This window comes from Nomascus leucogenys, chromosome 18, assembly GCF_006542625.1.
Source record: "Nomascus leucogenys isolate Asia chromosome 18, Asia_NLE_v1, whole genome shotgun sequence".
In the NCBI taxonomy this organism is placed as follows: domain Eukaryota; kingdom Metazoa; phylum Chordata; class Mammalia; order Primates; family Hylobatidae; genus Nomascus; species Nomascus leucogenys.
This window is the reverse complement of record NC_044398.1, coordinates 262,374-396,843: the sequence shown is the minus strand read 5'-3', so window position 1 is coordinate 396,843 and position 134,470 is coordinate 262,374. Positions and strand designations below refer to the sequence as shown.

The window sequence follows — 134,470 nt, the reverse complement described above, 5'->3', positions numbered from 1 at the left end:
CCTTTCCCCAGACAGATTTGCCTGCTGGTCCTCTGCCGGGCACCAGACTCATGAGGCCAGGGGCCAGGTGTTGGGGCACCTACGGGACGGAGCGGCCCTGGTCCCAGACTGTGGTTTTTTTTGTGGTTTTTTTTTTGAGGCAGAGTCTCTGTCACCCAGGCTGGAGTGCAGTGGCGCGATCTCGACTCACTGCAAGCTCCGCCTCCTGGGTTCACGCCATTCTCCTGCCTCAGCCTCCCAAGTAGCTGGGACTACAGACGCCCGCCACCACGCCCAGCTAGTTTTTTGTATTTTTAGTAGAGACGGGGTTTCACCGTGTTAGCCAGAATGGTCTCAGTCTCCTGACCTCGTGATCTGCCCGCCTCGCCCTCCCAAAGTGCTGGGATTACAGGCGTGAGCCACCGCGCCCAGCCTGTATGTTGATGCAGCTGTGTGTACCCAGGGCATAGCAACAATGCCACCGGCACAGGCCGAGGACAGGGCCACCCCAGTCACAGGCATGACTCAGGGGAGGCTGGGCTGCCCCGTCCTCACCACGGCCAGTTCTCCCGACCAAGCTTCACGGAAAGGAGCATGTGGGCGTCTGGGCAGCCACTGAGCCGGGTCAGAAGTCAGGTGGGGTCACAGTGATGCCCAGGATCAGCTGGGGTCAAGATTCAGGTGGGCTGGGCGCGGTGGCTCATGCCTATAATCCCAGCATTTGGGAGGCCGAGGCAGACGGATCACTTTGTTAGTCCAAACTGCATCCTCCCCTTCCTTTCAAAACCTAACAACACACTTGAGGTCAGGGGTTCGAGACCAGCCTGGCCAACATGATGAAACCCCATCTCTACTTAAAATACAAAATTAGCCAGATGTGGTGGCGGGCACCTGTAATCTCAGCTACTCGGGAGGCTGAGGCGGACGCTAGCTTGAACCCGGGAGGCAGAGGTTGCAGTGAGATTGTGCCACTGCACTCCAGCCTGGGCCACAGAGCGAGACTCTGTCTCATTAAAAAAAAAAAAAAAAAAAACTCGGGTAGGACAAAGGTCAGGCTGGGAGGAGGGCACAGCCAGGCTCGGGCTCAGCTTGGGGTGGGGGCTCCGTGGGGCTGGCGCCTCTCCCGGGTCAGGTGCTGAGCGGATGCTGGCTGGGGTGGGCCTCTTTCCCAATTTCTCTGGGGGGCAGGAGCACCTCCCCAACCTCTGATGGCTCCAGCGCCTGCACTCGCCTCACAGCACATGGTGACTTCCACGGGGACCAGGGAAGCCCTCGCCGCCTCCCACCCGTCAGAGCCCTCCCTGACCTCGCCCACTTCTCAGAGCTCCGGCTGTCGGGGGAACCGAGGCAGCGCCGCGCCTGGAAGCCAGGTCTGCGGACCCCGCCTCGCTCCCGCCCCTTCCTCCCTTCCGCGTGGCCAGCGCGATCCGAGGACAGACTTCGCGCCCGTCCCCTGTACAGACGGGGAAACGGAGGCGGGGACGCGGGGTCGCGCCGGATGGACCGGCCCCGCCCCTCCGGCCCCGGTCAGGACCCCGCGCCGAGCCCCGTTCACCGCCCGCGGCCCCGCCCCGGGCCGGAACGTCACAAAACAACCCCAAAGCCGGGGGACCGGGCCGGCGACGGCGCAGAGCAGCCCTGGCCGCCTCCCTGCGCACAGCGTCCGCGGTGCTGGTCGAGCTGGGGGCGACGGCGGCGGCCTCGGGGATCGGAAGAGCCCAGGGCTGCGCGCTCTAACCCTCCCTCCCGGCGGCGGCGCTCGGCGCGGTAGGCGGGACCGGGGCCGGGACTCCACTTCCCGGCGTCCCCCGCGGGCGGGCGCGCTGGCGTAGGTCGGGCCTGGCCGCGGCGCGCAGGCGCAGTCGGGGCCCGGCGGAGCGCGCAGGCGCAGCGGGGGGCGGGGCGCGCGGGCCCGGTCAAGGCAAGCGCCGTTGGGGCGGCGGTGCCAGAGCTGGTGGAGCGCTCGGGGTCCCCGGGCGGCGGCGGCGCAGAGGAGGAGGCAGGCGGCGGCGCTGGTGGCTCCCCCTCGGACGGTGCGCGGCCCGGCCCGTCTCGCGAACTCGCGGTGGTCGCGCGGCCCCGCGCGGCGCCGACCCCGGGCCCCTCCGCCGCCGCCATGGCTCGGCCGCTAGTGCCCAGCTCGCAGAAGGCGCTGCTGCTGGAGCTCAAGGGGCTGCAGGAAGAGCCGGTCGAGGGCTTCCGCGTGACACTGGTGGACGAGGGCGACCTATACAACTGGGAGGTGGCCATCTTCGGGCCCCCCAACACCTACTACGAGGGCGGCTACTTCAAGGTGAGCGTGGCGACCCCCGCCCGGGTCCCGGAGCCGACGAGCGATCTCGGGCGCCGGGAACCAGCTCCCTGCCCCGCGGTCCTAGCGCTGTTCTTGGGCGGGCCCCGCAGCCTCCTGGCTTGGGCTTGTTTCCCTTCTATGGCCAGGTTCCCCCACCCAGCTCTGCCCGGCCCCCTCCTCGGGCGGTCTCGGGGACCTTCAGTCTCTGCTGCAGTCCCCGAAAATCCCCAGTTCCCTTTAAGGCACCGTCCGGTCCCCTGTTAGGCTCTTGGCCCCCGGAGGGGTGGCCGGGGGCCCTCCCTGTAGCATCTGGGCGTGGGGCTCTTGCCCACCTCCTCCTTGGCGGGGGCTCGACCCCGGCTGCCTCCCCCTCCGCCCCTGCGAGAAAGAGGGAGCGGAGCCGAGGCCGCGCCGGCCTTTCAGCTGCCCTCCCCGCCCTCCCCGGAGGAGACAAAGGCCCCCCCAGACCCCGCAGCTGCTATTGTTGGGGAGCTGGGCCCGTGAGCGGGGGAGCGAGGCCAGCCTGGGGGTGGCTGGCGCGGCCACTCGCTCAGGCTCCAACAAAGGCCCGGATGAGCCTTGGCAGCCAGGACCTGCCTGGAAAGCGGCCACCCTTGCCAATAGCAGCCGGCCAGGCGCCCTGGGCTCCATCCCCTGCTTTATGTAACCTGCGCCCTCGGGAAGGCTGAGGTAGGGGCGTCCCTCCCACCTGCTCCCTGCAGCTCTTCTCAGGCCTCCCGGCTCGGACCCGCGTCCCGGACCCCGACCTCAGAAGCTCCGGGTTCGCTCATCCCAGCTGGTCTTGGCCTTTCTCAGATTCCACTGAACAGGTGGCTTCTTGTGACCCAAACCCCGAGTTCTGGGCCATTTCTTCTGCCCTCTGGCGGTTTAATTCCAAGCAGTTTCGTGATGTTTTTGTTGTTGGGAGCAGGGAGGCTGTTTCTGTCCCATGTGAAAAGGACTCAGGCCAAAACCAGGGCCGTTTTCTTGATCTAACGATCCAGACATGACCTTTGACTCCTTTAGCGTTCAGGGACCTCGTTCTCGGGGCCAGAGGGACCAAGCGAGGGGCCCTGTGTGAGAGGTGGGGAACGAGCACCCTGTCCAGGAATCTCCCCCTCCCGCCGTCACTTCCTGCCAAGAGCTTGGACACGACACGGCACCGCCTGGCCCACTCTGCCCCGGCCAGCTGCGGGCGTGGGGCCGAGGGACGGATGCCTCCCGCACGATGTGTATCTGCTCTCCGGGCTAATGAATGTCTGAACCGCGCCCGCTCAGCGGCTGTGAGGGTAGCAGCCTGGTCTGCTGGGGGCTGTTCCTGAGCTGAGGTTCTGGGTTACAGCAGAGGGTGGGTGGCCCGTGGGTTCTGCATCTGGAATCCTGCGTCCCCACACAGGGAACAGAGTTTGGGCCTGGAGGTTGCCAAATGGTTTTAGCAGCCCCCTCCCCCAGCCCCTTTTGTGTGCTTGGGGGAGCAGCTGGCTATGAGGAGGGGCAGCCCCACCTCGAAGCCAGGCCTGTGAGGCGGCTGCTGTTCTGGAAGGAAGGGATGCGGGTTTCTGGCTGCTGCCCACCAGACCGGTTGCCAGGGATTGTGGGCCGGCATTAGGGGATAATCCGGTTTTCCAGATTTCCCGGGGAGGGGCCTCTAGACATCTGCCGCAGGGTCAGTCCTCAGAAGCCAGCGTTGAGACGGGGGTGCTGCCACCCACGAGGACTCCCTTCCCGCTGTGCTGGGAGGGAGCTGGGAGAGCGTGGAAGTACAGGAACTGTCGAGTGCCCAGGGCTGCTGCTGCCCAGCCACGGCCTGCAGCCACTGTTCCTTCAGGAGCCGGAGCGAGCCCTGGGGCAGGGGCCGCCGGAGAGAGCCCTGCACAGCTTGACTCGCAGTGTGTGCTTGGTGAGGCGCTGTCCTTCTCTGAGCCTGGGCCTGCTCCGGGTAAAAGGCATTCTTAGAGGTGCCGAAAACAAGAGGCTCATTGGGACTTGGTGGGGTTTGGTACAGGTGAGGCCTTGGCTGTTGTCAAGGATTGGCACCTGAAACCCAGCACCAGGCTTGGGGGGCCTGAAGTCTTGGGGAACTGCTAGGCAGTTCTGAGACAAGTTCCAGCCTTGCTCTGTGGCTGCGGCCAAGTCACTTGCCTCACGGGGCCCCAGTGAGTTCTCTGTGAAACAGAGGACACCCCCCAAGACCCCCCTAGCACCCTCCCTGTCCAGGAGGGGCCCGCCTACAACCCAAGACCCCCCAAGTGCCCTCCCTGTCCAGGCCTCGCGCACGATCACTCTTTGGGGATGCTGCCCTCGTGCCTTGGAGTGCTGAGTGCCACCAGGACCCCTGACCCAGACACCCCCTGTGTCTGGCACTGGGGCCCAGCAGGAAAACAATGAGGCTTCCTTGTTTACCTGCTGTGGCCCAGGAGGGCTGTGGGTGGCATCACGCCCAGGCTGCAGGCCAGACAGCTCTGTCACCCAGCACGTGGCTGCAATCCTCCCTCTGTGGCTGTCCTTGCCAGCAGGTCTGGACCCCCAGAGCCTGGGTGACCACAGGGAACGAGTCCTGCCAGGTTTCTGTGACCTATGGGTCTGCTTGCCTGACCCCCCAAGACCGGACACCTGAGGGCAGACGGCCATACTGACTCATCCCCTCCCACGGCCTGGGCCAGGGCAGGTGTCATGAGTGTTTGCTGAGTGAGCAGTCATCTGTGCGAACCCTCCCCACACCCTGGCTGCCAAGGCTCTGGAGGTGCAGCCCTGCTCTTGGGCTTCAGCTCCATCCGAGGGGAGCCTGGAGCCCCTGCCAGTCCATTCTGTCTGCTGGTGGGTGCCCCTGGCCTGGGTCCCATGTGCCTGACCTGGGCTGCCACGGGCCTGGAGCCACGCGGACAGCCAGTGCCCACGTTCCCCGGCAGCTGTGCTGGGCCGGGTCCCGGCCACCTGGATTGTGTAGGAGCTGGGACCAGCTCAGGTGACTCAGAAAAGGCTTGAGGCAGCCTTCTGGGGACTTGACCCCAGGCCCGTGAGAGTTCCTGCCTTGGCCGGGATGGGGTGTCCCTCACACACACCCTCAGGCACCAGCACTGGGAGTGGGATGGCCTTGGGCACCTTGTGAGCTGGGGCAGGGCCTGGGGCTGGGCTGGGCTGAGCCACCCGCCTTCTGCCCCTGCAGGCGCGCCTCAAGTTCCCCATCGACTACCCATACTCCCCACCGGCCTTTCGATTCCTGACCAAGATGTGGCACCCTAACATCTACGAGGTGAGCACGGCCCCCACGGGCCTCACATCCTCGTCCTCCGGGAACCGGGGCGCCGGGAGCCCGTGCTGACCTCTGACCTGTCCCGACCTGTCTTCTCCTTGTGCAGACAGGGGACGTGTGTATCTCCATCCTCCACCCACCGGTGGACGACCCCCAGAGTGGGGAGCTGCCCTCAGAGAGGTGGAACCCCACGCAGAACGTCAGGTAAGCCGGCCCCACTCCCCATGTCCACCCAGAACGTCAGGTAGGCCGGGCTCCCTCTCGTGTCCACCCAGACAATCAGGGCAGTCCCACCCCCCGTGTCCACCCAGAACACCAGGTAGGCCGGGCTCCCCCTGCAGGCCGTGGCACCGAGGCCTGATTCGGGACCTGTCAGCCAGCGGTCCTGGGCCTCACTCTGCCTGCACGGTGGGTGCTTTCATGGGGCCTGCAGCACTGTGGTGTCTACGCAGACTCCCACCAGGACCCCAGGTCGGCCCCACCATCTGGAACCACCTAGAGGTGTCCCACCCTCCTCAGTCCTGGGTCCTTCTCCTTCCCCAGCCGTCTCTGGGTTGGTCGCCTCGTGCCACGTGTGCCGCCCGGGCCTCGTCCCCGGGTGCGGGCACTGGGCCGTGTTGCCTGTGTGTCCTGGAGTGTAGTCCGGGCAGGACATGCGGGCGTGAGGGCAGCCCCGGGTCTGACGGAGGGGTCTGCACCTTGCTGCTCTCCCTGGTCTTGGCATGGGAGGGAGGAGGCTGATGCAGGTCCAGCCCCTGCTGTTCTGGGGGCCTGAGACAGAAGCAGAGGCCATGAGGCCAGATGAAGGTCACCTGCTGGGCGGGTCCAGGTGTCCCCGTGACCCTCAGGGCCAGAGAAGAGCCGGAAGGCTGGGGTGCCCCGGGCCGCCCCACTCCAACCCGCCCTCCCCACAGGACCATCCTCCTGAGTGTGATCTCCCTCCTGAACGAGCCCAACACCTTCTCGCCTGCCAACGTGGACGCCTCCGTGATGTACAGGAAGTGGAAAGAGAGCAAGGGGAAGGATCGGGAGTACACAGACATCATCCGGTGAGGGCGGGCGGGGGCGTCACGGGAGGAGAGACTCAGATCCGGCCTGCACCCCAGCCCCTGGTCCCACGGCCGCCCAGCGCCAGCATCCTGGTGAGGGTGGCGGAGCTTCCTGGTGCCCATTTACAGGGTGCCAGTCACAGACGGAGGCCGGGCCGAGTGGCGGAAGGTCCAGCCAGGTTCAAGCCCAGCTTCTTGCCCCTTTCCTTTTTTTTTTTTTTTTTTTTTTGAGACAGAGTCTGGCTGTGTCGCCCAGGAGGGAGCGCAGTGGCGCGATCTCGGCTCACAGCAAGCTCCGCCTCCCGGGTTCACGCCATTTTCCCGCCTCAGCCTCCTGAGTAGCTGGGACTACAGGCACCCGCCACCACGCCCGGCTAATTTTTTGTATTTTTAGTAGAGACGGGGCTTCACCGTGTTAGCCAGGCTGGTCTGGATCTCCTGACCTCGTGATCCACCCGCCTCAGCCTCCCAAAAAGCTGAGATTACAGGCGTGAGCCACTGCGCCTGGCCTGGCCTTTTTTTTTTTTTTCTTTTTGGAGACAGAGTTTTACTCTGTTGCCCAGGCTGCAATGCAGTGGTGCAATCTCGGCTCACTGCAGCCTCCACTTCCTGGGTTCGAGCAGTTCTCCCCCTTCATCTTCCTGAGTAGCTGGGGATTACAGGTGCCCACTACCACGCCTGGCTAATTTTTGTAATTTTTAGTAGAGGTGGGATTTCACCGTCTTAGCCAGGCTGGTCTCAAACTCCTGACCTCAGGTGATCTCCCCGCCTCGGCCTCCCAAAATGCTGGGATGACAGGCGTGAGCCACCACACCTGGCCTGGTGGTTAATGTTTTCATAGATTCTTCCAGGCTTTTCAGTTTAACGCATGTCCGTTCTTTAATGAAGAAATGGGGTCGTGCTGTGCGTGCCCAGTGACTGACTGTTAGTCGGGGTGTTGGCCTTCCTTGTGTCTGGAGTGCGTCCCTGCAGGCTCTTGGCCTGGCGAGCTCTGGGTATGGCTGTGCAGCCACCTCCCAGTGCCTTCTGTACCTGCGGTCCACTTCGCCTGCGTGGCTGTGTGTGGTGACCCATGGCTCTCCCTCTCCTCCCATCACCCTCGTGCCCCAGAGCTGAGCCCCACAGCCCCTTCTCTTGGGTGCCTGTGTTCACATGAACGTGTAAACACTTGCGTGTCTGTGTACACAGACGAGGCTTTCTTTACGGGCTGACGGCCTTAACGGTTCCTGCTCTTCCTGTTACCTAGAGGCCTTTCCTATCCATTTTTTTTTTTTCAGAGTGAAATTGCATAGATTTCCTCACAGAGGCCTCACCTACTTTCGTTGGTATTTTGTATAAGCAGAATCTTAAAAACAACCTTTAAAATATCGCACACAGAATCCATGTGTCTTCCTCACCCCAGGACCCACGAGCATCCAGGGCACCTTCCGTCCTGCACCCGCTGGTCATCCCGGGGCAGCATCCTGGTGCTGGGCGGTCTCGGCTCTGAGCAGCCATGGTGGGCGGGCCCCGTGCGGCCTCCTGGGAAGTGCCCTGCAAGCACCTGCTGGCCTCTGGAGGTCACAGGGTAGCTGCCCTGGCCGTCCCTCTGTGCAGATGTCCTCGGTGGCCCTGGCCCGGCCATGTCACCTGGCCCATGTGGCTGGCTCCTTGGCCCAGTTCTTCCCGGCCACCTCCCTGAGGCACCACCCCCCTGAGATCCCAGCACAGAAATAAAAGCCACGCTATTTTTATCCATCAAAACTCCCTGCGGGTCAACTCACATGTGCCATGTGGACTGCTGTGATTGCTGTTTCTGCCTGTTTTTAAGTCTGTGTGTGTGTTGGCCTTGTGGCAGCCCAAGTCCCACTGAGCTGTGCCAGGCGGGCTGCCGTGGAGCCTGTCTTGGTCAGGGATGTTGGTCTTGCTGAACAGCACCACCAGACGGTCCTCCAGCTGATGCTGGCGGTGTGCCGGCGGCACCTCCATGGCGCAGGTCAGTTCCCACCCTGGCCCTCCCCTGCGTCTCCCCATGGCAGCCACCCATGCAGTGCCATCCCCGGGCCACCTGTCACCCACCCAGCCCATTGGAGAGCTTGGAAAGCAAAGCATGGCATCCGCTGGGTCCCGCCGCCCAGGGACGTCCCTGAGGCCAGACGTCTGCCCTCCATGCGTCGTGCCTCCCCATAGAAAGCACTGGGCTTCTGGGCTGGGCTTGAGGCTGTCTGTCCACTCCCTGGTGCCCTGCCATGCGGGCACCGTGGGACCCGCACACCCCGGTAGCAGCCAGGCCCAGAGCCCAGAGCCGTGCCTGGTTGGTGATAGGGGCTTGAGGGCCGGGTTGGAGTCCCAAGCCCATTGCCTGAGGCTGCAGCTTCGTTCCTGTTTTCTGTCAAATGGGGTCAACGTGCAGCCCGGCCCTGCTGTGCCACCCCTGGAAGCCCCTTTGCTTCCAGTCCTGGGGGGACATTCTTTGACGCGTGTTCTGGAGGTGGAGCTGGGGGCAGGTTCCTCGGTGTGCGCGGTGCGGCCCCTCATAGGGCCTGGTGTACGCGGCGCGGCCCCTCATAGGGCCTAGTGTACACAGTGCCCTCCAGGAAGTTTGAGCTAACTTGTCCTCCCTTCCTGCCTAGAGGCCGGGATGGCCAGGCCCCCCAGGTTTAGAATCCTGATGAGGCCACGAAGAGGCTCAGGCCGTTTCTGCATTTCCCGTCTCGCCTGTGCTGGTTCCCGGCTCCAGGGATGGTCCTGCCTCCTGTCCTTGGGCCCTCCCAGCTGCTCCCTTTGCTCCCGCGCTCAGGAAAGGCTCTTGCTCCGAGTGGGGCTGCGTGGGCCTCCCGGCTGCCGGCATCGTTATTTTTTCCTCCCAGCTCCTGATGGGTCCCTGTGGGGTGTGCCTCGGGGTGGGGTGGGCGGGTGTGACTGCACTGCGCCCGTCCAGCCTCCCACCCGCACCTCCTGCCCTTCCCGAGCCCCCTCCTCTGTCATCTCTCCCCCTGGAGCTCCTCACGCACAGGGCTTTGTCCTAAGTGGTCGCTACACGCCGTTTTAAGAGAAACCTGAGCGCTGGGATAAGCGTCGGACCTGGGGCAGGGGGGCCGGGCAGGGGCCGGGCCCAGGCACGTGGGTGGCGCCCTCACCCACCCTGTCCCCCCAGGAAGCAGGTCCTGGGGACCAAGGTGGACGCAGAGCGTGACGGCGTGAAGGTGCCCACCACGCTGGCCGAGTACTGCGTGAAGACCAAGGCACCGGCGCCCGACGAGGGCTCGGACCTCTTCTACGACGACTACTACGAGGACGGCGAGGTGGAGGACGAGGCCGACAGCTGCTTCGGGGACGATGAGGATGACTCTGGCACGGAGGAGTCCTGACACCACCAGAATAAACTCGCAGAGTTTACCTCAGTAGGGCCGGACCCGTGGCTCCTTAGACGACAGCCTACCTCACGGAGGTTTTGTGCTGGTCCCCGTCTCCTCTGGTTGTTTCGTTTTGGCTCTTTTTCTCCTTCCCCGTGTCTGTTCTGGGTTTTCACTTGCTTCAGAGAAGAGGGGCTGCCCCACCGCCACTCACGTCACTCGGGGCTCAGTGGACGGGTCCAGGGTGGGAGCGGCCGGCCCACCTGTCCTCTCGGGAGGGGAGCTGAGCCCGACTTCTGCCGGGGCCCCCCGGCTTCTGGACTGGCTGCACCCCAGAGGAGCCACGGGGGCGCTGCTGGGAACGTGGGCAGGGGGCCGTTCCCTGACACTGCCGGCCCAGGAGGCCCAGGTGTAGCGGTCTGAGGGGCCCGGTCCCACCTGTCAGCTCCAGGGCCTGGAGCCACGTCCAGCACAGAGTGGACGGATTCACCGTGGCCGACTCTTCTCCCTGCTTTGGTTTGTTTGAAATCTAAATAAAACTACTTTATGAGAGGCCAGAGAAGCTGTGCTTGGGAGGGAGAGGCAGCCCCCAGGTCCATGAGTGACTGCACGTGGCCAGCCCCACCGGGACCCTGGCTACGCCAGGTGTGGATCTGGGAGGCCTGTCCTGGGAGGCACAGGGAGCAGCCCGGTCCCGCAGCCTGTACGCTCCCATGACTTGGGTCAGACAGGCCTGGGCAGCATCCCCCAGCCTGCGGGACAGGGGCGGCCAGAAAGCCCCCAGAGTTCCTCCCTGTGACCAGGTGCATCTAGTGGGACAGGAGCTGCCTCTGCAGGCACCAGCGAAGCTTCGTCCTGGGTACACAGCCGCCTGGGTGTTGATCTTAGCAGCTCAGGGCTCCCAGGGCCATAGATGCCCCCCCGATCAGCACTCCGGCGGCTCTAGCTCCCTCCAGGCACAGCCTCGGGGTGGGGAGCCGTGGCCCTGGGCACACACAGGGCAGGCACCTCACATCCTGGTGTCAGGAAGTCCCCAGCATCGTTTTATTTCATGTCACGGAGGAAAGCTTGGAGCTTCACTGCCCTCCCAGGGCACACTGGCTTCCAGGAACCTGCCTGCGTTCAGCTCTCCAGAAGCTCCTGGCCTTGCTTCTGGGTACCCAGAAAGCCGCGCAGTGGCTGATTCAGGGTGGAGGAGCTGTGAGGATGAGGTTTCCCACCAAGTTCAGACAGCAAATGGAGCCCTGGGGTCTCAGCAAGCCATGGCCCTCAGGGCAAACCTGGCGTCCGCCCCTATTGTGAACGAAGTCTTAGTGGCACAGCCACACCCAAGTCTCAGGATCATCCATAGCTGCTTGGTTTTGTTTCGTTTTTGAGACAGTCTTGCTCTGTCACCCAGACTGGAGTGCAGTGGCGCAATCTCGGCTCATTGCTACCTCCGCCTCCCAGGTTCACGCCATTCTCCTGTCTCAGCCTCCCGAGTAGCTGGGACTACAGGTGCGCGCCACCACGCCCAGCTAATTTTTGTATTTTTAGTAGAGACGGGGTTTCACCATGTTGGCCAGGCTGGTGTCCAACTCCCAACCTCAGGTGATCGCCCACCTTGGCCTCCCAAAGTGCTGGGATTACAGGCGTGACCCGTGCACCCAGCCTAAATTTATTTATTTTTGAGACAGGGTCTTGCTCTGTCACCCAGGCCAAAGAGCAGTGGCGCAATTACGGCTCACTGCAGCCTCGACCTCCTGGGCTCAAGCGATCCTCCTGCCCCAGTCTCCTAAAGTGCTGGGATTACAGGTATGAGCCACCACCTCCGGCCAGTATCTTTATTCATGAAGACCAAAAACTAGAACAGCCCAAATATCCGTCTGCTGGTGAATGCATAAACACAGCGTGGTCCATCTACACAATGGTATGTGACGCAGCCATGAAAAGGAGCGAGGCTCTGACACAGGCCACAGCCTGGATGCACCTTGAGGACGTCACGCTCGGAGAGACGCCGACGCGACAGATCCTGTGTGATTCCACTCCTGGGAGGTCCCTAGAGTCCTATTCAGAGACAGGAAGTAGTGGCCGGGCACAGTGGCTCATGCCTGTAATCCCAGCACTGGGAGGCCGAGGCAGGTAGATCACCTGAGGTCAGGAGTTTGAGACCAGCCTGGTCAACACGGTGAAACATCGTCTCTACTAAGACTACAAAAATTAGCCGGGCGTGGTGGTGGGCACCTGTAGTCCCAGCTACTCGGGAGGCTGAGGCAGGAGAATGGTGTGAACCCGGAAGCCCGGCCTCTATAAATAATTTTAAAATTACCCATACATGGTGATAGCACCTGTCATCACAGATACTCGGGAGGCTGTGGCAGGAGGATCGCCTGAGCCCAGGAGTTCGAGGCTGCCGTGAGCCATGATCACACCATTGCACTCCAACCTGGGCAATGGAGATCCTGTCTCTAAAAATTAATAATAAAAGTGTTGCTTGGCCAGGCGTGGTGGCTCACGCCTGTAATCCCAGCACTTTGGGAGGCCGAGGTGGGCGGATCAGGAGATTGAGACCATCCTGGCTACCACGGTGAAACCCCGTCTCTACTAAAAATACAAAAAAATTAGCCGGGCATGGTGGCGGGCGGCTCTAGTCCCAGCTACTCTGAGGACTACTCTGAGGCTGAGGCAGGAGAATGGCTTTGCAGTGAGCGGAGATTGCGCCATTGCACTCCAGCCTGGGTGACAGTGAAACTCTGTCTCTGAAAAAAAAAAAAAAAAAGGTGTTACTTTTTCAGGTGTGATGATGGTTGTGTGGCTTCATCTCCAGTCCTCTTTGAGAAACACTTTCTAAAATGCTCAAGGGTGGAGGGTGGAGGGTGTGCAGCGGTGGGCGGGGCTGTGACTGTTACCTCCCCCACAGGAAGCGCGTGTGGGGAGGCTTGGGGCTGGGGCCAGCACCCACACCGGGTCTCCACAGCGGCATGGAGGCCTGTGTGTCTTCACTGCTGGTGCTGGCCCTGGGGGTCCTGTTGATAGGTGAGTGGGAGCCAGAGTGCAGGGGGGACACTGAGGCCCAGCGCTCTCGGGAGGGGGGTCCCTGGATGGGAGGGGTGGGCGTGGGCGCCAACATCCTGGGTGTAAGAGCGGAGATTCATCCTTGTTTGGAGGGAGACTGAGGCCTGGGACGTCCCGAGCTCCTCACGCTTCACCCCGAGTGGACGTCCCAGGACCGTGGGAGTGTGTGGTGGCCACCGGCTCACCTCGTCCATCCTCCCGGCAGCAGCCAGAAGGCAGCAGTCACGCTCACACCCAAGGTGCAGAGCAGGAAACTGAGGCTTGGCGAAGGAGATACTGACCTAGGACTGCCCAGCTGGGAGGGCAGAGCTGGGACTCGATCCCTGCCGGCTGCCTGCCACCACCAAGGGCTTGGCTGGGACTAGGTGCCCAGCAGTGAGGGAGGAGGGAGGCGGGTGGCGGCTCCCCTGCATTCCAGCTGGACTGAGTGACGGGCTCTTGATGAGTTGGGAACCCAAGAAGATGGACAGAGGTAGGAATCCAGCCATCAGTCATCATCATCCTTCCTCCCATTCTTCTTTCCTTCCACCCATGGGTCCATCATCCCTCCCTCCCTCCCTCCTTTCGTCTCCCCCTTCCTTCCCTCCACCCGTCCGTCCACCCATCATTCCTCCTTCCATTCTTCCACCCACCCATCCATCCATCATCCATCCCTCCACCCATGGGTCCATCATCCATCCCTCCCTCCTTTCATTCCCCCTTCCTTCCCTCCACCTGTCCATCCACCCATCATTCCTCCTTCCTCCCATTCTTCCACCCACTCATCCATCCATCCATCCCTCCTTTCAACCTCCCTCCTTCCCTCCCTCCATCCTTCCCTCCTTCCCTCCACCCATCAGCCTTCCCTCCCTCCTTCCTTCCATGTATCCACCCATCCATCCATCATGCCTCTCTCTTCCTTTCCTCCCTCCTTCCCTCCTTCCTCCCATCCATCCATCATCCATTCCTCTTTCCATCCCTCCTTCCTCCCTCCCTGTGTCCCTCCTTCCTTTCTCCTTTGCTTCTGTGTATCCATCCGTATTTGCAGGGCTCGTGCTGTTCTCGGCCTGCCCTCCTGTCTGACTGGAAGAGACAGGCCAGGCACGAGGCGGTGTGCCACAGTTTTTGGGAGGGGCTGGTGCTAGGAGGCCAGCAGAGCAGAGGAAGCACAGAGGGCAAGAGGGCAGGTGGGGGGCCGTTGCAGGAGACAAGAGCATAAACCAAGGGAGGAAGCCGGTGGGGGAAAGGCATGCAGGCAGCTGGGTGAGACAGACAAAGGCCCCGGGGTGCAGGCAGCTTGCAGGCACAGCAAGAGTTGCACTCTTGTCACCCACGCTGGAGTGCAATGGTGCCATCTCGGCTCACTGCAACCTCCGCCTCCTGGTTTCAAGCGATTCTCCTGCCTCAGCCTCCCTAGTAGCTGGGATTACAGGTGCCCGCCACCATGCCAGGCTAATTTTGTATTTTTAGTAGAGACGGAGTTTCCCCGTGTTGGTCAGGCTGGTCTCAAACTCCCAACCTCAGGTGATCCACCCGCCTCGGCCTCCCAAAGTGCTGGGATTACAGGCGTGAGCCACCGCGCCCAGCCTCTTTTTTTTTTTTTTTTTTTTTAAGATGGAGTTTTGCTTTTCTTGCCCAGGCTGGAGTGCAAAGGCACGATCTCAGCTCACCACAACCTCTGCCTCCCGGGTTCAAGCGATTCTCCTGTCTCAGCCTCCGAAGTAGCTGGGATTACAGATGCCCACCACCACGCCCGGCTAATTTCTGTATTTTTATTTTTTATTATTTATTTATTTTTATTTTTTTTATTTTTTGAGACAGTCTTGCTCTGTCACCCAGGCTGGAATGCAGTGGTGTGATCTCGGCTCACTGCAAGCTCCGCCTCCCGGGTTCACGCCATTCTCCTGCCTCAGCCTCCCGAGTAGCTGGGACTACAGGCGCCCGCCACCACGCCCGACCTAATTTTTGTATTCTTAGTAGACACGGGGTTTCACCGTGTTAGCCAGGATGGTCTCGATCTCCTGACCTCGTGATCCACCTGCCTCGGCCTCCCAAAGTGCTGGGATTACAGGTGTGAGCCACCGCACCCGGTCCCCAAGCGGGGACTCGATTTTCAAAGCATGATGGGGATACAGAGGAAGATTTTGAGCTGATTTACCTTACATTATGAAATCGATCCTTTTAAATATATGATTGATTTAAAATAATTTTTGTACAGCTTTATTAGGAAATAATTTATGCACTGTACAATTTACCTATTTAAAGAGTACATTTCTTGCTGGGCACAGTGGCTCACGCCTGTCATCCCAGCACTTTGGGAGGCCGAGGTGGGTGGATCACCTGAGGTTAGGAGTTTGAGGCCAGCCTGGCCAACATGGCGAAACCCTGTCGCTACTAAAAATACAAAAAAATTAGCCAGACATGGTGGTGGGCTCCTGTAATCCCAGCTACTCGGGAGGCTGAGGCAGGAGAATCGCTTGAACCCAGGAGGCAGAGGTTGCAGTGAGCTGAGATCACGCCACTGCATTCCAGGCTGGGCAACAGAGCGAGACTCCGTCTCAAAAAAAAAAAAAAAAAAAAAAAATGGCTGGGCGCAGTGGCTCACGCCTGTCATCCCAGGACTTTGGGAGGCTGAGGTGGGTGGATCACAAGGTCAGGAGTTCGAGACCAGTCTGGCCAACATGGTGAAACCCCATCTCTACTAAAAATACAAAAATTATCCAGGTGTGGTGGCGGGTGCCTGTAATCCCAGCTACTAGGGAGGCTGAGGCAGGAGAATCGCTTGAACCCAGGAGGTGGAGCTTGCAGTGAGCCGAGATGGTGCCATTGCACTCCAGCCTGAGTGACAGAGCGAGACTCCGTCTCAAAAAAAAAAAAAACAGTTTTTTTTAGAGACTGGGTCTCGCTGTGTCGCCCAGGCTGGTCTCGAACTCCTGGCCTCAAGTGATCCTCCCTTAGCCTCCCGAAGTGCTGGGATCACAGGCGTGAGCCACCCACATCCGGCCTGATGTGCGTTTTGAAGGACTCCTCTGGCTGTGGGGCCTGGGGAGGTCCTGGGGAGGGGGTTGGGAGGTGGCCTGGGGGGAACATGATGGGGGGATGAGAGGGGGATGGGAGGGATGAAGGGCGGCCCACACGTGTCAGCCTAAAACTTTCAGGGAACATCGAGGACTTCATTAGGATGGCACATGTGCTTGGGGTCCTGGGCCTCTGAGCTGGGCAAGGACAGTCGCGGCAGGCGGAGGGGGGGGCATATAGCCCCAGCCTGGCTCTTTGTCCCCCATTCCAGCAGGCAGCTCCTTTGAGACCCAGATCATCGGGGGCCGGGAGGTGATCCCCCACTCGCGCCCATACATGGCCTCACTGCAGAGAGATGGCTCCCACCTGTGCGGGGGTGTCCTGGTGCACCCAAAGTGGGTGCTGACAGCTGCCCACTGCCTTGTCCAGCGGTGAGTACCCTGCCCTGCCCACCCCAGGGGTCCGGGGAGTCCATCCGACAGCCCCCATTCTTCGCAGGGGGTGGGCTCTGGGAGATTTAGGCCCATTGTCGGACCCCTCTCCCCTCCCGGTGACGGCTTAGGCAGGGTTAAGTGACCTGCGGCTGTGGGACTCCTGGAGAAGGTTGACTCCTTGCAAGAGGCACTGGCAGGGCCGGCTCCTTCCACACCACAGCCTGGGTCAGAGCCTGGCTTCTTTCACAGCTGAGCCACAGTCCTGGTGTGGACGGAGTGCATTGTGTCTGTCCATTCACCCGCTGATGGACCCAACTTAGTCCAGGGCTTCTGCTCTGAGGAAGGAGGGTCAGGTGGGGGTGTTTGCCACCTGTGGCCAGGAGGTCGAAGCCGGCCTTCGAGAGTGGCTTGGGAATCGACCTGGTTCCTGGGGAGCAGGAAGCCGCTGAGTGACCCATCATGGAGTTGCCCTATCTCAGGCCTGGCCCGTCATACAGAGCCCAGATCAAGATGGTCAAAGTAACAAAAGGGGATCTGCCGGCTTGTGTAACTGCAAAGTCTAGGAGGAGGTCTGCCTTCAGGTGCGGCTTGATCCAGGTGCTCACAGGAGGCGCTCTGGAGCCTGTCTGTCTCCCAGCTCTGCTGCACTACCAGGAAGCCTGTCTCACAAGGTGGAAAGATTGACCCCCCTCAGTCCTGTGGAAAGAGGGCTTGGCTCTCTATAGTCGGGGCACACTTAGGAGGATTGGCCTGTGTCAAGCCCTGTACAAATCACTGTGGTTGAGCCTGGGGCCCCAAGTGAAGGGAATTCCCAGAGCTGGTTTTCGTGAAGCTGTAGGCTTGGGGTTGGATTTTTGGGCACACAGCCCTTGCCTGGGGCCGGGGCCAGGGCCGGGCAGAAGTCTGGGGCAGGGGTGAGAGCAGGGAGGGCTTCCTGGAGGAGGTGGGTGGTGAAGACACAGGGAAGGACTGGCCGAGCCAAGGCCTGTGAGGGGCAGCGGCTGTGAGTGATGGCCGTGGACGACGGGCACAGTGGGGGCCAGGACTGTATGTGGCGGGTCGTCCACGCCAGGCCAGGCCGCAGCACCCTGATTCCCTCTGTCGCCAGGATGGACCGGCTGAGGCTGGTGCTGGGGCTCCACACCCTGGATGACCCCGGTCTCACCTTCCACATCAAGGCAGCCGTCCAGCACCCTCACTACAAGCCAGTCCCTGCCCTGGAGAACGACCTCGCGCTGCTTCAGGTGTGCAGGGACGGGACAGGGAGAACCGGGCACCCTATTGTCCACCACGGGTGCCCCTCCCCACTGCCACCCCTCCCCCCACTGCCACCCCTCCCCCACTGCCACCCCTCCCCACTGCCCCCCTCCCCCACTGCCACCCCTCCCCCACTGCCGCCCCTCCCCAACTGCCGCCCTCCCCACTGCCCCCTCCCCCACTGCCACCCCTCCCCCACTGCCACCCCTATTCCCCGCTGCTGTCCCTCACCCCGACTGCCGCCCCTCCCCTCCCCACTGCCGCCTCCTCCCCCGGCTGCCGCCCCCTCCCCCGGCTGCCGCCCCCTCCCCCTGCTGCCGCCCCCTCCCCCTGCTGCCGCCCCCTGCCCCTGCACTGCCGCCCCTCCCCCCGCACTCTCATCCCCTCCCCCTGCTCACTTGCCCCTTCCTGTCACTCGTAGCTGGACGGGAAAGTGAAGCCCAGCCGGACCATCCGGCCGCTGGCCTTGCCCAGTAAGCGCCAGGTGGTGGCTGCAGGGACTCGGTGCAGCATGGCCGGCTGGGGGCTGACCCACCAGGGCGGGCCCCTGTCCCGGGTGCTGCGGGAGCTGGACCTCCACGTGCTGGACACCCGCATGTGTAACAACAGCCGCTTCTGGAGCGGCAGCCTCTCCCCCAACGTGGTCTGCCTGGCGGCTGACTGCAAGGACCAGGCTCCCTGCAAGGTGAGGGGCGCCCGGGTGGGGCGGGGGGAATGAGGCTGGCGGGAGGGCCGGGGCCAGGGCAGCCGCCGGGCAGGTTCCTGGCTCTCCCGTTCTCTGGGGATTCCTGTCAGGGGCTGGGGGGTGGGGAAGCACTGGCAGTGGTCCCATTTCTCAGGTGCACAAACTGAGGCTCAGAGAGGTTTAGCAACCCGCCCAAGGCCACACAGCCGGGAAGCGGCAGAGCTGTGACTTCTGCTCCAGCAAAGACGGTCCGGGGTGGGAAAAAGGAGCAGGGTTCACAGGGCCAGCGGGAGGGTAGGAGTGGACACTCGTGGGCTGGGAGCAGCCCCTGTGTCTCCTTGAGCCCGGGGATAACAGGCCCGGCCCTGCTCCCCTCGGCGGGCCCTGCTCCCCTCGTCCCCTCAGCGGGCGCAGAGGCTAAGCTGCAGTGTGTCATCCCCGCAGGGTGACTCGGGCGGGCCCCTGGTGTGTGGCAAAGGCCAGGTGTTGGCCGGAGTCCTGTCCTTCAGCTCCAGGGTCTGCACCAACATCTTCAAGCCCCCCGTGGCCACCGCTGTGGCGCCTTACGTGTCCTGGATCAGGAAGGTCACCGGCCGATCGGCCTGATGCCCTGGGGTGACGGGGACCCCCCTTGCTGTCTCCACAGGACCCTTCCCCTCCAGGGGTGCAGTGGGGTGGGTGAGGACGGGTGGGAGGGACAGGGAGGGGACCAATAAATCCTAATGAAGAAACGCTCAGAGCCTGCCTCAGTCCCAGCCCACCTCTGTCCACGCTGGCTGCGCGGCCTCCGACAAACCTATTTCCCTGGGGGTTTTATTATTATTATTATTATTATTATTATTATTATTATTATGGAATGGAGTCTCGCTCTGTCGCCCAGGCTGGAGTGCAGTGGCACGATCTCAGCTCACCGCAATCTCTGCCTCCCAGGTTCAAGCAATTCTCCTGCCTCAGCCTCCTGAGTAACTGGGACTATAGGCGCTGCCATCACACCTGGCTAATTTTTGGTATTTTTAGTAGAGACGGGGTTTCTCCATGTTTGTCAGGCTGGTCTCAAACTCTTGACCTTGTGATCTCCCCACCTTGGCCTCCCAAAGTGCTGGGATTATAGGCGTGAGCCATCTTGCCCGGCCCTTCCCTGCTTTAAAAAGGGACGTTGTGGCTCTCAAGGCTTCTCCCAGGAGGGGGCGGCGTTGGCCAGGACTGGAGCGGTGGCCGGGTCTGCAGGCCAGCAGGGGTGCGCGGCCGTCCCCCCCACCCGCATGGCTCCTGGGGCTGGGCCTTGAACAGCGTCCCAGGATCTTCTTTTTTAGTAACAGCTTTATCAAGTTACAACTCACACAGCAGACGCGTGTCCCTGTAAACTGCGGTTCCGGGGCCTTTAGCACCTGCGTGGAGCTGGGCAACCACCACCGTGACGTGTCACCCCAGCACCCCGAAAACAGGCCCATCCCCACTGTCAGCCCAGCACCACGAAAACAGGCCCGTCCCCACTGTCAGCCCAGCACCCCAAAAACAGGCCCGTCCTCACTGTCAGCCCAGCACCCCGAAAACAGGCCCATCCCCACTGTCACCCCAGCACCCCAAAAACAGGCCCATCCCCACTGTCACCCCAGCACCCCAAAAACAGGCCCCATCTCTACTGTCACCCCAGCACCCCAAAAGGAAGCCCCACCCCCACTGTCATTCCAGCACCCTGAAAAGAGACTGTCCCCACTGTCACCCCAGCACCCCAAAAGGAGGCTCGTCCCCATCGGCCGTCACTCCCCATCCCCGCCCCAGCCCCGGTGCCCTCACATCCCCTCCCTGTCTCTGGATGGGCCTGTGCTGACATTTCATGGACACGAGAACACGCTGCGTGGCCTTCTGTGTCTGGCGTCTCCCACTGAGCGTGACGTCCTCAAGCTGCACCCACGCGGTGGCTGGGTCCGAGCGGTGCTCCTGCTCCGGAGGGTCGAGCTCCAATCCCTGGGTGCACATCTGGGCGGCTTCGTCTGCGTCCGTCCGTGTGAAGCTTTGCTGGGAGCCGCCTATGCGCGTTTTCGTGTGGACCTACCTGCTCCTTCCTCCCTCCAGATTAGACCCATGGGAGTGGCATCTCGGGCTGTTCAGTGACTCTGTTTCAGCACGGCGCTGTTTTCCTGCAGAACCTTTTAATTTCACTACCAACTCTTTCTTTCTTTCTTTCTTTCTTTTCTTTCTTCCCTTTCTCCCCCTCTTCCCTTCCCTTCCCCTCCCCTCCCCTCTTTCTTTCTCTTTGTTTCTTTTTTTCTTTCTTTCTGTTTCTTTTTCTTTCTCTTTCTTTCCTTTCTTCTTTCTTTGTTTTTCTTTTTCTTTCCCCCTCCCCTCCCCTCCCCTCCTCTTTCTTTCTTTCTCTTTCTTTCTTTTTCTTTCTTTCTCTTCTTTCTTTCTGTTTCTTTCTTTTCTTTCTTTCCTTTCTTCTTTCTTTCTTTGTCTTTTTCTTCCTCCCCTCCCCTCCCCTCCTCTTTCTTTCTTTCTTTTTCTTTTTCTTTCTTTCTCTTCTTTCTGTCTTTTTCTTTCTTTCTTTTTCTTCTTTCTTTCTGTTTCTTTCTTTTCTTTCTTTCCTTTCTTCTTTCTTTGTTTTTCTTTTTCTTCCTTCCCTCCCCTCCCCTCCCCTCCCCTCTCTTCTCCTTTCCTTTCCTTCCCTTTCCTTTCTTCTGATGGAGTCTCAGTCTGTCACTCGGGCTGGAGTGTAGTGGCATGATCTCGGCTCACTGCAAGCTCCGCCTCCCGGGTTCAAGGATGCACGCAATTCTTCCACTAACATCCGCTCACTGCAACCTCCACATCTCAGGTTCAAGCGATTCTTGTGTCTCAGTCACCTGAGTAGCTGGGATCACAGACGTGCATCACCCCGCCCAGCTAACTTTTTTTGTATTTTTAGTAGAGACTTTTAACAGAAACACAGGTTTCACCATGTTGACCAGGCTGGTCTTGAACTCCTGACCTCAGGTGATCCGCCCGCCTCGCCCTCCCAAAGTGCTGAGATTACAGGCATGAGCCACTGTGCCCACGTTAATGGTTTTTTTTTTTTTTTTTTTTTTTTTTTTTTTTTTTTTTTTTTTTTTGAGACGGAGTCTCACTCTTTCACCCAGGCTGGAGTGCAGTGGCGTGATCTCGGCTCACTGCAGGCTCCGCCCCCCGGGGTTCATGCCATTCTCCTGCCTCAACCTCCCTTGTAGCTGGGACTACAGGCGCCTGCCACCTCGCCCGGCTAATTTTTTGTATTTTTAGTAGAGACGGGGTTTCACCGTCTTAGCCAGGATGGTCTCGATCTCCTGACCTCGTGATCCGCCCGCCTCGGCCTCCCAAAGTGCTGGGATTACAGGCGTGAGCCACCGCGCCCGGCATGGTTTTGTTTTTTAATTATTTTATTTTATTTTTAGACAGTTCCCGCTCTGTTGCCCAGGCTGGAGTGCAGTGCTGCGATCTCGGCTTGCTGCAACCTCTACCTCCCGGTTTCAAATGATTCTCCTGCTTCAGCCTCCCAAGTAGCTGGGATCGAAGGGGTCCACCACCAAGCCCAGCTAATGTTTTTGGATTTTTACTACAGGTGGGGTTTCACCATGTTGGTCAGGCTGGTCTCGAACTCCTGACCTCAAATGATCCACCTGCCTCGGCTTCCCAAAGTGCTGGGATTGCATGTATGAGCCACTGTGCCCGGCCTGGTTAGTGTTTTAATAGACTTAATTTTTAGAACCATTTTTGGTCTGCAGGAGATGTGTGGTGGCGGTATCCACAGGTTCCCCCTCGTCCCCGCCCCCAGGCTCCTGGCCGCCCCCCTCTCCAGTCAGCAGGAGTCACGGCTGACAAACTCACGTGGATGCGTGATCATTAACTACTAAGGCCTACGCTTGGCTCGGATTTCCTCAGTTTCCCCTAATGTCTCTTCCTGCGCAGGGTCCCACCCGGGACCGAACCTGGCGTTTCACCGCAGCCTCTCCTGGGCACCCCCAGGCTCCCACCGTTTCTCGGAATTCTGTGTCCGGAGGCCGGCTGGTCAGGATTTATGTAGATTACGGGTGTGGGCCACCGCACCCGCCAACTATCTCACGTTTTTCTCAAGATTGGACTGGAGTCACAGTTTTTTTGGCACAGGCAAGTGCATTTTTAATCTTTAACTTTTTTTATTTTTTTATGTTATTTTTTTAGAGACTCCTGGGCTCCAGCAATCCTCCCGCCTCAGCCTCCTAAAGGATTACAGGTGTGAGCCACCGCACCCAGCCTAATCTTTAACTTTTTATGGAGTCATTGGCTAGCAGTGGAAGGTTCCCAGGTCACAAGTGAAGAGCCTCATAACTCACAAACCGGGCACGCCCCTGTTCCCGGCACCTGGGTCCAGACACAAGCCCCTGCCCCAAAGCCCCTCCTTAGCCAAGTACCCAAAGTCCAGTCTCTCTTTTTTTGTTTGTTTGTTTTGAGACGGAGTCTCGCTCTGTCGCCCAGGCTGGAGTGCAGTGGCGCAATCTCAGCTCACTGCAAGCTCCGCCTCCCGGGTTCACGCCATTCTCCTGCCTCAGCCTCCTGAGTAGCTGGGACTACAGGCGCCCGCCACCACGCCCGGCTAATTTTTTTTGTATTTTTAGTAGAGACGGGGTTTCACCGTGTTAGCCAGGATGATCTTGATCTCCTGACCTCCTGATCTGCCTGCCTCAGCCTCCCAAAGTGCTGGGATTACAGGCGTGAGCCACCACACCCCGCCCCAAGTCCAGTCTCTAACCCCAGAGATGGGCCCTGCCTGTTTGGGTTCTTTTTTTGTTTTTTGTTTTTTGTTTTTGTTTTTGTTTTGACACGGAGTCTTGCTCTGTCGCCCAGCTTGGAGTGCAGTGGTGCAATCTCAGCTCATTGCAACCTCCACCTCCCAGGTTCAAGCAATCCTCCTGCCTCAACCTCCCTAGTAGCTGGGATTACAGGCACCCGCCACCACGCCCGGCTAATTTTTGTATTTTTAGTACAGACAGGGTTTCACCATGTTGGCCAGGCTGGTCTTGAACTCTTGACCACATGATCCGCCCACCTCGGTCTCCCAAAGTGCTGGGATTACAGGTGTGAGCCACCACGCCGGGCCCCTTTGGGTTTTTAAATTGTTTATTTATGGCCAAGCCCGGTGTCTCACGCCTGTAATCCCAGCACATCGGGAGGCTGAGGCGGGCGGATCACGAGGTCAGGAGTTCAAGATCAGCCTGGCCAACATGGTGAAACCCTGTCTCTACGAAAATTACAAAAAAATTAGCTGGGCATGGCGGCAGGCACCTATAATCCCAGCTACTTGGGAGGCTGAGGCAGGAGAATCACTTCAAGCCAGAAAAGGGAGGTTGCAGGGAGCTGAGATCGCGCCACTGTGCTCCAGCCTGGACGACAAGAGTGAGACTCCATCTAAAAAAAAAAAAAAAAACCATAAATAAAAAATTTTTTAAAAAATGATAAATGTTTGCGATCCTGGTTATGTTAATGTCTGATCAGCACACTTGTGTATTGAAAGGTCACTACGTACCCCATGAATATGTACAATTATTTATGTGTTCTTTTTTTTTTTTTTTTGGGGGAGAGTTTTTTGCTCTCGTTGCCCAGGCTGGAGTGCAGTGGCACAATCTCGGCTCACTGCAACCTCTGCCTCCTAGATTCAGGTGATTCCCCTGCCTCAGCCTCCCGAGCAGCTGGGATTACAGGCCTACACCACCATGCCCGGCTACTGTGTGTATTTTTAGTAGAGAGGGGGTTTCACCATGTTGGCCAGGCTGGTCTCGAGCTCCTGATGTCGTGATCCACCCGCCTCAGCCTCCCGATGTGCTGGGATTACAGGCGTGAGCCACCGCACCCGGCATGTGTTCATTTTTTTTAAAAAGAAGGATAAAAAGGCCGGGTGCGGTGGCTCACGCCTGTAATCCCAGCACTTTGGGAGGCCGAGGCGGGTAGATCACTTGAGCCCAGGAGTTCGAGACCAGCCTGGCCAACATGGTGAAACCCCGTCTCTACTAAAAATACAAAAAAATTAAAATTAAAAATAAAAACAAAGCCGGGCGCGGTGGCTCAAGCCTGTAATCCCAGCACTTTGGGAGGCTGAGGTGGGCGGATCACGAGGTCAGGAGATCGAGACCATCCTGGCTAACACGGTGAAACCCCGTCTCTACTAAAAACACAAAAAATTAGCCGGGCATGTTGGCGGGCGCCTGTATTCCCAGCTACTTGGGAGGCTGAGGCAGGAGAATGGCGTGAACCAGGGAGGTGGAGGTTGCGGTGAGCCGAGATCTCGCCACTGCACTCCAGCCTGGGTGACAGCGAGAGACTCCGTCTCAAAAAAAAAAATAAATAAATAAATAAAAAATAAAAACAAATAAAGGATAAAAAGAAAGCCAGGCCTGTTGGCGATGAAAGCTGCCCGGGGCAGCCCTCTCCCTCTTCCTGGTGCGGGTGTGTTGCCAGCGTGGCACTTGTTCAGAGCTAGTCCTGAGCCTGCGGTTTCTGGGAGTCACCAGCTCGAACGACGCAGGACAAGTACACTTTGGGGTGGCCCGTTCTGGTGCTATTATTTTGGGGTGGGGTGTCCTTCCGTGGTACGGCTGCACCACGTTGCCTCTGTCCGCTTACTGCCCTCGGGGGATGGGTGAGCTGTTTCCACCTTTGGCTGCCGTGACCTGGGCTGCTGTGAGCTTTGCAGACGTTTGTGTTTCCTTCCCGCACGGAAACTTGGACAGAAGCTCCTTGTCACGTCCCACAGTCACACAGCCCCTGCACGTGCTTAAAAGAAGCTGTGGTGTTTTTTTGTTTTTTTTTTTTTGAGACGGAGTCTCTGTTGCCCAGGCTGGAGTGCAGTGGCGTAATCTCGGGCTCACTGCAACCTCCTCCTCCCGGGTTCAAGTGATTCTCCTGCCGCAGTCTCCCCGGGTTCAAGCGATTTTCCTGCCTCAGCCTCCCAAGTAGCTGGAATTACAGGTGCCCACCACCACGCCTGGCTAATTTTTGCATTTTTAGTAGAGACGGGGGTTTCACCATGTTGGCCAGGCTGGTCTCGAACTCCTGACCTCAGGTGATCCACCCGCTTTGGCCTCCCAAAGCGCTGGGATGACAGGTGTGAGCCGCCGCGCTCGGCGGAAGCTGCGATTTTTCTTGTTCCTTGACATCCTCAAGGGAGACCCTGATTTAGAGGCAGGGAGGCTAGGAAGGAGGAAGCATCCAGCCCAGTGGAGTGGACCCGTCAGAAATGCTCAGAGGCGGCTGTGCGTGGTGACTCACGCCTGTCATCCCAGCATTTTGGGAGGCCAAGGTGGGCGGATCACCTGAGGTCGGGAGTTCGAGATCAGCCTGACCAACAAGGAGAAACCCCATCTCTACTAAAAATACAATGTTAGCCGGGCGTGGTGGCGGGCGCCTGTAATCCCAGCTACTCGGGAGGCGGAGGCAGGAGAATCGCTTGAACCCGGGAGACGGAGGTTGCAGCAAGCCGAGATTGCGCCACTGCACTCCAGCCTGGGCAACAAGAGCAAAAAACTCCGTCTCAAAATAACAAACAAAAAAAATGCTCAGAGGCAAGGGCTGAGCTTCCTCTCCAGCCTCCTCCAGAGATCACAGGGCACCACCCCACCCCACCCACCCCACCCACTGGGTCCTGGGGTAACTCCAACTGGACAGACATCAGTGGAGACCAGGCCAGTGTTTGGTGAGCCGGAGCCACGCCCCAGGGAGAGAGCTAATCTCTGAGCCCAGATGCACCTCATCAGTGGTTCCCTCCTGCCCTGCTGGGATGTCCCCACCACAGCCCCGGTGAGTGACTGGGGACTTAGAGACACAGAACCAGCCACCAGCAGGAGGCTGACACCCTGTGTGGGACACGCAGTGCCCTGGAAGCCTCCACCCCTCTGTCTGTGTTTGCATTTTTTTTTTTTTTTTTTTGAGACAGGGTCACCCAGGCTGCAGTGCAGTGGTGCAATCCTAGCTCACTGCAGCCTCAAACTGCTGGGCTCAAGCAATCCCCTTCCCTCAGCCTCCTGAGGAGCTGGGGCTACAGGTGTGCACCACCACGCCTGCCTAATGTTTGTATTTTTGCCAAGATGGGGTCTCACTATGTTGCCTAAGCTAGTCTCAAAATCCTAGGCTCACGTGATCCTCCCGCCTAGGCCTCCCAAAGCGCTGAGATTACAGGTGTGAGCCACTGCCCACTGCCAGCCCTCCCTGGTTCCTCCTGGTGTAAAAGGGAACAGCCGAGTGAGCATCTCCGGGTGGCCGGTGGGCAGAGCTCTGGTCTCAGGTGGTTTAAACTGGACAGGCGTCACCCGGGAGCTTGACAGTGACGTGGAACCACGCGTTGGGTGACTTAAACAACAGAAGGCAACCCCTCCCCGTCCTGGGGCCGAGAGTCTGAGGTCAAGGTGTGGGCAGGCACCGCTCTCTGAGAGGCCCCACGGAGGAGTCCTCCTGCCTTCTCCAGCTCCGGGGGCGCCAGGCGTCCTTGGCTTGTGGCCACATTGCTACGTTCTCTGCCTTGGTCTCTGTGTCTCAGTCCAAATTTCCCTCTTCTGGTGAGGATGCCAGGCATTGCCTTAGGACCACCCTAACAACTTTATCCTAACTACCTCTGCCAAATAAGGCCACGTTCTGAGGTTCTGGGTGGGCGTGAGTTTTGGGGGGCACCGTTTTCCCTGGGAAGACGCAGACGCTTGTCGTGCCGTGGTAAACGCCAGAAGGCCTCATCTGATGCCCACACATGCCCTGAAGTGGGGAAGCTGCTGTCCTCATCCTCGCTGAGCGTGGGGTCCTAGGATTCTCAGGCAGCTGGATTTGCCCGTGGAGAGGCCGGCGCCCAGGCTCGGTCCCAGGACAAAGGCAGCGGCGTGATGGTCGCTGACAAAGTGGGGGCCCCGGGACCCCAAAGAGAAAGGTCCACAGAGGCTGAGGTCGGGGCAGGGGGATTTGATTCAAGAGACATTTGCAGCCATACGGCCCTTCTCAAATTTTTTTTTTTTTTTGAGACAGTCTTGCTCTGTCGCCCAGGCTGGAGTGCAGTGGCGCAATCTCAGCTCACTGCAACCTCCGCCTCCCAGGTTCAAGCGATTCTCCTGCCTCAGCCTTCCGAGTATCTAGGATTACAGGCACACACCACCACACCTGGCTAATTTTTGTATTTTTAGTACAGTTGGGGTTTTGCCATGTTGGCCAGGCTCGTCTCGAACTCCTGACCTCAGGTGATCCACCTGCCTCGGCCTCCCAAAGATCTGGGGTTACCTGCATGAGCCACTGTGCCTCGCCCTGCTTTAACGCCTGCTGTAAGCAGGGGAGGCATCTCCCTCGCAGGGCAGAGCTGAAGAGCAGGATGGAGAAGAGAGAGTGGCCCTTCTCGCCCTTCTGTTTCAGAAAGATGTCCAGATCCAAAATCTCCGTCCCAGAGAAGCTCCAAGCCTCAGAGGGCAGAGAGGGAGAAACAGTGAGGATACTGGGCGTTCACCCACCCACAGCCAATTCAGGGCACGTGAAGGGCCCCGCAGGGGCAGACGAGACCACTGCAAGGAGGGGAATGCCAGGGGCTTCTCGTCACCAGGTGGGGGAGTCAGCCGAAATGCAGGCCGCCCAGGAACACGTGAGTTTCCAGTATGCAACAGATAATGTTTGGTATAAGTATATCCCATGCAGCATGTGGGATAGACTTAACACTAAAACAAACAAAAAAACACAACCTTGTTAAAATCTGAAATTTCACTGGGCGTGGTGGCTCACGCCTGTAATCCCAGCACTTTCGGAGGCCGAGGCAGATGGGTCATGAGGTCAGGAGTTCAAGACCAGCCTGACCAACATGGCGAAACCCGGTCTCTACTAATAATACAAAAAATTAGCCGGGCATGGTGGCGGGCGCCTGTAGTCCCAGCTACTCGGGAGGCTGAGGCAGAAGAATGGCGTGAACCCGGGAGGCGGAGCTTGCAGTGAGCCAAGATCGTCCAGCCTGGGCAAGAGAGCGAGACTCTGCCTCAAAAAATAAAATAAAAAATAAATAAATAAATAAAATTAAATAAAATAAATAAAATAAAATAAAATACACTCTGAAATTTAAATTAACTGGGTATTTTTATTTGCTAAGTCAGGCCCTACAGGGAGTGGTCCTGAAGCCCCGCTCCTTGGAGGTGAAAGGGGACTGGGGTCTTCTTGCTTCTGGGGCCAGAACTGCGCAGAGCAGGCTCGGGGAGTTTTGGGTGGGTGGCACGGGGGTCCCCCTGGCTCTGCCGAAGGGTCAGGGGAGGCTTTCCAGGGAAGGGATCAGAAAACAGCGTCTTGAGGTCGGCCACAGGCTTTATTTTGTAAACAATACCAAGTTCCCAGGAGAACTGACCTCAGGCCTGATTGAGGGCTTGCCAGGGGAGGGCTGCCGAGGGGGCAGGAACTGGGCCAGACCCTGTGATTGTTTACAGCCCTGGAGGGGCTTTGAAGCCAGCTGGCCCTGCTGGGCCTCACCGGCGTCTGTGTCCTCGTTCTGCACGTAGCTTCAGACCCTCCCCTCGCCCGGCCGCCATGAGGACGTTCCAAGCCTGTGGTCCCCCAGGTGGGAGCTCTTGGCACCGGGTGGTTCTGAGGCTCCAAGTCCCCTGATGCGAAGCCATCCCCGAGAGGGCGTCTCCCAAAGTGGGAAGAGGGGTCTCCCAGAGTGAAGCCCTCAGCCCCGTCCTGGCCCTCTGCCCTCAGCCTCTGTCCAGCATCTTCCCACCCTGGCTGGGCCCAGCCTTCTTCCTGGATGGGGTTTTCTGCCCCTGCCCACCGTGGGCTGGCCCCTCAGTTACGCACATCACCCTATTTATTTTTATTTATTTAGAGACGCAGTTTTGCTCTTGTCCCTTAGGCTGGAGTGCAGTGGCGCGATCTTGGCTCACTGCAACCTCTGCCTCCCAGGTTCAAAGGATTCTCCTGCCTCAGCCTCTTAAGTAGCTGGGACTACAGGCGCCCGCCACCGCGCCCGGCTAATTTTGTATTTTTAGTAGAGACGGGCTTCCACCATGTTGGTCAGGCTGGTCTCAAAACTCCTGATCTCGTGATCTGCCCGCCTCGGCCTCCCAAAAGCAACCATTTTATTTATATAACTGTGTCCAAATTGTTAGAAATAAGTGCTCGGTCCTGCAAAGAGAAACTAGCACTTAGAAAATTTCCCAGCGAGTCGGCCGGGCGCGGTGGCTCACGCCTGTAATCCCAGCACTTTGGGAGGCCGAGGCGGGTGGATCACAAGGTCAGGAGTTCAAGACCAGCCTGGCCGAGATGGTGAAACCCTGTCTCTACTAAAAATACAAAAAAATTAGCTGGGCGTGGTGGCGGGCGCCTGTAATCCCAGCTACTCGGAGGCTGAGGCAGAGAATTGCTTGAACCCGGGAGGCGGATGTTGCAGTGAGCTGAGATCATGCCACTGCACTCCAGCTGGGACACAGAGCAAGACTCTGTCTCAAAAAAAAAAAAAAAAAAAAAGAAGAAAATTTCCCAGCGAGACAACGTTACAGAACAGGGCTCCCTGGGCGTGACGCAATCGCCAAAGCGCAGGGGACAAAGGAAGGAAGGGAGCTTCTGTTTCCCCATTGGCTGGGGCTGGACGCCCACATCTAAGCTGATCCCGGTTGGCTAAGACTTAAAACTGTCTCCAAATAGGGTAAAGGCGAGATTCGCGAGAATAGAAGGGCCGGGGGGAAGAAGGGGTAGGGTTGATTGACAACTTATGACCTGGAAGTTGAGTTTTGTAAGAGGAATTTAGTTGTCCCAACAATTTACTCCTTTTCTGTTTTATACTTCTTCCTCTTCAAATTTATTTATTTTTTTTGAGATGGAGTCTCACTCTGTCGCCCAGGCTGGAGTGCAGTGGTGGGATCTCGGCTCACTGCAAGCTCCGCCTCCCGGGTTCACGCCATTCTCCTGCCTCAGCCTCCCGGGTAGCTGGGACTACAGGCACCCGCCACCACGCCCGGCTAATTTTTTGTATTTTTAGTAGAGACGGGATTTCACCGTGTTCGCCAGGATGGTCTCGATCTCCTAACCTCGTGATCTGCCCGCCTCAGCCTCCCAAAGTGCTGGGATTACAGGCGTGAGCCACCGCGCCCGGCCTATTTTTCTTTTTTTTTGAGACGGAGTCTCGCTCTGTTGCACAGGCTGGAGTGCAGTGGTGTGGTCTCGGCTCACTGCAACCTCCGCCTCCTGGGTTCAAGCGATTCTCGTGCCTCAGCCTCCTGAGTAGCTGGGATTACAGGCACGTGCCACCAAACCCAGATTATGTGTGTATTTTGGTAGAGACGGGGGTCTCACCAGGTTGGCCAGGACTGTCTCAAACTCCTGACCTCTTGATCCGCCCGCCTCGGCCTCCCAAAGTGCTGGGATTACAGGCATGAGCCACCACGTCCGGCCTTCGAATTTCTTTAACAGGATTTGGCTTTGTTGTTCTTGTCGAACATCTAGGAACAAGAGTTTATCTGAGTACAGAGCAGGAGAGGTAGGTGAGGTTTTTGTGAGAGCTGCTTCTGTGAGTCTTTGGGTTAACCCGCGAATACCAGGTATGACACAGCAACCCACAGGATGATTCCTGTAACAATTGCAAGGGAAGTAAAGATTGAGGTCAGCCCGGGCGCGGTGGCTCATGCCTGTAATCCCAGCACTTTGAGAGGCCGAGGCAGGGGGATCACAAGGTCAGGAGTTTGAGACCAGCCTGGCCAACATGGTGAAACCCCGTCTACTAAAAATACCAAAAAAATTAGCCGGGCGTGGTGATGGGCGCCTGAAATCCCACCTACTTGGGAGGCTGAGGCGGGAGAATCGCTTGAACCCGGGAGGCAGAGGTTGCAGTGAGCCGAGATCACGCCACTGCACTTCAGCCTGGGCGACAGAACGAGACTCTGTCTCAAAACAAATAAAAATGACTAGGCGCGGTGGCTCACGCTTGTAATCCCAGCACTTTGGGAGGCCGAGGCGGGCGGATCACGAGGTCAGGAGATCGAGACCACGGTGAAACCCTGTCTCTACTAAAAATGCAAAAAATTAGCTGGGCGTGGTGGCAGGCGCCTATAGTCCCAGCTACTCGGAGAGGCTGAGGCAGGAGAATGGCGTGAACCCGGGAGGCAGAGATAGCAGTGAGCCGAGATCGCGCCACTGCACTCCAGCCTGGGCGACAGAGCGAGACTCCATCTCAAAAAAAATAAATAAATAAATAAAAATGAAGAAAAGAACAAAAAAAAAATTGATGTTATGAGTCCCTTCCATTTTCCAAACCACCTTTCCATCAGGCACATCAAGGGGCCGTCTATTCCAGAGTTTACGGCTGATTCATTTGCTAGGTCGGTAAGGCCCTGGTGAGGCTTTTGTGATGGTCCCATCAGGGCCTGTATTATCTAGGATCAAAGTAACGATGCACTTTTTTTTTTTTTTTGAGACGGAGTTTCGCTCTTGTAGCCCAGGCTGGAGTGCAATGGCATCATCTTGGCTCACTGCAACCTCCGTCTCCCAGGTTCAAGGAATTCTGCCGCCTCAGCCTCCCGAGTAGCTGGGATTACAGGAGCCCACCACCGCGCCCGGCTAATTTTGTATTTTTAGTAGAGACGGGGTTTCTCCATGTTGGTCAGGCTGGTCTCGAACTTCCAACCTCAGGTGATCCATCCGCCTCGGCCTCCCAAAGTGCTGGGATTACAGGCGTGAGCCTCTGCACCCGGCCGATCTTCTTTCAATATATACTTTCCTGTTTCTTGGGCAAACTAAGCTTTCTTGTTTGGAGAATAACGTGGGGCCTCTGGGAGGGGAGGCTGTGGGAGGAGAGGCATAGCCAGGGCTTCCTCTTGCGCATGTGGTGTCGTTATTACTGCCCATTTTGCCTCCTCGTCCGCCTTTCTGTTTCCTTTGGCCTCCAGTGTTCCTGCCTTTTGTGCGCCCTGCAACGCAGAACAGCTACTGTCTTTGGGGCCCACACTGCGTCCTGGAGCTGTAAAATTTCTTTTTTTTTTTTTTTTTTTTGAGACGGAGTTTCGCTCTTGTTGCCCAGGCTGGAGTGCAGTGGCGCGATCTTGGCTCACCGCAACCTCCCCCTCTCAGGTTCAAGCAATTCCCCTGCCTCAGCCTCCGTAGTAGCTGGGATTACAGGCACCTGCCACCACGCCTGGCTAAGTTTGTATTTTTAGTAGAGATGGGGTTTCTCCCTGTTGGTCAGGCTGGTCTGGAACTCCCGATCTCAGGTGATCCGCCTGCCTGAGCCTCCCAAAATGCTGGGATTACAGGCCTGAGCCACCACGCCCGGCCTAGGAGCTGTAAAATTTCTTCTTTGTATTTTATTTCTTTGCCCCCAGCAGTTAAGAGTTCTCTTTCTTGGCTGGGCGTGGTGGATCACGCCTGTAATCCCAGCACTTTGGGAGGCAGAGGTGGGTGGATCACCTGAGGTCAAGACTTAAAGTTTTTAAAAGTAGGGTAAACGCGCCACCTGTGAGGAAAGAAGGGGGGCGGGGAAGAAGGGGGTAAGGTTGATTTACAACTTTTGACCTGGAAGTTGAGTTTCTGAAGAGGAACGTAGTTGTCCCAACCAAATGGTGCACAGGACGTTTATACTAAGAAGTTATTCATTTTTTGAGATCCAGATTCAAGTGCCCTTTACGTATTTTTATTTGGGCGGAGGAGGTCGCTTCCTCCCACCTAATTTATTAATGTTCATCTATATATCTCTATATATATATAAATTTTTTTTTTTTTTGAGAGGGAGTATCGCTCTGGCACCCAGGCTGGAGTGCAGTGGCGCCATCTCGGCTCACTGCAAGCTCCGCCTCCCGGGTTCACGCCATTCTCCTGCCTCAGCCTCTCCGAGTAGCTGGGACTACAGGCGCCCGCCACCACGCCCGGCTAATTTTTTGTATTTTTTTTTAGTAGAGACGGGGTTTCACCGTGGTCTCGATCTCCTGACCTCATGATCCACCCGCCTCGGCCTCCCAAAGTGCTGGGATTACAAGCGTGAGCCACCGCGCCCGGCCTTATATATATACATTTTTAAAGGCAAAGATGTGGGTCTCGTCATGTTGTGGCGTCTGGTCTCGAGCTCCCGGGCTCCAGCGATCCTCCCGCCTCGGCCTCCCAAGTCTCTGGATTACAGACGTGAGCCACAGCGGCCGGCCCGTGTTTAACTCAGATAAAATCTGGGTAACACTTTCAACGCTTCAAGCCCCTCGGGCGCACCGCTCTGCGCTCATTCCAACTTTGAAAGCAGAAAAGAAGAAATGCGCGGGCTCCAGCCGCGTGCCCGCAGGCCCCACTCCCGTTTCCTAGCAACGCCGGGTCACGTGTGCCGCCGCCCGGCTTCCGTAGCGTGAGCCTGCCGGAGCCGGCGCGTACGACCGTGCGTGTGCGTGCGTGCGCAGACGGGGCGATCGGCGTCCGCGGCGCTCGCCCCGCCCCCGAGACGACGCCTTGCGTGCGCGCGCCCGGTCCGCGCCTCCGCCTGTTTTTATAGCGGTTGCGGGCGGCGGCGGCGGCGGCGGTGGCGGCTGCGGGGCCGGGGAAGAGGAGAGATCATGGCGGCTGCGCTGTTCGTGCTGCTGGGATTCGCGCTGCTGGGCGCCCACGGAGCCTCCGGGGCTGGTGAGGAGCGGGTGGGGGGCGGGGGTGCGGTCCTGCAGGGGCCGGGAATGGAGGCCGCGGGCCGAGGCCGCGGTGCGGACCCGAAGCCGACGGGAACGGTAGCCTGGGTCCTCGGCGCGGGGCGGCCTGGGGTGCGAAAGGCCGGCTCCGGGGGCTTCCCGCGCCAGCGTGGAGCTTGTGGGTGAAGTCCCAGGGTTTGAGGGGGGACTGGGGGTCCCTCCCGGCGCTGCCTGCCAGGCTCCCCCGGGCTCCCCGGCCTTTGTGTGTAGGCGTGAAGCCCCCTGCTTGGGGGCGGGAGCCAGGGGGTCCTGGCCAGGCCGGTCTTGGTCAGGGGAGGTGGCCGTCTTGCTTTTCGGTGGCCTGGGGTTGGGGGTTCCCCGGCGGAGGTTGAGGATCTCGCCTGATCCCTGGGTGAGGGCGTCTGTGAAGGCGGTTGGAGGTGGCCCGCCCGCCCGTCCCACCGGCCAGGAGAAGGGACACCCAAAGCCTGGGTGAGCGTCCCCTTTGGCCTGGAGCCAGGGGTCAGGGGCTGGGCTGGTGCCTGCCCAACCTGTCCTGCTGGGGCTGGACTCCGCAGGACCTGGGGAAAGCGGACTGTGGGTGGAATCTGGAGACAGGTCCACCCTGCTTGCGAGTGTTAGGGTCAGAGACCCTACCCTGAGATTCTCTGGGGCCCCCGCCAGGGCCCGTGCTGCCTGCAGCCATCATCTTGGCTCTCTCTTCTGGAAAAGGGGCTTTTGTCCTCCAAGAGCACATGGAGGCTCTGAGTGGGTCAGCCCTCCGGATCGGGAAGGGATTACCGTTCTTCACGGGATTTAGCCCTGGCGTCTTGCCTCGGGTGTGCACCTGCCCCCGGGTGTTCTCCCAGACTCTTAAGCCCTCGCAGGCTCCCTCGAGGGGCCCTGCGTGGAAGGGAAGGCAGAATCTCCCTTTGATTCTGCCTGGTTTCGGGACACAGAATGAGGTGGTCTCAGAACGCCCCTCCTCATTTACAGGCGAGGAAACTGAGCCCTGTGGGGAGTCGAGGTTCCAAGGTCACAGTGAGGGGCACTGCCCACCCGATGCAGCGCAGGAAATAGTGAGAAAGTCGTTTTTAGCCGACTCTGACCGGCATTCGGTTTCCAGTGCTGCCTTAGGAGGGCCGTGTGTTGAGGGTGGGCAAACGTGGTTTGGAGAGTGCATTTGGGAACTGGATTGAGGTGTGTTTTTCCGGGAGAAAAGCATGACAGCCTTTCTTGCTTGATAGAAAGTTTCTTCATTGTTGAGACCCCCATTTGGTTCCGGGTTAAAGATTTATAGTGAGGCCGGGCGTGGTGGCTCAGACCTGTCATCCCAGCACTTTGGGAGGCTGAGGTGGGTGGATCACCTGAGGTCAGGAGTTCAAGACCAGCCTGGCCAACATAGTGAAACCCCATCTCTATTAAAAATACAAAAATTAGCTGGGCGTGTTGGCGCACGCCTGTAATTCCAGCCACTCAGGAAACTGAGGCAAGAGAATCGCTTGAACCCGGGAGGTGAAGGTTGCAGTGAGCCGATATCGTGCCACTGCACTCCAGTGGGTAACAGAGGGCAGTGAGTCGATATCGTGCCACTGCACTGCTGGGTAACAGAGGGAGACTATCTAAAAAAAAAAAAAAAAAAAGAGGCCGGGCACGATGGCTCACGCCTGTAATCCCAGCACTTTGGGAGGCCGAGGCAGGCGGATCACGAGGTCAAGAGATCAAGACCATCCCGGCTAACACGGTGAAACCCTGTCTCTACTAAAAATACAAAAAATTAGCTGGGCGTGGTGGCGGGCGCCTGTAGTCCCAGCTACTAGAGAGGCTGAGGCAGGAGAATGGCGTGAACCCGGGAGGCGGAGCTTGCAGTGAGCCGAGATCGCGCCACTGCACTCCAGCCTGGGCGACAGAGCGAGACTCCGTCTCAAAAAAAAAAAAAAAAAAAAAAAATTTATAGTGACCGATGTGTTGGCAACAAGGTGCAGAGCTGGAGGGTCTGGGCTACTGAAGGGTCAAGAGCAAGGGCTTCGAGCCTCTGTCCTGGGCATTGAGCCGTAGGGGGCCTTGGGCAGAGGCTGGGGAGGGGGCTCCTTCTTCCAGAGGCTTTGCCAGCTAACTCCTGACCCACATCTGAGATTTCGTCTTCCTGGTAACCAAAGTGGCCCTTTATCGAATGTCTCCTGGGCAAGGGCCTGGCCCCAGCACTGCGGCCAGCTCTCTGGGGAGACAGATAGGAGCCCACGGGCGAGGTGAATGTGGAAGATAAGCCGCCACCCCAGCCCTGTGGAAACAGCCTTGGTGGCCGGGGCCAGCCAGGCTTGACCGGGTTTCCAGCACAGCACGAGGTTCCCACATTGAGCTAATTTGGACAGTCAAGTGGGTGAAAGACCTTTGGTCTCTCCCTGCCAGGTAGGGCGGTTCGAGGTTTTGTTCCTCTTGTGCAGGAGACTGAGAAGGGTTTCTCCTCAGCAGAAAGCTTAGCCCGGGGCTTACTGGCCAGAGCTGCATGCAGCCTGGGAAGCAAGTGGAGTCTGCAATGCTGGCAGCGCTGCCATGCAGCCGTGTAGCCGTGTGTCTGTGCGTGTGTGTGTGTGGTGAGAAGTGGGTCTGTGTGCATGTGTGTGTGTGTGGTGAGAAGTGGGTCCACGTCTGTGGAGCGTGTCTGTGCTTTTAACAAACCCCACTTTTGCTGGGGACTGACTCGTGAAGACCACAAGGTCTGGGCAACACAGCCTTGTCCTGTGTGGGGTGGACACTGCTGTTTGCTCTGTGAGTTCGTGACTGTGTTTGCCTCTCCTGAAACTTGCTTCAGGGGCGTCTGCGGGTTGGTGGGGCACGGCCGGGTGGAGTGAGCGCCCAAGATTGGCCGTCCACGTCTCCTGTGGGCTTGTCAGGAACCGGAGGGCCGGGGTGTGCTAGCTGGGTCCCGAGAGTGGAGGGCTTCACCCCTGAGCCTCAGATGAGAGGAGTGGGAGTGCCTGGCTGTGGCTGGTGGGCGTGGGTGGGGGAGGTGCGGGAGGCCGCTTCCCCGAGCTGTTCTCGCTGGCTGCTGTCTGAGCACTGCGGTGGGTGGGGAGGAGGGCGGGTGGGGGCGGGCAGCCTTATCCTGCGGGGCTGCTTGTGTACAAGTACCACGTGGCCTGCCTGGCCCTGAGCCCTGGGCAAGGAGGCGGTGGCTGTTTTTAGATGAAGGTGACTTTACTTGAGAACATGGGTTATGGCTCATATGGCCAGAATCGAATTCTAACCTTTCTGGGGCTGTGGCCGAGGGTCAGGCGCTGCCCCTCCTGGTGCTCGTGGGTGGAGGCTCCTGGCGCAGCAGGCGAGATGGGCTGGCCCGTGGGGTGGGGGGCTCTGCATTGCCCCCGAGGAGCCTCTGTGGAGGCTTTGTCTTCCAGAGCCCACCCCAGTGACAGGTCAATACAGAGACACCAGCATCACCAGCATCCAGAGGGACACAAGGGTTGTTCTGTCCAAGGCCTTTTGGTCCCTTTGGGAGTGATGCCGCCTGCTGAGAAGGTGGCGGCCCAGCGGGAGCACCGTGACTGGTGCAGATGGCACCTGGGAGCCCGGGACACCCCGGAAGGTGGGTGGGGGCAGCTTGGCTTCGGGCCCCGCCTAGTCCTCCTCTCTGCCCTGTGCGCCCTGCCCTGCCTGGAGGTGGGGTGTGGCGACTCAGGGGCCAGCCTCTCCTAGCACCCCTGGGTGAGGAGGGTGTGGAGCACATTCCTGCAGGGCCGGAGGATGAGGAGAGGGGCTGCTGCGGGGCAGGAGGGAGCTTGCCAGCTGGGCTGCCTCTGGCTGTGCTTCCTGCCCTGACTCACCTCGCCCAGCTCTGCACGTAGCTGCCAGTTTTGCAGTCTGGGAAATCTTAACTCCCAAGAAATGTAGGTTACCAGGAGGGGATCCCTTTGTGAAAATGGCACTGCCAGCCAGGCGCGGTGGCTCACGCCTGTAATTGCAGCACTTTGGGAGGCCCAGCAGGGTGGATCACGAGGTCAGGGGTTCAACACCAGCCTGGCCAAAATGGTGAAGCCCCGTCTCTACTAAAAATACAAAACATTAGCTGAGTGCGGTGGCAGGCAGCTGTAGTCCCAGCTACTCGGGAGGCTGAGGCAGGAGAGTCGCTTGAACCCGGGAGGCAGAGGTTGCAGTGAGCTGAGATTGCGCCACTGTGCAACAGAGTGAGACTCTGTCTCAAAAAAAAAAAAAAGAAGAAAAAGAAAATGGCACTGCCAAAACCTGTCAACTGCGCCTGCCTAGAGCTCACGTGAGGTGGCCAGACGTGAACATCCCTGTCCCTGTGGCCTTGGGGACCGTAACCTGTGCACTGCCACGCAGCCTCAGAGCCGTGAGCATGCGTGTGCACGTGTGTATGTGTTGTGTGTGTTTGTTTGCAGATGTGTGTCCTTGTATACGTGTATGTTGTAGCAGTGCCTGGGGAGTCTGGCCTCAGAAGGTGCTGTGGGGAGGGGGCGCTCCCCTTGGGCTTCCCCTCAGGCTGGGCTGTTCTTGGCAGGCGGGTGCTAGGCACAGTGTGAGGTTCTGTGTGGATTCTGCTGTGCTCCTTGGCAGCTCCGGGGGCCTTCCCTTGCATTTCGAAGGAAGGGGAGGCGTGTGGCCGGAGGTGAGAGGCCCTGAGGCCCTGCCTGGCTCCCAGCTTCCCAAATCCACCTCTGTCTGGGTCGCCGCCCTCAGAGATTGCTGAGGACACGAGCTTTCCACCCACGGGCCGTCCTAACGGAGCCGGGCTAGGGGCTCCTGGACAGAGGCCGCCTGCCCCTTTGGGCTTTGGGGTTTGTTTTTCTCAGCAGCTCAGCTGGGTCTCTGGGGTCAGGGTATCGGGCCGAAGGCAGAGGACGCTGCCCTTGGGACGTGAGCTCTGGGCAGCCCTCGGGGCTCAGGACTCCTGGCTGTTCTGCCCAGTTTCATGTGTTTTGTGTTTTGTGTTTTGAAACCATGTGTGGTCCCATAGTTGTGCCCTGAGAAGCCACCGTGGCTGCCGTGAGGTAGGAGTGGACGGGACGCCCACGGTGGCCCCCACGGTCTTTCCCATGCCGTGCTCTTTCCAGCCGGGCCCCATCACTCTCCCACAAGCTGAAAGGAAGTGGCTTCTCCACCAGCCCTGGCTGGGACTCCTGTGGGCGAGGCCTTCCCCAGGGGCTGCACTAACAAGGCCCCACGCGCGCTCTCCCCGCAGCCGGCTTCGTGCAGGCGCCGCTGTCCCAGCAGAGGTGGGTAGGGGGCAGTGTGGAGCTACACTGCGAGGCCGTGGGCAGCCCGGTGCCCGAGATCCAGTGGTGGTTTGAAGGGCAGGGTCCCAACGACACCTGCTCCCAGCTCTGGGACGGCGCCCGGCTGGACCGCGTCCACATCCACGCCACCTACCACCAGCACGCGGCCAGCACCATCTCCATCGACATGCTCGCGGAGGAGGACACGGGCACTTATGAGTGCCGGGCCAGCAACGACCCGGACCGCAACCACCTGGCCCGGGCGCCCACGGTCAAGTGGGTCCGCGCCCAGGCAGTCGTGCTAGTCCTGGAACGTGAGTGGCGGGCACCTCCCTCCCCGCCTCCCTCAGTTTCCCTCCTGTGCCGCTCGCCTCCCGGCTCCTGCTCAGTAGAACCCAGACGCCTCCTCCCCTCTCCCTCCCGCTGTGCCCCGTTGGGCCCACCGCCTGGACAGGGGCCCGGACTGAAGGGGGTGGGCTTGCCGCCTGACCACCAGTGCTGGGCGACCTGGGTCAGGGCGGGCAGGGCTCTGCCCTCCAGCAGGTGGGTCCTCGTCCTCCCCTCGACCCTCGTGCCGTCCGTTCCGCCGTTCCTTTCTGCTCCCCGGGCGCCTGCCCGGCTCCCTCCCTGAGTGTCCATACTGCAATCCTGGGGGGCCCTCCAAGCTCAGCCCAGGCTTGCAGGTCTCAGAACCTTCTGTGTCCTTCTCAGCGTCTTGTTCTAAGGGATTTTCAAATTTCAGTTCCTAGCGGGAATGTTGTAAACTAAACAAGAACCAAGAGATTTGCCTGGTTGGGGATTGGCAGAAGAACTGGGGCGCTCCCAGCACTGTTGGGGTGCCATCAGCCTGGGGCCAGGGGATGTGGGGCCACCTGAGTGCCTTGGCCAGGGGGTGCTATGGCCGTTTTTTTTTTTTTTCCTGGAGATGGAATCTTGCTGTGCCCAGGTGGAGTGCGGTGGTGCGATCTTGGCTCACTGCAACTTCCACCTCCTGGGTTCAAGCGATTCTCCTGCCTCAGCCCCCTGAGTAGCTGGGATTACAGGCATGAGCCAACATGCCCAGCTAATTTTTTTGTATTTTTAGTAGAGACGGGGTTTCACCATGTTAGCCAGGATGGTCTCGATCTCCTGACCTCGTGATCTGCCCTCCTCGGCCTCCCAAAGTGCTGGGATTACAGGTGTGAGCCGCCGTGCCCGGTCGCCAGGCTGGTCTTAAACTCTTGACCTTGTGATCCGCCCACCTTGGCCTCCCAAAGTGCTGGGCTGGGATTACAGGCGTGAACCACCGCGCCGGGCCGGCTACGTTTTTAGAAAGGAATTTCCAGTTTGTGCTGGGGCTGCTGCAAGAGCTCGATGCCCTGGTCCCTGCTCAGGGACGTGGGGGGGTGCCTTGTCGGTCCCCACACCCCGGTCCCAGCCTCGTGTGTCTCTGGCCTCTGGGTTCCCAGCGCCTTAGCCCAGGGCCCGCCAGCTGCCAGCGAAGGGTGCCTTCCCGAAGGGGCCTTCTCAGCAGGCGCTGGGGCTGTTCCCTTCCCGGAAGCATGGCCAGAAGTTCCCCCTTGGGCCTCCGGTCCTCGGGGTGTAAGGGCCACGGTGTATTTTTGGGATGAAAACTAGTGCTTCCCGGGGAGGAGCCGCAGATTCCTGGCGGTCGGGGGTCAGGCAGGCCGTGCTCCTCCACTCTGCTGACCACGTCTGGCCGGGCCTTGCAGCCGGCACAGTCTTCACTTCCGTAGAGAACACTGGCGCCAAGACACTCCTCACCTGCTTCTTGAATGACAGCGCCACAGAGGTCACCGGGCACCGCTGGCTGAAAGGGGACGTGGTGCTGAAGGAGGACACGCTGCCCGACCAGAAAACGGACTTCGAGTGAGTGCCTGACCACGCGATGCCACCACCTGCCCTTTCTCACGGCTCTCTTGCCAACGGCCTGTGGTCCGTGAGAACAGAAGACTGGTCGGCAGGCTTGATCCAGGCGGAAGTCAGGGACCAGTTCCACGCAGACCCCCAGAGGGAAACCCCAGGGAGGGTCTGAGGGGCGTCCTTGTGAGCCAGGTGGTTCCAGCAGCCCTGACAGGAGTCCCTGTTGCTCCTCGCTCGGTCCCGGGCACGAAAGGGCGCCACACTGCCAGGTCCCGGGCGCGCGTGCAGGCCTCCCAGGCTCTGTGCTCCTGGCACAAGAGGGCACCACACTGAGGCCTGTCCTGCTTGGACCCCAGATGCCGTCATGGCCGGAGCTTTGTCATAACTGGGGCTGGGATGGCCCCGGGAGCACAGAGCCTTTTGTGTTCAGGCCGACTGGGAAGACAGTCACAGGGTGTGGGGTGCAGAGCAGGGCCCAGAGGTGTGGGGTTCATCGGTCAGGGAGAGGAGGTCTGTTTGTTGGTTCTGTCACCTGTGGGGTCTTGCCAGCCTGGCTGTGTCCTTGGGGCCGTACGGGGACACCAGGAGTTCTGTGGAGGTTCAGACTTGACTGGAACAGTTTTGCTTTTTCACTGTGCCGTGGTTGGGCCTCTGGAGAACCCTGGGTCCTTGGAGGCGTCCTGCAGAGCCGGCACCTGGCTCACCTGCCTGCTGTGGTTGCAGGGTGGACCCGGACAACCGCTGGGGAGAGTACTCCTGCGTCTTCCTCCCCGAGCCCACACGCAGGGCCGACATCCAGCTCACGCAGCTCCACGGTGAGTCCAGTGTCTCCCTCCCCGAACCCACAGGCAGGGCCGACATCCAGCTCCACGGTGAGTCCTGCAGCCAGGGGTACCGGGCACCACCGACTGTCGGGAGAAGCTGTCGGCCTGAGGCACCCGGCACATCCCAGAGCCCTGGCCCCCTGCTCCCTGGAGGGGAACAGCCCTCCTGCGGGAGAGGTGGGGGCGGGCCCGCGGTTCCAGGCTCCTCTCTCTCACCCTCCTTTCAGGTCCTCCCAGAGTGAAGGCTGTGAAGTCGTCAGAACACATCAACGAGGGGGAGACGGCCGTGCTGGCCTGCAAGTCGGAGTCCATGCCCCCCGTCACCGACTGGGTCTGGCACAAGATCACTGACTCTGGGGACCAGGTGAGAAGCCAAGGAGGCTGGGGGTCCCGGACTCAGCCCTCAGGACTGGGTGAGGGCCCTAGACTGGGGGTCCCAGGCTCAGCCCCCGTCTTTGGTCCCCCTAGCTCATTGGGAACCAGAGCAGGTTCTTCGTGAGTTCCTCGCAGGGCCGGTCAGAGCTACACATTGAGAACCTGAACATGGAGGCCGACCCCGGCCAGTACAGGTGCAACGGCACCAGCTCTGAGGGCACCGACCAGGCCGTCATCACGCTCCGCGTGCGCAGCCACCTGGCCGCCCTCTGGCCCTTCCTGGGCATCGTGGCTGAGGTGCTGGTGCTGGTCACCATCATCTTCATCTATGAGAAGCGTCGGAAGCCCGAGGACGTCCTGGATGGTGAGCCGTCTGCCCTCCTGCCCACACGCCCTGCTCTCGGGGTGGCCTGGGGCCACTCCTGGTCCGTCCCTGACAGCCCCGCCGCTGATCCAGAGCTCGGAACCAAGGAGCCCCAGGCAGGGAGTTGATGGGACCCTGAATGAAAGTGTGGGATGGAGGGTCCGGCCCCGGGCAGCTGCGGCTCAGTGGGCAGCGGGACCCCAAGAGGAGGAGGCGGCGGCAGCTCCGCCCCACAGCCTCACCCGGCCCTTCCCTCCCCCTCACTTGGCTGCAAGCCGGTGTCCTCCATGGTAAGCCGGCCCTTCCTGCTCTGCCGGACCTTGTGGCAGCTGTGAAGAGCCCAGGGCCGTGGCACCGGGAAGTCCTGGCCTCTGCGTGATCGGGCTCGGGAACCTGAGTCAGCCATGCTTGGCTCCGGCAGCCCCTGCCTGCCACCCCTGCACGGCTCTTCTGCCCCTTGGGCTGCGTGTGCTGGGGCCAGGCCTGTGTGGGGCCTGTGGTGGCAGCTCCTGGAAAGCAGTGGGGCAGGGTTGAGGCCCACGAGGCCGTGGGGACAGCTCACCGTGGGGAGCACAGCTGCAGGTGGGAGGGCTGCCTTTCCCCACACCACTCAGAAGATGCACGTGGCCGGGGCTGATGAGCTGCCCCGAGCCAGCCCTGGGGGTCACTGAGGGCAGGGCTAGCAGCACAGGTGCCCCTGCTCGGGGCCTGAGTGGGGCCAGCGCTGACAGGCTGTCCTCTCGTCTCCTCTTTTTCATGGTGGCTGCTCTCCTTCAGATGACGACGCCGGCTCTGCACCCCTGTAAGTCGCAGCTGCAGGGGTCGGGGGTCCCAAGGAGCTGCCTGCTGCCCTGGGCCTTTAAAACACAAAGGCAGAGCCCCCGGGCTTCAGTATTCGGGGGTCCTGGGGACGGGGGGGGCAGGGGTGGCTTGGAGAGGGTGACTTGTGGGGGACACCCTCTCACCCGGCCCCTCGTGCGCCAGGAAGAGCAGTGGGCAGCACCAGAACGACAAAGGCAAGAACGTCCGCCAGAGGAACTCCTCCTAGCCAGGTGCGGCGGGCCGGCGGGAACTCCTGAGCCAGGTGCGGTGGGCGGGCGGGAACTCCTGAGCCAGGTGCGGTGGGGGGCTGGGGCGGCGGGCGGGGAACTCCTGAGCCAGGTGCGGCGGGCGGGCGGGAACGCCTCCTGAGCCAGGTGCGGCGGGCGGGCGGGAACGCCTCCTGAGCCAGGTGCGGTGGGCGGGCGGGAACTCCTGAGCCAGGTGCGGTGGGCGGGCGGGAACCCTCCTGAGCCAGGTGCGGTGGGGGGGGGGGGGGGGGGCGGGTGGGAACTCCTCCTGAGCCAGTTGCGGTGGGCGGGCGGGAACGCCTCCTGAGCCAGGTGCGGTGGGCTCCTGGGTCCCGCCTGTGGGTCGCTGGGAGGTGGGTCCAGTCTGAGCGCCCCTCCCTGTCCCCAGGTGGCCGGAGGATGCTCCCTGCTCCCGCGTCTGCTCCTCCGCTGGAGTCCACTCCCAGTGCTTGCAAGATTCCATGTTCTCGCCTCTGAAAGAAAACCCGCCCCGTAGATTCCCATCATACGCTTTCTTCTTTTTTAAAAAAGTTGGGTTTTCTCCATTCAGGATTCTGTTCCTTAGGTTTTTTCCTTCCGAAGTGTTTCACCAGAGCTCGGGAGCTGCTGCGCTGCGGCCCCGTCTGTGGCTTTCTGCCTCTGGGTCTGAGTCATGGCGGGGTGGGCGGCGCAGCCTTCTCCACTGGCCGGAGTCAGTGCCAGGTCCCTGCCCTTTGCGGAAGGTCACAGGTCACACGAGGGGCCCAGCATCCTGCCTGTCTGAAGCCAATGCTGTCTGGTTGCGCCATTTTTGCGCTTTTATGTTTAATTTTATGAAGGCCACAGGTCTGTGTTTGACTCAGCCTCAGGGACGACTCTGACCTCTTGGCCACAGAGGACTCACCTGCCCACACTGAGGGCGACCCCGTCACGGCCTCAAGTAACTCCCAAGCCCCCTCCTCGTCTGTGCATCCGGGGGCAGCTCTGGAGGAGGTTTGCTGGGGAACTGGCGCCGTCGCCGGGACTCCAGAACCGCAGAAGCCCTCCCCAGCTCACCCCTGGAGGATGGCTGGCTCTCCACAGCACCAGGGCTCACGTGGGAACCCCTCTCCCACCCACCGCCACAATAAAGATCACCCCTACCCCCACCCTCTCCCTCTCCTGGCTCCTGTCTGTGCCTGACGGGGTTGGGTCGCCCGAGAGCAGGTGCACCCCGGGCTCTGGTGGCCACAGCAGGGGTACGTTCAGTACCGGGATTTCGTATGCGAGGATGGGTCTGCTGAGACCGCAGTGTGTGTGAGGGGGCTGGGGCCATGGGCTGGACAGGGCCTGAGGCTGTCAGCCGGCCTGGGAACTTGGAAGGTGGCTGGGACCGACCCCGTGCCTCAGAGCCACACAGAAGAGGGTGGGCACTGGCCTGAGCCTTCTCTGAGCCTGTTAATCCCCTCGGCATGTTTTGGGCCTGACAAAGGCTGAGGCTTTCTGCTGCCTGCCCCACAGCTGCCTGTACCCACCCTCCTGCGCGGGCTGCTTGGGCAAGGTTCAGGGGCAGTCCTGGCGGCTCCTGGAGAGTGGGTGTGTGAAGCTGGTGCCTAGAGGTTGAGGGATGCCCAGCCCCTGCCCGTCCAGCACACGGAACAGACGTGGTTGCAGGGTTGGAGAGCTTGGGGGACCAGGAGCTTAGAGCGTGGAGGTGGCGAGTTGCAGGACCAGTAACTGGGTCTGGAGGGAGGTTTGCAGCAGCTGTGTCAGCCTTGCAGGCGGAGTGCGGCACTGGGCCTTCTGCTGGTCTGAGTGAGGGTCTCAGGTTGGAGGTCAGCAAAAGAGGTTGGGTGGGGCTTAGGGAGCCTGGGTGGGTTCCCCAGGAAGCCAGGAATCAGATGGGAAGGCAGTGTGTTTCCATGTTGGACAAATCCAGGGTTTTAATGCCACAGAAGCCAGGAAAGGGCTCACGGCCTCTGGCCTCACAGAGCTGTGCAAAGGGGGAGTTGAATAAACAGTGACGGGCCCCAGGCAGCAGCTGTTCATGGTGCTGATCCTGCTGGGCCAGCAGTGGACTTGCAGGGCCCACATCTGGAGCTGGCTACCGGGCCTGGTGCCGCACAGCCTCGGAGGAGCTGAGGCCGGCTCAGGGTCCCTGGCAGCGACCACCCTGCCAGGCAAGTGGGGGTGCTGCTGGGTTCCACAGCTGGGCCCTCCCCGCTGGCTGCCACCAGGCGGCGCCACGCGCCCAATGCTGACTGGGGCTGGCCCATGCGGCAGGTCCTGGAGCCCCTCTGCCCGGGCAGTCTGACAGCCCTTCCTCCTCGGCTGAGACCGAAGAGTCCCAGGCATCACCCACTGAACCTGTGTTCAGTGACCTGTGAATAGGGATGCCACGTCTGCATTCGGACGCTGATTAGGCGTCTGTGGTATACTTGGAGCTGGCAGGTGTGCGTGGACAACAGGCAGAAGGTTCCAGTGGGATGGAGGCTGCCAACAGAACGATGGGGAAGGGGCGCATTGGGGGCATCGCCAGGCATGTGGCCCAGGTGGGCCCCTGTGTCATTTTTGCCCCCACCTCCCTGCCTGGGCTCTGTCCATCTTTCTGCTGCACCCTGAGCCCCAGCTGTGGGCCCACCGTGCCTGTGGATGCCTCGTGCTCTGTACCGGGTGGGAGGTGTGGGAGTTACAGGTCAGGGCAGCCTTGGGAGACGGGCGGGTTTCCTGGGTTGCTGACTGGCAGATGGGGGGCCTGGGTCTGTGCAGGGTCGTCTGCCTGAGAAAGCAGCCCCTCACCCCTGGGCACTAACGTCGTCTTTTTTCTTTGCACACAGAAATGTAAACCTGATTCGCAAAGTATAACCACTCAGCATGTAGCTTTGTACATCTGCCCTCAGCATTTAGTGTCCTTGTTCATCCAACAAGCATCTAGTGAGCACTGGGGTACGAAGTGGTGGGTGTCCACCCCGTCCCTGGGGTGTGCAGCCCTGTGCCCAGCGTGGGGTGTGGAGGTGGGTGTCCACCCCATCCCTGGGTGTCCAGCATCACTGGGTGCAGCAGTGGGTGCCCAGCGTGGGGTGGGAGGGGGTACGCCCATCGGGGGGCCCAGCGTGGGGTGGGGAGTGGGTAGGCAGGTGCCCAGCGTGGGGTGGGGAGGTGGTGTACGCCCCATCGGGGGGTGCCCAGCGTGGGGTGGGGAGGTGGTGTACGCCCCATCGGGGGTGCCAGCGTGGGGGGGGAGGTGGTGTAGCCCATCGGGGGGTGCCGCGTGGGGTGGGGAGGTGGTGTAGCCCATCGGGGGGTGCCCAGCGTGGGGTGGGGAGGTGGTGTACGCCCCATCGGGGGGTGCCCAGCGTGGGGTGGGGAGGTGGTGTACGCCCATCGGGGGTGCCGGCGTGGGGTGGGGAGGTGGTGTACGCCCATCGGGGGGTGCCGGCGTGGGGTGGGGAGGTGGTGTACGCCCATCGGGGGGTGCCCGGCGTGGGGTGGGAGGTGGTGTACGCACCATCGGGGGGTGCCCGGCGTGGGGTGGGGAGGTGGTGTACGCCCCATCGGGGGTGCCCGGCGTGGGGTGGGGAGGTGGTGTACGCCCCGTCAGTGGGTGCCCAGCGTGGGGTGGGGAGGTGGTGTACACCCCATCGGGGGGTGCCCAGCGTGGGGTGGGGAGGTGGTGTACACCCCATCGGGGGGTGCCCAGCGTGGGGTGCGGAGGTGGATGCCCAGCCCGATGTCCACCCCGTCCCTGGGTGCTCTTGGTGGCAACTCGCTGAAGCCCTGCCTCAGTTTCCCCAAAGGTGAGATGGGGAAGTCACTACCACCACGTCATGAGATGAGATTAGATCCTCCTTGTCAGGTGTCAGGAAAAGGCCTCAGGGCTCCCCTGGGAGCCTTGGGGTCTCAGGAGTCCCAGCTCCCAGTGGACAGGGGTAGGGTTGGGGCAGCCAGAGGAACAAGAGTTCATTCATGGGCTGGACCCCACCGCGGCCCCGCAGCTGGGCTGCCTATTCCTGTCCTGGGCAAATTGGCCTCTCCTCCTTCTTACCCCCCACCCCAATGGGAGCCCACAAGGACAGGGCCTGCTGGGCAGCAAGGGTCCCAGCCCCTGCCCCATCTCCTCCACTCTGGGCTGTGGCTCTAAGCAGCACATCCCACTCTAGGGGCTCAGGGCAGGGACAGTGACACATCCAAGGTCCCGCCGTGGAGGGCAGAGCTGAAGGAGTGAGAAGCAGCTGCTGAGATGGAACTGGCCTGTGCGGAAAGACTTTGGTCTTCCCCCTGTTTTTCACCAGGCTCCTGGGGCAAGGGCAGCTCAGCAGGGAGAAGGAGATTTGTGTGAATCCCAGGCCAGCACGGGTCCCCCACTCTCATTGCAGACACTGCAGACATGGAGGCCTGGGGCAGGAGCCCTCAGGGCTGCGCTCCTGCAGAGATGGAGGTTGCGTGTGTGGCTGAGACTGGGATGCCACCCCCTTTCCTCAGCCTCTGTTTCCTCAGCTGAAAACATGGGCCCAGGCCTGCCGTGCACAGCTCATCTCTTTAATTTTTTTTTTTTCTTTCGAGACAAGGGTCTCATTCTGTCACCTAGGCTGGTGTGCAGTGGTGTTGATCTGGGCTCACTGCCACCTCGACCTCCTGGGCTCAAGTGATCCTCCCACCTCAGCCTCCCAAGAACCTGAGACCACAGATGACACACACCACTCCACCTGGCTCGTTTAGTATTTATCGAGTCAAACTGCAGATTTTCCAGGCGGCCTCAGTGCCTGCCCTGGCCTGATTTTGTCTTCCTGGTCTTAAACTGCTTTTCACTCCAAAGGCCCCAAAATTGTATAAGCTTTCTGGGCGTGCAACCTGGACCTGTCCTGACTAAGCGGGAAATGTAGGTCTGAGGTTGGTAAACCCGGTAAACAATGCCCAGAGAGGCTGCAGGGGGCGGGGAGGTGGGGAAGACCTTATGGAAGGGATGGCAGGGCCTGGGGAGGTTCAGCAAGGAGGGGTCTGGGAGTCTGGGGTCCAGTGACCCAGGCACATAAAGGCCAGACACGGGCGGAGGAGTACAAACCGCTGGAGGGACCCGGGCTTTCTTCCAAAGGCACTGGGAGCCGTGGGTGGTTTTAGGCCACAGACTGATGTGACTGACCAAGGGGCCAGGCCCTGGGTCTCCATGCTCCCTACACAAGGCAGGCGCGGTCCCACCTCAGGGCCTTCGCACAGGCTATGCTGCCTGCCCAGAGCTTCCTGCAGCTTTCCGGGCCGCACCCCCTCCTTCGGGCCTTCTCCCAGCACCTCGCCCCCTCCCCACCCCGAGTGTTTGGACAATGCTCTCCACCTTCTGCTGGACGGTGTCTTACTGGCTACTCATAAGGTTGACTGTGATAACCAGCTTTCTCCCCCGGCTGGCTCTCTGAGTCAGCCATACTCTGAATACTCCACCTGGAGCAGGTGCTTAATAAGTTTTTTGTTTTTCTTTTTTTGAGACAGAGTCTCGCTGTGTCACCCAGGCTGGAGAGCAGTGGTGCCATCTTGAATTGCTGCACCTCTCAGGTTCAAGCGATTCTCCTGCCTCACCCTCCTGAGTAGCTGAGATTACAGGCATGCGCCACCACGTCCGGCTAATTTTTATATTTTTATTAGAAACAGGGTTTTGCTATGTTGGCCAGGATGGTCTCAAACTCCTGACCTCAACTGATCCGCCCGCCTCGGCCTCCCAAAGTGCTGGGATTACAGGTGTGAGCCAGCGCGCCCAGCTAACTTTTTTTTTTTTTTTTTCTGAGACGGAGTCTTGCTCTATCACCAAGCGCTGGAGTGCAGTGGTGTGATCTTGGCTCACTGCAACGTCCGCCTCCTGGGTTCAAGCGATTCTCCTGCCTCAGCCTCCCAAGTAGCTGGGATTACGGGAGCCCGCCACAACGCCCGGCTAATTTTTGTATTTTTAGTAGAGATGGAATTTCACCATGTTGGCCAGGCTGGTCTCAATCTTTAAATATTTTTAAAATTAAATGAGCATGGCCGGGGGGTGGCTCACACTTGTAATTCCAGCTCTTTGGGAGGCTGAGGCGGGTGGGTCACCTGAGGTCAGGAGTTCGAGACCAGCCTGGCCCAACATGGCGAAACCCTGTCTCTACTGAAAATACAAAAATTAGCCAGGCGTGGTGGTGGGTGCCTGTAATCCCAGCTACTCCGGAGGCTGAGGCAGGAGAATCACTTATACCCGGGAGGCGGAGGTTGCGATGAGCGGAGGTCACGTCACTGCACTCCAGCCTGGGTGGCGACAGAGTGAGACTCCATCTCAAAAATAAATAAATAAATAAATAAATAATAGATAAATGCAGAGTACTCCATCCTGGGCAAGGGGTCAGAGTGAGTGTGCTGAGGTCAGGGAGGCTCCCAGCGCACACTGACAGGCACTGGCCTGGGTAAGCCTGTGGGTTGGGGAGCCGTCGCCAGGATCTGGTGACAAGGACCCCGAGCCAGCCTCCCTTGTGACTTGCAGGTTCTGCCGGCGCCTGGAGGAGGCGTCTTTCTGCTTCTCCCACTGCCAGGCATGGGCGGTTCCCGTGCGGTGCGGGTCCCGCCTCCTCCCTGCTCCCAGCCGCGAGCCCCGGGGCTCTGGCCACCTGCCCGGCCTGACATCTTCCCAGGGTGAACATAAAAGAACCTCCTTCAGCTGGAGCACGCATCTGCCTCGGGGCGGGCCACAGCCTGGCACTGCCAACTGTGCCACCCGCCCAGCCTCTCCCGCACCACCTTGGGACGAACAGCTGTCCTGCCCGCCTATGCGGAGGTGGCCGGCGGGGCCAGCGTGGGGGCGCAGGGATCCCCAGGGTGTGGGGCAGCCAGGCCGGGGCGAGAGACACGGTCAGGCTCAGCCCATCCACTGTAAGCTGGGCACATGCTGGCCCTCCCTCGAGTACCACTGAGTGCCTCCTGTGTGTAGGAAGAGGGCCATCTCTGCCCCGGTGGCCTGGAGGTGCAGATGGGCAGGGGGCACCCGGCACACGGGGCATCGTGGCTGACAGGACATCAGGCCAGGTGCCAGGAGGGCCTCAGGAGGGCCTCCTGCCTCCAGGTGGGGATGTTCAGCCTCCACTTCTTCGTGTGTGACTGTCTGTCTCCTCTCTCTCACTTGCCAACTTCCTCACCTGCCCCCTCCCGACTGTCTGGTGGGCTGGGTGGCTAGGGACAGAGGCCTCATGTCACCCGGCACCAAGCAGCCCCCATGCCCAGCCGGCTTCGGCCCAGAAGCAGAGCCTTGGGAAGCACCTGTCTCAGAGCTGGGGACTGGGGGCGGGCACTGGGGCACAGCTGCGCCCGGAGTCCCAGGGGTGGGGGAATGGAGGCAACCCCGGGGCAGGCGGCTCTGGTACCTGTGCGAAGGCGCTAGCGGGCTCTGGGTCTCCCTGTGACCCCGATCTAAAGCCCACCAGACCTAGAGGAGACCCCCGCCCGCTTACTCCCCAGGGCACTGTTTGAGGGGTGGGTAGGGAGCCCCACACCCTCGGGTGGCTCTTCCAGTTTTTCTTGTCTGGCTGCGCTTGGCCTCAGTTTCCTCAAATGCAGACCAGGGAGAGGAGTGCCTGAGTCTCCCAGAACGGCCCCCAAGCCGGCCTGCCCCTCCCCACGCACTCAAGGGTCTCTGTCCAGGGCCCACAGGCGACCCAGCAAGGGCTCCTGTGGCCTTTAGAAACACCCTTTCGTCGTGGAAGTCTTCAAACCTACAGAAAGCAAGGAGGCGCTGGCCGTGGCGGCCTCCCGTCTCCCAGGCCCGCGTCCACCCTCCCCGCGCCGGTGCCCTCCGGACGGAGGTGGAAGCCGCGGCGCGGGAGAGGCGGCTCCGGCCGGGCAGCGGGGCCCGGTGACCTTGGGCGCGTCCTTACACGTCGCGGGCCTCAGTTTCCCCTCCTGGGGAGAGGCCCGCGCGGGGCTCCGAGGCCTCGGCCCGCGTGACCTTGGGGCGCCCCCGACCCCGCGGCCCGAGTTTCCCGGCGCCGAGCGGAGGCGGCGCGCGGGGAGGGGGCGCAGCCGAGGCGGGTCTCCCGCCCCCGCCCCTCCCCCGCCGCAAGGCTCCGCCCCCCGCGGCTCCGCCCCGCCCCGCCCCCGCCTCCCCCCTCCCTCGGGCTCCGGCCGGCGGCGGCGGCGGCGGCTCCGCTCCGCACTGCCCGGCGCCGCCTCGCCATGGACGCGCGCGGGGGCGGCGGGCGGCCCGGGGAGAGCCCGGGCGCGACCCCCGCGCCGGGGCCGCCGCCGCCGCCGCCGCCCGCGCCCCCCCAACAGCAGCCGCCGCCGCCGCCGCCGCCCGCGCCCCCCCCGGGCCCCGGGCCCGCGCCCCCCCAGCAGCCGCCCCGGGCCGAGGCGTTGCCCCCGGAGGCGGCGGATGAGGGTGGCCCGCGGGGCCGGCTCCGCAGCCGCGACAGCTCGTGCGGCCGCCCGGGCACCCCGGGCGCGGCGAGCACGGCCAAGGGCAGCCCGAACGGCGAGTGCGGGCGCGGCGAGCCGCAGTGCAGCCCCGCGGGGCCCGAGGGCCCGGCGCGGGGGCCCAAGGTGTCGTTCTCGTGCCGCGGGGCGGCCTCGGGGCCCGCGCCGGGGCCGGGGCCGGCGGAGGAGGCGGGCAGCGAGGAGGCGGGCCCGGCGGGGGAGCCGCGCGGCAGCCAGGCCAGCTTCATGCAGCGCCAGTTCGGCGCGCTCCTGCAGCCGGGCGTCAACAAGTTCTCGCTGCGGATGTTCGGCAGCCAGAAGGCCGTGGAGCGCGAGCAGGAGCGCGTCAAGTCGGCGGGGGCCTGGATCATCCACCCGTACAGCGACTTCAGGTACCGCCTCCGGGAGGGCCGGTCGGCGCGAGGGGGCCCGGGGAGCCGGGTGCGCGGGGGCTGTCCTTGGAGCGCCTGGGGAGGGCGGGGCGGCGCGCCCGGCCGGTGACCTCGGGGCTCCTCGGTGACCTCGGGCGTGTCCGGGACCCGCCCCGGAGTGACCCCGGCGCGCGAGGCTCCGCCTCTGGGGGTCTCCCCGGGTGACCCCGGAGCGCCCCCCTCCCACGCACCCCGACATCCTCCGCCCTGCGGCGCGGCGGGTGGGGTGGGCCGCAGGGCCAGGGTCTGAGCGCAGAGGGGCGGAGAGGACGAATAGAGGGGAACGTGGGCCCCAGAGAGGCGGCGGAGCGGAAGGGAGGAGGAAAGAAGGGCGCCTGGGAAGGACGCGCCCGAGGGAGGCCGGGGGAGAGGGGGTTAAGCGGCTCCCACGGCGTCCACCCGCGCCCTGCCTGCGAAGAGGCGCGCCCGGGGCTGCGGGCCTGGAAAGCGTGCGGGTCCCCAAGCTGTGTCTCCGGGAGCCGCTCCACCCGAGCCGCGGGCGGTGCGCGCATGTGGCGGTGGGTGTGTAGACGCTGCCGTGGATCCAGCCGGCTAATGCGTGGAAGGCTCGGAGCAGGGCCGGCGCGGGGCCACCGCCACCGATGTTTGCGGTCCTGGTTCCTGCGCTGTGCGTGCTGTGGCCGGAGAGTGAGACCGGCACGTGTCCCCGTGGGCTGTGTGTGAACAGGAGCCCGTGACCACGGCGGGTTCCTGGGGCGCGAGCCTGTGGCCGGGGAGGTGTGTCTCCAGGAGTGTGTTTGCGTGGTGGTCGCGGGCGTGTGCGCCTCGGGTGGGTTTATGTTGGCGGGACATATGGTTTGTGTGTGTTGGGACCAGGTGGCGGGCGTGCGCGTGTGCGCCCGGGGCCGGTGTGCACCGGTGGGCAGTAGTGTGAGCCATAGGCAGGTCTCACACGTGCGACCATAGAGGGATGCCTGTGTGTTTGTGTGTCCACGAGTGGGGTGTGAGGTGGGGTGTGGAGGGTGTAGGTGGGGCCCGCCGGGCTAGCGAGGCCGGGCGCGCGGGGCGGGCGCGGTTTCAGCACCACGGACAGCGCGCCGGACCTGGGAAGCCTGCGGTTTTCCCGCCTGTCTCTCCTCCTCCAGGCCTGGGCGCCCCAGGACGGCCCCCACGGTCCCTGGACCCCCGGAACTGGGCAGGGAGGCTGTGGGGTTCTCTTCCCCTGGCTTCTCTGCACCCCTAGTGCTTGGCTGGAGAAACTGAGACCTGGGGCACGTGCGTCCTGGACAGAGCCTGGAGGAAGGCCCTGGAATCCTCCTCTTACCCCAGGCCTTCCTGAGAGGTGAATACAGCTTTGACCAGAAGGCAGGATTTCGAGACAGGCCAGGGTGGGAGGAGCCCCGAAACCCCCAGAGGGGCTGTGTCCGGCCCCTCCCACCCTGCCTACGTGCCCCACTGGGAGAGCTTGGTCAGGGTCTGGGCTCTGGCCTGCGAAATGGGGACAGTGAGCAGGAAGGACTGGACTTCCAGGGCTGCTGGTCGGCCTGGCCCTACTTCCAGTCGGGCAGTGGCACCCCCTGACCGGAGAGGGACGCGGTGGAGAGGGAGCTGCAGAATGTGCCCACTCCCCTCCGTCCCCTCCAGCATGACCTTCGACAGAGATGGGTGCACCGCAGCGTGGGGGCTGGCAGGTGGAGGCCCACACCAGCCACTCCCTCCCCTGGGCAGCTCCAGCGACCGCCTGGCTGCAGAGGGGTGGTCGGTGGCCTGGGGGGCAGGTGGGCTGATGGCTGATCCCGGGGCTTTGGGGGAAGGCCGGTAGGAGGAGTGAAGCCCTCTCATCCTTCCACCCTCCTTGGGCGTGGTCGCCTGGAGGCCTGGGCAGGCTGTGGCCCCACTCTGTGCTCTGAGGCATTGAGGGCTCAGAGGCCCCTGTGTGGACCAAGTGCGGCCCCACCCCGGCAGATGAGCGTTAAAGTGAAACTGAGCAGGCAGGGAATGGGGTTAGCGGGGCCTGTCTTCAGGACTAGGGGAGTTACGGCAGTCAGATTTTAAGAAAGGATTTCGATGCTGCCACGCTGGGTGCACGGGGCCCCTACGACCCTCCCCAGGCTTGGGACCTGTGCCAGTGTGGAATCAGTGTGGAAAAAGACCCCCAAGAATATCTCAAAAGCTTCCTAAGCCCCCGCTGGGCCGGGGGCTGTCGGAAGCACCTCTGAGGATTAATTTACTAATTATTGTAAGGGTGAGGAGGGTGCTGTTGCTAACCCATTTTACCCAGGAGGAAAGAGAGGCCCAGAGAAGTCAAGTCGTTTGGTCAGAGTCACACAGCTACTCAGGGCCGGATCTGGGATTCTGTCTGGGCAGCACAGCCCAGGTGTCCACACTCCTGACCGGCAGGTGGCCAGCCTCTGCCTAGGTCCCATGCAGACCAAGAGGAGCAGGAGGCCTCCTGGGGGCGCCTAGGGGTGGGTGGTGGGTGATATTTGTGTGAATGTTAATTATTTATTTATTTTTTAATTTTTGAGATGGAGTCTCGCTGTGTCTCCCAGGCTGGAGTGCAGTGGTGCGATCTTGGCTCACTGCAACCTCCGCCTCCCGGGTTCAAGGGATTCTCCCACCTCAGCCTCCGGAATACCTGGGATTACAGGCATGCACCACCACGCCCGGCTAATTTTTGTATTTTTAGTGGAGACCGGGTTTCACCATCTTGGCCAGGATGGTCTCAAACTCCTGACCTCAAGTGATCCGCCCGCCGCGGCCTCCCAAAGTGCTGGCATTACAGGCGTGAGCCACCACGCCCGGCCTGTGAATACTAAATTTTTGAAACCATGTATGCAGTGGTGGGAGGGGCCTGTGTCTGCCTTTTCACATTTGCCCCTTTCTCCTCACAACCCGGTGGTGTAGTAACCGTCCCTGCTGGAGCCGCCTCTGCAGCGAGATTGAAAAGGAAGAAGGAGGGGGCAACTCCTGCCCCAGCCCCCAGGTCCCTGTGCAGAGGCCAGCAGCGTCCCCCCTCCTTGAACTCCCCTTGTCTCTTGCCAGTGGATCCCACCCCCGGAAATTGGCCCGAGCCGCCTGGCACCAGGAAGGAGGCCATTAGTGTTTGTGAACCGGAACCGCCCCCACTCGGCTGGGCTGAGGAGGTGTGGGGGATGCAGGAGAGCCCTGGCCGGGAGGAGGCATTTGAGGTGGCTGGGGGATGATGGGAATGTGTGCAGAAAGGTGGCCCAGCCGAGGGAAGAGCCGGGAGCGGAGCCGGGCACGGAGCCGGGCCAGGAGGCAGCATCGTGGAGCGTCTGGGGGCCGGACCCTGCTGCGGGGGATGTTTTTGGGCAGCCCACAGCAAGCAAAGAGGCCGCCACATTTGCAGCTGACTCAGGAGTCGGGCCCCAGCTGCCTTCGGGCCCAAGGCCTCCTGTGCCTGGCTGGGTGTCTTGGGTCCTCGCTGGGCCCCTCTGCCTCAGTTTCCCCAAATGCAAGGTGGGGACGGTATGAGGGAGAAGGGTTGGGTCTTTCATAGCCTTGCCAATGTCTTGGCCTCACGTCTCACACTCTCTTCACCTCCCCTTCCTGCTGAGAGAGTGCTGTGCTCCTTGCCCAGCCTGTGCCCCCCAGGCACGCCTTCACCCCGGTTCTTCCTCGCCGTCCGTCTGTCTCCACCTCGCCCAAGTCTGCCCTGCTCCTGTGCTCGGAAGTGGCCTCTTTCAAGCGACATCCCAGTCCCAGTATACAGCAGGTGCCACATATTTGCTGAATTTGCTGAGGGGCAGACGTGGGTCCAGATTTTCGCTCTCGGGCCTGGGCGGCTGGCCCCTTCGGAAGTGCAGTTGGTGCCAGGGTGCGGTGGCTCATGCCTGAGATCCCAGCACTTTGGGAGGCCGAGGCAGGCAGATCACCTGAGGTCAGGAGTTCGAGAGCAGCCTGGCCAACATGGTGAGTTCCCGTCTCTACTAAAAATACAAAAATTAGCCGGGTGTGGTGGTGAATGCCTGTAATCCCAGCTACTCGGGAGGCTGAGGCAGGAGAATCACTTGAATCCAGGAGGCAGAGGTTACAGTGAGCGGAGATCGCGCCGCTGCATTCCAGCCTGGATGACAGAGTGGGACTTGGTCTCAAAAAAAAAAAAAAGAAACAAAAAAAGAAGTGCAGTTGGTCTATTCCTGAAGCCTCTGGGGCTGTGGGTGGCTCTACACCCCGGCCTGATGTCTGGAAGTCTGCAGAGGCGTGCCGGGCGCTTCCCTGGGGTGCTGGTGGGAAAGCAAGTTCAAGGACCCAAGTTCAAGGTTTGGGTTCCGGAGGTTCAAGTTCCCTTCTTTGTAGGTGATTACGGTTCATGCCTGAATTGGAACAGGCGTGAAAACCAAGAAGAAGGGGTTTGGCCTTATGGAACCCCAGGGCTGTGGCAGGGTCTTCTGTGCCTCCCAGAGCAAAATTAGGTCAAAAATAAGTATAGTTCATTCCTACTCCCTTCACCCCAACCGCCGCTGATTCTAAAGGCCACACAGGTCCACTTGGGAAAGCCTGAGTCGTGCAAAGGAGGGCGTCCCCGCGGGAGAGGGGCCGGGGCCGGAGGGTGTCCCTGCGGGAGGGGCTGGGGCTGGAGAGGACACGAAGGCCCAGGGAGGGACGGTCTGAGGAGGTCGCATTCTCCGAGGCTTGCCCTCATCCACCCCCCAGCCCCGGTGTCACCCAGGGGGCTGGGCAGGCCTGGCAGGGTGGAGACCTGGGCAGATCCAGGGTTTGTGCCCTGGGAGCTCTGGGGGGCACAGGGCAGGTGTCGGGTGGAGAGAGGCTGGTGGCTTCCTGACTGCCCTCGGTCCAGCTCCAGGGCTAAGTGCCCTGTGGCCGGCCTGCTGTCTCCTGCTGCTGCTGACTTTCAGATCTGTGTTTCTGAATTGTCTTCAGCTGGGGAGGCCCCGTGTGAGGGGAGACAGATGAGATGCTCCCCAAAGCCAGGATCCGTTATGTCTCCTCGGGTCCTCGAGAGGACTGGTCGGGGAGGGGCTGCTCCAAGACCCCACCAGGACAGGCGGCCCCTGGGCCCCGCCTCAGATGGCTGAACGGGTCAGCGGGAGATCAGCCTGGGGGTGCAGCTCTGCAAATCCATGGTGATGAATTCCGGCATTAGGGCGAGGGAATAAACCCCCCATTATCCCGGGGGGGTCGGCCCTGGGGGCAGGGCGAGGCGACGGTTTCCCTGGCTCCAGTCACGGCAGGAAGGCCCAGCGTGTGCAGGATGGTGGGGCGTGCACGGACCCATACCCCAGGTGGCAGTGGCCTGCCCTCTGGTCTGTGTGGAGGGGTCAGGGGTTGGGGTGGCCAAGGCCTCCCCACTCTCTTCAGGGCCTTCCCTATGTTCCCTGCTCGAAAACGGACATCTTTGTCCAGGCATGGTGGCTCACGCCTGTAATCCCAGCACTTTGGGAGGCAGAGGCGGGAGGATCTCTTGAGCCCAGGAGTTCGAGACCAGCCTGGGCAACATAGCAAGACCCCCCATCACTACAAAAAGTTAAAAAATTAGCCAGGTGTGGTGGCGTGCACCTGTAGTCCCAGCTACTCTGGAGGCTGAGGTGGGAGGATCACCTGAGCCCAGGAGGTTGAGGCTGCAGTGAGCTATGATCATGCCACTGCACTCCAGTCTACGAAACAGAATAAGAGCCTGTCTCAAAAAAATAAAAAACCTAAAAACCCACATATTCAAGCCCCCTTCATCAGCTCACCACTCACTTGGGCCGGGCCCTGCCTCACCCCCCGCCCCACGGTTCAGCCTCCCACCCAAACAGCACTGGCCGCCTCTCTCCTGCCAGATGCCTCCCCGGCCCCCTTTCTGGCCTCCCGGCTGCCAGCATGGGCCTCTCCAGACATCGGTCCTTCTTTCCCTGTCACCTCAACCTCCTGCCTGGCTCCAGCCCTCCCCTGTCATGTCCGCCCACATTCCCTGGTCCCGAGGCTGCCCACCAGCCTTGAAGGGAGCATCAGCCTCCACACCTGCTGCCCCTCTTCAGGCACCGCCCTCCCCTCACCATCTCATCCACCCACACACCACCTCCTCCGAGGAGCCCTCCCGCCCGCCCGGGGCTGACAGGCCCCCCAGGTTGGTCTCCTTGTGGCACCCCCCAAGGCATCCCATGTGTCTGTCTTGGGGCTGGGCCTGGCCTGTGTGGTCATCGTGTTCCCCGGTGCCCGGTGGGACAGTTCAGTGAACATCTGCCCCGTCTTGGGATCACCCGGGAACCGGAGATCTCCCCCCGTCCCCAGCCCATAGCGTCTCCCTATCTTAATCCCGGGCACCTGCCACGGATCTGCCCGTGACTCCACAGCTGAGAGCGCTGTCTCCTAATCCCCCGGCCCGAGGCTCTCCCTTAATCACCGACCTCCAGCCCCTAATCCTCTCCCGGATTTGCCCCATCTGTAAATCCTGGACGGCCTCCGGCCTGAGGCTGGGCTCCTGCGGGGAGGGCCCGGCTGCCCTCGCCCGTTCCCCAACCCGGGACTCAGGTTCCCACAGGGGCTGAAGACCCCCTGGGCAGGCCCTCCCCTGGGATCCAAGGGGCTGAGGGTCCTGGGCCTTCTGTTGCCAGGAGACCTGGTGTCCTCGTGGGGTTTGGGAGCCGGGTCAGCGGCCTCCTCCCCCGAGCTTCATCCAGCCCTGGAGAAATGGGGCCTGCATCGGCTTTGGGAACTTCCAGGGGAAGAACCCTGAGCTCCGGGCAGGAGAATGACACATGGTCTCTCTGGGTTCCCATCCCACTGTTTCACTTATGGCTGGGGGAGCCTCAGTTTCCCTGTCTGAGCCGAGAGAGAGGCTGGGCGGCTGTTGGAGGAGGGCTGAGCTCACGTTGGTGTCAGGTGCCGGGGGCCCCACTGAAGCCGCTCTGGAGTGGGAGGGGGTCCGAGGCTTCCTCAGGTCCCCCAGGCGTGAGAGCTGAGGCCTGAAGGTGTCCCCGGGGACCCAGCCTCATCCCCGGCCTCGGGAGCTGGTCTCCCTCCCTGCCCGCGAGGGCCGAGCTGGAGGAAATGGCAGGACCTCGGCGTTTCCGAGGAAGGGGCCCTCGTAGAGGCCTCACTGTTACCTGTTGGGGATGGCTTTTAAATACAGGATTTAATGATGGTCTCTGATGTTCCCGTGACAGCTGAGGGGGACCTGTCCCTGCTCAGCACTGGGTTTGGACAAGGAGGGCACACAGTGCCCGGGGGCTGCTGGGGCCCGCTTGGGTCCCTGTGGTGGCTGGATGGGGAAACGGCTGCTGGATGCGGCTGCACAGAGTGTGAGGGGGAGTGGGGGCGGGCTTTGGGCCTTCCCCTGACCCCAGGTCCCCTCTCTGGGGTCCTGTCTTCTGGAGCTGGCTCCTCCTCCCCAGGGCGAGAGGCAGGAGAGGGTCTCCCAAGGTCACTTGGTCTAGTGCTGGGCAAGGAGAGGGTTGGGGTGCACCGGCAGAGACAGTGATGCCCTGCAGAGCTCTGGGGTCCCCTCTGCCCCAGGCCTCGGTTTCCCCTTGGGAGGGGACATGTGTGGACGCCCTTCCTCCTCCTCATCTCTGAATGGTGACAACGAGGGTTGCGGCCCCAAGCCCTGCTTGGAGACATGGTGGTTGGAACGGGCAGGCCCCGCCCCACGAGGGACCCTAGGAGTGGCCACCCCACCTGTTCCTTCTCCTAGGCCCCTCTGCTCCGACCCCTGTAATCCCCAGGAATACTGCCCTGCTGGGCAAGATGGGCTGAGGAGTCCTTTTCCGGGACACAGGAGCAGAAGGCTCAAGGGAGGAGGTTTCCAGACAGTATGGGCTGTAGATAAGAGGACAGTCCTGGGGTCTCATCCTGCAGCCCCACTTCCATCAGAGGGGAGGTATGGTACCTGCCCCCAGCTTACCCCAAGAATAAAGGGGAGAATGTCTGTTAATCATCACCTGGAAGGGTGGCCCTCATGTTATATGGCCGTTTAAAACCAGGTGCCCCTTGGCGGTTTCTAGGTCTCTTTGGCTGTTTCTAGGTCCCCCCCTTGGTGGTTTGTAGGTACCCCGCCTTGGCGGTTTCTAGGTCCTCCTGGTGGTTTCTAGGTCCTTCTGGTGGTTTCTAGGTCCTTCTGGTGGTTTCTAGGTCTCCTTGGTGGTTTCTAGGTCCTCCGGGTGGTTTCTAGGTCCCCCTTGGTGGTTTCTAGGTCCTTCTGGTGGTTTCTAGGTCTCCTTGGTGGTTTCTAGGTCCTCCTGGTGGTTTTTAGGTCCTCCTCGTGGTTTCTAGGTCTCCTTGGTGGTCTCTGGAGCCCCCTGGGAGTTTCTCCCCACCCCTTGTAGGGGAGGTTTCTAGGCCCTGTGGCCTTCTCAACTGATTTTTCCTGCTTGTTTTGTCCCAAGGCTGGTGCTCGAAGGTGGGAGGCAGGTCTCAATCCAGAGGGTGAGGCTGGGGCTGAGCTCCATGGTGAGCGCCCTTGGGGCTGAGGGGCAGGGAGCCAGCGGCAGGCAGGTGGCATCCCATCAGCCGACTCGGTGCTGGGGCCCTGGGGGTCTCGTTGCTGAGCAGATGCATCAGATTGGGGGCCTGAGCCCTCATGTCCTGTCTAGACTCAGGGAAAGGAAGGCCTTAAATTTCGAGTGATTAGTCACTTGATTTCACCCTTCAAGCCTGTGAATGGACCCCTCCCCACTCCAAGATCAAGTCAGCCTTTTTTTTTTTTTTTTTTTTTTTTTTGAGACAGAGTCTCACTCTATCACCCAGGCTGGAGTGCAGTGGCGCAGTTTTGCTTCACTGCAGCCTCGACTTCATGGGCTCGAGCGATCCTCCTACCTTGGCCTCCCAAGTAGCTGGGTCCACAGGTGCACACCACCACGCCGGCTAATTTTTGTATTTTTTTGTAGAGGCGGGATCTCACTATCTTGCCCAGGCTGGTCCTGAACTCCTGAGCTTCTGTGATCCTTTAGTCTTGGCCTCCCAAGGTGCTGGCATTAGAAGCATGAACCCCTGCACCCATCCTTCCCTTCTTTTTTCTCTTGAGACAGAGTCTCACTCTGTTGTCCAGGCTGGAGTGCAGTGGCGGGATCTCGGCTCACGGCAAGCTCCACCTCCCAGGTTCACGCCATTCTGCTGCCTCAGCCTCCTGGGTAGCTGGGACTACAGGCGCCCGCCACCACACACAAAAAAATAATAAATGTTTGTATTTCTAGTAGAGACGGGGTTTCACCGTGTTGGCCAGGATGGTCTGGATCTCTTGAGCTTGTAACCTGCCTGCCTCAGCCTCCTTAAGCGCTGGGATTACCGGCGTGAGCCACCGTGCCCGGCCTGAGTCAGCCCTTCTCCAGGTTTTATCCCCGGCCCGGGTGGTTCTTGGGGGGCGTCCCGAGGTGGTGGATACTTGGAAGAAGAGACTGAGGTTCTCAGGGGCTGCAGGAACTCACCCAAGGTCACTGTGCCAGCAAGCGGGTGCCAGCCCAGGTCTGGCTGGTGCCGCCACGATGCGAGTCGCTGGGTCCCTTCCAGCCTTTGGCTCTTGCAGACCGAGCTGCTGTGACCATCTTGGTACAAATGGCTTTTTAATTTTTTTCTCTTCCTTTTGGACGATTTCCCCGGGATCCTTTCCCCGAAGTGCAGTGTCTGGGTCACCTCGCAGGCGTGGTGTTAACAGCTTTTCCCTCGAGGAGTCATCCAGAAACAAGGAGCCAACTTTCGGCAGCTCCTGAAACAAAGCTCCTGGCGGCCACGCCAGCGATGGGCTCCCAGGTTTTCCTTTATTGATGCTAACTTTGGGGAGTCCCTCCAGCCCCTCGGCGTCTCCTCCGAAAGGATGTGGGGACCCCGGCCATGATAGGGAGGGGCTGGGCCTGGGGTGGGGATAAGGCCTCAAGAATTGGCCGGACGCAGTGGCTCATGCCTGTAATCCCAGCACTTTGGGAGGCCGAGGCGGGTGGATCAGGAGGTCAGGAGATCGAGACCATCCTGGCTAACACGGTGAAACCCCGTCTCTACCAAAAATACAAAAAGTTAGCCGGGCGAGGTGGCGGGCGCCTTTGGTCCCAGCTACTCGGGGGCTGAAGCAGGAGAATGGCGTGAACCCCCGGGGGGCGGAGCCTGCAGTGAGCCGAGATCGTGCCACTGCACTCCAGCCTGGGTAACAGTGAGACTCCGTCTCAAAAAAAAAAAAAAAGCCTCAAGAACTAAGAAGGCTGAGTTGATCCCGGGGTGGGGAGGGGTCCTCTCGTGGGTGTGTGTGTGTGTGTGTGTGTCTGTGTGTGTTTCAGTCAGAGGGTCTCCTGTTGCCAAGGCTGGTCTCGAACTCCGGGGCTCAAGCGATCCTCCCACTTCAGCCTCCCAAAATGTTGGAATTACAGGCATCGGCCAGTGTGTCTGGCCTACCCCTCAAGCCCCCAGTGTTAATGGCAAAATCAAATGAATCTTTGTGCTGGAAATTCAAGACCCTCCCTTGTCTGAGTCAGGCACACGCAGGGCATGTAGGCTCAGAGCCCAGTCTGGAACCTCCCCTTCAACAAGAGCCCTTGGCCCCAGAGCCCAGAGGTTTTGTTTTGTTTTATTTTGTTTTGTTCTTTGAGACGGAATCTCGCTCTGTCTCCCAGGCTGGAGTGCAGTGGCATGATCTCGGCTCACTGCAACCTCCGCCTCCTGGGTTCAAACAATTCTCCTGCTTCAGCCTCCCGAGTAGCTGGTACTACAGGGGCCTGCCACCACGCCCGGCTAATTTTTGTATTATTATTATTTTTTGAGATGGAGTCTCACTCTGTTGCCAGGCTGGAGTGCCGTGGCATGATCTCAGCTCACTGCAACCTCCGACTCCCTGGTTCAAGCGATTCTCCTGCCTCAGCCTGGGATTACAGGCACATGCCATCATGCCCAGCTAAATTTTTTTTTTTGTATTTTTTGTAGAGATGGGGTTTCACTATGTTGGCCAGGCTGATCTTGATCTCCTGACCTTGTGATGCGACCGCCTCGGCCTCCCAGAGTGCTGGGATTACAGGTGTGAGCCACCACACCCGGCCTAATTTTTGTATTTTTAGAGACGGGGTTTCACCATATTGGCCAGGCTGGTCTCAAACCCCTGACCTCAAGTGATCCGCCTGCCTTGGCCTCCCAAAGTGCTGGGAACACAGACGTGAGCCACTGCGCCCAGCAGGCTTTTTTCTTCTATCAGTTTTCCACTTAACCGTTTTAAAACCTATGAATCAGTGTCATTAAGCCCATTCGTGCTGTTGTACAACCGTCACCACTATCCATATTCATACCTTTCTCATTCCCCCGGACGGAAACCGCACCCCGCACATGCCACTCCTCATCCCTCCAACCCCCGGCCCCCAGCACCCACGCATCCCCTTCCTGTCTCTCTGGATTGGCCTGTCCTGGACATGTCATAGAAATGTGGTCACACGACCAGGCGCGGTGGCTCACACCTGTAATCCCCGCACTTTGCGAGGCTAAGGCAGAAGGATCACAAGGTCAGTGGGTCGAGACCAGCCTGACCAACATGGGGAAACTCTGTCTGTACTAAAGATACAAAAATTAGGAGTGGTGGCTCATGCCTGTAATCCCAGCTACTCAGGAGGCTGAGGCAGGAGAATCGCTTGAACTCGGGTGGCGGAAGTTGCAATGAGCCGAGATGGCGCCATTGCATTGCAGCCTGGGCAACAGGGTGAGACTCCGTCTCAGAAAAAAAAAAAAAAATGGCTTCTCTCAGCATGACGTCCTCAAGGGGCATCTGAGCCATCGCCTGGGTCAGAGCCTCGCTCCTTTTCACGGCTGAGTCGTGTTCCATGGTGGACGGGTCGCGCCGCGTTTGTCCCTCTATCTGGTGATGGGCACCTGGGCTGCCTCTGCCTTTTCGCTGCTGTGGATCGAGCTGGTGTGAACACGGCGGAGTGGGCATCGTCCGCAATTGAGCTGGTGTGAACACGGCGGAGTGGGCGTCCGTCTTTGTTTTCATTTCTTTGGGTATAATCTTGGGGCGGGGAAGTGCTGGTAATTTTATGTCTTTTTAAGGAGCCACCCGTGTTTGCTCGGAGTGGTTTTGATTTTCATTTTCTCGACAGCGAAAGGGCCGGGCATCTGTCTAGGTGGCCATTTGCTGACTCTCTATGATCTCCTGTGTGGACGCGGCACTCCCAGCACCGTGCCTGGCCGGCCATACGCAGGCCCTGAACCCACAGGCCCTTTTCTGCCAGAGCTTCCCAGGGAGAGTTTTGGGATCCACCTTGGGGACTTGGACCCTGGCCGGTTGTATCTGGGAGTGGAAACACCCTCTGGTCTCTTGTCCACGGGTATTTATCATACAGAACGTCCTAATGGTGCCACGTCCGGCTCGGCCGTTCCTCCCACCCTCTCGGTCTCCCCTGTGGCACCAGCCCCGTCTCTGCTTCGCTCGCCTCCGTCCTGTGTGGGCCCCACTTCCTCCTCTCTCCTCCTGCGTGGAAGCTCCACTTCCTCCTCTCTCCTCCTGCGTGGATGCCTGACTTCCTCACTTCCTCCTCTCTCCTCCTGCGTGGATGCCTGACTTCCTCACTTCCTCCTCTCTCCTCCTGCGTGGAAGCTCCACTTCCTCCTCTCTCCTCCTGCGTGGATGCCTGACTTCCTCACTTCCTCCTCTCTCCTCCTGCGTGGAAGCTCCACTTCCTCCTCTCTCCTCCTGCGTGGACGCCCCACTTCCTCCTCTCTCCTCCTGCGTGGAAGCCCCACTTCCTCCTCTCTCCTCCTGCGTGGAAGCTCCACTTCCTCCTCTCTCCTCCTGCGTGGAAGCTCCACTTCCTCCTCTCTCCTCCTGCGTGGAAGCCCCACTTCCTCCTCTCTCCTCCTGCGTGGACACCCCACTTCCTCCTCTCTCCTCCTGCGTGGAAGCCCCACTTCCTCCTCTCTCCTCCTGCGTGGAAGCCCCACTTCCTCCTCTCTCCTCCTGCGTGGAAGCTCCACTTCCTCCTCTCTCCTCCTGCGTGGAAGCCCCACTTCCTCCTCTCTCCTCCTGCGTGGACACCCCACTTCCTCCTCTCTCCTCCTGCGTGGACGCCCCACTTCCTCCTCTTTCCTCCTGCGTGGACGCCCCACTTCCTCTTCTCTCCTCCTGTGTGGACACCTCACTTCCTCCTCACTTCCTCCTCTCTCCTCCTGCGTGGACGCCCCACTTCCTCCTCACTTCCTCCTCTCTCCTCCTGCGTGGAAGCTCCACTTCCTCCTCTCTCCTCCTGCGTGGATGCCTGACTTCCTCACTTCCTCCCCTCTCCTCCTGCATGGACGCCCCACTTCCTCCTCACTTCCTCCTCTCTCCTCCTGCGTGGACGCCTTACTTCCTCCCCTCTCCTCCTGCGTGGACACCTCACTTCCTTCCCTCTCCTCCTGCGTGGACACCTCACTTCCTTCCCTCTCCTCCTGCGTGGACACCTCACTTCCTTCCCTCTCCTCCTGCGTGGACGCCCCACTTGCTCCTCACTTCCTCCTCTCTCCTGCGTGGACGCCTCACTTCCTCACTTCCTCCCCTCTCCTCCTGCGTGGACGCCCCACTTCCTCTGGAAATGCAGCCAGTGCTGCCCTGGTTCAGTCTTGCTGTGGCCCCTGTGGATGCTCCCGCTTCTCAGTAAGGCATCTGGGGCCCTCACCTCCCGGCGTGAGCTGAGCACGGTTCATTTCCCACACTGGCTTCCCGCCTTCGCTCTCCCTGTGCGCGCCGCCGTGCCTGGCCCTGCTGCTTCCCAGTGCCCCTCTGCAGCCCAGCTCCTCTCTGCTCCTCCGGTCTCCTGTCTATTTTTTTAACGCCAACGTTGTGCCAGGCACATTGTCCCTCTCTGGTCATGTGAAGCATTTAATCTATTTTGAGCCACCTCTTGGGCCTTGTGAGGTCTCCTGCATCTTCAAGGACACGGGGTCAAAGCTGGGCCTGAGGAAGGGACCTGGGGCTAGGGCAGCGCAGTGGGCATTGGGCTCCCTCGGAGCTGGGTGGCCTTCCTGGGGGTGGGAGCCTGGTCCCCGGGGAGGAGTGCCCAGGGCTGGTCCCGCAGGCGCCCCGGGGGAAGGCACCGGCCTGAGGTGTGGGCACCCTCGCCCCCAGGTTCTACTGGGACTTCACCATGCTGCTGTTCATGGTGGGAAACCTCATCATCATCCCGGTGGGCATCACCTTCTTCAAGGACGAGACCACCGCCCCGTGGATCGTGTTCAACGTGGTCTCGGACACCTTCTTCCTCATGGACCTGGTGTTGAACTTCCGCACCGGCATTGTGATCGAGGACAACACGGAGATCATCCTGGACCCCGAGAAGATCAAGAAGAAGTACCTGCGCACGTGGTTCGTCGTGGACTTCGTGTCCTCCATCCCCGTGGACTACATCTTCCTTATCGTGGAGAAGGGCATCGACTCCGAGGTCTACAAGACGGCGCGTGCCCTGCGCATCGTGCGCTTCACCAAGATCCTCAGTCTCCTGCGGCTGCTGCGCCTCTCACGCCTCATCCGCTACATCCACCAGTGGGAGGAGGTGAGGTGGGGCGGGGCCAAGGCCGCAGGGGCGGGGCTATGAAGGTGCTGGGCGGGGCTACAATGGTGCATGGGTGGGGCCAAGGCTGCAGGGGCGGGGCTATGAGTTATCTGGGTGCGGTCAAAGCTCCAGGGTTGGGGCCATGAGAGATCTGGGTGGGGTCAAGGCCCCAGGGGTGGGGCTATGAGGGATCTGGGTGGGGTCAAGGCCCCAGGGGTGGGGCTATGAGAGATCTGGGTGGGGTCAAGGCCCCAGGGGTGGGGCTATGAGAGATCTGGGTGGGGTCAAGGCCCCAGGGGTGGGGCTATGAGAGATCTGGGTGGGGCCAAAGCCCCAGGGGTGGGGCTATGAGGGTGCAGGGGCAGGGCTGTGAGGGTGCTGGGGTGGAGCTACAATGGTGCAGTGGTAGGGCCAAGACAGCAGGGGTGGGGCTATCAGGGTGCTGAGCAGGGTCGAGGCAGCAGGGGCAGGGCTATGATGCTGCTGGGGTGGGGCCACGATATCTGGGTGGGGTCAAGGAGCAGGGGCAGGGCTGTGAGGGTGCTGGGCGGGGTCAAGGCGTCAGGGCAGGGATATGCGGGTTGTGCTGAGGGGGTCGAGGTAGCAGGGGCGGGGCTAAGGGTTGTGCTGGGTGGGGTCAAGGCTGCAAGGGCGAGGCTATGAGGGTTGAGCTGTGTGGGGTCAGGCAGCAAGAGTGGGGCTATGAGGGTTGTGCTGGGGTGGGGTCAGACATCGGGGTGGGGCTATGAGGGTTGTGCTGGGGGGATCAAGCAGCAGGGGTGGGGTTATGAGGGTTGTGCTGGGGCGGGGTCAGACATCAGGGTGGGGCTATGAGGGTTGTGCTGGGCGGGGTCAGGCAGCAGGGGCGGGGCTGTGAGGGTTGTGATGGGGCGGAGTCAGACATCAGGGATGGGGAGCTGTGGATTTGGGGGGTGTCCTGGGGCAGGGGCTGTGGATTTGGGGGGGTCCTACAGTAAGGGCTGTAGGTTTGGGCGGGGGTCCTGGGGCGGGGGCTGTGGATTTGGGTAGGAGTCCTGGGGTGGGGGCTGTGGAGTGGGGGTCCTGGGGTGGGGGCTGTGGATTTGGGGTTGGGGCCGCAGGGTGGGGCGGGGGTCCTGGGGTGGGGGCCGTGGATTTGGGCTAGGGGTCCTGGGATGGGGGCCATGGATTTGGGGGTGGGGGTCCTCGGGCGGGGCTGCAGGGTGGGGTGGGGTCCTGGGGTGGGGGCCGTGGATTTGGGGTTGGGGGTCCAGGGGTGGGGGTCCTGGGATGGGGGCGGTGGATTTGGGGTTGGGGGTCCTGGGGCGGGGCCTTGGATTTGGGGGACAGGGCCAGGAGCTCCCGCAGTGGGGGTGCACAGGGCTGGGGCTCTGATGGTGGGGGGCCGGCAGGGCAGCGAGTAGGGTGGGCTTACGGCACCTTCCTGCAGATCTTCCACATGACCTATGACCTGGCCAGCGCGGTGATGCGTATCTGCAACCTCATCAGTATGATGCTGCTGCTCTGCCACTGGGATGGCTGCCTGCAGTTCCTGGTGCCCATGCTGCAGGACTTCCCACGCAACTGCTGGGTGTCCATCAACGGCATGGTGGTGAGCGCCGCGGGCCCAGACGGAGGGGGTCCCAGGCCCCCTTATCCCCCTTACAGAGGGGTGACCCAGGCCCCCTTATCCCCCTTACAGAGGGGTGACCCAGGCCCCCTTATCCCCCTTACAGAGGGGTGAACCCAGGCCTTTCAGAGGTGGAGACAAGACCCCCCCCTTATGGAGGGGAGGACTCAGGCCCTTACAGAGGTGGGGACCCAGGCCCCCTTATCCCCCTTACACGGGAAGACTCAGGCCTCTTTACAGAAGGGGACCCAGGACTGCAGCCCCAGCGCTGGCCCCTTAGTGCCCCTTGGGGCTGAAACAGCCACTTGGAACGTTTCAGGCCTGGGACCATCCATGGAGAGAAGTCGAGTGTGATTGTGATGAGTCCTGTCACCCAGACATCTGCTTAGTGCTTTTTCCAATGGATTTCGCTTTTAACTTACTTCCATTTATTATTATTATTTTATTTACTTACTTTTTTTGAGACTGAGTTTCACTCTGTCACCCAGGCTGGAGTGCAGTGGCACGATCTCGGCTCACCGCAAACCCCACCTCCCGGGGTTCAAGCAATTCTCTCGCCTCAGTCTCCCGAGTAGCTGGGATTACAGGCGCTCACCACCACACCTGGCTAATTTTAGTACTTTTAGTAGAGACGGGGTCTTGCCATGTTGGTCAGGCTGGTCTCAAACTCCTGACCTCAGGTGATCCACCCGCCTTGGCCTCCCAAAGTACTGGGATTATAGGGGTGAGCCCCTGTGCCCAGCCTCATTACATACATTTATTCAAAAGAACAATTTAAGAGCTGGGTATGGTGGTGCTCACTTGTGGTCTCAGCTACTCAGGAGGCTGAGGGGGTTGGATCCCTTGTTTTTTGTTTTTTTGTTTTTTTTTTTTGAGATGGAGTCTCGCTCTGTCTCCCAGGCTGGAGTGCAGTGGCGCGATCTCGGCTCACTGCAAGCTCCGCCTCCGGGGTTCACGCCATTCTCCTGCCTCAGCCTCCCGACTAGCTGGGATTACAGGCGCCCGCCACCACGCCCAGCTAATTTTTTGTATGTTTAGTAGAGACGGCGTTTCACCGTGTTAGCCAGGATGGTCTCGATCTCCTGACTTCGTGATCCGCCCGCCTCGGCCTCCCAAAATGTTGGGATTACAGGCGTGAGCCACCACACCCGGCCTGGTTGGTTCCCTTGAGCCCAGAAGTTGAGGCTGCAGTGAGCCATGATTGTACCATTGCACCCCAGCCTGGGCCACAGAGCAAGACCTGATCTCTAACAACTAAAGAAAAATTTACATCATAGCCCTGAAATGGGAAAGTGGTATCACATACCAAAGAAATAATAAATGGGCCAGGCATGGCTGCTCACACCTGTAATCCCAGCACTTTGGGAGGCCGAGGAGGGCGATCACCTGAGGTCAGGAGTTGGAGACCAGCCTGACCAACATGCTGAAACCCTGTCTCTACTAAAAATACAAAAATTAGCCAGGCGTGGTGGCACACACCTGTAATTCCAGCTACTGTAGAGGCTGAGGCAGGAGAATCACTTGAACCCAGGAGCAGAGGTTGCAGTGAGCTGAGATCGCACCACTGCACTCCAGCCTGGGCAACAGAGGCAGACTTTGTCTCAAAAAAATAAAAATAAGTAAAAGCAAAAGGAAAGGGCTGGGTGTGGTGACTCACGCCTGTAATCCTGTCACTTTGGGAGGCCGAGGCGGGCGGATCACGAGGTCAGAAGTTTGAGACCAGCCTGACCAACATGGAGAGACCCCATCTCTACTGAAAATACAAAACTAGCCGGGCGTGGTGGCGCCTGTCATCCCAGCTACTCGAGAGGCTGAGGCAGGAGAATGCTTGAACCTGGGAACGGAGGTTGCCGTGAGCCGAGATCGTGCCACTGCACTCCAGCCTGGGCCACAAGAGCGAAACTCTGTCAAAAAAAAAAAAAAAAAAAAAAAAATGGAATAATAAATGAAGTTAGGTCCCAGATACCCCTTGCTTCCTGGCTGAGATGTGCTGACTCTTTAGAAGGGTTAGCTGTGGGAGCCCTCGGCCGTTAGAGCCAGGTTGGTGCCCAGTGAGCCTCTGTCCCTGCCTGGGGAGTGCTGTGCCCCAGCCTCCAGCCGCATATGGGACTTGGGACGTGTTTCGTTTGGACACAGAGCAGGTGGGCATTGATGGGGTCAGGAGCTACAGAGGGAAGACCCGCCAGTGCCCCTCCCCAGAGCCTGGCACAGCTGCCCGGGCTGAGGCAGCCCATTGTCCGGCTGCCACCCGCACATGTGGTCCCATTTCCTGAACAGAGCCCCGCGGCCCCCCTTTCCCAGCTGGGTCAGCTGAGGACTTGGTTCGGCAGGACCTCCTGGGCCGGCCTCGTGTCTCCGCCCGCCCTGCCCCTCTGCTCTGGCCCACATGCTCCCTGGAACTTTCGTCCCCTCTTGACCTCACAGATGTTCTGATCTCAGAGGCTGCAAAAGGCGGGATCCAGACTCTCGCCCTTGGGGTCCCAGTTTCCCCAGGAGTGAAGCGGGCAGGTAGCATCAGCCCTGGCCCTACTGCCGACTCACTGTGACAAGTGTGCAAACCATGTCATCTACCTGGGTCTCCGTTTCTCTTGGTTACCTCTGAGCATGGGGAGCTCACCACCTCCAGTGCTTGGGGGAGGGTGGGTGCTGGGCCCTTGAGGACCGAGGGCACCCGGGGCGTGAGCACCTGCCCACTACCGCCCCTCCTGGTGGCCTTGCAGAACCACTCCTGGAGCGAACTGTATTCCTTCGCACTCTTCAAGGCCATGAGCCACATGCTGTGCATTGGGTACGGCCGGCAGGCGCCCGAGAGCATGACGGACATCTGGCTGACCATGCTCAGCATGATCGTGGGTGCCACCTGCTACGCCATGTTCATCGGCCACGCCACTGCCCTCATCCAATCGCTGGACTCCTCGCGGCGCCAGTACCAGGAGAAGGTCTGAGGGAGGCGGGCCCTGGCCTGGGTTCTGATGGGGGAGGCAGGCCTGGATCTGGGGTCTGAGAGGGAGTCAGGCCAGGCCGTGGGGTGTGATGGAGGGAGGCAGGCCCAGTCCTGGGGTCTGAGGCGGGAGGGAGGCCTTGCCCTGGGGTCTGTAGACGGAGGTAGTCCTTGCCCTGGGGTCTGTAGACGGAGGTAGTCCCTGTCCTGGGGTCTGAGGGGAGGGGCAGGCCTGGCCCCGGGGTCTGGGGTGGGAGGAAGGCCCGGCCCCAGGGTCTGAGGGGAGAGACAGGCCCGGCCCCGGGGTCTGAGGGGAGAGGCAGGCCCGGCCCCGGGGTCTGAGGGGAGAGGCAGACTGGACCCTCCAGCCAGCTCCAAGTGGCGTGCTCAGGGCAGAGACAGCGTGATGGGGAATAGGGGACCCTGGGGGTTTGTGGCTGTGATTAGGAGGAGGAACAGAAACGTCTCCAGCCGGTGGTGAGAGGCTCTGACCCTGTGACAGGGAGGGAGGTCCGGGGCCTGGAGATGGACGTGGGGTGGGGGCTGGGGAGGGGATGCAGGCTGGGCAGGAAGGGGCTGAGTTGGGATCAGGGCAAGTCAGGGTCAGTCTTTGGACATCAGGAAGCCCCTGGGGCTGAAAGGGGGATGCGGGGGAACCTGGAGCGAGAGCAGGAGAGATGGGCATCGCCAGGAGGCTGGGCCCACCTTGGGGGTCTCTAGGCCGGCTCAGGACGGGGCTGGGGTGGGGAAGGGCCTGGCGGGGTCTGAGAGGCCTGGGGGGTTGCTTCAGGACACGCTGGTGGCTGGCAGTCAGGGCCAGGCTTCAGGGAGAGCAAGGCTGCCCCACTGCTTAGACGCGGCCTCTGGCCTGCAGTGTGCACTGGGCTAATCCTAGGCTTGGCTGTGGAGGGGACACGGGGGAGCTGGGAGGGGTGGAGGGAGATCAGGATTGGCCCCATGGCGGCCCCTGGAGTTGGGCCTCATGCTCTGCTCTGTGCCTCAGTTTCCCTCTGTGAGGCGGCTGGCTGGTCCTAGCTAGGAGCCAAGCGCCCCCCTCTCCCGCGTCCCGAGCAGTGGTTGGCAGGGTCGGCTGGGTCAGCTGGGCCCCGTGCCAGGCGCCCGGCTGTCCGGAAGCCACAGGCCTCACACCCAAACATAAGCTGGTGCCACCACCCGCCCGCCGTCACGGGTTCTGCTGAGCTCAGGGCAGCTGCAGTCAGGCGGGGCTGGGGCGGAAGTGAGGCTGGAGCCGCCGGGGGGCACCATCCTGGGGACAGCAGGGCCTGGCACCCCCACCCGGCACCCACACTCCCTTCCCTTCTCAGGAGGGGCTGACCCGGTGGTTTCCAGAAAGATCATCAGGGAGGGGCCAGAGCCCCCGCAGGGTTGGAGGCCCTGGGAAGGGGGTCCTGTGTGTCAGGCCCTCATAGAGTCAGGTGCCCACCCATTCCTCAGGGATGGGGTTGCTAGATAAAATTCAGGGCACCGGGCCTGGCGCAGTGACTCCTGCCTGTAATCCTGGCACTTCGGGAGGCTGAGACAGGCCAATCACCTGAGGTCAGGAGTTTAAGACCAGCCTGAGCAACACAGCGAGACCTCATCTCTACAAAAAATAAAAAAATCAGCAGAGCATGGTGGTGCACACCTGTAATCCCCACTACTCAGGAGGCTGAGGTGGGAGGATAGCTTGAGGCCAGAGGCTCAAAAAAAAAAAAAAAAATTCAGGTTACATAGTTACACCTGAATTTCAGAGAAACACCAAATTTTCTTAGGATATGTCAAATATTACAAGGATATACTTGCACTAAACATTGTTCTTATTTTTCTGCAATTCAACTTTTTTATTTATTTATTTTGTTCCTTTGTTTTTGAGATGGAGTTTCCATCTGTTGCCCAGGCTGGAGTGCAGTGGCACAATCTCGGCTCACTGCAGCCTCTGCCTCCCGGGTTCAAGCGATTCTCCTGCCTCATCCTCCCGAGTAGCTGGGATTAGAAGCACCCGCCACCACGCCCGGCTAATTTTTGTATTTTTAGTAGAGATGGGGTTTTACCATGTTGGCCGGGCTGGTCTTGAACTCCTGACCTCAAGTGATCCACCCAGCTCCTCCTCCTAAAGTGCTGGGATTACAGGCGTGAGCCACCACGCCCGGCCTGCAATTCAACTTTAAATGGAATTGAACTTTATCCACCAACCCTGCCCCTGTTAATTAATATTATTTTAGAATTATTTAGGATATCGATATCAATTATTCAGAATGTTAATTAAGAATTGACTTGGCCAGGTGAGGTGGCTCACACCTGTAATCCCAGCACTTTGGGAGGCCGAGGCGGGAGGATCCCTTGAGCCCAGGAGTTCAAGACCAGCCTGTGCAATATGGCGAGACCTCATCTCCACAAAAAAACAAAAGAATCAGCCAGGTGTGGTGGCGCACAACTGTAGTCCCTGCTACTCAGGAGGCTGAGGTGGGAGGATTGCTTGAGCCCAGAGGTGGAGGCTGCAGTGAGCTGTGATTGTACCACTGCACTCCAGCCTGGGCAACAGAGCGCGACTCTGTCTCAGAAAAAAAAAAAATGAATTGAGTTTATCATTGAAACGAATCGAACTCTGATTTAAATAGAAGCATGTTTATTTGCTCTTGTTGAATCTGGCGGCCCCTGTGTGTGGCGGAGGCCTGTCTCCCAGCTGCGGGCAGGGGCTGTGTCTGACCCAGCCCTGACTCCCCACGGTACAAGCAGGTGTGAAGGCCTGTCTCCCCGCCATAGGCCGGGGGCTGTCTGACCCACAAGCAGGTGCCTGTGTGCCCGCTGCAGGCCGGGGGCGGTGTCTGACCCAGCCTCGCCTCCTCCCCACAGTACAAGCAGGTGGAGCAGTACATGTCCTTCCACAAGCTGCCGGCCGACTTCCGCCAGAAGATCCACGACTACTACGAGCACCGTTACCAGGGCAAGATGTTCGACGAGGACAGCATTCTGGGCGAGCTCAACGGGCCCCTTCGGGAGGTGAGGCGGGCGCCGGGCGGGCGGGAGGCAGCCTCGGGCACAGGGCTGTCCAACCCCTCCTGGAGCCCAGCAGCCGGTCCCTGAGGGAGGCGCGGTGCCTCGGCTGCAGCAGGAGGCACTCGAGCTAGACCTGTGTACACACCCTCCCCGCCCCGTGAGCCTCTGCACCCCCAGGACCCCCGCCACCCCCGCCTTGCTTCCCGCTGCTCCCTTAGCCGACCTGCCTGGGTCTGTGCCCGACAGGGCGGAGCAGAAGCAGGGCAGGGTGGGGAGGGAGGAGCCACAGAGGCCCCGCTGAGCACCAGGCCCTGGGGGCAGTGAGGCTGACTGGAGCGGGTTTAACTCCCAGCTCTGTTCCTGCAGCCTGGGTGACCCTGGGCAAGTTTCCCGAGGCTGCGGGAACAAATACCCACAGGCTGAGTGGCTTGAACAGCAGAGATTCGGCCTCCCGCCGTCCTGGAGGCCGGAAGCCCAACATCAAGGCGTGGGCCGGGCCGTGCTATCCCCAGAGCCCCTGGGGGGGGATCCTTCCTGCCTCTTCCGGCGTCTGGGGCTCCAGGCGCCCTCGGCTTGCAGATTCATCTCCCTGATCTCTGCCTCCATCTGTTCACAGCCCTCTCCCCTGTGTGTGTCTGTCTCTTCTTGTAAATTCATCCGTCGTTGGATCAGGGCCCACCCGGTTCCTCGTGGCCTCTCTAACTGGGTCACATCTGCAAAGACCCTATTTCCACATAAGGTCCTATTCACAGGAACCGGGGGTCAGGATGTCAGCCTGTCTTTCTGGGAGATGTAGTTCAACCCACAACACGCATCAAGCAGTTACTGAGCACCGACTGCGTGCCCTGCCGTGTGCTTTGAAGGTCCCACCCTCAGGAAGCGGGGCCTAGGGAAGGCGGCTGTGATCACGCAGGCGGCAGAGAGCAGCTCTGGGAAGCGGGGAGAGATGAGGACGGGGAGGCGACATCAGAGCAAGGCCGCGTGTGAGCAGGGCAGGGTGTCCCCGGTGTAGCACCTGGCTCGGGCAGAGGCCCCGAGGAGGGGCCTGGAGGAGCTGGGCGAGGAGGCGGGCAGGACCGGCCTGACACTAGGGACCTTGGGCCCCGGGAATGCTTCTGGGGGGCACGTACACCCATTGCTCCCAGAAGGCACACACTGCGGTTCGCTTCGCCGAAAATGTTTAATTGCATTTGATGACTGTGGTTTTTATTCATTCGTTTGTAGAGATACAACACTCAGACCACAGAATGCATAAAACGCGGTGGCTTTTAGTATTAACAGAGTGGTGCGCCCGACACCACAAGCTAACTCCAGAACGTTCTCATGGGTCCAAAAGGAGACCTGGGCTGTTAATCACCACCTCACTCCCCGTCCCCAGCCCCTGGCAACCCACACTGCTTAGTCATTATTTAGGTGTTCAGGAGTTGCAAAGTCAAATCTTTAAACCCACATATGGCCGGGCGCGGTGGCTCACGCCTGTAATCCCAGCACTTTGGGAGGCTGAGGCGGGCAGATCACCTGAGGTCGGAAGTTCGAGACCAGCCTGGCCAACATGGTGAAACCCTGTCTCTACTAAAAATACAAAATTAGCCGGGCGTGGTGGCGGGCACCTGTAATCCCAGCTACTCGCCTGAGTCAGGAGAATCACTTGAACCCGGGAGGCGGAGGTTGCAGACAGCCGAGATCGTGCCACTGCACTCCAGCCTGGGCAACACAGTGAGACTCCGTCCATCTCAAAAAAACAAAAACAATCACATATATTCAGAGAACACTGGCTCTGTCTTGTGCCTGTTCCTCTACCCAGTTTCCTGTGTTGCAGGAGTGCAGTGGGCACGATCTCGGCCCATTGCAACCTCTGCCTCCCGGGTTCAAGCAATTCTCCTCCCTCAGCCTCCTGAGTAGCTGGGATTACAGGTGCCCACCACCACACCTGGCTAATGTTTGTATTTTTAGTAGGGACGGGGTTTCACCATTTGGTCAGGCTGGTCTTGAACTCTTGACCTCAGGTGATCTGCCTGCCTCAGCCTCCCAAAGTGCCAGGATTACAGGCACGAGCCACCGTTCCTGGCCTGTTTTTCCTTTTAAGATAAACGCATGCAGATACCCACTGCCCTCTGTCCTCGTGGCTGAGGCACCTGTCTGTGCTTCTGGTCTTGGTGGGGTGAGTTCCGCATACGTGCTGAACCAGGGCCCGTGCGTCCGGATTCACTGGGTTGGGTCCAGATTCCCTCAGGGCTTGCGCCATTCTGCGGGCTTGGCGGCTGTGAGGGGTCACCTGTGCCTGGCTGAGGAAGGCGCAATCTCCCTGGGTTAGAAATGGCTCACGCCTGTAATCCCAGCACTTTGGGAGGCCGAGACAGGTGGATCACTTGAGGTCAGGAGTTCAAGACCAGTCTGGCCAACATGGTGAAACCCCATCTCTACTAAAAATACAAAAATTAGCCGAGCGTGGTGCTGGGTGCCTGTAATCCCAGCTACTCGGGAGGCTGATGCAGGAGAATCGCTTGAACCCAGGAGGTGGAGCTTGCAATGAGCTGAGATCGTGCCACTGCACTCCAGCCTGGGCAACAGAGTGAGACTGTCAAAAAATAAAAAAAAATGCCGGGCGTGGTGGTGGGCACCTGTAGTCCCAGCTACTCGGGAGGCTGAGGCAGGAGAATGGAGTGAACCCAGGAGGTGGAGCTTGCAGTGAGCCGAGATCCCGCCACTGCACTCCAGCCTGGGCGACAGAGTGAGACTCCATTTCAAAAAAAAAAAAAAGTACCAAAAAGTGCCCCACGTCATCAGGGCACAGCTCGATAGCTGGTTCCTAAAGTGAACATGGTGTAACCACCACACTGAACGAAACTGGAACAGTCCTGCCATTCTTAGAAGCTGCCTTGCTAAGGGGAATTGCCCTAACTTCCCATACCATCGATTGATCTCCAGGCCCTTGGTTTTCATGTTGATTTTTCAAAAATCACCTGATAGTTTGACCAAATGTAGCTTTCCACTGATGTGTGTGTGTGTGTGTGTGTGTGTGTGTGTGTGTGTGTGTGTGTGTGTGTGTGTGATGGAGTCTTGCTCTGTCGCCCAGGCTCCAGTGCAGCTGTGTGATCTTCGTTCACTGTAACCTTCTCCCGAGTTCAAGAGACTCGTGCCTCAGCCTCCCGAGTAGCTGGGATTACAGGCACCTGCCACCATGCCCAGCTAATTTATGTATTTTCAGTAGAGATTGGGTTTCACCATGTTGGCCAGGCTGGTCTCGAACTCCTGACCTCAGGTGATCCACCCACCTTGGCCTCCCAGAGTGCTGGGATTACAGGTGTGAGCCACTGTGCCCTGCCTTTTTTTTTTTTTTTTTTTTTTAGAGTCAGGGTCTTGTTCATGCAGGCTGGAGGGCAGTGGTGTGGGGATCACGGCTCACTGCAACCTCGACTTCCTGGGGTCAAGTTATCTTGCTGCCTCAGCATCCTGAATAGCTGAGAGTAGGTGCCCACCAGCATGCCTGGCTTTTTTTTTTTTTTTTTTTTCGGTACAGACGCGGGTCTTACTGTGTTGCCCAGGCTGGTCTGGAACTCCTGGGCTCAAGCGATCCTCCCGCCTCAGCCTCCGAAAATGCTGAGATCACAGACCTGAGCGCCCGCACCCGGCCTCCTTTCCGGCGCTCCTGTCTACAGTTGCCCCTCTTGGTCCCATTGTATTGGCGGATGTCGCCAATATGGTGTCAGACAGCGAAGGAGCAGTGGGCGTTTTTTCTTTCTCCCGTCCTTGGTGGCAGCAGCTCGGTCCGGCTGCAGGGCTGAGTCCGTCTCTCAGACAAGGAAATTGGGGTCCGAGAGGTGAGCCGGTCCCAGAGGCCGGGCCAGGGGGGAAGTGGGAGTGGGATCCGCAGCGGCCCCAGCCCCGCCTCCCCCCTGCAGGAGATTGTCAACTTCAACTGCCGGAAGCTGGTGGCCTCCATGCCGCTGTTCGCCAATGCTGACCCCAACTTCGTCACGGCCATGCTGACCAAGCTCAAGTTCGAGGTCTTCCAGCCGGGTGACTACATCATCCGCGAAGGCACCATCGGGAAGAAGATGTACTTCATCCAGCACGGCGTGGTCAGCGTGCTTACTAAGGGCAACAAGGAGATGAAGCTGTCCGATGGCTCCTACTTCGGGGGTGAGCTTGAGGGGGTCGCACTGGGTGGGGGGGCACGTGACCCCCGCGGTGTGCACAGCCCAGGGGGCTGCGGGCTGGGCTGGGGCAGGCACCAGGGACAGCCTGGGTGGGAAGCGCCCACGCTGGCTGAGGTGCAGAGGCCGGGCCGTGTGCCTGGGCGGGGAGGGCCGCGGTGCCCGCCTCGTGCACACGCTGAGGACCCCCCTGCCCGCCACGTGCAGAGATCTGCCTGCTCACCCGGGGCCGCCGCACGGCGAGCGTGCGGGCCGACACCTACTGCCGCCTCTATTCGCTGAGCGTGGACAACTTCAACGAGGTGCTGGAGGAGTACCCCATGATGCGGCGCGCCTTCGAGACGGTGGCCATCGACCGCCTGGACCGCATCGGTGAGCGGGCCGGGGGCGTGGCCGGGACGGGAGGGGTGTGGCTGAGGCCGCAGGGGCGTGGCTTGGACAGTGGCGGGGGGAGGGGCGTGGCTGTGGCCGCAGGGGCGTGGCTTGGACAGTGGGGGGGCGTGGCCGCAGGGGCGTGGCTGTGGCTGTGGCCGCAGGGGCGTGGCTATGGTATCAGGGGCATGGTTGGGGCAGAGACATGGCTAAGGCATCAGAATTGTGGCCATGGCATCAGGGGCGTGGCTGGGGAAGGGCAGTGGCTGGCGGCTCCTAGGACTCCTTTGGGTCTACAGGCTGATTTTCTGACCTATTGTCCTACTTTGGCCAGAGGCATCCTGTTTCCCAAGGGAGGGAATGCATGGGGTGTTTGCGGTTGTGCCGAATGCTTGGTGAGCACCTGCTATGTGCTGGGGGTGTGGGGGACAGACCGGGGGGCCGACTCAGACTCCCAGGGAGACTTATGGACTGGTGATGAAATCACATACGACCGGGCTGTGTGCCAGCAGGGGAGGTGGGGCCGGTGGGCTTCCCTGAGTTGGGAATGCAGAGTGGAGACCAGGGTAAGGGATGCTATGTGGAAAGGGGGAGGAAGGTGTGTTCGTGGACTGGACACAGCATGTCCCAAGGCCCTGAGGTGGATACAGCATGTCCCAAGGCCCTGAGGTGGAAAGTGAGGCCTAGAGTCCAGAGAACTAGGGAGGCCTGGAGGAGGCTGGGGAGAAAGGGGAGGCCAGACACACAGGGCCCAGTGGGCAGCAGGGAGAGTTTAGACTAAATCAGGAGCATCAGGGAGCCATGGAGGGTTCTAGGTGGGTGGAGGACCTAGTCAGATTGTATCTGCCAAGGCGGGCCATGTCCAGGAGGGAGACGGTGACCTGGCCTCTGGCGGGGGGCAGTCTCTGGGGCAGGGAGGGGCAGAGCCCTGATGACTGGATGTAGGTGCCGGGGAGATGGCGGCCCGTGCTGCTGTTCGTGGGAATGGGAATGAAAACCATGGCTGAAACACAGGACAGGTGCAATGGAGTGGTGTCAGGGACCTCCCCAGTGTACAGTAGGAACCACTCCACAACTTGCTCTATACAGTGAGTATGCAACACATTCCTGAATATCAGGTGCTTGGATTATACCTTCTGTATACAGCAGGTGCTCAGCACAGGCTGTGTACAGGCAGGTGTTCTCGTTATGCCTCTGGCACACTGGAGGCACTCATTATATAATCAGCCTATACAAATGGTACACGTGCATACTTGCTGTACAGTGATACCTGCTCCATGTACACAACAGGCATTAAATACCTGCTTGCTGCCAGGCGCGGTGGCTCACGCCTGTAGTCCCAGCACTTTCGGAGGCCGAGGCGGGCAGATCACGAGGTTAGGAGATCGTGACCATCCTGGCTAACACGGTGAAACCCCGTCTCTACTAAAAAAATACAAAAAATTAGCTGGGCATGGTGGCGGGCGCCTGTAGTCCCAGCTACTCGGGAGGATGAGGCAGGAGAATGGTGTGAACCCGGAAGGTGGACCTTGCAGTGAGCCGAGATCCTGCCACTGCACTCCAGCCTGGGAGACAGAGCAAGACTCCCTCTCAAAAACAAAACAAAAACCCTGCTTTCTGTGTGCAGGTGCTTCATGCATGCTGGCTGTGCATAGCACTTGCTCAGCCTGTATACAGCAGGTACTCCATATCCATACTATAGGCAAGAGATACTACATGTGTGCTTATTGCATACGGTAGGTGCTAAATGCATGCTAGCTCTACACTGCAAGCACTTTGTGCGCACCCGCTGTGTAGAGTAGGTGCTCGATGCCTGCTGTACGCAGCAGGCGCTCCCTGTGCACACGCTAACGCCCCCTCTCCGGCAGGCAAGAAGAATTCCATCCTCCTGCATAAGGTGCAGCATGACCTCAACTCGGGCGTATTCAACAACCAGGAGAACGCCATCATCCAGGAGATCGTCAAGTACGACCGCGAGATGGTGCAGCAGGCCGAGCTGGGTCAGCGTGTGGGCCTCTTCCCGCCGCCGCCGCCGCCGCAGGTCACCTCGGCCATCGCCACGCTGCAGCAGGCCGTGGCCATGAGCTTCTGCCCGCAGGTGGCGCGGCCGCTCGTGGGGCCGCTGGCGCTCGGCTCGCCGCGCCTCGTGCGCCGCCCGCCCCCGGGGCCCGCACCTGCCGCCGCCTCACCCGGGCCCCCGCCCCCCGCCAGCTCCCCGGGCGCGCCCGCCAGCCCCCGGGCACCGCGGACCTCGCCCTACGGCGGCTTGCCCGCCGCCCCCCTTGCTGGGCCCGCCCTGCCCGCGCGCCGCCTGAGTCGCGCGTCGCGCCCACTGTCCGCCTCGCAGCCCTCGCTGCCCCACGGCGCGCCCGGCCCCGCGGCCTCCACACGCCCGGCCAGCAGCTCCACACCGCGCCTGGGGCCCACGCCCGCTGCCCGGGCCGCCGCGCCCAGCCGCGACCGCAGGGACTCGGCCTCACCCGGTGCCGCCGGCGGCCTGGATCCCCAGGACTCCGCGCGCTCGCGCCTCTCATCCAACTTGTGACCCTCGCCAACCGCCCCGCGGGCCCAGGCGGGCCGGGGGCGGGACCGTCATCCAGACCAAAGCCATGCCATTGCGCTGCCCTGGCCGCCAGCCCGCCAGAAGCCATAGACGAGACGTAGGTAGCCGTAGTTGGACGGACGGGCCGGGCCGGCGGGGCAGCCCCCTCCGCGCCGCCGGCCGTCCCCCCTCATCGCCCTGCGCCCACCCTCATCGCCCCTGCCCCCGGCGGCGGCCTCGCGTGCGAGGGGGCTCCCTTCACCTCGGTGCCTCAGTTCCCCCAGCTGTAAAACAGGGACGGGGCGGCCCAGTGGCTGAGAGGAGCCGGCTGTGGAGCCCCACCCGCCCCCCCGCCCTCTAGGTGACCCGCCGTCCGATGAGGATCGTTTTTTAAGTGCAATACTTGGCCCGCCGGCTTCCCGCTGCCCCCATCGCGCTCACGCAATAACCGGCCCGGCCCCCGTCCACGCGCGTCCCGCGGTGCCCTTGGGGAGCAGCACCCCCTGCTCCCTCCAGCACTGGCACCGAGGGGCGGGCCTGGCTGCGCAGGGTGCGGGGGCGAGGCTGGGGTCCCGCCGCCGTGATGAATGTACTGACGAGCCGAGGCAGCAGTGCCCCCACCGTGGCCCCCCACGCCCCATTAACCCCCACACCCCCATTCCGCGCAATAAATGACAGCATTGGCGCCCAGCCTGGCCGCGTATGATTGCTCGGGACCCGCAGGGTAAGCTCGCTCCCTGAAGACAGCAGCCCCGGGGGATGGCAAAAAGAGCTTTATTTACACACGGGCACAAGGCTCGCTGGGTGTCAGCTGAAGAAGTAGGTGGAATGCTTCACCTGCTCCAGGTCGAAGGCCCCTGCGGAGGAAGCAGAGCGGAGGGCATGGGTGGCGGGAAGGCCCCGCCCTGACCCGCAGTTAGTTAGAGCCACCCTCGGGAGGCTGCCCACCCGCCTACCTGGCTTGGGCACCGCCTGCAGTGTCTGCTTCAGCTGGCTGGCCTCCAAGATCTTCCGGGGCCTGGGGTTGGAAACAGGGCGGGGTGAGGCTGAGGCCAGGTTTTTTGGGGGCGGGGTGGGGCGGGGGGGTCCGGGTAGTTGGGGTCAGCGAGTGCCTTACTCAGAGCAGAACCGCTTGACCAGGAACTTGGACAGGTCCTGCAGAATGGGCTCGCTGTGCAGGTGGACAAACTGCTCCCGGCACACCTGGGCAGGAGTGAGGGGATCCGCAGGGGTGATCAGGCAGGCTCTGGGCACCACCCCTACCCAATGCCCTGGTGTGCCGGGCCCCACCCATGAGTGGACTGAGGCTCGGACGCTGGGGGCACCTGGTTCATGATGGAGACATCAGCTGCGTGGGTCCAGTAACAGTCGTGCACAGAGACGAAGGTCAGGCCCTTCCTGCGGCAGAGCGGAGGGCTTGGGAGGGGAGCTCACAGGGCCCCCTGTGACCAGCATCCTAGCCCTGTGCTCAGCTCCCTCCACTCGACGTGCAGGGAAGCCCACCCTCCTCCAGGCCTCGCCCCACCCCTTGCCCAAACATCCTGGGTTTGGAGTCAGCACAGGCGGAGGAAATATTCTCAGAAGCCTCCCCACCCCACACCTGCCGCCCCCCGGGCTGCTGTGGGAGCCTCAGCTCCGAGGGCGGCTACGTTGTCCCCTCCTGCCAGGGCCACCACCACACATCCTGAGCGTTCCCAGCTCCCATGGCCGGTAGATTCTGCTGGAACGACCTCCACGTGTTGCAGATTTAACCACACATTGTGGTGCCCACCAAGAAATGCCCACCAGGAAGGGGCAGAGCCTATGCTTGGCTCTCCCTGTCAGGCCACAAGAGGGGAACTGCCAGGACCACCTACATTTGGGGCACACAGCCTCAGGGCCTCTACAGAGGCCCCACAGACATAGCAGATCCACTCTGCCCAGTCCCTGCCCCCAGCACTGTCCCCTGCTGGACCCAGCCTTGCCAGCTGTGCCCTGGTAACCAGAACAGAGGCCCCTGGGAGGCGAGCGGCACCCACGCCGTCCGGAGACACCCACCTGTAGCAGTGCAGGGCGGTGAGCATCATGTGTGAGGAGTCCAGCGAGTGGATGAAGTTGGGCGGGAAGCCGTTCTTCTGCTTACGTGTGTTGGGCTTCCTGAGGACGGAACAGGTGCCGGTGGAGGCAGCCCAGGGACACCCCTAACTGGCTACTGTCTCCACTGTGGCTGCTCTCCCGACCCCCGGCCAACCCCCCAGCCCAGGCCCCCCACTCACCGGCTGATGTCTCCGTTGTGGGTGTAAGTGATGCTCTGAATTCCACCTCCTAATTGCTAAAAAGGGGAAGGAGCCGGTGAGTCCCGCCCGAGGCCCAGCACGGCACTGGTACACTGGGGCGATGGTACACTGGGACGCTGGTACACTGGGATGGCACACTGGGGCGGGACGGGGTGGCACACTGAGGCAGTGGTACACTGGGATGCTGGTACACTGGGATGGTGGCACACTGGGGCAGTGGCACACTGGGACGCTGGCACACTGGGATGGTGGCACACTGGGGTGGGACGGGGTGGCACACTGACCTTGACCTTGGACTCCAGGCGATACGGCTGGATGATGGGGACACCCAGGGGTGTGACCCACTCCACCACAGAGCCCGTGTGGGAGATGAGGCGGGCGCTCTCGGTCAGCCAGTGCTGTGGGACACAGGCCATCTCAGGGCAGGGAGCTCAGGAAAGGGCTCCGGTCCACTTGCTCGGGGAGCCCTGGCCGAGCGGGGACAGGACAGGACAGGACGTACCTGGATGGCCCGGGTCCCCGAGAACATCTCCTGTAGACTCTTGAAGACCTGGCGTACGAGGTAGTGGGAGGCCTCCCACACGAACTCCTGCAAAGGGCAGGCAGCAGGTGCGGGTCCTCAGGGGCTGGCCCTACTCCCCTCCATTTCTGAGCAACTGAGGCCCAGAGCCGGGGGGAGGGGGGTGGGGGATGGGGGATGGGGCCTGATGCCCACGCGGTCAGCAAAAGACGCCCAAGCCCTAACCGGCAGCCAGTAGTCTGGGGGAACAGCCAGGTCCCCTGCTGGGAGGCTGGGTCTGGGGCACACCCGTCTGAGTTTCACAAGGCAGTGAAACCAACATGTTCGCAGCGCTACAGGCCTGGCGCACCTGGGGAAAGTCGTTCAGCTCCCGGAGGCGCTTCTCAATCTGCAGGCGCCCGCCGTAGCGGGTGACTCCGTACACCACGGTCATCACCGTCTGCTTCACCACCTTGCGGGTGATGAAGCCTTCCAGCACCTGTGCCACCCGCGTGCCCCGCTGGGCGTCCTGCCTACGGAACACCTCCACCTGCACCGCGGGGGGGGCGGGAGGTGTGGGTCAGCCCCTCTAGCAGCCCAGGGACCACCAAGCACCCACGAAACCCTCGGACAACACCTGCTTGGGAAGCCCCCGCACCAGCCCCACCACATCCTCGGGACAGGCCAAGGTGAGGGCACCTGGGGCCGAGACTCAGGGCCCGCACTGCCCCCACGCCGATGCCCCCGGGCAGCAGGTAGCAGGGCACGCCCTACCTGCGCGGCCACGCCGCTGTACACGTCCTGCGGCACATCCGAGGGCTCCAGGTTGACGGAGGCGGCGCCCACGCTGTCGCGGCCCAGGGCAGCATAATGCTGCAGGCCATTGCAAGAACCGTCCTGAGGGAGGGGCCGCAAATGGGAGATGGAGGCTCAGAAAGGCAGCGATGTGTGGGACCCCAAACCAACCCCCAGGTCCAGCCGTTCCTAGGGCCGTGCACCCCCCAGCCAAGTGCACCGGAGCCCCCACACGCTCCCGGGAGAGACCAGGAGCCATGGCTCCTGCACCCTCTAGGGCCACCTCCAGAGAACACCACGAGCGAAGATGAAATCTCACACCCTCAAGTCGAGCCCCAGGCCCAGTGCACACGGCATGGCCTCGGGGGCCCGACCCAGCTGGCTCACCTGATGGACGGGGAGGTGGGAAACATAGGCGGCAGGGTCGGAGGCGCGCACAGCCTTCGCCACCTCCATACAGCAGGCCAGCGTCTGCCAGGGTTCCTCTGCGCCCATCCACCACTTTCGGCCCTGCGGGGACAGCGGGTGGAGGGGGGGGGCAGTGAGTACCGGGCGGAATCCCTGAGCTCGCTGGGGGGCTGTGTTGCGGGGAGGTGGGAAATGGGGAGGAGACGCACACGCGTGACGGTGAACACAGGACCCATGTGGGCGAGAGACGGGGCGGTGGCTGGATGAATCCTCCATAGCCACGGATGGAGAGTGGGGGCTGCAGGTGGACCGGGCTCAGACAAGTGTGTCCGAAGGCGCCGGGGGAGAGGGGAGGGGGGAGAGCGGCGGGCGGGGGACTGGGGACGCCTGGGGAGGAGGGAGCGCAGGGGACGCGGGGCCCTGCGGGAGGGGAGAGGCAGGACGGGCGGGGGACGCAGGGGCGCCAGGGTAGGAGGGCGGGTGGGGGACGTGGGGGCGCCGGGGGAGGGAGGGGAGGAGGAGAATGGGCAGGGGGCGCGGGGGGGAGAAGGACGGGCGGGGGACGTGGGGGCGCCAGGGGACGGCGGAGCGTGGGGAAAGCGGGGGCGCCAGGGGAAGGGGGGAGGAGGACGCGCAGGGGGCACGGGGGGCGGGCGGGGGACGCGGGGGTGCCGGAGGAGGGTGGGGGATGCAGGAAGGCGGGACACGGGGGCGCCGAGGCCCCGCCCCTACCGTCAAGGGTCGGTCCGCGGAGTCCAGGATGTCATCCATCACCTCCTCCGCAAAGGCCAGGCGCTTCTGCAGCGGCTCCCGCTTCTTGAACCCTGTGAGATTGACCAGGTGGATCTTGAGCCAGTCTAGGCCGTGCGGGCCGAGCGGGCGGCCCTGGGCGAACACCAGCAGGGCCCGCGCCACGTCGCTGCCCAGGTGGTTGAAGTGCGGCGGGCAGGGGTAGGTGCGGCCACGGAAGTCCATGTTGTGCGGCAGCCAGAAGACGCAGTCCCGCAGGTGCTGCGCCAGCGAGAGGCGGTACAGCGCTTCCACCCGCAGGCTGTGCATGTCGCGGGCCACCTTCTGGCAGTGCGCCAGCTCACGGCGCAGCTCTGCCTTGCGGGCCGGCGTGGCGCTGTGCGGCAGGTGGACCTCGGGCGGCTGGGGCGCCTCGGAGGGCGGGGCCGGCACGCCTAGCTGGGGGCAGCCCTTGGCCTGGAAGAGCTGCAGCACCAGGTCCAGCACCGGCCCGTTGACGCGCCAGGCGCAGTTGCCCAGTTGGGTGAGAGCGTCCAGCGCGCCATGCAGCGCGGTGGGCGGGCAGGTTTCCAGCAGCTCCTGGTGCTGCGTGGCGCCTTCCACCGTGCGCATAAGCTTGGTGGGGCTGAGCAGGAAGGCACCAGAGTGCGGCGAGGTCCAGGGCAGCGGGGGGCAAAGCATGGGCACATCCACCGCCTCGAAGGTCAGAGTGGGCTCCGCGGCCTTCTCCAGCAGCTGCACATATGCCGGGTGCGGCTTCAGGATGCCGATCTGGGGTGCGACAGGCAGATGGGTCAGGGCCCCGGTGCTGGGGCCTTCCTGCACCCACCCCTTAAACTTGGGTGAGACGGGCCGGCTCCCCGACCAACAAGAAACCAGTGTGGCCTCCCACGAACAGAAGCCACCTCCAGAAACGGCCGGACAGCTGCGTGGACACCCATGGTGTGTCCCAAATCCTGGGAGGTACCGACGGCTGCGCTGAGATCAAGGCTCCGCACAGAGGTGCCAACCCCATGGGGTCCCTGGTCCCCCCGGTGCCCCCAGCGGGATGCCCCCCAGCTCAGGAGGGCACTGCTGCCTGGCACCTGCTGGACGTTGCGGAAGGAATACACGTGGTAGAGCACGGGGACAAGCCGGGAGGAGCGACGCAGCTTGTCCAGGCTGCTCGGCATCTGAGTAGCCTGCACCAGCATCTCCGCCAGCAGCTTGCCGAGCTCCATCTGCACTGGCAGGGGCCAGGGCTGCTCCCGCAAGGCCTCGGGCGCCCCCAGCGCCTCCCAGTACTGCCGCGGCAGGCAGGGCTTGGGCACCTGTGGGACAGGGCGGTCAGGGCGCTGGGCACCGGGGCCTCTGAGCCAGATGCCCCACCGCCCGTGCCTGACCCCCGGTGGGGCATCTGTCAGCCCAAGCATACAAAGGAACAGGCTGAGGCTTGGGGGCAAACCCGGCTGCCCCAGGGAGGGAGAGCGCCCACCCGCCACTGGCCCCAGCCAGGAAGAGAGCGGGTGCGGGCCTCACCGTGGTGTCGGAGGCCAGCAGGCACAGGTACTTCCTGTAATGGTTCTGCAGCGCCTGCACCTGGCCACTGAGCCGCTGCCTCTGCACCACGTGCCGGCTGAAAGTGCGCGCACTCAGCTCCCGGGCCAGGGTGGTGAAGGACTCACCCTGGGCGGGCAGCGCCTGCAGGACCTGCGGAAGGAGGCCGTGAGTGCCTGCCCGCCCCGCCCGGGGACCCGGCCGCGCGGAGGAAGACGCACCTGCAGGAGCATCCGCACCACCTCGCGCTCGTCCAGCAGGCACAGGAAGGGGTACAGTGAGAACCGGCCCTCGTGCACCTCGCGCTCCAGGCGGTTCTTGGTCTCCTTCAGCGCCCGGCACAGTGCTTTCTCCCATTGGTCCCGCAGGGTCTTCAGGATCTTCCGCTGCGGGGATGAACAGGCCCGGTGAGCCCCGTGGCAGCTGGCGGGACCCAGGCTCACAGGACGCGGATCACCGCAGCTCCCTGCAGACACCTCATGGCCCTCAAGGTCCCTGCTGTGTGTTCCGGGTAGCTCCCCACCCCGGCCTGCCCTCTGCCGGCTTCGGTGTGACTGACGCAGCCAAGAGCACAAGCCCGCAGCGTGCGCAGAAGCACAGGCCAAAATCCAACCTTGGGACCCCACAAGTTTTTCCTGAGCGACAGCCAGGCTGAGATCCTAGAGCCTGCATGCCCAGACCAGGGCATGAGCAATTCAACCGCATACACGGAGCTCAGCCCCTGCGGCGGACACGGGAGTCCGGCTCAGCCCCTGCGGGGGACAGGGGACCCCGGCTCAGCCCCCGCGGCGGACAGGGGACCCCGGCTCAGCCCCCGCGGCGGACAGGGGACCCCGGCTCAGCCCCCGCGGCGGACAGGGGACCCCGGCTCAGCCCCCGCGGCGGACACGGGACCCCGGCTCAGCCCCCGCGGCGGACACGGGAGCCCGGCTCAGCCCCTGCGGGGGGCAGGGGAGCCCGGCTCAGCCCCTACCGCGTGCGTGACCTCCTTGCTTGGCAATGCGGGCTTCTCCACAGACACCACGCACACCTTGCTGGCCAGCTCCACGCGGAGCTGCTTCTCAAAGAGGCACTGCAGGTCCTTCAGGGGCAGGTGCAGCTTCGGGTAGGACACAGGCCCATCCTGCAGGGATGGGGGTAGTGAGGTCGGGGGCTTGGCCAGAGGGAGACCTGCCCTCCCCTCCCAGGACCCCAAGACGTCATGGGTGCAGGCATTTCTGCGTCTCCTGCAAGTTGCTGGCTGCCATCGCTGACGCGGGGAAAAGCGGGCTGTGGGTAAAGTCAGTGCCAGCGGTGCAAACCAAAGGCCTTGGCCTCTCCTAGCCTCGGCCCCTCTAGATGGGACACGGCACCGTGGAGGTGGGGGCGGGGGCGGGGGCGGGGGCGGTGGTGCTGGGAGCTGGCAGAGCCCAGGGAGACCATTCACTGCGCCCCCAGATGTTTGCTGTTTTCTTCTCAAACTTGGAACTGTGTGAATGTGACCCATCCAGAAATAGATGAATTAAAAATAACAACTAAAGCCTAGCGCTTTGAGAATCAAAGACGCACGTCCACACAAAAGCTTGTACACAAACGTTCACAGCCGCATGACTCATAGTAGTCGATAAGTAGAAACAGCCCAACATCCATCAACGGACGAACAGACGGGCACGGCGCGGCCATCCACGCACTGGAGAATGACTCAGTCCTGACCCCGGCCGCCTCACGGATGCACCGTGAGGACGTCACGCTCAGTGGGAGATGCCAAACACAAAAGGTCACGCAGTGTGCGGTCCCATTTCTATGGAATGTCCAGAGCAGACTCATCCACAGAGGGGGAGGGGACGTGGAGTGACGGGTGATGGGGAAGAGGCTTCCTTTTGGGGTGGTGGAACATTCTAGAATTAGACAACTGTGACTATACTAAAATCGCTGAATTACACATTACACCTTTAAGAGGGTTTTATGGCAGGTGAATTACACCTCACTAAAAGACGAGCCCACTGCGTGCTCCTGGCAGCCCCACTCAAATGCGCTGCTCTCCTGTCACCCACCCTATCTCTGGGGCGCCCGACCACCTCGTCCCCCTGGAGCCCACACCCTCAGGGCCAAGACCCTCCCAGCTCTGGCTCCTCCAATCTTCTCAGAGGAGGGAGGAATTCAGGGCCCAGCCCAGGTGAGCCCTGGGCACCGGGGAGGCCCATTGGTCTGGTCTGAGCTGAGGCTCCAGGGACCCCCAGAGGGCAGCTATGAGGACTGAAGTCCGTCTGCCAGGCCCCACGTGGGCTCACCTTGGCATACACGTCCCTGAGCAGCTTGGAGGTGTTGACCGGGGGCGGCAGCTGCGGCGGGAGGCTGAAGGTGGGCTTCACCTTGTGCACGGCCTTCAGAACAGTGGCCCGATCCTCCCCGGACAGGGGCACGGTGGTGAAGAGTGCCTGCAGCTTCAGCCCCTCTTGGCTCATCTGTTCCAGACACCTGTGGGGCAGGAGGCCTGCTCTAGGGTCGGGCCAGCCCCACGCTGGGCTTCCACGGGCCCTGGGGGAACCTCGTGACCACCTCCTGCTAGCCTGCAGGTCTCAGTGCGGCTGTCAGGCCCTCTGGGGGTCCCCAGCCCCCAGCCCAGGCACTGTCCCAGATCTTAAAACCCTGGCAGGGACATGGTGGGGGGTAGGGGGTGGGAGGTGGGAGGTGGGGGGTGAGGGGTGGGGCCCTCCCGACACCATCTACCTCTCGATGGTCCCGGCATCCTGGTCCTGCCTCCCCATGCATTGGAGGGCGGCCGCATAGGACAGCAGGTCCGGGGTCAGGCCAGCATCCTTCACCATGAATAACACGTACACCAGCTCCTTGAAGGCACCCTGGGAGACCAAGCCAGGGTGAGGGTCTGGGGGGATGGCCCAACCTCCGCATCCTCCCTGCTCCCTGGAGACCCCTTCTCTGTAGCCACCAGCTCAGCAGGGGACAGGGTCACCAGGCAGGAGCGGCCAGCTGGGCCAACCGATGCGTCCCTGAGGTTCTGACACACAGGCTCTGCCTGCAGAGGCGGCCGCATGACCCACCAGGTGGCGCTGTGGGAGGTTCACGTTCCTCTGGGAGGCGGCTTGTTAAACCTCCAGGTTTGTCAATTGCATGGATCTTTTCAACGGACTGACTTGGCTTGACTGTTCTGTGCTGTTTCTGCCTTCCGTTTCATCGATTTCTGTTTTAATTTTTGTAACTTCCTCTCATCTACTTGCTTTAGGTTTAGTGACAGCTTCTTCTAGTTTCCTAAGGTGAAAGGTGATGTATTTGGTCTGTTTCACTTTTTTTTTCCCCCAAGATGGAGTCTTGCTCTGTTGCCCAGGCTGGAGTGCAGTGGCACGATCTCGGCTCACTGCAACCTCTGCCTCCCAGGTTCCAGCAATTCTCCTGCCTTGGCCTCCTGAGTAGCTGGGATTACAGGGACACGCCACACCAGCTAATTTTTTTGCATTTTTAGTAGATATGCGGTTTCACCATGCTGGCCAGGCTGGTCTTGAACTCCTGACATCGTGATCTGCCAGCCTCAGCCTCCCAAAGTGCTGGGATGACAGGCGTGCGCCACCGCGCCCGGCCATCACCTTTCTGAATATAGGCATTTTGTGACTATAAATTACCCTGCAAGCACTGTTTTAGCTGCATCCCAGAACTTCTGACAGGTGGTGTTTTCATTTTCATTATCTCCAAGTGTTTTCAAACTTCATAGTTTACTTCTTCTTTGGAAATTTTATTATTTTTTTAGACGGAGTCTCGCTCTGTCACCCAGGCTGGAGTGCAGTGGCGCAATCTCGGCTCACTGCCAACCTCCGCCTCCCAGGTTCAACCGATTCTCCTGCCTCAGCCTCCTGAGTAGCTGGGATTACAGGCACACGCCACCACACCCGGCTTAATTATTTTGTATTTTTAGTAGAGATGGGGTTTGGCCCTGTTGGCCAGGCTGGTCTCCAACTCCTGACCTCAGGGAATCCACCCGCCTCGGCCTCCCAAAGTGCTAGGATTACAGGCGTGAGCCACCGGGCATGGCCCAATTCTTTTTCTTTCTTGGTAGAGAGGGGTGTCTCGCTCTGTTGCCCAGTCTGCTCTCAAACTCCTGGGCTCAAGCAATCCTCCTGCCTCGACCTCCCAAAGCACTGGGATTACAGGTATGAGCCACCACACCCAGGCATGTATAGCTTAAATATCCCCTGCAATTTCTTTTTTTTTCCATCTAATTTTTGGCTACGCACAGTGGCTCATGCCTGTAATCCCAGCACTTTGGGAGGCCAAGGCAAGTGGATCAAGAGGTCAGGAGTTTAAGACCAGCCTGGCCAACATAGTGAAACCCCGTCTGTACTAAAAATACAAAAAAAAAAAAAAAAAAAAAAATTAGCTGGGCGTGGTGGCACATGCCTGTAAGCCCAGCTACTTGGGAGCCTGAGGCAGGAGAATCACTTGAATGCAGAAGGCGGAAGTTGCGGTGAGCTGGGATCTCACCAGTGCACTCCAGCCCGGGCGACAGCAACTTTGCTATCCACACAGACTTGGAGACTCTGTCTTAAAATATACGTATATACATAAAATTATATATTTCTTGTATTCGTTTTTCCTGAGATCCCTGTTCTGAGCAATTTCTCCTTTGACCCAGTGGCTGCTTAAGAGTGGCCTGTAACTGTAACAGACTATTCCAAAGGGAAAAACATTCCTTTACATCCTCCCACCCCATAGTAGCTCAACACATGCTGTGACATGAGATGGCCACACACCAGAGACATGAGTGTTGGGGCACTTTTTTTTTTTTTTTTTTTTTGAGACGGAGTCTTGCTCTGTTGCCCAGGCTGGAGTGCAGTGGCGCAATCTGGGCTCATTGCAAGCTCCGCCTCCCGGGTTCTTGCCATCCTCCTGCCTCAGCCTCCCGAGTAGCTGGGAGTGCAGGCGCCCGCCACCACACCCGGCTTTTTTTTTTTTTTTTTTTTTTTTTTTGAGATGGAGTCTCGCTGTGTCACCCAGGCTGGAGTGCAGTGGCGCGATCTCGGCTCACTGCAAGCTCTGCCTCCCGACACCCGGCTAATTTTTTGTATATTTTTAGTAGAGACGGGGTTTCACCATGTTAGCCAGGCTGGTCTCAAACTCTTGACCTCAGGTAATCCGCCCGCCTCAGCCTCCCAAAGTGCTGGGATCACAGGTGTGAGCCACTGCGCCCGGCCAGTTTTGGCGCAGTTTCTAAACGACCTCTGTATGGTAGACCTCGCTGACCACACACAGTCCCTAAATTGAAATACTCAGTTCTTCCCTTTCACCAGCTTCAAGTGTTCAGTAGCCACACACAGCTGCTGGCAGATGCAGAAAATTCCCAACTTCATAGAAAGTTCTACTGGATGGCGCTGGTTAGAATATGTGGCCAGGCACGATCGCTCACGCCTGTAATCCTAGCACTTTGGGAGGCTGAGGCGGGCGGATTCCCTGAGGTCAGGAGTTGGAGACCAGCCTGGCCAACATGGCAAAAGCCTGTCTCTACTAAAAATACAAAAATTGGCCGGGCGTGGTGGTGAGTCCCTGTAATCCCAGCCACTCAGGAGGCTGAGGCAGGCAGAATTCTTGAACCCGGGAGGTGGAGGCTGCAGTGACCTGAGATCAGGACACTGCACCCTAGCCTGGGCAACAGAGAGAGAATCTATCTGGAAAAAAAAAAAAAAAAAAGATAAAAGCAATGCCTTAGCCTGGCTAACGTGGTGAAACCCCACCTCTACTAAAAATAAAAATTAAGACAATTATCCAGGGGTGGTGGCGCATGCCTGTAATCCCAGCTACTCAGGAGGCTGCGATCGACGTCGAGCGACATCCAGGACTGCTGGCCACCCCCGAACGCAGGGAGAGGCAGGAGGGGTCCCTGCCAGAGCCTCTGGTGAGACCTCGGGTCTGCAGACATCTTGATTTCAGACTTCGGGGCTCTAGTGCTGAGAGTGCGTTTCTGCTGTGCAAGCGGCCAGGTCTGTGACACTTTGTTGGGGGCCAATCACAAAAGCGCCCTGTGACAGTGTGGGCTCTCTGCTGAGGGAATTCAGGGGGCTTGTGACCATGGAGGGGAAAATCCACGACCCTCATCCTCAGTCTCCTTGGAGTCTGGCGCCCTTGCAGCAAGGAAGAACCAGGCATCAAGCTGCCTCCACCTCGTGGTAAGGGCGCTGCAGACTTCACTGCAAGAGGGGCTCCACCTGCTCCTGCATTTTGCTGTCTGATGCATTAATAAAGAAGCACATCAAGTTCTCTACCACGAATTGGTCTTAATGTTGTGATAACTGTATTTTAACATAATAGTATCCCATGTTTACCCAAATATTAAGACAAGCTTTTACTGCTGTTTCTCAAATTAGGGCTGAAGGATCATGGGGTGGGAGAAAGCTGGGAACGTTTGCTCCCTTGAAAGGGTTTGTAACCACCACCCTCCAAAACAACCAAGGGGTCCGAGGAGAAACTTTGGCTGGATGTGGTGGCTCACGCCTGTAATCCCAGCTCCTTGGGAGGCTGAGGTGGGCAGATCACGAGGTCAGGAGTTTGAGACCAGCCTGGCCAACACGGTGAAACCCCCGTCTCTACTAAAAATACAAAAATTAGTCAGGCGTGGTGGCGAGCACCTGTAATTCCAGCTACTTGAGGCAGGAGAATCGCTTGAACCTGGGAGGTGGAGGCGGCCGTGAGCCGAGATCGCACGACTGCACTCCAGCCTGGTGACAGAGGCAGACTATGCCCCAAAAAACAAATAAACAAACAAACAAAAAGAAAATGGCAGCCAGGCGCGGTGGCTCACACTTGTAATCCCAGCACTTTGGGAGGCCGAGGCGGGCGGATCACGAGGTCAGGAGATCGAGACCACGGTGAAACCCCGTCTCTACTAAAAATACAAAAAAATCAGCTGGGCGTGGTGGCGGGCGCCTGTAGTCCCAGCAACTCGGAGAGGCTGAGGCAGGAGAATGGCGTGAACCCGGGAGGCGGAGCTTGCAGCGAGCCGAGATCGCGCCACTGCACTCCAGCCTGAGTGAGAGCGCGAGACTCCGTCTCAAAAAAAAAAAAAAAAAAAAAAAAAAAAAAAAAAAGAAAACGGCAAGGGAAATTGGAAAATACTCCAGATGAACCACAAAGAAGATGGGTGGGATGCAGCTAAAGCTGTGCTCAGAGGGACAGTGATGCCAGCGAACGCCCATATTTCACACAGAAGGATCTCAGCACAGCAGCCCCACCCTCCACCTCAGGAAACCAGAAAAAAGAGCGAAGTCAACCCCAACAGCAAAGCCTCATCCTGACAAGCTCTCTGCAGGCTGCCCCGCCGACGAGGCCAAAAGCACCCCTTGCCCAGACAGTTTCACGAGCCCTGAGAAAGACCGGAAGGAAATGCTCAAGGCATTAGCAGAATTTCTCCCTACTTTTTTGGTCATTTTCAAAATTTGAGAGTCACACGTGATTTGTACTTGCAAAGCCTAAAGAATTATTAAAATAGAAAACAAAGGACTTGAACTTGGGGGCTGAGAGAGAAAGGTCCAGTCTAAACGAGGGCAAGTTCCCGTCTCCAACGACCAGGGCAGGAGGCCCGGCTCCCGGCTGCACTCACCTGCCGCGCCCAGCCAAGCATCACGGTGTTGTACATGTCCAGTGTGAGCAGCTTCTGCTTCTGCCGGTGGCCGTGGTGGGTGACCAGCAAGTGGTGTGCGAGGGGCAGGTGGTCGGTGAGCAGGCAGCACTTGAAGAAGGCCAGGAGTCTCTGCTGCTGACTTGAGAGCTGGGCCTGCGTGCGCTGCGCCGACGGGGCCTGCTCCACATTGAGGCTCGGCTTCGGAGGGGCCTCCTGCAGCACCTGGGCCAGCTGCTCCTCCCAGGGGCTCTTGGGGGCCTGGTGCGTGCAGTGCTCCAGGCACCCGGCCAGGTGCTTGCTCAGGAGCTGGGGCTCCACCCGCAGGCGCTTGGTCAGCACCTTGAACTCCCCCCTCTGGACTGGCATCTGCAGCTTGGCCTCCAACCGCTGCATGCGCATCTGCTGGGTCCACTTATCCTTCTCCAGTCTCTTTGCCCAGCGGCCACAGGGCACTGGGGTGGCATCCTTGGCCCCCGTCTGGACCTTCCTGGGTGGCTGGAGGCTACCATCTCCACTGCCACATTCTGGGAGCCGTGCCACATCCACCCTGTTCACCACCACCTCCGACACGCTCTCAGCCTGCAGCTGCCGTACCCGCGCCTGGAGCACTGTGAGGGGCAAAGGGCGAGGACGTGAGAGGGACCCCCCCATCCAAGCAGCCATCTCTCTGGACCCCGAGCCAGGCCAGGAGGTGCAGGTGGCTGAGCTCGCCGGGACCCAAGGCGTGAATTCCTCGTATCTGCCAATAACGTTGTAAAGTCTGCCCCTCCCTTCCGGACACACGCACCCCACCACCTTCTCCGCACCTCCCCACCTGAGCCTCACAAAACTCAGCAGCCCTAACAAGCTGCCACCGAAACCTGCAGCACCGCGTCTTCCCGGTCACTGGCCGCTCGGACCCTCCAGGTGCCCAGGCCCAGAACCCCGGGGTCTCTGACAACGCCCTCCGTCCACCTCTCAGTACCTCCTCTGGGCTTGCCTCCAGAATCTATCCAGGTGGCCCCTCGCCTCCCAGGCCTCCCCTGCCCCTGCCCCTCTCACTCACTGTCTAGCTCAGGGCCTCTGCACAGACCCCCGGGACCCTGAACTGCTCGCTCCCTGGCTCAACCGTGGCCTGCAAGTTCGCACCCCGCCTCAGCAAGACCCCCCAGCTGGTGGAGCTGCCACACACACACTCCTAGGCTCCCAGCGTCTACGCTGGTGGACGCTGAGTCAGTAAACGCTGAGCCACTAGCTCACAGGGAAAACGCAGCTGCTGCTCGTACCGCCTCAGGCTGCATTTTTGCGAACCAATCAATGCCTAAGTGTTCTGTATCTGTTTAAAGAAGTCTTATTGGAAATCTACTGCTGGCCGGGCACGGCGGCTCACGCCTGTAATCCCAGCACTTTGGGAGGCTGAGGCAGGAAGATCACCTGAGGTCAGGAGTTCGAGACCAGCCTGGCCAACATGGTGAAACCCCGTCTCTACTAGAAATCCAAAAAATTAGCTGGGCGTGATGGCGTGTGTCTATAGTACCAGCTACTTGGGAGGCTGAGGCAGGAGAATTGCTTGAGCCTGAGAGGCAGAGGTTGCAGTGACTCAAGATAGTGCCATTGCACTCCAGCCTGGGCAACAGAGCAAGATTCCATCTAAAAAAAAAGACTGTTGAAATAGGCCGGGTATAGGGCGGGGCACCTGTGGTCCCAGCTACTCCGGTGGCTGACGTGAGAGAATCACCTAAGCCTAGGAGTTCCTGGCTGCTGTGAGCCGTGATCAGGCCACCGTGCTGCAGCCTGAGAGACAGAGCAGGACCCTGTCTCAAAAACAAACAAACAAACAAACAAAAAAAAACGAGGGGGGCGCCCAGGTGTCCAGGTATGGTGGCTCACGCCTGTAATCCCAGCACTTTGGGAGGCTGAGGTAGGCGAGTCATGAGGTCAGGAGATCAAAACCAGCCTGGCCAACACGGTGAAACCCCGTCTCTACTAAAAATACAAAAAATTAACCGGGCACGGTGGTGCGCACCTGTGGTTCCAGCTACTCGGGAGGTTGAGGCAGGAGAATTGCTTGAACTCGGGAGGCAGAGGCTGCAGTGAGCCAAGATCGCACCATTGCACTCCAGCCTGGCGACAGATTGAGACTACATCTCAAGAAAAAAAAAATTGCTGAAATAAAAAGACAAGCGTGATGCCCGCCTTCAGAGTGCTCTAAAACTCAGGAGACACTTTTAGGATTAACAGTTGAAAGCTTTGTTTTGTTTTGTTTTTGAGATGGAGTTTCCCTCTTGTTGCCCAGGCTAGAGTGCAATGGCATGATCTCGGCTCACCACAACCTCCACCTCCCAGGTTCAAACGATTCTCCTGCCTCAGTCTCCCCGGGTTCAAGCGATTTTCCTGCCTCAGCCTCCCAAGTAGCTGGCACTGCAGGCGTTCACCACCACGCCCAGCTAATTTTTGTATTTTTAGTAGAGACAGGGTTTCACCATGTTGGCCAGGCTGGTCTTGAACTCATGACCTCTTGATCCGCCCGCCTAGGCCTCCCAAAGTGCTGGGATAATAGGCATGAGCCACCGCACCAGGCCTCGACCTCCTGACCTCTTGATCCGCCCATCTCAGCCACCCAAAAGTGCTGGGATTACAGGCTTGAGCCACCGCATCTGGCCAGGTTTTTTTTCCCTTCATAAAGGCTCTGCCGTCTCTCCCTTCCGGGCTGGCTGATGGACGCAGACAGGATGTGGGGCAGGAGCACCGGTGGGAAGCAAGCACAGGGAAGCTCCCACCTGCCTCCCAGACCACCAGCCAGGCCAGGCCGAGGACCTGCCACCATCGGAGCCTGGGCTGTCCCTCCCAAGTTTCGAAGTCACCCAGTCTCCATTAGGCGCCTACCCCCCAGAGCCAAGCCAGGACAGCTGAGTCAGTTCAGGGTTCACGTCCTGGCTCTGCACATGTGGCCTTGGGGGGGTCTCTCCAGAATAATCTTGGGCCTCACCTGTGTCCCTGGAGAGTGGGAGCACCTGGTGGGGTTCTGGGGACGGGGAATTACGAGCGCTCCAGGAAGAAGCCCGCTCGGCAAGGACGGGGCCCATGAGCGGCGCAAGAGACGTTCCAGCAACGCCATCTGGGCGGGTCTTGGGACCCGAGAGGTGGAGACCGCCCTCAACCTGTCTCAGAATCTGGGCCTTCGCCTTTTCTCCCCGCAGCAGGGGGCAGACCCTCCTCTCCCGCGCCGCCGTGGGGGTCGCGCTCACCCTCCAGCAGCTCCACATGGCCCCAATCCTTCCTGCGGTCTTGGTCTTGCTCCTGGGGGCTGGCGGACGAGCTCCTCCTGGGGCCGCAGACGCCACCGAGGGTCCCTGCGGGAAAGACGAGGGCGGCTGAGGGGGGTCCGGGCGTGTGGGCGGGGGCCTCCATAAAGGCAGAAGCCGCAGGGTCGAAGGGCAAAGGAGCCCTAAACGCAGCGGAAACTCTCTGAGCACGGCCTTAAGCTGGAAAAAAAACTAAGACAGCGAAGGTGGAAGGGGCCCCCCCCGCGGCAAACACGGGCGAGGAACCGCGGAGAGGGTTCCTCGCACTCGACGTGCAGCAGGTCAAAGGTTAAGAGCCCTAAACACCACACCTGGGGTCAGGAGGCTCCATAAGAAACCACGAGTCAAAGGTCAGACTGCACTGAGGAGCCTCAGTCGGAAGAGCGGGCAAGGGCGAGTGGAAAGCGGGGCCGGGTCGGTGCGCTCTGCACGCCCAGGTGCAAAGGGGCAAAGGTCAAAGCGCCAAAGGCCCCGGCCGCGCGGAGAGGAGCCCGCGGCGTGGCCCCCAGGCTGCTTGGCCCTCTCCCTTCGTGTTACCTTCTTTGGTGGGGAGCCCCGGGCGGCCGCAGGGCCGCAGGACCCGTTTGAGCCCCGCCGCGCCGCGGCCCCAGCAAAGTGCCGACATTACGCACGCCGCTCCGGGCGCCGCCACCACCACCCCACCGGCCCGGGCCTGCGCGTGCGCCCGCGCCGCCTGCCGGGAGTTGTAGTTTCATGGTCGACGGAGGCTGCGAAAGGAAACTCCAGCCGGAAGTGCACTGCCTGAACTACAATTCCCAGGATGCAGCGGGGGCGCGGAGGCATGAAGGCATGCGCCGATGGGCGCTCTGAGTGCTTCCTCCTGCTGTTTTCAAAGGGGGGGGCGGGACAGAGCTGTTGCCGTGGCAACCGGGGGGACGCTCAGGCTGTCTTCCCGAGGACCTCAAACCCGGACATTTTTTCTGTTTTTCTTTCTTTTTTGGTTTTGTTTTGGACGCGTTGTCGCCCAGGCTGGAGTGCAGTGGCGCGATCATAGCTCAGTGCAGCTTCGAACTGCTAGGGTCAAGAGATCCTCGCCCCTCGGCTTCCCAAAGCGCTGGGATTGCAGACGCCGCCGCCGTGCCCGGCTTTTTTTTTTTTTTTTTTTCCAAGGAATACTCATCTAATAATGAGGACAGCATCTGCAATTTAGAGATTCCTGTCCGCAACCTTCATTGCTCCAACGACAACTTTTGGGTAAGAGCCGTTAGGATGCCGTCTTTCGTAGAGGAAGCTGAGGCTCAGAGAGGGCCACCAAGTTGCTGGAAGACACAGCACGCGCGACCTCAGGGAGGCTGCAAGGAGAGAATGCCCCAGTCTGCGAGACTCCCAGCCTCCAGCTTCAGTTTACTCTCCAATCCCCAAGCCCTCAGGGGCAGGAGCCGAATGGAGCGGCAGGCTTGGATTCACCTGCTAAGTGGGGTGAGGTCAAGGGAATGAAATAAACCTCAGAGCCTAGAGCCTGCCCTGGTCTCCGCGTGATCCTGCCTAGGAGGAGCAGGGCGGGAGCTTTAGAATGGAACCTGGAAGGCGTGCCCACCTGTGTCGTTCAGCTGGGGCAGCAGGCCAGAGGCGGGAGCGCCTGCTCCGGGGAAGCAGGCTTGTGAAGGGTGAGAATAGGAATATCTGGGAGTAACTGTGTTCCAGGCTAATGTCACAGTTGCAAAGGGGAGCTGGTTTGGTGGCTCAGGCCTGTCATCCCAGCACTTTGGGAGGCCGAGACAGGCGGATCGCCTAAGGTCAGAGTTCGAGACCAGCTTGGCAAATACGCAAGAAGCATGCCTGGCAACATGGCAAAACCCCATCTCTAATAAAAATACAAAAATTATCCGGGGGTGGTGGCGGGCACCTGTAATCCCAGCTACTTGGGAGGCTGAGGCAGGAGAATCGCTTGAACCCGGGAGGCGGAGGTTGCAGTGAGCCAAGATCTCGCCACTGCACTCCAGCCTGCGTGACAGAGCAAGAATCTGTCTCAAAAAAAAAAAGTGCAAAGGGAGGCCAGTTCAGTGCCTCAGGCCTGTAATCCCAGCACTTTGGGAGGCTGAGGTGGGAGGATGGCTTGAGCCCAGGAGTTCCAGACAAGCCTGGGCAACTGAGATAGTGAGACCCAGTCTCTACCAAAGGAAAAAAAGAAATTAGCCAGGCATGGTGGTGCACACCTGTGGTCCCAGATACTCGGGAGGCTGAGGCAGGAGGACTGCTTGAGCCCAAGAGGTTTAGACTGCAGTGAGCTGAGATGGTGCCACTGCACTCCAGCCTGGGTTGACAGAGCAGGACCCTGTCTCAAAACAAAACAAGTGCAAAGGCCCTGAGGCAGGAACAAGTGTGGACCAAGGAGCAATTTGAGCAGAGTGGGGCTGGGGAGAGGGAGCAAAGATGTAGCTGGGGCTCAGGTAGGGGGCCTGACCACACGGGGGCTAGGGGGCCTCAGCTCAAGCTGTCCTCCTTCCCCAAACCCTGGCACTTCAGTTTCCCCATCAGCCCAGAACAAGGACTGGACCTCACTCTGGAAGGGCCTGGCAGCCTCCTTACAGCACATTCCAGACGCTGCTGCCCACGCCTGCCTGGGCGCACTGATGCCACCGGCTGGGAATGTTTTCGACAGCAGCACCCTCCCTCACCTGCCTCAGTCCACCTCAGGGTGCCCCAGCGGGCTGTGACCTCAGACCTCACTGCTGGGGTCACCTGCCTGGCCCTGAATCAGCTGGGCCTGGTATGCCAAGACCTACAGACACCCCCTGCACCCCTGCAGGCGGGCAGAGCCAGAAACCTGGTTGGAAACCGACTTGTGAACTATTTCACCATTCCTTATGCGTTAGTCTTTTCTTCTATTTGATGAGATCCCAGCACTTTGGGAGGCCGAGGCTGGCGGATCACGTGAGGTCAGGAGTTTGAGACCAGCCTGGCCAACGTGGTGAAACCCCGTCTCTACTAAACATACAAAAATTAGCCGGGCGTGGTGGCCTGTGCCTGTAATCCCAGCTACTCAGGAGGCCAAGGCAGGAAAATCACTTGAACGTGAGAGGTGGAGGTTGCAGTGAGCCGAGATCGCACCACTGCACTCCAGCCTTGGGCAATGTAGCCAAACCCCATCTCTACAAATAATTACAAAAAAATTTTGTTGGCTGTGGTGGCGCCTGCCTGTGGCCTCAGCTACTTGGGAGGCTGAGGTGGGAAGATGTAGAATTGCTTGAGCCGGGAGGCAGAGGTTGCAGTGATCTGTGATTGAGCCACTGCACTCCAGCCTGGGCAACACAGCGAGACCATGTCTCAAAAAAAAAAAAAAGAAAAAAAGAACTTAATCTGGGTTTTGGAATAAGATAACAGTTTCTGAAACAGGTCATTGCCCAAATTGCAGCCTCGCAACTCTGTAGCCGCCGTCACCCCCCAGCCCCACCATTTATTGTAACTACATCTGTCTCCACCACTCCTGTATTAAATAAATACAATATTGGCTGGGCATGGTGGCTCATGCCTGTAATCCCAGCACTTTGGGAGGCTGAGGCTGGCGGATCCCCTGAGTTCAGGAGTTCGAGACCGGCCTTGGCCAACGTGGTGAAACCCTGTCTCTACTAAAAATTCAAAAATTAGCCGGACGTGGTAGTGGGTGCCTGTAATCCCAGCTACTCGGGAGGCTGAGGTAGGAGAAATGCTTGAATCCAAGAGACGGAGGTTGCAGTGAGCTGAGATCTCGCCGCTGCACTCCAGCCTGAACAACAGAGCGAGACTCCATCTTAAAAATAAATTAATAAATACAACACTAATTATTTTTCTTGCTTAAGTTTTACAGAGAGACTTAATATCACCATCAAAAGTGGGAAACCATGTCTGGTCTGGCCGGGCGTGGTGGCTCACGCCTGTCATCCCAGCACTACGGGAGGCCGAGGCGGGCGGATCCCCTGAGGCCAGGAGCTGGAGACCAGCCTGGCTAACATAGTGAAACCCTCATCTCGAACAAAAATACAAAAATTAGCCAGGCGTGGTGGGCGCCTGTAATCCCAGCTACTCAGGAGGCTGAGGCAGAAAAATCCCTTGAAGCTGGGAGGCAGAGGTTGCGAGGAGCCGAGATCACGCCACTGCCCTCCAGCCTGGGCGACAGAGTGAGACCCTAACAACAAAACAAAACAAAGCCCAACCAAGCAAACCCCACAAAGTCGAGAATCGCTAGATGGAAGGGGATGGCCCAGGTCCCTGGAGTTGCTGTGACAAATTACGACAAACTTGGTGCCTTAAAGCAATGTTCATTTTCATTTCTGGAAATGAAAAGTCCAAAATCAGCACCACGGGCTGAAGTCAAGGTGTGTGGAGGCCTCACTCCCTCCACAGGCCCCGGGGCTCCTTCCTGCCTCTCCCAGCTTTTGAAGGCTCCAGACGTGCTTGGCCTGTGGCCGCATCGCTCCCATCTCCGTCTCTGTGGTCGCACTGCAGCCTCCTCGTCTGCCTGTGTGAAATCTCCTCCTGTCTCTCTATTGTGACTGCGTTTGGGACGCCCCAGGACAATCTTCTCCATGTCGTTCAGATCTTCATGGCGTTAATATATTGAGACTGTTTTTCCAAAGAAGGCAAATGTCACAGGTTCTGGGGATCAGGGTGGGGACTTACCTTTGGGCCAACCACAGAGGCTACAAAGAGGAAGAGACCACTGAATACAGTGTGAGCCAGCCCAGCCCTGATGGGTGTTTGTTGTTGTTGTTTGAGACGGAGTCTCGCTCTGTCGCCCAGGCTGGAGGGCAGTGGCGTGATCTCGGCTCATTGCAACCTCCGCCTCCTGGGTTCAGGAGATTCTCCTGCCTCAGCTTCCCGAGTAGCTGGGATTACAGGCATGAAAAGGAGCAAGGTTCTGCCCCAGCCACAGCGTGGGTGCACCTTGAGGACGTCACACTCAGTGAGAGACGCCAGACACAGAAGGACACACAGCATGGGATCCCCTTTATATGAAATGTCCACAACAGGCCCATCCACAGAGGCAGGGAGGGGATGTGTGGGTGCCGGGGGCTGGCAGAGGGGATGAGGAAGGACAGCCGATGGGGCTTCTTCTTGCGGTGATGGAATTTTCTAGAACTAGACAGTGGTGGTGGTTGCACAACTCTGCGAGGTACTAAAATCACTGAACTGGCTGGGTGCAGTGGCTGACACCTGTAATCCCAGCACTTTGGGAGGCAGAAGCAGGTAGATCACGAGGTCAGGAGTTTGAGACCAGCATGGCCAACATGGTAAAACCCCGTCTCTACTAAAAATACAAAAATTAGCTGGGCGTGGTGGCAGGTGCCTGTAATCCCAGCTACTCGGAAGGCTGAGGCAGGAGAATCGCTTGAACCAGAGAGGCAGAGGTTGCAGTGAGCCGAGATCGCACCACTGCACTCCAGCCTGGGTGATAGAGCGAGACTCCGTCTCAAAACAATAATAAAAAAATAAAATCACTGAACTGTACCGTGTAAGTGGGTGAATTGTGTGGTGTAGAGTGGTTTCCCAGGTGTCATTAAAGAAACTCAGACGCCTGGGGTGGGGCCAGTCTCCCCGCTGTGGGTCCCATCCCCATCCTTTCTCACAGGGCCCTCAGATCACCCTTCCGCGGTGCGGGGACAGACACTCTAGGAAGGGAAGAGCTGGGCTTCTGCTGGCGGGAAGGCGGTGGACATTACTTCAGTGTCTGGTGCTGCGCCCTCTGCCCAGCGTGCTCTGGGGAGGGTCTCACTGTCTTCCCCCTCTTACTGGCCCATTTTACAGAGGCGGAACCAAAGCTTGGGGTGCTGGCCACAGGGCTTTAGTGTGGGAAGCCAGGCCAGGCTGGACCTCAGCCATGGGGACCCCTGGCCCTGAGACTGTGGCACCTGCCACACCCTCTGTGTGACCTGCCTAAGCCAGGAAGAGAGGGTCAGGAGATGCCTGAGCCACCAGGAAGGCATCCCGGCATCCAGCCGGACCGGTTATCCCTCCAGAGGGCTCCCCGGCAGGACAGGCGGGTCGCCATGTCTTCACCCTGGTGCCATTTAAAGGTGGGTGCCACCTGAGGCTGTGGCCGCAGGACCAAGACTGGGCTGCTGGGAGCTGTGCCCCCGCAGCGGAGGTCACTGCCCCTCTCAGGCCTCGATTTCCCCACTTGTCAATGCCTCCGCTTGGCTGTGGGTCTGTGAGGGTCACTGTGGTCACCTTTGGGTCCCAGGGCATGGGGCAGGCAGAGGAGGGGTGGGGGCCAGCCGCCTTGCTGGGTGGTTCCCCGTGGGGCCTGGGGTGTGGCTCTAAGGGAGGAGCAGGTGTGGGTGTGAACGGGGCCGCCCCATTCCTGCCGCCTCCGACGTGCCCCGCCATCAGGCTACTGACAGTTCTACGTGGCTATCCTCCCTCCTGCCCACCTACCTGCCCAAACACACGTCCCCAGCCGTCCCCTGCCCACCCACCCACTCGTTCCCACACCCTTGTGGGCCTGGCTTTCAGGAAACTACAATTTGCGGGGAGAGAAGCCCCGCCAGGGCATGCCCCGGAGCCTGGCTGGTCCCGCGGCTGACGCACGCGGCAGGACCTCCCGTGTCCATCTCTGTCCCCCAGCATCTGCGCCTCTGCCCGTCTCTGTGTCTCTCTCGTCTCCCCCTGTCATCTTCCCTGTGTCTCTTGACTGCCGCCGTCTCTCTGTCTCTGTCTCCCTCCGGGTCTCTGCGGCCCACGTCTCACATTCCCACCCCCGCAACTCGAGGTCCTAGCCCGCCCGGAGACTCGGCGGACTCACGGACACGCCCCGCAAGACAAACACGCGCGGAGGCCGAGCGCGGAGTCCCGAAAGGCCGCGCCCCTGTGCACCTGGCCCCCGCCCCCGGGACGTCCCATTGGCCGGCGCCCTGGCCTGGCCCCGCCCCAGTGGACCCAGCCCCCGCCCCCGAGGCACCCCATTGGCCGGCGTCCCCGCCCCAGCGAACCCGGCCCCGCCCCCGAGGCGCCCCATTGGCCCCGCCGCGCGAAGGCAGAGCCGCGGATACCCGGGAGCGACGAGCGCGCGGCGAACCGGGTGCCGGGTCATGCGCCGCCGCCTGTGGCTGGGCCTGGCCTGGCTGCTGCTGGCGCGGGCGCCGGACGCTGCGAGAACCCCGAGCGCGCCGCGGGGACCGCGCAGCTACCCGCACCTGGAAGGCGACGTGCGCTGGCGGCGCCTCTTTTCCTCCACTCACTTCTTCCTGCGCGTGGATCCCGGCGGCCGCGTGCAGGGCACCCGCTGGCGCCACGGCCAGGACAGTGAGTGCGGGGCGGCGGGGGCCTGGGGTGGGGGGGCTGCGGGTGACGGCAACGCGGCCGCCGTCATCACGGTGACCTGCGCCCGCGGGGGAATCCCGGAGGCTCCTCTGTGCAGCCTTGGCCTCAGTTTCCCCCGTCTGTGAGATGGGTGCAGCCCGCCTGGTGGGAGGGTTGGACTGTTAAAGCGAAGGCTGCAGCGGGGGACCCGGCTCAGGGGCAGAGAAGCGTCCGTGTGGAACAACCCTGTGGGTGGGGCCACCTATCTGCAGGTGGGAAACTGAAGCTCCAGAGGGGCTGGGGCAGGCCTAGCTGCATGGTGGAAGGGGGTGGGGTTGACCTTCGGACTCCTGACATCACAGAATCCAGTCAGGGCTGCCTGAGTCGGGGCCCCCTCTGCTTCTTCCCAGACACCCCATCTGGCAGGTGAGGACAAGTAGGCACACAGAAGGGATGGGACCTGCCCCAGGGTCACACTGACAGGGGTGGCGGAGCTGGGTCCCCACAGGGCCCAGGACCTCACGGAGCAGGCGTCTCTGTCCCCAGGGCCTGCCCAGCACACGGTAGGCCCTCAGTGTTTGTGGAATGTCAGGAGCAAGAGGAGAGGCTGGGCACAGCAAGAGATGTGGGTACCTGGATGCCAGGGGAGTCGGTGTCCCCGCCGGGCAGGGGGCGCTGGGAAGGGGGCCTGGGTCCACTGGCTGCCGCCTGAATCACCACCATTAGGGCAGGTAATCACTCCCTGCCCTTCCCAGCGCTTTCATCTGGGCGCCAAGGCCCTCATTAGGCCGCACGCGACGAGGGCGGACGGGGGACTGGATGTGCTGGTCCATCCGTGGCCAGCATGGCCAGGCGGGGTGGCCTCAGGCCGGGGCAGAGGCCTGGCTCCGCTGCCTGACCTGGGACAGTTTCCGCCTCTCTCTGAGCCTTGGTTTCCCCTGCTGGACGGTGATGGGGGTGAGGGCTAACTGAGGGCTCTCCTGCCCTTCGTGCATTCGCTGGTCACTCATCAGACACCTTGTGGGTGCTGTGCTCGGCACGGGGGACCCAGTGGTGACAGAGACGCCCACCCTCCTGGGGCTCCCAGAGCAGAGGCGCGCAGCAGTTAGACATGTGAACAAGGGCGCAGGTGGGTGCACAGAACAGTGAACGGTTGGCTGGGTGCGGTGGCTCATGTCTGTAATCCCAGCACTTTGGGAGGCTGAGGCCGGTGGATCACGAGGTCAGGAGATAGAGACTATCCTGGCTAACAGGGTGAAACCCCGTCTCTACTAAAAATACAAAAATTAGCCGGGCATGGTGGTGGTCGCCTGTAGTCCCAGCTACTCGGGAGGCTGAGGCAGGAGAATGGCGTGAACCCAGGAGGCGGAGCTTGCAGTGAGCCGAGATCGCGCCACTGCACTCCAGCCCGGGCGACAGAGCGAGACTCCGTCTCAAAAAAACAAACAAACAAAAAAAAGAACAGTGAATGGCGTGAACAAGGGTGCAGGTGGGTGTGCAGAACAGTGAACAGTGGTGTTGGGAGGTGCCTTGCCAGGGGAGGGGAGACGCAGGGTGAGGAAGGGGCCAGGGGAGATGGTGACACAGATGTCCCAGAACAACCGCCTCAAAGACGTTCCTGTGTATCCTGGAAGGTCGGGCCGAGAGGCTGCCCCGAGAAGCTTTCACTGTGGCAGGGAGCTGGCCGGGCACCTGGGGAACTGTGCACCCGGCTGAGGAAGCGGCAGGCACCCAGGCCGGGCTGAGCGAGTGTGGGTGAGGAGTGGCGGCTGGGCCCAGGGTCCTTGCTGGACAAGACACTTCGGCTCAGGGTGGGGCAGGGCTCCCCCAGGGCCATCCACAGACGATGGCGTCCAAATCTGGCTCTGCCACTCCCGGGCCTCAACTGGCCCCTCTGCGACGTGGGCTGCTGAGCGGGCTTGGTAAGACAGCTGGCATACAGTCAGTGCTCAAGCATGTCTGTGGTGTCCCATAAACCGCCGGCATCCCACTCCAGGCCACTGCCAGGCCGGCCTCCAGTCCAGAGACCCAGTGACTGCGCGTGGGCCGGGCAGCTGAGCCGTGAGGGCCGGGGCTGGGGCTCCCTGGGGTGGTGTGAGCCGTGAGGGCCGGGGCTGGGGCTCCCTGGGGTGGTGTGAGCCGTGAGGGCCGGGGCTGGGGCTCCCTGGGGTGCTGCTGGTCACTGGCTCATTGACCGTTATCAGCAGTCCGGGCGGGCCCTGCCCCCTCTGACTCCTACATCCCAGGAACCCTCTCCCAACCTTCCTCGTGGTGTTCCTGCCCCCCCTGGCGTCCCTCTGGGTGTGTGGGAGCCCCCCCCCAACACACACACACAGATGCTGCTCTTGGGCTGAGCTGCAGGGACAGCGCTGACCTGGCCTGATAGGCCCTCCCACGGGGTCCTCATCCATCTCTGCACTCCCCCGGCTCGTGGGGGCCGTCCTGCTTCCTGTTCCCTCCGCCTGCTCCTCGCTCCTCCCTCATGTGCTAGGGGTGCTCCTGGTGTCAGTCACGGCCCTGGGGGATCCTGAGTGTCCATTGTGGTCCCGGGGGAGTCCTGGTGTCCGTTGTGGTCCTGGGGGGGTCCTGGTGTCTGTCGTGGTCGGGTGGGGACTCGTGGTCCTGGGGGGTCCTGGTGTCCGTCGTGGTCCTGGGGGGGCTCCTGGTGTCTGTCGTGGTCCTGGGGGCCCTGCACGAAGCACAGTGGACAGCAGCGGTGCTGGGGGTGAGCCAGTGCCAGCGTGAGCGGCTGTGAGCCAGCAAGGCCCTCCCCCGACTCCCACCTGCCCCAGGCATCCTGGAGATCCGCTCTGTACACGTGGGCGTCGTGGTCATCAAAGCAGTGTCCTCGGGCTTCTACGTGGCCATGAACCGCCGGGGCCGCCTCTACGGGTCGGTGAGTGCCGGGCAGGGCAGGGCGGCGCGGGCAGGGTGGGGAGGGTGGGCCGGCCTCACCCCCGCCTGCAGCGACTCTACACTGTGGACTGCAGGTTCCGGGAGCGCATCGAAGAGAACGGCCACAACACCTACGCCTCACAGCGCTGGCGCCGCCACGGCCAGCCCATGTTCCTGGCACTGGACAGGAGGGGGGGGCCCCGGCCAGGCGGCCAGACGCGGCGGTACCACCTGTCCGCCCACTTCCTGCCCATCCTGGTCTCCTGAGGCCCAGAGAGGCCGGCGGCTCCCCAAGGTGCCTGGGCTGGTGGCGAGGGGCCCAGCCATGCCTGTTCTTCCCCTCGCTGGCTCCGTAAGCGCTGAGTGCCCACTGTGTGCGGGCGCTGTGGACACAGCACAGGAGCCCCCCGGGGGGGTCCCAGCCTGAGGGGGCAGCGGCCACCAAGCAGGTCCAATCCTGAGTTGGGGACCTTAAGGACCCAACAGGGCGCCTCTCGGGCTGAAGGACGCAGACGTCGAAAGGTCGAGGGGGGATGTCCCATGCAGGGCCCGGCAGAGGCAGGGGCTCAGGGTAGGTAGCACGTCAGGGGGGCAGGGCAGGAGGGGAGGGGAGGGGAGGGAGGGGAGGGAGGGGAGGGGAGGGGCCGGGGAGACAGTGACAGACGCCGCAGAACACCAGCCTCGAAGCCGGTCCTGTCCCGGGAATCTGCAAATACAACGCCTTGCGAGGACAAAGGCACTGCAGGTGGGACGGAGATGGGGGAGCATCCGGGGTGGGGGGTCCAGGGCCCCAGTGTCCTCGCAGGGCCCTCACGACAGGAGGCAGGAGGGTGAGAGCCAGAGAGAGATGGGGATGGGCTGCGCCGTGGCCGTGAAGGGGAGGAAGGGCCCTAAGCTGAGGGATATGGGTGCCTCCAGATGCTGAGGAAGGCGGGAAACGGTTCCCCACTGCAGCCCCGGGGGAGACCGGCCCTGCCCCTGCCTTGGTATTAGCCCAGGGGGACCCAGTTTGGACTCTGGCCTCCAGAACCGCCAGAAAATAAATGTTTTAAGCCATTGAGTTTGTGGTCCTTCGTTATAGTGACGTGGGAAATATGCATACGGTGTCTGAAACTGTTTTCAGGACAAAATAAGCCTCAGATCCCCCGGGGATGGGCAGAGGCCGACACCTCCATGTTCCTCGGATCCCCCAGGAAGGGCGGAGGCTGAGAGCAGGAGCCGGGCTGGGTGCAGGGCAGGCCTGGGGGCTTCATGCTGCTGTCCTGTGGGACGGGGAAAGGGCTGGCCGTCGGCGTGGGGTCGCCCCCACCTGTGCCCAGCGCCCTCCTGACATCCTGACTCCGCTGGGACTTCTGCCTGCAGCCCTGGGAGTCAAACTCCAGCCTCTCAGAGAAAAGGTCACAGCCAAGAGCCCAGGTACACCCCAGCCCCGCAGCCTCGATCCAGGCAGTGACACCCTGGGCCCGTCTCCCCTTCTGTACATGGGGTGACAGCACCATCGCCCTGGTGAAGGGGACAGTCTCCGGGGACGGCCAGGGCTCCATTCCCAGCCGCCGCCTTCCACACAAATCTGGGAAAACTGGGCCGAGGCACTTGCTGGGAGGTGCTGAGCAGCCTGACAGGGAAAACCCCTCTGGGAAGGGACGGTCGTGCCTGGCCCGAGAGCCTCTGCTCACCCTGCAGAGAGAAGCGAGCCCCACCCCAGGGGACACCAGGCGGCCTCTGGGCACAGCTTTGGCTGGCGTGGAGTGGGTGGAGGCCAGGGCTGCGCCCAGGATGTCCCCAGGTGAGCAGTGTGAGGGGAGATCAGCCCACGTTGGCCAGTCAGAGGGCGTCGCCACTTGAGTTGTCACTGGGAGCTGCACAGGTCACCACGGCTGAAATAAAACTTGCTGGCACCCCACGCAGGAACATAACATGTGCCTCAAACAAACAGGTCAGCAGGCCGGGCGTGGTGGCTCATGCCTGTAATCCCAGCACTTTGGGAGGCCAAGGGTGGTGGATCACAAGGTCAGGAGATCAAGACCATCCTGGCTAACATGGTGAAACACCGTGTCTACTAAAAATACAAAAAATTAGCCGGGTGTGGTGGTGGGCGCCTGTAATTCCAGCTACTTGAGAGGCTGAGGCAGGGAATCGCTTGAACCCGGAAGGCGGAGGTTGCAGTGAGCTGATTGTGCCACTGCACTCCAGCCTGGGCGACAGAGCGAGACTCCGTCTCAAAAAAAAAAAAAACAGGTCAGCAGTTGTTTCTTTGTTTCTAAAACAGAGCGTGGAAGGAGCATACAGCCCTGCACATCCCACGGCAGTGAAATCCCGGTTCACACAGAGGACTCAGCAGCTTAAGCAAGCCCAAACCTGGGGACCTCCGGTGTCCTCAGGCAGCGAGGTGGGGGCCTCCCAACAGAGGAGCGGCCTAGGGGCACAAAACCAGCGGCTCTCCAGGAAATCGCCAGCAGTGAAAATAAGACAACCCCAAACTGCCGCAAACTGTGCTTCCGCTTATGAAGCCCTCCTGAGCGGCAGGGCGATGGGAAGAGGGCGGCTGCAGGAGCCAGGGCCCAGGGACGCAGGGGTGCAGGCCTTACCAGGGCCACCTCCTGTTGTGCAGCTCCTGGGGCGGGAAAGGCACTAGGGGCGGCCACTTCTTACTGCTGTCTGATCTGCGAGCAATGCGGCCTCACAGCCCCCAGCAGGGTGCCGGTGTCCTCAGGGCCCAGTGCCCCTGAAGCTCATGCCTGGGTGGGGCAACCTGATCGGTCCTGCTCCTCTGGCCACCCCACGAGAGGGAAGTCCCAGTCTCACAGGCAGGCGCACACCCCGGCAGCATCTCTGACAAAGGCCCTCCAGTTCTGAGTACGCAGGTCCCGCCACCACAAGCCTCACCTGCCCAGCCCTCCTCTCCAGCTCCAACTCCAACTCCTAAGAACCACCACGGACGCACGGAACCCAAGCCTCGTCTCCCTGAACGCCTCCTGACTCAAAACTTCATCTTCCAACACGAAAATGGCTCGAAGCTCTGTCTTTCCAACAGGAAAACGGCTCGGCCGGGGGACTGTGACTCGGAGCAGGCGGCCCAGCCTGTCGCGCAGACTCGGGGCCATAAACACACTTGTTCTCTCAGTCCAGAGATCAAGGACGATCCAAGGCAACCTCCCCACCTAGGTGTCCTCCATGCAACCTCGTCTTCGGGCACCGGGCACGTTACCTCGTGAGGAGCCGAGTCCGCGGGTGCCGGGGTTGCCATGTGGACACCCTCAGGGCTGGCACTCTGCCCTAGTGGCCACAGTCATGGAAATCCCAACGCTTCTCTCAGCTCTGCGACCCCAGAGGGCGGCCACCAGGAGGGCTCGCCACGGCGTTGTGGTAGCAGCCCAGGAGGTGCCCTGGGCACGGTCCAGACAGGTGGGATCCGAGTTACCCGGCCAAGGGGGCTGACGCAGACACGTCGAGGGACACGGTGAAGAGCGTGGTGCAGAGCGGAGGGCGAGAGTCTTTGGAGAACAGGTGGGGGCGTGGGGCACATGCCTCCCACGCGCAGGAGCCGTCCACAGTGGAGGGACACAGGTGGTCCTGCTGAAGCCTCCTCTCCGTTTTCCGTCTCCATCGTCTGATTCTTGGGTCCCAGGAGTGTGGGATCTTCAGCAACTCAGATGAACCCACCGCCCCGGCCCCCTGAGCCCGCAGGTCCCCATGCCTTGCCAGCTGTGCCTGAGCTGGCTGCACCCCGGGCCAGGCATCCAGCCACCTTGAGCAGTGGGGTCCAGCTCTTCAGAAGAGGCCAGGAACCTGCGTGGCTGAGGTGCAACCGAAGGGTGGGGCGGAGGTGCTGGGCCCTGGCGCTTTCACCCTGGTGTTTCTGGTTTTAAATTTCACGACCCAATGACACTGCCACCCTGCTACCTCGCCAGCAGCCCTCCTGGCCTTAACTTCGGGAGAGCAGTCTTGCCAGTGGGCCCTGGGCGCCAGGCCCTGCAGGAGGCAGAGACCCCTGGAGACAGGACCAGACTCTGCAGAGCCCGGCCAGCCTCCCAGCTTGGCCCTTTCCTGACGCACGGGCGCAGAAGGAAAGCCACAGCACCGGCTTCTCTTTGTAAGTAGTGTATTTTAAATAGCTTTCAAGATACACATATTTTTTCCTTTAAAAAAGTCTGTTGGAGCAGTTTTGTTCTTGAATTTTGCTGGTCATCCTCACAGTCCCAAGCCCTCGAACTCCGGGTCGTGGAGGCAGCCGAGGGGGAGGCTGGGGGCCCACGCGGCCTGTCCTGGCGGCGCTTGCAGCGCTGGTGTAGCAGCTGTGCCCCGTCTTTTGCCACAAATCATGCATGGCCGCCATGTGAGCTAAAACGTCCATTTATTTCAAAGCAGTAATAATTTAAAATTATAAAAATCTTTCCACCGCTGAACGTTTAGAGGGTGAGGTTAGACAGAGGACGGGGAGGCTGCAGACGCCCCAGAGGGAACCATGTGGCCCACGCCTTCCCGAGCCAGGGGGCCGGTGGGCCAGGCCTGGGTCCTGCCCTGGAACAGGCGGGACCTGCAGCGCTGACCAGCCAAGCGTGGCGCCGCTGGGGCACCCAGTCTGTGGGTGCCGTGTGGCGCTGGCTGAGGGTGGGTGGGAAAGGCCCGTGCTTTCCCGACGGCCGACGCGGGCTCAAGAGTTGCTTGTGGCGTTCTCGTTGCTGGGCGAGCTGGAGGAGGAGGAGGACGACGAGGAGGAGAAGCTCACCCCAGTGAGGCCCGGGGGGTTCGTGGCCGTGTTCTGTCCCGTGAGGCTTTTTCGGCAGACGGGGCAGCTGTCGTGCTTTGCGGGGACAGAGGCAGGGATGGGAGAAGGGGCAGGTTAGAGGCGGGAGGGCCGCAGTCGGGGGGCGGGTGGGCAGGGCACTCACCTGCTCCAGCCAGGGCACGATGCAGCCGTCGTGGAACAGGTGGTTGCAGGGCAGCTGCCGCACACGCTCACCCAGCGCGTAGTCGTCCTTGCACACAGGGCACTCAAGCCCGGAGCCTGCAGGAGTGTGCGGCTGTGGTCACAGCGGGCGTGGGGGGCCTGCCGAGCCTTCGAGGGCAGGCTACTCCACAGCCTCAGCCGGAGGCCGCCCCTGAGCCCAGCGAGGGGAGAAAAGCCGTGTGTGTGCCCCTCGGGCCGCCAGAGGGGACCTGGAGAGAAACCTCTCCTCCCAGCCCACCTTCAGGAAAACGCTGGAGGCCGGGCGCGGGGGCTCACGCCTGTCATCCCAGCACTCTGGGAGGCCGAGGCGGGAGGATCACCTGAGGTCAGGAGCTCGAGACCTGCCTGGCCAACGCGGTGAAACCCCGTCTCCACCGAAAATACAAGTATGAGCCAGGTGTGGCGGCGGGCGCCTGTAACCCCCGCTGCTCGGGAGGCTGGGCTCTCATACCTACGTGTTCCTCAGTGACGGGGACGGTGGGGAGGGCCTGGATTTTCTCTTTATCTGCCGGTGGGGGGCCCGTGTTTTCAAACTGATTGAGGAGCTGAAAGACAAGAGGCGAGAGTGCCGGGAGCTCCTCGGGGGCCCGGCCCGGGGCTCTGAAACGCGAGGCTGCAGGACCTGCAAAAGCACCGAGGCCGCGTCTGTCCTGGGCCCCTTGGATCCCGCCCCAGGTCAGAGGTCACTGTGGACCCCACGCGGCCCCCCCGCTCCTGGGTCCCCTGACGGCGGAATGGGGGGGTCGCGCTCTGGCTCGTGGGCTACTGTGAGGGTCGGGTCCTGCCAGTGACAAAATGCTCCAAGGGCGGCTCAGCAGGGCTGAGGCGGGCGGCGCTTGGAAGCAGGTCAGGGCGCGACCTTTGGGAAGAGGGACCGCGTGGCCTCCTGCATATGTGACCGTGTGGCTGCGGGCGAGTCCTCTGCACGGTTTTGCTACGACGTTCCGCGTGAACACGGAGAACCCTCTAGGTTGCCAAGACTCAGAAATGGCAGGAGGAAGGCCGGAGCTGCCCCCTGTGCCCGCCAGAGCAGGAGGCTGTGCTCACATCCCCTTCACCTTTGTGGGGCTTCGTGGGCCTGGGCAGTGAGGCAGCTCCCGGGATGGGCAGCCCAGCCCTCCCCCAGCAGGCACTCCGGGCCGTGGCCACGCTGTACCTGTGTGATGATGGCGTCCAGGCCGTTGGCCCCCCAGGCGTAGTCCATAGGATTTGAGTGCAGGACTCCCCTGGAGGTGGAAGGTGGGGTTCAAATGGCTGACGGGCAGCTGGGGCAGGTGCATCTACCCTCCCACTCACCAGGGGCCCAGGCTGGGGATGGGGACAGGCACCCCCTCCACCCCCTCCCACTCACCAGGGACCCAGGCTGGGGATGGTGGCGGGCGTGATGATGCCGTTGACGAGCTGCTGGATGATCCTGGAAAAGCGAGGGCCAGTCATGGGGTGAAGCCGCCCCACACACAGGAGAGGCGCCAGGCCTGCCAGTTCCGTGGTGAGCACCAAGGGCAGGGCCAGCATCAGCTTCTAGAATAGCTTCTATTTATTTATTTTACTATGAGCCAGGGTCTCACTCCGATGCCCAGGCAGGAGAGCAGCAGCTTGATCTTGGCTCACTGCAGCCCCAACCTCTGGGCTTAAGTGATCCTCCCGCCTCAGCCTCCCAAGTAGCTGGGACCACAGGAGAGGTCCACCACTCCTGGCTATGTTTTTTTTTTTTTTTTTTTTGAGACAGAGTTTCACTCTTGTCACCCAGGCTGAAGTGCAATGGCACGACCTGGGCTCACTGCAACCTCTGCCTCCTGGGTTCAAGTGATTCTCCTGCCTCAGCCTCCTGAGTAGCTGGGATTACAGGCGCCCGCCACACCCAGCTAATTTTTGTATTCTTAGTAGAGACGGAGCTTCATCATATTGGTCAGGCTGGTCTCAAACTCCTGACCTCAGTGATCTGCCCGCCTCGGCCTCCCAAAGTGCTGGGATTACAGGTGTGAGCCACCTCGCCCAGCCTCAGCTACTTTTTAAAAATTAGAGACGGGGCCTCCCTGCGTTGCTCAGGCTGGTCTTAAACTCCTGTCCTCAAGCGATCCTCCCTCCTCGACCTCCCAGAGCACTGGGAATACAGCACTGAGCCACCGTGCCTGGCAAAATTAGCCACTTTTAAAGATGACATTTCCAGCACGTGAGACACACAACCATAGAAGGATCAACCGCCAGGAGTGGAGCCCAGCGACGGCTCCCCCAGGCTCTGGTCCGGGCCCAAGGCCAGGACAGCGCTTGACGACACGCATGTGGTCAGCAGTCTCCAGAGCATGTGGGCCTGGCAGGCGTACTGTGCCCCGCTCTGTGGTCAACCCACTCCCTGAACCGGCACACTTCTGTCTCCGAAGAGCCGTGTGGGGAGTCGCAGGGGGCTGGGGCGCCTGGCCGGGCGGCCTCTCCAGAGAGGCTACGGATGATGCCACGTTTCCGTGGAACCCGTGCTGGATTCTAAGCGCCAGAACTTTCGACCTCACGGCATGGGGCCCTCGCGGCCACCCCCGGGGCCCCCTCACCCTTCCAGCGTGGGGACGCCTTCGTGCCGGCCGGTGGCCCGCCGCGTGGTGAGGCGGGCGCGGGGCTGCCGGGCGCCGTACCGGTGCCGGGACGGATGTTCTCTCTCCCGCCGGCTCTCAGGGTCCCTGCCGTCGTCAGCCTGCGCCCCAGGAGGGAACGTGGGGATCTCGAAGCTGTCATCGAAGATGCCGAAAGCAAACTGTCCGTAGCCCTGCGGCAGCGTGAACAGGTGCTGGTCCACGTGCTGGGGAGAGGAGGGGGGCGTGACCTCGGGGGCTCAGGCCCGTGCAGTCTGCTGGGGGCGCTAGGGCACAAAGACAAAGGAGAAAGCAAGACAGGCCCTGCTGGGTGCCGGGTGGGAGGGAGACGCAGACAGGGAGGCAGGAATTGGGCAGAGCCTGCCCCGCTGGTGTGAGACGCCTCGACAGAAGTTTCACTTTCCTCCGAGTAACCATTGGCCCCAACCAAGCAGCGTGGGCCACCCCTGATCCCCGGCCCGGGTCACTGGAGGGACAAATTTCCCTGCCGTGTGGCAGGGAGAGCCCAGGGCGGCAAGGTGGGGGCAGGCTGGTGCTCGGAGCCCCGAGCAAGGCCAACACAATCCGGAAGCACGAGGGGTGGCGACTCACCTCCAACGGTGGCCGGCTCTGCTCCGTGGGAGCTGTGGAGGGGGCAGAACCATTTTCTGTGCTCCTGGGGAGAGAGTGCGCATCAGCAGCGCCAGCTACCCCGGCCCCCATGCGCCAGGCGCTCCCTCCCCTCAAAAGCCCGTATTGGGAGAGCGGGAATTGTCCTTGGCACTGCTTCCCACCCGCCACCGCCCCAGCATTTGGCACCATAACCCGCTGCTTCTTCCTTTGCCAGTAAACCATGGGTTTCTCTGTAAACCGGTGCAGACCCCAACAACCTCCTAAGTGTGAGGATGTGGGTGGGGGCCCCATGGCCCCTTCCCCGGAGGGCCTGGGTCACCAGATCAGCCGCCGAGGCTAAGGGAGGTGAGCAGCTGCACAGGTTGCCGGCACTCCCCTCTGGCCCCGGCCCCGCCATGACGGAAGGGAATGGCACGCGGCTGCCCGCACAGAGGGAAGTGCTCCCAGAGCCACGGATGCCAGGGCCTGCCGGCCACACACTCGGGGGGCGGACGCCAACACAGCCCACACCCCGACAACAGCTGAGGCTCGGCTGGCTCTCCCAGCCTCTTCAACAGGGGGCTGCATTACCTGGTCTCTTCCGGAAGCTCCTCGATAAAACCAGACTCGCATCTTGGACAGATATAATCCTGCAGAAGAGAACAGGAGGCCAGGTCACGGTGACGCCCGGCATCACCTGCAAAACCCCCTCAAGGGTGAGGACCCAGTGGTCTCTGGCTGGCCAGGCACACACAGGCCAGGGCGGCCGCCAACCCATGGGTCCTGGAGGGCGGCTGAGGGCACCTGGCCTCTGCCAGCCACTCGCTGACCCTTCGGTGGCTCCTAGCGATCTGAGCCCCTCCGACCTGCCCCACCGTGATGGGCGTCACCAGCGTCATCGGTGCCTTGGCTGAGCCTGACCTGGCCCCACCGTGACGGGCGTCACCAGTGCCTGGGCACCTCCTCACACAGGGGCACTCGGAGGCGCCCCGATACCTCACAGTGGCATTTCCAGAACACTCTGGCAGCCCCGCACACAGCCCGTTCCCCTGGCTCGGGGGAGGCCACATCCACACTGGCCACGCCCCTGCAAGACCCCATCCCTAGGTCCCCCTGGAGCCAAGGACAACGCAAGGCCAACACGGTGATGTCCCAGGAGACGTGAGGACCCTGCCCGGGGACAGCCGTGTGTGAGTCCCAAAACCATGTTCACGGTTCCCCAGTACCAGCCTCAAGCCACAGCCATGCCGAGCAGGATGGGCGCCACCCCCTGCAGACCTCACACTGCAAGGGGATCCCCAGGGCTGAAGGGCTGCTGGAGGCACTGGCTCACGGGGCGGACCCCTCATGGATGGCTGGGCCCCTGGTGATGGCGGAGAGTGCCGAGCATTCGTGGGGCCTGGGCTGGAAAGCGCGTGGTGCCTCCCGGCCTCACCAGGGGCCGGGCAGATGCTGACACACGCTTCCCGCACAGCCTGCAGAACTGGAAACTGGAAGCCAAATCAACCACTCTCTGTGAACGACCCAGTCTCAAGTGCTCCATCGCAGTAACGTGAAAATGGCCTCACGACGGCACGTGTCGCCACGCCAGGGGCTCACACGGGGGTCCCAAGACCACCCCCAGGTAACACGGACAAAAACAGAGAGACGAGGCTCCCACGGTGCACGGGGTACTGCTGTGAGGGGAGCCAAGGCGGACCCAGGCTCTGGGGATGCAGGTTGCACCGGGGCTGTTCAGTCTCCGCAGGGGCAGGGGCTGGGGCCTCTCCAGCAAGCAAGATCCCGGCCTCACCCGCTGACTCGGGAGAAATGGGGGTCTGGCGGGCAGTGCCCAAGGGGAGGGCTGACAGCTGGGCCCCCGCCCACACCACGCCGTGCCTGCCTCACCTGCTCCTGCCACTGAAGCACTGGGTGGGAAGGGACTAAGGCCAGGGTGAGCAAACGATGCCAGATGCACACGAACCCATCGTGAGGGGAGAGTGAAGAGGCACCATCTACAACATAGAAAAAGTGCGGCCCGGCTCCTGGCGAGGCCGGGAGGCACCACACGCGTTTCAGCCCACGCCCCACGAATGCTTGGCATGCTTCACCATCACTGGGGGCGCGGCGGCTCAGGCCTGTAATCCTGGCACTTTGGGAGGCCGAGGTGGGCGGATCACCTAAGATCAGGAGTTGGAGACCAGCCTGACCAACGTGGCGAAACCCCATCTCTACTAAAAAAATACAAAAATTAGTCAGGTGTGGTGCCAGGCGCCTGTAATCCCAGCTACTTGGGAGGCTGACGCAGGAGAATTGCTTGAGCCTGGGAGGCAGAGGTTGCAGTGAGCTGAGATTGTACCATTGCACTCCAGCCTGGGCAACAGAGGAAGACTCCGCATCAAAAAAAAAAAAAAAAAAAAAATGCTGGCCAGGCATGGTGTCTCACACCCGTAATCCTGGCACTTTGGGAGGCCGAGGCAGGCGAATCACCTGAGGCGAGGAGTTTGAGACCAGCCTGACCAACATGGTGAAACCCCGTCTCTACTAAAAAAAATACAAAAAATTAGCCGGGCGTGGTGGCGGGCGCCTGTAGTCCCAGCTACTTGGGCAGCTGAGGCAGGAGAATGGTGTGAACCCAGGAGGTGGAGCTTGCAGTGAGCCGAGATTGCGCCACCGCACTCCAGCCTGGGTGACAGAGCGAGACTCCGTCTCAAAAAAAAAAAAAAGAAGAAGAAGAAGAAGAAGAAAAGGACAGCCCAGGCCAGGTGCAGCAGCTCGCACCTGTGATCCCTGCACTTTGAGAGGCCGAGGCGGGCAGATCATTTGAGGTCAGGAGCTTGAGACCAGCCTGGCCAACATGGCCAAACCCCATTTCTACAAAAAACAAATTAGCTGGGTGTGCTGGGGCGGGTCTGTAGCTCCAGCTACTGGGGAGGGGGAGGCAGGCAGGAGCGGGAGGCAGGAGGCAGAATGGCTTGAGTCCAGGAGGTCGAGACCGCAGTGAGCTGTGGTCCCACCACTGCACTAGCCTGGGTGACAGAGCCAGACCCTGCCTCTAAAAAAAAAAAAAAAAAAAAAGGAAAAGAGAAACAGGCAACCCAACTAAAAATGGGCAAAGTTGGGAGGCTGAGGCAGGAGAATGGCTTGAACCCAGGAGGCAGAGCTTGCAGTGAGCCGAGATCACGCCACTGCACTCTAGCCTGGGCGACAGAGCGAGACTCCGTCTCAAAAAAAAAAAAAAAAAATTGGGCAAAGGACCTGTACAGGACATGCCTCCAAAAACACGTGCTGGGGAAACACAGCCGGCCAGCCCCAGCGAGATGCCACCTCCCAGGGCCAGCCAGGATGAGATGCGAGACCCCGTCCAGGCCTGCGGGGAGCCCAGAAGTCCCCCAGACGGAACTACCCCACGGCCCATGAGCCAGAACTTTCACTCCAGGCACAGACCCCAGAGAAACGAAGACACCTGCCCACCAGGCATTCACATCGCCAGAACTGGCAGGTGAGGGTTCACAGCAGCACAGTTCATCATCGTCACCGGCAGGTACAAACAGCTCCAGTGTCCACCCGCACCTCAGAGCACAGCTCAACCATGGAAAGGGGTGAGGCCCAGACCAGGCCACAGCGGGGGGCGGGGGGGACGCATCTTGAGGACATCACGTCCAGTGACAGACGCCAGACACAGAAGGCCACGCGGCATGTGATCCCACGTCTATGAAGTGTCCAGGACAGGCCGAGCCACAGAGTCGGGGAGGGGATGTGTGAGCACCAGGGCTTGGGGGAGGGGATGAGGAGTGACGGCTGGCAGGGATGAGGTGGGTTTCTTTTTGCAGCTGTGAGAATGCTCTGGAATTAGACTGTGGTGGTGGTTGCACAACTTTATGAATATACTACAAACGTTTCACCAGGTAGATCGTATGGTATGTGAAAATACTGAGATAAAGCTATTAAAATAAATGGGCCAGGCGCCTGTGGTCCCAGCTCCTAGGGAGGCTGAGGTGCCAGGATCGCTTGAACCCGGGAGGTGGAGGCTGCAGTGAGCCAAGATTGCAGCAACAGAGTGAGGCAGCATCTCAAAAAAAAAAAAAAGAAAGAAAAGAAGAGAGAGAGAGAGAGAAAGAGAAAGAAAGAAAGAAAGAAAGAAAGAAAGAAAGAAAGAAAGAAAGAAAGAGAAAAAAAGGGCCAGGCGCGGTGGCTCACACCTGTAATCCTAGCACTTTGGGAGGCCGAAGTGGGCAGATCACTTGAGGTGAGGAGTTCGAGACCACCCTGGCCAACATAGTGAAACACCGTCTCTACTAAAAATACAATAATTAGCTGGGCACGGTGGCGGGTGCCTGTAATCCCAGCTACTCAGGAGCTGAGGCATGAGAATCGCTTAAACCCGGCAGGCGGAGGTTGCAGTGAGCCGAGATCGCACCACTGTACTCCAGCCTGGGCCACAGAGTGAGACCCTGTCAGAAAAAGAAAAAGAAAAAGGGAAAGGGGAAGGGGAAGCAGCCAACGACCACCACCATGGCCCTGAGCTTAGCGTGGGAGCAGGGCGGCTCTGCCAGTGGCCGTGACAACTCTCCCCAGGCGTGGGTTCTTGGGGTGTGTTTAGGGTGTCGGGACTGGGGCGCCCCGTGTAAACACGCTGAGACTTCACAGTCAAATCTGAACCCCTGGTTTCTGCTGGTGTCGGGTCTATCGGGGCTCCTCTGGACTCGGGGGTTGCCGCCGTCCGCCCGCCAGCTGACCGGGAGCCAGGGGGGCCGCTCCATCGCCTGGGCGGGTCTCCGGGAATGGAGGGGCAGCCCAGGGCTCAGGCTCTCCCTGCATGGTGACTCCCCAGGCTAGCACCACCCAGTCGACCTGGAACGGCTGCATTGGCCCCCACTGAGGGCGGGACGTAAGTCTGCTGTGCAGCCACCCCGACCACCATCTCTCCTGCTGGGCACATCCACAAGGTCAGGCGGCCCCAGAAGGGCCTGAGGGAGAAGCTGTCTCCCTCTGAGGACCCTGGCTTGCCAGCCCCAGCCCCAAATCTCTCCTGGACAAGCACGGGGCCCTGCACACGCCCACATGGCCTGGCACAGCGCTCGGCCACTCTGGTCCCCATGTGCCGAGCTCAGCCCCTCTGTGCATCACTGGCTTTCTGTCGGGCTCCCGGGTTCCCGTCTCAGTCCAGGGCACAACGCATGCTCCTGCCACCTGCACTGCCAGCTCCCGACAGCCCGACCTGGCCACATACACACTCATCTGCCCCAGCCCTGGCCTCCTCTTGGCCCCCCGCTGTCCTGCCTGCAGCAGCCGTGGGGCCTGGTGCCACAGCACCGTCCAGAACCCTCTCCCTGCAGCACCCACTCCGGCGTCGCGGCCTGTGCACGTCGGCCCTGCTGCTGGAACGCCCACCCCAGGTGGTTCAAAGGTCACCTCTCTGCTCCAAGCCTCTGCCCTGTCACGGAGGACGGCCTGGACACTCACTCATATCTGAAATCCGGCCGCCATCAAGGACGCCAAGGGCTGAGACCCAACTCCTGGGTGTTGTCAGGGCTCTAGGCTGTCCCTCAGGCCCCCGGCCAGCCCCTCCAGGGCCATGGAAGGCCGGAACCGAGGCTCTGGTCACGAAGGCGAGTGACAGGTGGATCCCGGATATCCGGGGGAGGCTGAGCCTCTGCTGGCAGACAGTGGGAGGGGCTGGACCTGGGGGTCTCCAGCCACCCTCCTCCTCCACGGGCACAGCCGAGAGACCGCTTGGTCTCCTATTAAATCGGGGCAGCCACAAGTAGAAACACCTGGGCAAGGGGGCCTGGTGGAGGAGCTGCCCCACCTTCTCCGGGGGCGGCACGCACTGGGGGCCCCCACAGAGGCCCCATTGGAGCCTCTGGCCCTAGCAGAGGATGGTGAATCTGTTCACCTCTCCCTCAGAGGACAGGTGCAGGAGGTAAGATCACCCGGCATCATCACCATAGCAACAGCTGGCCAGGCAGCCAGGGTGGGAGGGAGCCTGCCAGTGCCGGGCTCCACCCATGCACCCCTTGGAGTGCGATGGCCTCATCCCGGGGTGGGACCTGGCAGGGCAGCAGGGGCCCCTTCATCCACGGGGACTGCACGGGGCGCATGTCCTGAGGGCCCAGGGCCAGGCGCATGGAGCGGAGTGGGCTGGAGACCTGCAGGCCCCAGATGACTGACTTCCTGGTGACAGTGACTCAGCCCCTGGGGGTGGCAGGGCCCTCGGGGAGCTGTGCACATCAGGAGACCCCAGGGAGGGTCATGGCGCAGCCCTTGGCCTCGGTAGGAGCCCCCGTGCTGGCTACTGTTTTCCTAAAGGATGCCCAAAGCTTCCTGGCTGATCGGCAGTGTGTAGGCCCCGCAGCCCCAGCGGCAAGGGCACGTGCGGCGCCTGCACCCCTTTCTTCCCTCCCTCAGCAGCTGCCACCACATCGCACATTCACACCGTCTGTCCCTGGGCCCCACGCACCACGCACTCCCAGGACAAGCTGGATGGACGAGGCGTGAGCGAAGCCGCTGCCTCAGCCCAGGCTGGGGCCCCGCCTCACCTCCCAGGGCGTGCCTCGGCCCAGGCCCCGAACTCTGCCTTCTCTTTCCCAGGTGGCTTCAGGCACCGCCACTAGGGACCGGAACCCCACATGTGCCCATCCGTGCCAGTGCCAGGGGTACACTACAGCTCGCCCGAGGCTCAGAGGAAAGTCCTCATGGTGGCAGAGTTCTAAGTAGGAGGAAATTCAGCACTGGCATCTGCCCGGGGCAGACCCCTGCGCCAGCCGGCCCGAGAGGGCAGCCGACATCCACAGGTTCCCTGGGTATTGCTGGTGCCCGATCACAACGCCAGGCTCCATGCTCACAGGGTGCTGCAGGGAGCCCGTTCCAGAGAACCCAGCTGTGCAGAGCCACTCCAGGGTGCTGGCCAGACGCTTGAGAGGCAGGGGCAGGCTGTCACTGTCACAGTATCTGGCACAACCGCAGACACACAGAGCAAGCAGCGGCCACAGACAGATGCCACACAGCCTGGGAAGACTCAGGCCATCTTCTGAAGACTTGGCCAGGGCTGCTCAGGAGGCCTGGGAGGGCCAGGCCACTGCAGGGACGAGGAGAAGGCAGGGTGGGCTGGGGGGCAGCTGGGGAGACTTCCTGCCCGGCCCCATCGGTGACACCGGCAGCAGCAGCCCTCACTTCCTGGTGGCTCCCTGCCCACGCCGGCTCTTCCCCGCCACGATGGGCAGCAGGGCCCGGCACCCCCACTGTCCTCTCACCACCACTAAGGGACACTGAGAAGGTTGCAGGCGCTCAGGGGTGGGGGGTTGGCAGGCAGAGCTGGGACCACCCTAGGAACCACCCAGAGACGGGGAGCTCAGGGGCAAGGACGGCACCCAGGGTACCTCTCTGCACCCGCCTGGTTCCCGGGGGCTCAGTGCCCTCACCAGGTCCCTGCCCACTGGGTGCTGTTGCCCACACCCTACAGTCACAGCACCACAGTCAGTGCCTCCTCAGCAGGGTCGAGTCTGGGTCTGTGCAGCCGCCTGCGGCCTGAGCTCCAGCTGGCCTGTCTGGTTCCTGCGGCCACACGCCCCACTCTGGCTGACGCTTCCTTTGCTGCTTAGACACCCAGACACCCTCGTCATCGCCTTTTTTTTTTTTTTTTTTGGAGTCTTGCTCTGTTGCCCAGGCTGGAGTTCAGTGGCACGATCTCGGCTCACTGCAACCTCTGCCGTCCAGGTTCAAGTAGCTGGGACTACAGGCGCTCGCCACCATGCCCGGCCACTTTTTTGTATTTTTAGTAAGGACGGGGTTTCACCATGTTGCCCAGGCTGGTCTCGAACTCCTGACCTCAGGTGATCCATCCACCTCAGCCTCCCAAAGCGCTAGGACCACAGGCGTGAGCTGCTGTGCCCGGCCTCGTCACAGCCTTTCATGGTGGCAACTGCCGCCCCTGTGCCATCGCCTGAGCCCCCGACTGCGAGTGTGGCTCCCTGCTCAGGACACCCTCATGAGTCACCAGGGGAGCAGCCAGGTGCGGGCCACTCTGCACACACGTGCCCACCGGATGCAACGGGGAGCAAATCGCATCACCAAACCCACTTGGCAGGTGAGGAGACTGAGGCCAAGGCTGCCCAGCGGAGAATGGCCCAGCCGCGAGGGGCCTCAGCCTGATCCCAGAGCCCAGGATGGCAACAGAGGCCTGGAACGGCCCAGCTGCCTGGGAGAAGCCCTCGTGGGCAGGCACACAGCCCACGGCAGCCAGTCCCCCTTGAGTCAGAGGCAGGCAGGAGCTTCCCCACAGCCAGCCCAGGTGTCTCAGCAGCAGCAGCAGCGCCGCCCCTGACTCAGCCGCCGGGCAAGCTCCCCAGCGGCAGACGCTCCATTTCGAGGGTGCTGGTTGTGGCTGGGGACTTTCCCCATTACCAGATTCGGAGCAGCCATCCCTCCCCAGAACAAATGCCACGTGTGCCCATTTCCCAGCATAGAAAATTCGTTTTTGAGACGGCGTCTTGCTTGTCACCCAGGCTGGAATGCAGTGGCACCATCACGGCTCACCAGTCTCCACCTCCCAGGCTCAAGCGCTCCTCCCACCACCTCAGCTCCCACCACCTCAGCCCCTGCCAGTAGCTGGGACTCCAGGCACGCAACAACACACCCCACTAATTTGTTTACTCTTCTGTAGAGACAGGGTCCTGCCATGTACAGAGAAGTTCTGACACTGCCACGCTGTCTACAGGCACCTTGTTGTGTCCTGCTCCAAAGGCACAAGCAGGTGCCCTTGGGATCACCTGCGGGGTGGACACAGGCAGCCCCCCCCGCAGCCCTCCCTGCAGTTATTTGCTCTTAAGGAATTTACCAACGTCCATGATTACATATTTGTCAATCACTGTTCATGCTGGCTCCCTGGCCAGCCTGTAAATTCTGTGAGGGCAAAGACCACAGCAACCTGTCACCACTGAGTTCCTGTGACTACAGGAAGGCCCTCCCCAGGCCCAGTGACAGTTGGAGGAGGTCAGGGCCCTCCTTGTCCAAGGCCACGGGGCGAGGAGGTGGCTCCCCCACACCAGGATCCAGTCCTGTGCGGGCTCTAGGAGCAGCTAAGTGCACAGCCAGGTCAGGGTAGTGTCGGCCCCCCACAGCCACCACTCCAGGCTTCCCAGGCCTGTCCCAGGGCTCAAGCGGCTGCGAGGGGCTGCCCTGCAACTCACCCAGGCAGGCAGGCTGTCAGGCAACCAGCCTCTCCTGCCACGGCCAGTGGGGATAGGAAGCGGGAAGAGGCAGGAGCAAGACCCCCGGGGACAGAGGAGCAAGGCAAGGCTCAGTCTCAGCTCCCCAACCTTCGCCCCACACCCGAGATTTCACTTTATTTGTTCCTCCTGCTGGGGAGGGGAAGCCCTGTGGCTTCAGCAGAGAGGAAACCACACCTCTCTCTCTCCACTCCTAGGCCTGGCCCCGCTCTCCCGCCATGCCCCAACTCTAGCACTCGCTCCTCCTCTGTGACCCAGAGACAGGCAGCTTTTCCTGACTCCCTCCAGCCCCTTCCTGGGTCTCTGCTCCCAGGGAACTGCACTGCTTCTGGGGGGCTTGGGCTCCTCTTATGGGTCAAAGCATAGCAACAGCCGGGCGACTGCGCACAGAGAACACAGTAAATCCTCAATGCCTTCAGCCTCTTCCCCTGGGCACAGGGTGGGGAGTCCAGACCCCTCCACCTCCTGCAGCTGCTCTCCTCAAGCTGGCCAAGCGGCTCCCGACTGAGCCGGCTCTGCCACTTTCCTGCTGAGCCACCATGGGCCTCAGTTTCCTATAAAGCAGGGGTGGCTCGACTAAATCACCACTTTGCACGTCAGCCTGGGGAAGGGAAACACGGGTTAAAAATGCAGACCATCGCCGGGCACGGTGGCTCACACCTGTAATCCCAGCGCTTTGGAAGGCTGAGGCAGGAGAATCGCTTGAGCCCAGGAGTTCAAGACGAGCCTGGGCAACACAAGGAGACCCTGTTCCTAAAAATAATGTTAGAAATGCAGACTGCTGAGCCCATTCCACACCTACAGACTCCGAAACCCCGGAAAAGGGGCCTGCAAATAGCACCTTCAACGAGCGCTGCTCCCACCTCCCCCAAGGTGACATCAGGTCCGCGTGGGAAACACTGCCCTAAACGGGCAGGAAGTAGCATTCGGCACGCCCAGGCCCAGGGTCCTCTTGGGTGAGGGGTGGCTGTAAACACCTCGAGGAGGGGTGGGCTGCGCAGCCAAGCCCCGGGAAGGAAAGAACGCAGGCTCCGGTCACGATGCCCCGCCGGCGGGCCGCGGTCGGACCCTGGGACAGTGCCTGGAGCCTTCCGGGTCCGGGCCTGCCTCCAAGGCGGCGGCCAGGGCTCCACGAGGCGAGCCTGCAGCGAGGCGCTGGCGCCCCCGACCACGCGCTCGGCGGGGGTCCCCTGGCGTTATTCTCGGGGTCCGAGCCCCGCCAGGCCCAGCCCCTGCCCCGCGCCGCGCCACCGGGCAATACCCTCTCTCTGCTCGCCGGGCCTCAGTTTCTCCGTTTGCAAAACCAGGCTCACCGGGCTCAGGGATCCCACCTGGGATTCTCGCGGCCTCTCGGGTCGGGAACGCCGCGGATGTGGGGTCACCCGGCCGCGATGCCGCTGCGCCGCTCCGGCCAGGCACCGCCTCCCGCCCGGGCCTCAGTTTCCCGCATGTGCAGGACGGGGTTCGCGCCCGCACCGACCGGGCTCCCCGCGGATTCAGCCTTGGCCGGTGCTGCCCCGAGCCTCAGTTTCCCCGTCGTGGTCAGCTCGCGCAAGGGGCGGGCGCAAGCGACCCCCACCCCGGCCCCGGCCTTGCCTCAGGCCTGCGGCACAGACCCTGCCGCCCGCCGCCCCGGCCCGGGCCTCACCGGCAGGCGCGGGACGATCTCCACGGAGCAGCAGTGGCAGAAGTACCGTCCGGGATGCGGAGACGCCTCGGCCATGGCCGCCGCCGCCTACTCAGCGCCACCCGCCCCCCGCGCGGCACCAGCCGCCGGCCGTTTGCTGCTCCCTCGCCGGCCGACGCGCCCGCGCACGCTCACGCACGGCACGCACGACACGCGGGGCGGAGCGGGGGCGCGGGAGCGGCGTAAGCTGCGCACTCGGCGGGCAGCGGCCCGGGCGACGGTGGCCGCTGAGAGACAAACTAGGTCCGGCCGTTGGGCGGGGCTCCAAGCAGGGGCGGGGCTTCCGGCGGGGGCGGGGGCCAAGCCCAGGCGGCGGAAGAGACGAGGAGTGGGGCGTGCGCGGGGCGGGGCCGAGGCCCTCCTCGCCTCCCGAAGCTGCCCGGGCCCTCGTGTCGCTCACTGCTTCCCTACCTCATCGCCGTCTCCCCTCACGGTACTTCAGCCCGGTGTCCCCACTGTTCCTGGGGCTCGCCAGGCGCCCTCTCCCCCGCCCCCTGCCCGGTGCAGCGCTCTCCCGACGCCCGCGTGGCTTTCTTCCAGGTCTCTGCTCAAATGTCAGCTTACGAGGTCTTCTCTGCTGCCCTCCTGCACCGTGGCAGATTCCCACCCGATGCACTGTCAGGTCAGCTGCGCAGCAAAAGGGATTTTTGGACACACAGCAGCGCCTGACACACAGCAGGCATTCCCTCAGCGCTGCGGAATACAGGCAGACCCGGGGCTCAGGGCGCTGTCTGGGCCTCACTGGGACCCGTGGGGTCAGACAGAGGCTGAGGTCTGTGGGTCGTGGCCTTGTTTCCAAGATGCTCTGCGGGCTGACGGCCCAGGCGCCTCTCGGGTGCGGAGAGGGCAGGAAACCTAACCCCCGCTTCCAAATTTAATCAGTAGAAACGGTATCATCACCCAGCGCAGGCCAGGATCATTTCTGAGGTTAGTTCTGGCCCAATCACGCATGTATTTATTTTTATTTATTTATTTATTTTTTTTGAGACGGGGTCTCACTCTGTCACCCAGGCTGGAGTGCAATGGCCTGATCTCGGCTCACTGCAACCTCCGCCTCCCGAGGGTTCAAGCGATTCTCCCGCCTCAGCCTCCCAAGCAGCTAGGACTAAAGGCACCCGCACCACACTGGCTAATTTTTGTATTTTTAGTAGAAACGGGGTTTCACTATATTTGGCCAGGCTGGTCTTGAACTCCTGACCTCGTGATCCACCCGCCTCGGCCTCCCAAAGTGCTGGGATTACAGGCATGAGCCACCGCGCCCGGCCTCATGCATGTATTTCTTTCTTCACTCAACACTCATTGAGCACCTACTGCATAGCAGACCCTATGCTGAATGCACGCAGATACCCCCAGCCCCATGAGATTGGACTGGAGCATGGGACTCGAGGGTGACTCTGGCTCTGCCTGGGGAAAGACAGAGAGGGCTTCCGAGGGGTAAGGACGTTGGAACCAGGGCTGAGGGATGAATAGGATTTCGTTGGAGTTGGACGTCCTGCAAAATGAGGCATTGGAGCCAGACTGTTGAGGAATTCAGAGTTGGAACCTGTGCATGTAGATTTTTTGTTTGTTTGTTTTTTAGAGATGGAGTCTGGCTCTGTTGCCCAGGCTTGCAGTACAATGGCGCGATCTCGGTTCACTGTAACCTCCGCCTCCCGGGTTCAAGTGATTCTCCTGCCTCAGCCTCCTGAGTTGCTGGGATTATAGGCTGGGCACCACCACGCCCGCCTGATTTTTGTATTTTTAGTAAAGACGGGGTTTCACCATGTTGTATTTTTAGTAAAGACAGGGTTTCGCGATGTTGGCCAGGCTGGTCTCAAACTCCTGACCTCGGGTGATCCGCCCGCCTCGGCCTCCCAAAGTGCTGGGATTACAGGCGTGAGCCACTGCGCCCGGCCTGTATTCAGGGTTTTGAATGTCCAGAGGTTGCGGACAGGGGCTTCAGCCTCCCTGTCGTCTTTTCAGCAGCGCGAATCCAGTCATTCCTGCTCTGACCACCAGAGAGCGCACGGGCCCCGTCCCTGGGAATCCAGGAAAACCCCAGGCGGGGAGGGGCAAGGCTTGGCGGACCCAGCTCCTGCACCAGCCTTCGAGCTGCACAAATGTAGGAGGAGCAGCAGGCCTGGTTCAAACGACACGAAACCACGAACTGGCTGTGTGTCCCTTGTGTCCCTAGGCAAGTGGCCTAACCTCTGAGCAGGCAGCAGAACCTGAGGGTTTTCCGTTGGCTCGGGGCAGACATGAGGATCCCTGGCACCTCCTCAGCCCTCCCTGTGCTCTGCTGCCTGCCCCGAGTCACCTGCCCCTCGCTGACCCCTCCCCAGCCTCACTGGCCCCCTTGGGTGGGCTGAGCAGGTTCCCACCTCTGGGCCTTGCAAGGCCATATGCCCTCTGCTGGTAGTACCCTTCCCCAAGTCCACTCTCCTTCCCCTGTTTTTTTTTTTTTTTTTTTTTTTTTGAGATGGAGTCTCACTGTGTCTCCCAGGCTGGAGTGCAATGGTGCGATCTCAGCTCACTGCAACCTCTGCCTCCAGGGGTCAAGCGATTCTCCTGCCTCAGCCTCCTGAGTAGCTGGGATCACAGGCATGCACCACCACACCTGGCTAATTTTTGTATTTTTAGTAGAGCTGGGGTTTTGCCATGTTGGTCAGGCTGGTCTCGAACTCCTGACCTCAGGTGATCCGCCCACCTCGGCCTCCCAAAGTGCTGGGATGACAGGCGTGAGCCACCGCGCCCGGGGCCTTTCCCCTGGTTCTTAGGAGGCTGCCCCATCCCCTTCCTGGGGGCTCCCCCGCCCACCACTGTACCCCACTTCTCAGAGCCCCCTTTCCATCCCCCACAGCCATCCTCACATCCGTGGGTTATTAATGGTGTCTCCCCATATGTGAGGCCAATCCCAGCACACAGCAGGTGTTCACTAGATTCCCAAATGCATGAACAGTTGGCGAGTGTCTACTGGGTGCTGAGCTCAAGCAGGTGCTGGAAACACCGTGGGAATGAGAAGGAACGTAGGGATTTTGTATCAAACTAAAATCCCAGGGCAAGGTGGCTCACGCCTGAGTCCAGGAGTTGAAGACCAGTCTGAGCAACATAGTGAGACCCTGTAGCTACAAAAGTAGAATTAGGCCGGGGACAGTGGCTCATGCCTGTAATCCCAGCACCTTGAGAGGCTGAGGCGGGAGGATTGCTTGAGTCCGGGAGCTGAAGACCAGCCTGGGCTACATGGTGAAACCGTGTCTCTACTAAAAATACAAAAATTAGTGGGGTGTGGTGGCAGGCGCCTGTAATCCCACCTACTCAGGAGGCTGAGACAGAAGGATCACTTGAGCAGGAGGGAGAGGTTGCAGTGAGCCGAGATCAGACCACTGCACTCCAGCCTGGGCCACAGATGGAGACCCCATCTTTTTTGTTTTGTTTTGTTTTGTTTTGTTTGAGATGGGTCTCCCTCTGCCGCCCAGGCTGGAGTGCAGTGGCATGATCTTGGCCCACTGCAACTTCTGCCTCCTGGGATCAAGCGATTATCCTGGCTCAGCCTACCAAGTAGCTGGGATTACAGGCATGCGCCACCACGCCCAGCTAATTTTTGTCCTTCTAGTAGAGACGGGGTTTCTCCATGTTAATTAGGCTGGTCTCAAACTCCTGACCTCAGGTGATCCGCCCACCTCAGCCTGCCAAAGTGTCGGGATCACAGGTGTGAGGCTAATTGTGTTAAATTTTTATTTTGTAGAGATAGGATTTTGCTATGTTGCCGAGAGTGATCTCCAACTCCTGGGCTCACGGGATCCTCCCACCTTGGCCTCCCAAAGTGCGGGGATTACAGGTGTGAGCCAGAGTGCCCGGCCACCCCTTTATCCCAAACACAGCAAAAAGCAGGCTGCTCTTCCCTGAAGGCAGTAGCACATTGATCAAATCGGCCAGTGGGCACCGACACTGCTGCACACAAATGCACACACTCGCACCCTGCCCCAGGCCCCGCCGGCCACCCTGGTTCCACACACGGCACCATTTCTCCCATTTTCTCTCACTAGGGACCTCGACAGGTGTGGGCTTGGTTCCGTGAGCTCTCCTGGCCCCTTTTTCAATTCAGGATCCCGTCCCCATGAACCCTGGGGGCCTCAGCCAACATGAGCCAAGAGGACTCCTAAAGGAATGACATGGGCCACTCCCTCCAGGGCAGGGAGGTGTGTTGACAGCTCATTCTCACGTCCCAGGCAGACCACGTCCCAGGCAGACCACGTCCCAGGTAGACCAAGTGGCTGTGCATTCACTCCTCCCAAACCCCCTGGGCAGAAAGAACTGCAGCTGGCCCCACTGCACCAATGAGGAAACTGAGGCCCAGGGAGGAAGCCGATTGCCCGAGGCGGCAGCTTTGGGGCTGGACCATGGCTGAGGAAGGAAACAGCCCCTCCCTCCACCCTCATCCTGGCAGGGGTTGGGCCACCGTTGCTTCATCAAGTGTCGTGGAGCCTCCGCTGTGTGCCAGGAGCGGGGGGCCCGTGCCACAAACATCTGCCAAAACCAGCCATCCACCCAACAGTATCGAACACCATGATCGGAAGAATAAAGGCCCCAAACGGGGCCAGGCGCGGTGGCTCATTCCCATAATCCCAGCACTTTGGAAGGCTGAGGCAGGTGGATCATTTGAGGTCAGGAGTTCGAGGCTAGTCTGGCCAAAACGGTGAAACCCCATCTCTACTAAAAATACACACAAAAAAGGCCAGGTGCAGTGGCTCACGCCTGTAATCCCAGCACTTTGGAAGGCCAAGGTGGGTGGATCACCTGAAGTTGGGACTTCGAGACCAGCCTGACCAACATGCTGAAACCCTGTCTCTACTAAAAATACAAAGTTAACCAGGCATGGTGGCGGGCATCTGTAATCCCAGCTACTCAGGAGGCTGAGGCAGGGGAATCGCTCAAATCTGGGAGGCAGAAGTTGCAGTGAGCCAAGATCGTGCCATTGCACTCCTGCCTAGGCAACAAGAGCGAAACTCCATCTCATTAAAAAAAAAAAAAAAAAACTAGCCAGGCATGGTGGTGCCTGCCTGTAATCCCAGGTACTCGAGAGGCTGAGGCACAAAAATCACTTGAAGCCGGGAGCAGAGGTTGCAGTAAGCTGAGATTGCACCACTCCACTCCAGCCTGGGAGACAGAGTGAGTGAGACTCCATCTCAAAATAAATAAATAAATAAAGTCCCCAAACACACTTGATTTTAGCCCAGCAAGACTCGTGTCTGTTGCAGGAAGTCAGGGACCCCGAACAGAGGGACCGGCTGGAGCTGCGGCAGAGGAACATAAATTGTGAAGATTTCATTTTAATATGGACCTTTATCAGTTCCCAAATTAATACTTTTATAATTTCTTACGCCTGTCTTACTTTAATCTCTTAATCCTGTTATCTTCATAAGCTGAGGATGTAAGTCACCTCAGGACCACTGTGATAATTGTGTTAACTGTACAAATTGATTGTAAAACGTGTGTTTGAACAATATGGAATCAGTGCACCTTGAAAAAAAACAGAATAACAGCGATTTTAGGGAACAAGGGAAGACAACCATAAGGTCTGACTGCCTAAGGAGTTGGGCAGAATAGAGCCATATTTTTCTTCTTGCAGAGAGCCTGTAAAAGGACGTGCAAGTAGGGAAGACATCGCTAAATTCTTTTCCTAGCAAGGAATATTAATATTAATACCCTGGGAAAGGAATGCATTCCTGGGGAGAGGTCTATAAACAGCCGCTCTGGGAATGTCTGTCTTACGTGGCTGAGATAAGGACAGATATGCCCTGATCTCCTGCAGTACCCTCAGGCTTACTAGGGTGGGGAGAAACTCCACCCTGGTGAACGTGTGGTCAGACGTTTCCCTGTTTTCTGTTGTTCGAGATGTTTATCAAGACAATACGTGCACCGCTGAACATAGACCCTTATCAGGAGTTCTGTTTTGCCTTTTGTCCTCTCCCCTCAGAAGCTTGTGATCTTTGTTCTGTTTTTCGCCCTTTGACGCATGAGATCTACTCCATGTTCTTATGCCCCCTCCCCCCTTGAAACCCTTCATAACAAACTCGCTGGTTTAAGGCTCAGGTGGGCATCACGGTCCTACCGATACGTGATGTCCAGCTGTAAAATTCCTCTCTCTGTGCTCTTTACTTCTCAGCCGGCCGACACTTACGGAAAATGGAAAGAACCTACATTGAAATATGGGGTGGCGGGTCCCCCTGATACATCAGATTTCTTTTATTTATTTATTTATTTTTTTTTTGAGACAGAGTCTCGCTCTGTCGCCCAGGCTGGAGTGCGGTGGTGCGATCTCGGCTCACTGCAAGCTCCGCCTCCCGGGTTCACGCCATTCTCCTGCCTCACCCTCCCACGTAGCTGGGGCTACAGGCGCCCGCCACCACGCCCGGCTAATTTTTTGCATTTTTAGTAGAGACGGGGTTTCACCGTGTTAGCCAGGATGGTCTCGATCTCCTGACCTCATGATCTGCCGACCTCGGCCTCCCAAAGTGCTGGGATTACAGGCGTGAGCCACCGCACCTGGCCTTATTTATTTTTTTTGAGACGGAGTCTCGCTCTGTCGCCCAGGCTGGAGTGCAGTGGCATGATATCGGCTCACCAAAACCTCTGCCCCCTGGGTTCAAGCAATTATCCTGCCTCAGCCTCCTGAGTAGCTGAGACTACAGGCACCCGGCAC

General features: G+C 60.8%; 7 protein-coding genes across 13 annotated transcripts; 5 read left to right on the top strand and 2 right to left on the bottom strand.

Moving 5' to 3' along the window:
- Positions 1-1,855: 1,855 nt before the first annotated feature.
- Positions 1,856-10,466, top strand: CDC34 (cell division cycle 34). The gene is made up of 5 exons (XM_030798515.1): positions 1,856-2,272; positions 5,439-5,525; positions 5,632-5,729; positions 6,440-6,574; positions 9,711-10,466. The coding sequence occupies exons 1-5, from the start codon at positions 2,096-2,098 to the stop codon at positions 9,922-9,924; spliced, it is 711 nt and encodes a 236-aa protein (XP_030654375.1). The 5' UTR covers positions 1,856-2,095; the 3' UTR covers positions 9,925-10,466.
- A 2,390-nt stretch (positions 10,467-12,856) lies between these two features.
- Positions 12,857-19,075, top strand: GZMM (granzyme M). 2 transcript variants are annotated; one of them, XM_030798514.1, is made up of 5 exons: positions 12,857-12,924; positions 16,239-16,391; positions 17,503-17,638; positions 18,073-18,336; positions 18,781-19,075. In XM_030798514.1, exons 2-5 carry the CDS (start codon positions 16,297-16,299, stop codon positions 18,940-18,942), a joined length of 657 nt encoding a protein of 218 aa, XP_030654374.1. In that variant the 5' UTR covers positions 12,857-12,924; positions 16,239-16,296; the 3' UTR covers positions 18,943-19,075. The 2 variants fall into 2 exon arrangements, with proteins under 2 accessions (XP_030654374.1, XP_030654373.1); XM_030798513.1 differs by having other exon boundaries at positions 12,870-12,924; positions 16,235-16,391; positions 18,781-18,942.
- Positions 19,076-33,668: 14,593 nt separating this feature from the next.
- BSG (basigin (Ok blood group)) lies at positions 33,669-44,773 on the top strand. 3 transcript variants are annotated; one of them, XM_030798643.1, is made up of 9 exons: positions 33,757-33,912; positions 39,112-39,459; positions 40,858-41,014; positions 41,732-41,823; positions 42,060-42,196; positions 42,301-42,571; positions 43,349-43,373; positions 43,556-43,623; positions 44,030-44,773. In XM_030798643.1, exons 1-8 carry the CDS (start codon positions 33,846-33,848, stop codon positions 43,617-43,619), a joined length of 1,161 nt encoding a protein of 386 aa, XP_030654503.1. In that variant the 5' UTR covers positions 33,757-33,845; the 3' UTR covers positions 43,620-43,623; positions 44,030-44,773. The 3 variants fall into 3 exon arrangements, with proteins under 3 accessions (XP_030654501.1, XP_030654502.1, XP_030654503.1); XM_030798641.1 differs by lacking the exon at positions 39,112-39,459 and having other exon boundaries at positions 33,669-33,912; XM_030798642.1 differs by lacking the exon at positions 39,112-39,459 and having other exon boundaries at positions 33,669-33,912; positions 43,556-43,655.
- A 6,942-nt stretch (positions 44,774-51,715) lies between these two features.
- Positions 51,716-82,170, top strand: HCN2 (hyperpolarization activated cyclic nucleotide gated potassium and sodium channel 2). Its single transcript, XM_030797812.1, has 8 exons — positions 51,716-52,406; positions 66,439-66,862; positions 68,292-68,453; positions 71,192-71,410; positions 74,266-74,412; positions 78,312-78,552; positions 78,774-78,938; positions 80,807-82,170. Exons 1-8 carry the CDS (start codon positions 51,775-51,777, stop codon positions 81,481-81,483), a joined length of 2,667 nt encoding a protein of 888 aa, XP_030653672.1. The 5' UTR covers positions 51,716-51,774; the 3' UTR covers positions 81,484-82,170.
- A 62-nt stretch (positions 82,171-82,232) lies between these two features.
- On the bottom strand, positions 82,233-99,352 carry POLRMT (RNA polymerase mitochondrial). 2 transcript variants are annotated; one of them, XM_030797811.1, is made up of 21 exons: positions 98,943-99,300; positions 98,575-98,679; positions 95,327-95,955; positions 90,454-90,584; positions 90,015-90,201; positions 88,718-88,867; positions 87,966-88,130; positions 87,727-87,897; positions 87,294-87,518; positions 86,191-86,979; positions 85,438-85,560; positions 85,030-85,152; positions 84,626-84,805; positions 84,259-84,345; positions 84,041-84,154; positions 83,736-83,791; positions 83,518-83,616; positions 82,806-82,878; positions 82,598-82,683; positions 82,437-82,498; positions 82,233-82,337 (listed from the first exon to the last, which is right to left on the bottom strand). In XM_030797811.1, exons 3-21 carry the CDS (start codon positions 95,744-95,746, stop codon positions 82,288-82,290), a joined length of 3,291 nt encoding a protein of 1,096 aa, XP_030653671.1. In that variant the 5' UTR covers positions 95,747-95,955; positions 98,575-98,679; positions 98,943-99,300; the 3' UTR covers positions 82,233-82,287. The 2 variants fall into 2 exon arrangements, with proteins under 2 accessions (XP_030653671.1, XP_003277019.2); XM_003276971.4 differs by having other exon boundaries at positions 82,235-82,337; positions 99,169-99,352.
- Positions 99,353-105,644: 6,292 nt separating this feature from the next.
- On the top strand, positions 105,645-109,940 carry FGF22 (fibroblast growth factor 22). 2 transcript variants are annotated; one of them, XM_012503443.2, is made up of 3 exons: positions 105,645-105,873; positions 108,663-108,766; positions 108,861-109,940. In XM_012503443.2, exons 1-3 carry the CDS (start codon positions 105,660-105,662, stop codon positions 109,119-109,121), a joined length of 579 nt encoding a protein of 192 aa, XP_012358897.2. In that variant the 5' UTR covers positions 105,645-105,659; the 3' UTR covers positions 109,122-109,940. The 2 variants fall into 2 exon arrangements, with proteins under 2 accessions (XP_012358897.2, XP_003277020.2); XM_003276972.3 differs by having other exon boundaries at positions 108,838-109,362.
- Positions 109,941-112,850: 2,910 nt separating this feature from the next.
- RNF126 (ring finger protein 126) lies at positions 112,851-128,016 on the bottom strand. Of its 2 annotated transcripts, none has more exons than XM_003276974.4 (9): positions 127,750-128,016; positions 117,484-117,542; positions 116,893-116,956; positions 116,263-116,507; positions 115,068-115,130; positions 114,873-114,942; positions 114,168-114,261; positions 113,658-113,773; positions 112,851-113,569 (listed from the first exon to the last, which is right to left on the bottom strand). In XM_003276974.4, exons 1-9 carry the CDS (start codon positions 127,822-127,824, stop codon positions 113,420-113,422), a joined length of 936 nt encoding a protein of 311 aa, XP_003277022.1. In that variant the 5' UTR covers positions 127,825-128,016; the 3' UTR covers positions 112,851-113,419. The 2 variants fall into 2 exon arrangements, with proteins under 2 accessions (XP_003277022.1, XP_012358896.1); XM_012503442.2 differs by having other exon boundaries at positions 116,344-116,507.
- Between the last annotated feature and the right edge of the window lie 6,454 nt (positions 128,017-134,470).

Bases quoted from the DNA above. Each gene is read 5' to 3' on its own strand.
- HCN2 (XM_030797812.1), top strand. From the start codon at position 51,775: ATGGACGCGCGCGGGGGCGGCGGGCGGCCCGGGGAGAGCCCGGGCGCG. The intron at 52,407-66,438 runs GTACCGCCTCCG...CCTCGCCCCCAG, and splicing joins CACCCGTACAGCGACTTCAG to GTTCTACTGGGACTTCACCA. The intron at 71,411-74,265 runs GTCTGAGGGAGG...TCCTCCCCACAG, and splicing joins GGCGCCAGTACCAGGAGAAG to TACAAGCAGGTGGAGCAGTA.
- CDC34 (XM_030798515.1), top strand. From the start codon at position 2,096: ATGGCTCGGCCGCTAGTGCCCAGCTCGCAGAAGGCGCTGCTGCTGGAG. The intron at 5,526-5,631 runs GTGAGCACGGCC...CTCCTTGTGCAG, and splicing joins GGCACCCTAACATCTACGAG to ACAGGGGACGTGTGTATCTC. The intron at 6,575-9,710 runs GTGAGGGCGGGC...CTGTCCCCCCAG, and splicing joins GAGTACACAGACATCATCCG to GAAGCAGGTCCTGGGGACCA.
- RNF126 (XM_003276974.4), bottom strand. From the start codon at position 127,824: ATGGCCGAGGCGTCTCCGCATCCCGGACGGTACTTCTGCCACTGCTGC. The intron at 116,957-117,483 runs GTAATGCAGCCC...CTCTCTCCCCAG, and splicing joins GAGCTTCCGGAAGAGACCAG to GAGCACAGAAAATGGTTCTG. The intron at 113,774-114,167 runs GTATGAGAGCCC...ACACTCCTGCAG, and splicing joins CGTCACTGAGGAACACGTAG to GCTCCGGGCTTGAGTGCCCT.
- FGF22 (XM_012503443.2), top strand. From the start codon at position 105,660: ATGCGCCGCCGCCTGTGGCTGGGCCTGGCCTGGCTGCTGCTGGCGCGG. The intron at 105,874-108,662 runs GTGAGTGCGGGG...CACCTGCCCCAG, and splicing joins CTGGCGCCACGGCCAGGACA to GCATCCTGGAGATCCGCTCT. The intron at 108,767-108,860 runs GTGAGTGCCGGG...TGTGGACTGCAG, and splicing joins GGGGCCGCCTCTACGGGTCG to GTTCCGGGAGCGCATCGAAG.
- BSG (XM_030798643.1), top strand. From the start codon at position 33,846: ATGGCGGCTGCGCTGTTCGTGCTGCTGGGATTCGCGCTGCTGGGCGCC. The intron at 42,197-42,300 runs GTGAGAAGCCAA...TGGTCCCCCTAG, and splicing joins TCACTGACTCTGGGGACCAG to CTCATTGGGAACCAGAGCAG. The intron at 42,572-43,348 runs GTGAGCCGTCTG...GCTCTCCTTCAG, and splicing joins GCCCGAGGACGTCCTGGATG to ATGACGACGCCGGCTCTGCA.
- GZMM (XM_030798513.1), top strand. From the start codon at position 12,870: ATGGAGGCCTGTGTGTCTTCACTGCTGGTGCTGGCCCTGGGGGTCCTG. The intron at 12,925-16,234 runs GTGAGTGGGAGC...CCATTCCAGCAG, and splicing joins CCTGGGGGTCCTGTTGATAG to GCAGCTCCTTTGAGACCCAG. The intron at 18,337-18,780 runs GTGAGGGGCGCC...TCATCCCCGCAG, and splicing joins AGGACCAGGCTCCCTGCAAG to GGTGACTCGGGCGGGCCCCT.
- POLRMT (XM_003276971.4), bottom strand. From the start codon at position 99,256: ATGTCGGCACTTTGCTGGGGCCGCGGCGCGGCGGGGCTCAAACGGGTC. The intron at 88,131-88,717 runs GTAGGGGCTGAG...TCATCCCCGCAG, and splicing joins GCAAGGAGGTCACGCACGCG to CGGAAGATCCTGAAGACCCT. The intron at 87,898-87,965 runs GTGCGTCTTCCT...CTCCTTCCGCAG, and splicing joins TGGTGCGGATGCTCCTGCAG to GTCCTGCAGGCGCTGCCCGC.